The sequence below is a fragment of the Scyliorhinus torazame genome, chromosome 17, assembly GCF_047496885.1.
Source record: "Scyliorhinus torazame isolate Kashiwa2021f chromosome 17, sScyTor2.1, whole genome shotgun sequence".
Taxonomy (NCBI): Eukaryota; Metazoa; Chordata; class Chondrichthyes; order Carcharhiniformes; family Scyliorhinidae; genus Scyliorhinus; species Scyliorhinus torazame.
Window position 1 is genome coordinate 124,065,163 of NC_092723.1, and position 144,179 is coordinate 124,209,341.

Below are 144,179 nucleotides of genomic sequence, written 5' to 3' on the forward strand. Positions count from 1 at the left end.
TCAGAACAGTGATGTTGGTTGAGGAATAAAAGTCAACCAGGACACCAAGGAAAGCCCCCCAGTTCAAGTTTAAAATGATTACCATAATTTTCAAATCTCAGCACATCTTCTCCTTCTCTGTCTTTGTATTTTCCTCTGAGATCTCGGTGCTCCTCTGATTCTGGCCTCTTTCAATTTTATGAATTTAAATCGCTTCACTGTTGTTGACCATGTCTTCAGCTACCAAGGCCCTACACTTTGGAATTCCCTCTCTGAAACTTTCCACTTCTTTTTCCTCCTTAAAGATGCTCCTGAAAGCCAACTTCTTCCCAGGCATAATAGCTCCTTTTCGGACTTGTTTGTATTAGCTGGTCCCTTGAAGGGGTATATAATCAGGAAGACCACGTGACTCCATCACCAAATGGAATTTGCGTGAACAATCTAGAATCTAGGTGCAGAGCATGGGATTTTGCAGCCTGAGTAGATCCTAGAGCTGGTTGTGATAACATTGTGAAGGACTCTATATAAATACCATTTGTAAATAAACTGTGATGGTTTGTTATACATACTGACTGGTGGTCGCCAGTCCTTCCTTTTCTGTAGTGTTAAATTTTATTTCAAACGCTCCTGGAATGCTTCACTATGTTAAAAGTGCTAAATACTTGCGAGTTGTCATTGCTCTTCCTCAAATTAACGCCATAGGGTTGTTTGCATCGACCTGTTAAGAGGGTCTCAGTCCAATACCTGATAGCTTATAGGTTGGGCATATTGAAGCTTTTCTGATTACACTCCTTTATTAATCCTTCAATGAGCATTGAAGGAAAGATCTATTATAGAAACATGGAAACATAGAAGCATAGAAAATAGGAGCAAGGGGAGGTCATTCGACCCTTTGAGTCTGCTCGGCCATTCATTATGATCATGGCTGATCATCCAACTCAGTAACCTGGTCCTGCTTTCTCCCCATATCCTTTAATACCTTTAGCCCCAAGAGCTATATCCAATTCCTTCTCGAAAACATACAATGCATTTGTTATGTATCGAGGAATACATTCTTGCTAATTATGCGTCATGTGATGTGTAGTGACATCAGCAGATTATTTGCACGGGCTTTGAGGAGATCACCATCTTGATTGTATTTAACAATACCCTTAATAAACCTCTCAATGTGTTTACAAGAGTCCAGCTTCATACCTGTTCTCTTTAAGGCAATGAAGAAATATAACAGGAGAGAAAATTGGCAATGAGGATTGAGGCAGAAAAATCACTGGAAAGAAGACTTTCGTTGACCAATTGTGGGATGGCACCGGGAGCAATAGTAGATTCTCAGGACTGGACTTACACACTCATAGAATGGTGGGTGAAGCACTGACACTGATGTGAAGGTTTAACAGAACTCTTCTGCAGCAACTGTGAGTAAGAAGACCGACAGTCGGGGACGACATGCTTGCGTTGAAGTGAGTGGGGTCTGGGCTGCAGGGACCATGCATGTGGTGAAGCTACACGGGTTGTGGGGAATGGGGATTTCAAAGTCTGCCGACTCTGCACAAAAGTCAAAGTACTCAGGCAAAAAGGGGAAAGATTTCCTATTTGCTTGTTCACGGGAGTGTTAGCGCCATACTTTCCAACACAGTCGGAAGGGAGGAAGTGTAGACCCTAAGAGCCGGATTTCAAAAATGACCTGAAAAACGGGCACCAATGACGCATTTAATGAGGATTATGAAACATGGAATTCATATGAAGAAAGATTCCAATTTTTTTTAATAGCTAATCAGAAACTGGAGGACTTAAAAGTCGGAACATTTGCAATTAGCTTGCGATGCCTCACTCTATGGTCTTGGTGCAGTCATCTTGCACATTATGCCTTCAAGTGAGGAACGACCGATAACATTTGCTTCACGTTATCTTACTAGCATAGCAGTGAATTAGGCTCAGTTAGAAAATGAAGCTTTGAGCATCATTTCGGGCATCATTTTAGCCTTTTGACAGATCAGTGATCCTTGACTACAATCTTTGGGCCGTATAAAGATATACCTTCTTTGGCAGCTAGTAGATTGCAAAGCTGGTTTTGATATTATCGGCACACACTTACGATATACAATATTGCAAATCAGAGCAGCATGAAAATACAGATGCTTTATCGTGATTGACGCTGAACCTGAAGAACATTTTGTCAATGTTTTGTATTTCGTGCTCATGGATAGTTTACCTGAGACTTCATCCAAGTTCAAAGATATACAAGAACTAACTAAGTGATGGGGAAGGTGATGGACTTGTACAAAAAGGTACACTGTCAGACGTTCATAGGGAAAATCCAGATCTCAAGCCTAACATCACATATAGATTTGAGTTGGCAGTACAGAATGGAGTTCTATCGTGGTGAATCCTTGTTATTATTCCCCCGTGCTTACGTAGTAGAGTCCTTGACCAACTGCATGAGCAACATGCTGGTGTGGTGAGGATGAAGGAATTGGCACGGTTATTTTTGGTGGCCTGGATTAGATGCTCAACTTGAAAAGAAATTAGGGCAATGTCGATCCTGTGCAAAACTAAGGACCACTCATCCATTGCAACCACTACATCAGTGGGAATAGACGACTCAGCCATGGCAGAGAATACATATCGATTATGCTGGTCCACTGGAAGGACACACGTTCTTAGTGATTGTGGACGCACACTCAAAATGGCCAGGAGTAGCGATAAGGAAGTCAATGATGCCTGAGTTGACCATTGAAAAACTAGACAAACTATTCACAAAATTCAGAACACTGGAGCAGATTGTCAGTGACAATGGTACACAGTTTACTTGAAAGGAGTTTGAGGACTGCTGGAAAAAGAACTGCATAAACCATATCACGTCAGCTCCATATTATCACAAATAGATTGGCCGAACATTTTGTGCAATCATCTATCAAAGCTTAGAAGGACCAGAGAACATTATGAAGAAGAGTAAGCAAATTTCTAATATCTTATCAGTACACTGTACATGCTACCACACAAAGTTCACTGGTAATGCTGTTATTCAAGTGGAAACTAGGAGCATAGTTTGATTTGTTCGCTCCACCTGATACTTCAGAGGTTGTCAAACGACAACAACAAGCGGAAATTGCTAGGGTGGAGAAAATCTCTAAAAAGCAAATATTTAACCAGCGAGAGCTAGTGTTAGCTAGGATTACACCAGTAACAGGAAATTGGGACCAGCTAAGATTCTAGGAAAGACGGGCCCAAAATGACGTGGGCTGGTTTAGCACAGTGGGCTGAACAGCTGGCTTGTAATGCAGAACAATGCCAGCAGCGCGGGTTCAATTCCCGTACCGGCCTCCCCGAACAGGTGCCGGAATGTGGCGACTAGGGGCTTTTCACTTCATTGAAACTTCATTGAAGCCTACTTGTGACAATAAGTGATTGTTATTATTTTATTATTACATCGTACATTGTATAGATAGGCAATGAAAGGTTTGGTGATGCCGTGCCGATCAGTTTCTTGCTGCATGAAGTGAGTTTGCAGACACTTCTCAAGAGGTTCTACCTTTAGAAGATCTGGAGAGGTATACTTTCGAATGGCGACCAGAGGCAGCGAAGAGTTCAGATTCTGTTCCTGAAGACTTTTCTATGCCTATACGGATGGATACTGAAATGACAGCTCAAGAAGAATCATCTTCAGAAAAGAATGAGGACACTTCTGAGGTTGAAAGTAGCCGAGTTCAAGAACGTCGAATTCTACAAAAAAGGAATAGATGTCAACCACAGAGACTGTGCTATTGAATTATATATATGGATAGAAATAACATACCGAGGGACCTGTTGCAAAAATGTTAACTTTTGTTGTTGCACTAATGAAGTAAAGAGGAAGGGGTGTGATATTCTGGGAATACACCCTTGCTGCTTCTGCGTCACAATGTGTTGTGACGTCAGCAGAGTGTTTGTCCGTGTTGTGAGCAGATCAACATCTTGATTGTATGAGCAACACCCTTAATAAACTTCTCATCATGTTTACAATAATTCAGAGTCTTGACAGCTCCATACCTAGTCTCTTTGTGGCAACAAGAAATAATTTTTTTTTAAACCAATTTATTAAGGCATTTGTAATTTTATAACAATAAACAGCACAAATACAAATATAAAGATTGTGCAAAAAACATCTCTCCATCTCTCACTAATCCCACCTACCTGAAACACAATGTAGCCTAACTCTGCCCCCCCCCCCCCCCCCCCCAACCCCCACCTCCTCAATTTATTGCCTCTGCTGACAGTTCAGCTTTCCCCGAAGAAGTCGATAAACGGCTGCCACCTCCGGACGAACCCTAACGTTGACCCTCTCAGGGCGAACTTAATTTTCTCAAGTCTGAGAAGCCTAGCCATGTCGCGAATGCAAACCTCTGATTTCGGGGGCTTCGAGTACCTCCACGCTAACAATATCTGTCTCCGGGCTACCAAGGAGGCAAAGACCAAAACGCCAGCCTCTCTCGCCCCCTGGACTCCCGGATCTCCCGACACTCCAAAAATCACCACCTCTGGACTTGGCGCCACCCTTGTTTTAAGTACCGTGGACATGACATCTGCAAATCCCTGCCAGTATCCACTAAGCTTCGGGCATGCCCAAAACATATGGACATGGTTTGCTGGCCCTCCCGCACACTTCACACACCCCGTCCTCTGTCCCAAAAAACTTGCTCATCCGGGCCACCGTCATGTGTGCTTGGTGAACCACCTTGAATTGTATCAGGCTGAGCCTGGCACATGATGAGGACGTGTTGACTCTACTTAGAGCATCCGCCCACAGACCCGCCTCTACCTTCCCCCCCCCGCCAAGTTTCCATTTACCCTTTAGCTCATATATCTGAGTTTCCTCCCACTCCATAATCTCTTTGTTGATATCCAAAACCTTCCCCTTCCCCACCCCCGTTCTAGAAACTACCCTCTCCTGTATCCCCTGCGGTGGTAGGAGCTGGAAGGTCGAAACCTGCCTTTGCATAAAATCCCTTATCTGCAGGTATCGAAAGCCATTCCCTTCCAGCAATTCAAACTTCTCATCCAAATCCTCCAAACTGGGAAAGCTCCCATCAATAAATAGATCTCCCATCCTCTCAGTCCCTGCTCTCTGCCATCCCTGAAACCCTCATCCAGCCTCCCCAGAACAAACCGGTGATTGTCACAAATTAACAGTTTTGACCTCAACTGTTTTGTGTGGTAGTGAATTCCACAGGTTTTCCACTTTTTGTGTGAAGAAATTTCTCCTCATCTCAGTCCTAAATGGTTTACCCACTATCCTTCAATAGTGATCCCTGGTCCTGAGTAATTTTCGCAGACAATTCCCCATTGATATTTCTTTTGTATTTACAACATTTGAGCATTTAAATTATGAATGAATTCATCTTTTCTCTTCACTGGAAAAGTAGCCCGGCTGGTAATGATTCTCTTTAATAATTTACGAGGAAAAAGTGAATGCTGGCATTAGTCACATTCCACCCTGTGTTCATTCACTTTCCTCGCAGTCAATGGATGTGGGACCTCATTCCTCCAGGCCAGTTTGTGGTTACTGAAGTGGGGGGGTTGTTGCTGCATCTGAGTAATCACTCTTAGATGCAAGACAAAATATTTCAGCTGGTGCAGACATCCAGAAATAGAAAATGTACCAGAGTTTGACCTGAAGGCTCAGCTCTATCCATTAACTTCATACTCAGCTTCAGGTGCATCTAATTTGCACTATTTATATTTAGGACCAGTTTGCACATGCCCCCAACACACACTACACATGCACCACACACACACGCACAGACAATGAGGGGAAACTGAAAATTTGAGAATAATCATTTACATAGAATTTACAGCACAAAATTAGCCCATTCACCCTGGCTAGTCCATACTGGTGCCTTTGCTCCACACAAGCCTTCCCTTAAACTTATCAGTATTACATCACCCTAGGAAAGTGCGCAGTCAATTCCAGTCCCACAACACAATTAACCAATGATTTAAAATTCCCCAAATCCCTGGCCCTTGGCTGTCCAATAATTACAGTCACCAAGTTTGTAAATTGAAACGCAATTACCGTTTATTTATAGCTGGATTAATGGTGAAATACGCAGCAAATTCAGTTGGTTAAATATTAATAAGTACCTAACTCTTACTGTAACTTGCCTCCCCCACCCTCTACACATACACATAAGACAGACAAACACAGAGAGGGAAAGGTGGTAAAGAAATATAAATGATAGATAAAAGAGTCTTTGCTTTAGCTAATGGGGCGGGAATCTGCGGGAACCAGCGGGCCGGGCAACTCCGGCGCCGAGGAGTGGCGTGAACCACTCCGGCGTCGGGCCGCCCCAAAGGTGTGGAATCCTCTGCACCTTCAGCGGCTAGGCCTGCGCTGGGGTGGTTTGGGGCCAGGCCACCGTGGGGGCACCTCGCGCGCCCCCCCCCCCCCCCCCGGAGGCCGCCCGTGCAGACAGGTCCCGCCGGTAAGTACCTACCCTAATTTACGCCGGCGGGACCGTCCGAAAACGGGCGGCCACTCAGCTTATCCCGGGCCGAAGAATCGCAGGGGGCGGCTAGCGGCCGCTGACCAGCGCGGTGCGATTCCCGCCCCCGCCAAACCCCCGGTGCCAGAGAATTCGGCAGCCGGCGGGGCAGGATTCACGCCGCCCCCTGGCGATTCTCCGACCCGGCAGGGGGTTGCAGAATCCCGCCCATGGTCCTTAAGACTTTCTCCAAAGTAAGTTTGAGAATCACAGTCCTTGTTTTGCAGCCTGTACTCATAATTGTCCTGGTGAGACAGAGTCTCTGTTTCATCAGGTTTTGCCCTCAGTTCGTGGCTAGCCTTCAGGCCCCGTTTTCAAGAATATAACACCTGCAGTTTTATTGGAGAGTGGGAGAGAGGGAGTTAGCCTAGCAGCCGTTTTCTGGAGAGGATTTTCCTGAATCCTTCACCTCTGCTGCCATAATCAAAAGTGAAACTAAAATGGAATCTCGCGGCTCTGAGAAACATTCCAGTGGGATAATATCCAATCACCACCTGTTCCCGGGCAAAGCACAGCCTTCTGGGCTCATTCATTGGCAACCAGCCAAATCAATCAAACTGCGTCACAGTCAATCTCAGTCATTGGTGTTGGTCCACAATTTAAAATAACACAGGCTTCTGGATCCTTCCATTCGAATTAAAATTACAAGCTGCCTTAAAGATACATATCCATATATCATCCATGCATCAAAAATGTAACAGCAAAAATAAAAGACAGGAGAAAACAATGGAATAGACACAGAATAAACAAGAATGAACAGGAAGGACCCTTACATCAGCATATCCTTTCTCCCTTTAGTTTACCTGGACTTGGAGGCAAATGTATCTTTAATATTTGCCTCCATGTGGTGGTAACAACCACAGTCTAACAATTCTATGAATATTAAAGGATCCTCTTGAATTCCTTATTAGACATAGTTAGTAATTGTCTTGTATTTATGGTTCCTTCATTATCTTAAAGTCCTCGGTGAGTGTAATATTTCTCATTCACCAGTTAGATAACAAAAACTACAAACATTTATCTATATATGACTACAGTGCAGAGGCTTACAGTCTTGTGGCTGCAAGTCAGCTTCGAGGATTGAGCTGATACACAGACCCGCTTTCTAGGGTGATCCCCTACCCTGGTCCCTGATTAGTTACCCAAGTCACGTCACCCTCTCGGCAGATCACCCCATATAGGGGACAGGCACCCCATCCTTCCCTCTTTAAGTTCTGTTGTACGTTGATAATTAAGTTACTTAGTCGGCAATAATTAAAATGCTAAACACATGCAATCAGTCCATCATGAATGGAGTCTTTCAGATCTTTTCCGATTTCTTGTGGTGCAGCGTAACTTCTCTGTGGGAGTGCCTACACCGGGGGACTTTCTGCTAGGACCACTATACCCAACATCTCCTCAGATGCTGGTAACTCAGCTTCATCTGTTTCCATGGAGATGACAGGCTCACCTGTCTTAGGTTGACTTGGTACTTCACTGCTTTGATGGTCAACAACGTTTCCTGCTGGCAGCATGGCTCTAGGTGACAGTACTGGCTGCTGAGACAACTCTCGCCCTCGTAAATGGTCTACATGCTTCCGGACAATTCTTCCTTGTACATACACTTCAAACAAAGGTCCTGTTTTTGACACAACAACTCCTGGGACCCAACTTGAGCCGCTTCCAAATTTTCTGGTATGCACGACTTCCTCTACTGAAAACAATCTTGTTGATTTACCTGAATCATGACTTTTCTTCTGACTGCACTGACTTTACCCTCCCTGAAAAATTAGGAAACACCAGGCTTAGTCTGGGCCTAAGACGCTGTCCCATCAACAGCTCTGCTGGTGGCACTCCCGTTGCAGATTGCGGCGTGGTTCTATAGCCCGGAAGGAATCATGAGATTCTGATCTCCAAGGTCACCCCAGACTACTTTTTGAGGCATGCTTTGAAGGTTCGGACTGCTCGTTCAGCCAGTCCATTAGATGCTGAGTGGTAAGAGTGGGCCTCTATAACTAGAGGATTAGAATATAAAGACACCGGAATTCTCCTGCAGCTATAAAAAAATCCTGAATAGACCCCCACTTGGAGTACTGAGAGCGATTCTGGGCACCACACTTTAGGAAGGATATTTTGGCCTTGGCGGGAGTGTCAAGCAAAGATATTAAAGGAGATGGACCAAAGGCTGCATATTAAATTGTAGGCCTGAGTCCCACACACACTTAGAAGGAGTGTCTTTCTCTTCCCCTCCCCCTCTATTTGATCGGCCTGAAAAAAGCAGCCCAAACATTCAATGTATTGCCTCCAAGGATTTATCCTTCCGAATAAGGTCATATCTGCAAATATTCTTCTGTTTCTCAACTCAAACTGAACTTCAACTTAATACTCAAAATCTTGGAACTGCTTATTTTCTTTTATCCTCATCGTCAACGTAATATTTCCCATTCACCAGTTAGGTAAATATCAACTGCAATGTTTATTTACAAATAACTACAGTGCAGAAACTTCCAGCCTCCTCAGCTTCCAGAATTGAACTGATACAGGAACCCACGCTTGCTAGGGTGAACCCACACCCTGATCCCTGATTGGTTCCTGGTTATCTGGTTACGTGACCCTCTTGACAGATAGCCTCCTAAAGGGGACAAACACCGCAGTGAGGTAGCCCCATCCCCTTGGCCTTCTCCTTTGAATTTCTTTGGTTATTTATTCATCATTGAATCACTACAGTGCAGAATGAGGCCATTTGGCCCATCGAGTCTACACCGACTCTCCGAAAGAGCACCCATGCTCCTACCTCATCCCTGAAAATCAGTAACCCCACCATATATTTTTGGACACTAAGGGGCAATTTAGCGTGGCCAATCCACCTAACCTGCACATCTTTGGACTGTGGGAGGAAACTGAAGCACCCGGAGGAAGCCCATACAGATACCGGGAGAAAGTACAAACTCCACACAGACAGTAACCCAAGGCTTGAATTGAACCCAGGTCCCTGGTGCTGTGAGGCAGCATTGCTAACCACTGTGCCACAGTGCCACCCAATGGGCATCTATTGCCCATTCCAAAGTACCCCCGACTGAATGACTTGCTAGGCCATTTAAGAGTCAATTATACTGCTGGATGGCAGATTCCCTTTCCTAAATCATATTCAATGACTTCAAATTTGACCTGCCGTGATGGGATTCGAACCTGGGCCCCCAGAGCATTGTCCTCGGTCTCTGGATTACTATCCAGTAACAATACCACTATGTCACCCCCTCCCAACTACTGAAGTGTATCCCACCCATTTTTCCCCTGAGCTTCCTCTCTACAGAGGGAGAAACTCAGCATTTTTACCTCAGTTGCGTACATTTAATTGTTCATTAACGTTAGCATCCCATTCTGAAGAGAAGAGGCCATCAATAGACCTGTCTTCCTGTCCCAATTTTGATTTCAGCAGTACTTTGCAAAGTTTAAAGTAATCGATAATCATTAATAGGTTGCTTCAAAACACAGTAAACAACGATAATCAATCATTGGCAGTATTTTTTGTTGAGCTCCAGAGCTATTTACATCATTCAAAATGTCCAAATCTCCTGTGGCAAATGTGTGTTCAAAAGAGAGAGGTTAAATGTCATCATCAAGCGTTTCCGATGAGACTCAGTTCTGACAAAAGGTCACCGACATGAAATGTTCATGAGGTTGGACTCCTCCCAATGCTCCTTGACCTGCTGAGTGTTTACCACCACTTGTTTTTTATTTTGAGAGTGTACAGTACAACTAGAGCATGAAGCAGATGATTGAAACTTACTTTAAAGGTTACACAGCAGTCCCTCATCCACAACCTCGGTGCTGACATTTCCAGTTCTCATTTCCACACAATCACAGTGGCTGTGGAAGTCAGATTGCCAATGCACTAATGACTGATTCTTCAAAGCATCTTTCAAAGCACAGCCTCGCACTGACAGGGAAATGGATTGACGATTCCCAAGCTCAATTTATTTCAGTCTTCTATGGCTGCCAACAAGGACCACGTTATGGGTGAAATCTAGTGAAGCTCCAGCAAGCCTGCTGCATTTCAGGGAGTGGATGCCTGTCCAGGGGCCTTTTGAGCATGACCCTCTGCCTGGACTACTCCAGGCCCCTTGACATTGAACACAGGCTTTCAAGCATTTGGGGGTGTAAACCCATCAGCCTTTGTCTGTAACCTGGCCAATGATGTCCTCTTTGCCGCAGAACTAGTGTACATCCATTGAGCTGGCAGCTGCCCTACCCTTACCTCTGCTTTGGTTACAGCACGCTTGTGCCCAGAATCGCAGCCTGTGTAAATTCAACCTCTATGCTACCCTGTAACGTATGCACAGTGCCTGTTTGGGTTTTGAAATGAAACCAGTCTGAATTACGGCTCTGACTTTCCATAGTCACGAGACTATGCCATGAGACTGTCCCTGGAGGCAAACATCTTAAGATAAGTTTGATAAAGCCTCTCACAGAAATGGACACTGAAGAAGACTGCTGTCCATATACACAAAACAGTGCAACTTAATTGGATTGTGTTTCTGTTCTAATTTGTTTCTTTACTTTAAATGCAAAAGTATAGAGTCATCAGTAGTAACAGTACTGAATTAGGTTATTGAGACACCACACTTCTAGATTCCAAAATGGCTACATGGATCTTTATTGAGCTCACACTCCAAAATTCAATAGGCGCATTCGGGTGGATCACACTTCGCAGTAGTTTTTTAAAATGCTTTCAAAGGATGTGGGAATCGCTGACAAGGCTGGCATTTGTTATCCATTTCTAATTGCTCTTGAGAAGGCAGTGCTTCTTCAACTTCTGCAGTCCATCTAGTGTGGGTTCCCCCACAGTGCTGTTAGGGAGAAAGGGCCAAGGTTTTAATTGTTATGGGAGAGGCATTTTCAGAACCCCAAAATGTATCATGGAATTCAACCAACCTCCCCCTTTAATGTATTTGTTGCTTTTCTGAGCACACGGCTTGTTCCCTCGGCATGGGATTATAATTATGGACACGTGGGTTTTTAAACACAAACAATGTTTATTCCATGAACTCAACTTAACCTCTTAAATAAACATTGGATCTCTTAACGCCCCTTACTTCAAAGATAACCCCGAAAATATTACAACACTAAATAATCCTTCAGTTATTTCTTTCAACATCCATGAGACTGAACACCTTTAAAAAGAAACACATCAGGTTAAAGGCATTACTTTTATGAGTTTAAATCACCCAAACGATCCAGAGATAGTCTTTCATGGCAGAGATCACAGCAGATCCAGCTCACTGCAAATACAGACACACACAACCCTTTTCAAACTGAAACTAAAACTGCAAAATGGCAGAACTAAAACCAAGCTCCATCCACACTCTGACATCACTGCATTTCTTAAAGGTACATTGCTTAAACATCCATTTCTTAAAGGTACCCTCACATGACACCTCCCCCAAGAAAAAAAAAAACCCATGGTTTCATTTTTCACTTTTGCACCATCCACTAAGAAATGCACACAGTAAATATACATTTTCATTGAAAGAAAACAACACACTCAAACAGGTATAATAATATAGTCCATTTTTCTTCGTTCTTCTTCCTCCAACCAAAAACCTTCTTGATTAATCACATTTGTGACAAAGCATTGGCTATCACATTTTCCCGTCCTGCCACATGTACTATTTTTAAATGAAATGGCTGTAACAATAAACTCCAGCGAAACAGCCTTGCATTGTTATTCCGGAATCGCTCCAAAACATCAAACGGTTATGATCAGTATATATAATGGTGTCAGATGGATTGCTGGTCACATAAATGTGAAAATGTTGCAAAGCCAGAACCAAACTCAAAGTCTCCTTCTCAATCGTCGAATACTTTTTCTGGTGAGAATTCAATTTCTTTGAAAAATAACCAACAGGCCGCTCTAGCCCTTCGTCGTCGTCTTGTAGAAGCACCGCACCTACGCCCACATCGCTCGCATCAATAGCCACTTTGAATGATTTGGTATAATTTGGGATGACTAACACAGGAGCAGTGGTTAACACAGCCTTCAGGCCATCAAATGCCTGTTGACACTCCGCTGTCCACTGGAATTTGTTAAGCTTCTTGAGCAAGTCCGTCAGTGGAGTGACCACACTGCTAAAATTTGGTACAAATTTCTGGTAAAATCCACTTATACCAAGAAATTGCATTATTTCCCATCGTGTCGAGGGTATCGGAAACTCCCCAATAACTTGCGTTTTCACATCCCGGGGGACCAGTCGACCCTGTACGATTGTATGGCCAAGGAAAGTGACTTGGGCTTTTCCAAATTTACTTTTGGCTAGGTTTATCACCAAACCCGCCTCCTGAAGTTGATCGAATAACTCCCTCAGATGTTTTAAATATTCTTTCCATGTCTGGCTGAAAACTACCAGATCGTCGATGTCTACCGCACAATTTGGTAATCCTGAAACAACTGTATTAGTTAACCGTTGAAATGTTGCTGGTGCGTTTTTCATGCTAAATGGCATAACTTTGAACTGATATATACCATCTGGAGTCACAAAAGCTGAAATTTCCTTCGCCCTTTCAGATAAAGGTACTTGCCAGTAACCTTTCAGTAAATCCAATTTGGAAATAAAAGCGGATTGTCCCACTTTCTCAATGCAATCCTCCAAACGTGGGATAGAATAAGAGTCCGTTCTTGTAACTGCATTCACCTTTCAATAGTCCACACACAACCGTTGGTTATCGTCTGGTTTAGGTACCATCACTATGGGTGAGCTCCATTGGCTGTAACCCACTTCAATTATGCCATTTTTAAGCATACTCTCAATCTCTTTGTTAACCTGTGCCAATTTTAAAGGGTTAAGTCTATATGGATGCTGTTTGATCGGAACAGCATTTCCCACATCTACATCATTTATAGCCATTTTAGGACTTCCCAATTTATCTCTACAAACTTGCCCATGTGATATCAATAACTCTTTCAGGTCAGTTTGTTTTTCCTTTGGCAGGTAACTTAACAAATTATCCTAATTTTTAAGAACATCCTCATTTCCAATTTAATTTGAGGTATGTCAAATTCACAGTCATCTGGATTTGGTTCGTCACTTAGAGTTTGAATCATTAAAACCTCCTTTTTCTCTCCTTCACTTTCAAAATACCTTTTAAGCATATTCACATGACACACTCGGTGAGTCTTCCTTCTATCTGGTTCATAATTCACTTCACTTAATTTCCTTTCAATCTGATACGGTCCACAAAACCTAGCTTTTAAACGCTCACCTACCCCTGGTAACAACACTAAAACTTTATCCCCACTGACAAAACTACGAACTTTGTATTTCTTGTCCGCGACCAGTTTCATCACATTTTGTGCAACTTTCAAATGTTGTCTAGCCAATTCACCTGCTCTATTTAATCGTTCCCTAAAATTTGACACATAATCCAATAGTGTCATTTCCGATTACTCACCCACCAATTTTTCCTTAATCAATTTAAGTGGTCCTCTTACCTCATGACCAAAAATTAGTTCAAAAGGACTAAATTTGGTAGACTCATTAGGTGCATCCCTAATTGCAAACAATACGAATGGGATTCCTTTATCCCAATCCTCTGGATAATCTTGACAATATGCCCTCAACATTGTCTTTAATGTCTGATGCCACCTTTCTAACGCTCCCTGAGATTCTGGATGGTACGCAGTTGATTTTAATTGTTTTATTCCTAAGCTATCCATAACTTCTTTGAATAACTTTGAAGTAAAATTTGATCCTTGATCCGATTGAATTTCTGTGGGTAGTCCATACCTAGTAAAGAATTTAAGTAACTCCTCCACAATCCTTTTAGCTGTACAATTATGTATTGGAAAGGCCTCTGGAAACCTAGTAGACACATCCATTATAGTCAAAAGATATCGATTCCCACTTTTTGTTTTAGGAAACGGTCCGACACAATCAATTAGGACCCTCGTAAAAGGTTCCTCAAATGCTGGAATGGGTATTAAGGGCGATGATTTTATCACTGCTTGTGGTTTCCCTATCACTTGACATGTGTGACATGATTGACAACATTTAACTACATCTTTATGTAGTCCAGGCCAATAAAAATGTTGTTGGATTTTAGCTTGAGTTTTCCTTATTCCCAAATGACCTCCCACTGGTACCTCATGTGCAACTCGCAACACCTCCTTTCTATACCCTACTGGCAATACTACTTGATGAACTTCTGCCCACTTTTCATCCGTCTGCATTGGATTGGATTTGTTTATTGTCACGTGTACCGAGGTACAGTGAAAAGTATTTTTCTGCGAGCAGCTCAACAGATCATTAAGTACATGAGAAGAAAAGGGAATAAAAGAAAATACATAATAGGGCAACACAACATATACAATGTAACTACAAAAGCACTGGCATCGGATGATGCATACAGGGTGTAGTGTTAATGAAATCAGTCCATAAGAGGGTCATTTAAGAGTCTGGTGACAGTGGGGAAGAAGCTGTTTTTGAGTCTGTTCGTGCGTGTTCTCAGCCTTCTGTATCTCCTGCCCAATGGAAGAAGTTGGAAGAGTGAGTAAGCCGGGTGGGAGGGATCTTTGATTATACTGCCCGCTTTCCCCAGGCAGTGGGAGGTGTAGATGGAGTCAATGGATGGGAGGCAGGTTCGTGTGATGGACTGGGCGGTGTTCACGACTCTCTGAAGTTTCTTGCAGTCCTGGGCCGAGCAGTTGCCTTACCAGGCTGTGATGCAGCCTGATAGGATGCTTTCTATGGTGCATCTGTAAAAGTTGGTAAGAGTCAATGTGGACATGCCGAATTTCCTTAGTTTCCTGAGGAAGTATAGGCGCTGTTGTGCTTTCTTGGTGGTAGCGTCGACGTGGGTGGACCAGGACAGATTTTTGGAGATGTGCACCCCTAGGAATTTGAAACTGCTAACCATCTCCACCTCGGCCCCGTTGATGCTGACAGGAGTGTACAGTACTTTGCTTCCTGAAGTCAATTACCAGCTCTTTAGTTTTGCTGGCATTGAGGGAGAGATTGTTGTCGCTACACCACTCCACTAGGTTCTCTATCTCCCTCCTGTATTCGGACTCATCGTTATTCGAGATCCGGCCCACTATGGTCGTATCGTCAGCAAACGTGTCGATGGAGTTGGAACCAAGTTTTGCCACGCAGTCGTGTGTGTACAGGGAGTAGAGTAGGGGCTAAGTACGCAGCCTTGCGGGGCGCCGGTGTTGAGGACTATTGTGGAGGAGGTGTTGTTGTTCATTCTTACTGATTGTGGTCTGTTGGTCAGAAAATCGAGGATCCAGTTGCAGAGTGGGGAGCCAAGTCCTAGGTTTTGGAGCTTTGATATGAGCTTAGCTGGGATTATGGTGTTGAAGGCGGAGCTGTAGTCAATAAATAGGAGTCTAATGTAGGAGTCCTTGTTTTTGAGATGCTCTAGGGATGAGTGTAGGGCCAGGGAAATGGTGTCTGATGTGGACCGGTTGCAGCGGTATGCGAATTGTAGTGGATCAAGGCGTTCTGGGAGTATGGAGGTGATGCGCTTCATGATCAACCTCTCGAAGCACTTCATTACAACTGATGTCAGGGCCACTGGTCGGTAGTCATTGAGGCACGTTGCCTGGTTCTTCTTTGGTACCGGTATGATGGTGGGCTTCTTGAAGCAGGTGGGGACCTCGGAGTGGAGTAGGGACAGGTTAAAGATGTCCGTGAATACCTCTGCCAGCTGGTCCGCGCAGGCTCTGAGTGCACGACCAGGGATCCCGTCTGGGCCCGTCGCCTTCCGAGGGTTCACTTTCAGGAAGGCCAATCTGACTTCGGAAGCTGTGATGGTGGGTATGGGTGAATTATGCTGGGGCACTCGCCAACAGATTGTTGGTTACCTGCTCGAACCGAGCATAGAATGCATTGAGTTCATCGGGGAGTGGTGCGCTGCTGCCAGAGATACTGTTCGGCTTCGCTTTGTAGCCCGTTATGTTGTTTAGTCCTTTCCACAACCGCCGAGAGTCTGTCTGTGACTCTAGCTTGGTTTGATATTCTCTCTTGGCATTCCGGATGGCTTTGCGGAGGTCGCACCTGGATTTCTTGTGTAGGCCAGGGTCGTCTGCCTTGAACGCCTCAGATCTGTCCTTCAGTAGGGAGTCAATCTTGTGATTGAGCCATGGTTTCCGGTTGGGGAACGTACGTACTGCTTTCTTTGGCACGCAGTCGTCCACACATTTGCTGATGAAGTCTGTGACGGTGGTGGCATACTCATTTAAGTTGGTCGCTGAGTTCTTAAATATGGACCAGTCCGCTGTCTCTAAGCAGTCACGTAAGAGCTCTTCTGTCTCCTCGGACCAGCACTGCACAACCTTCTTAGCTGGATTCTCCCACTTGAGTTTCTGCTTGTATGCCGGGAGAAGGAGCACCGTCTTATGGTCTGATTTCCCAAAGTGCGGTCGGGGGATGGAACGGTAGGCGCCATTGATTTTTGAGTAGCAGTGGTCAAGAGTGTTGTCGCCCCTGGTGGGACAGGAGATGTGCTGGTGGAATTTTGGCAGTACACTCTTGAGGTTGGCCTTGTTGAAGTCTCCGGCCACGATGAACAAGGCCTCCGGGTGTTCTGTTTCGTAGTTGTTTATTACTGTGTATAGTTTGTCCAGCGCCTTCCTCACTACTGCCTGGGGTGGGATGTAGACTGCTGTGATAATGGTTGAAGTGAACTCACGTGGAAGATAATATGGGCGGCACTTCACGGTCAGGTATTCCAGGTCTGGGAGCAGTAGGTCGCCAGAGTCGCCACATCCAAGCACCAGGAGGAGTTGATGAGGAGGCAAACCCCTCCACCCTTCGCTTTGCCTGATGATGCCGTGCGGTCCGCCCGGTGAATTGAGAAGCCTTCAGGTTGTATGGCACATTCCGGTGAGGCAGGGGTGAGCCATGTCTCTGTGAAGCAGAGCACACAGCAGTCTCTTACTTCCCTCTGAGAGGTAAGTCTGGCGTTAAGTTCATCCAGCTTGTTTTCGATCGCTTGGACGTTTGCCAGGAGTATGCTGGGGAGAGGGGTCTTGAAGCCGCGTTGCTTCAGTCTAACCTGCAGACCGCCGCGTTTCCCTCGCTTCCTCGGTCGGCGGCTGCTGCTGGGTGGTCCTGGGATCCGATGGCCGATGTCAGCTCTTGTGGAAGGTAGGTGGTTGCGTCTGGCGGGGTCCAGGGCGCTGGCAGGGACGAGGGCGCTGTTTACGTATCTGGGGTCGCGTCTGGCAGGGTCCCGGGCACTGGTTGAGAGAGAGGGGTTGCTAGGGGGGCATGTTTGCGATCTGGATAGGTCTTGGCGTTCTGCGGACGCGGGAATACCTTGCAGCGCGTTTGGGTCCTTGTGCGCGGTCTCCGCCGTTTCGGGGATCCTGGGTCGTGGGCAGGGGCATCCTGAGGCACGTTGGGCTGGGTCCCGTGGTCTGTTCCCTTCCTGGGCGCTCCTGGGGTCGGATCTTGAAGTAGGCCCGGTCGAGCCTCCACGTGGATTTTTCTTTCTTCCATCACCAGGTAGGTCGGGTCGCTGGGCGGGTCTCTCGGGGTCGGGTCATTGGGCGGGTCTCTCGGGGTCGCGTTGGGCTGGGTTTTGCCGTCGGGGGTCGGGTCGGGAGCTCCGGGGACTGGGCAAGGTGATCCGGGGGCTGGCCTCGGTAGTTAGGCCGGGTTTGGAGCTCCGAGGTCCGTGTCGGCTCCAAATCGAGGTTGGGGCTTCACTTCCGGTTTGGGCCCGATCTTCTTCCAGGTCGCGGAGGTCAGGTCAGGTCGGGTCAAAAGGTCTCCAAGGGCCTCGGAGGATGTTCAAGCCTGCAAGAGAGGATAAAAGTGTACAGGATGTGTACAGGATTTCATTTTCTCATCAAGACATCACTTTTACGGTAATAACACTCTGGTATACTCTCAGATTCCTCTTCTGTATATGCTTTCTGATATATCCGTTTTATTTCTACATCTTTCTGTTGTAATTTTCCTGAGCTAAAAATATCTGCCTCATCCTCCACCTATTCATGTTCTTTTTCAACCATCTGATCAAAAATCGTTTCTGATAATTGCACTTCAACTTCATCTGCACTCTTTGATTTCTCCTCTTATCTTAACCTGTGACTTTGGGACCGGGTTACTACACAATCCGGAAAACCCCCAGGATATTCGTCCTTCAACACTTCAGTTGACTGATTTTCCACTGGCTTATCAACCACAGTAGGCATCACTCCCACCTGCGATCCAACTATATCATTACCCAAGATAAACTGTATTCCTGGACAAGATAGTTTCTCTATTACTCCTACTACCACTTCACCACTCTCCACTGGATTTTCCAACCTTACTTTATATCAAGGAACACTACTCCGCTCACCCTGAATTCCACATATCACCACCTTTTCTGGCAACATTCTTCCCAAACTACATAATTCCTCATCTCTTACCACTAAAGATCGACTAGCCCCTGTATCTCTTAAAATTGTGACTTCTTTACCTGCTCCTCCTGATACACATGAGTAAACTTTATCCACACAAGTAAATTCTTTAAAGACATCTGGCACCTTCTTAACAATTACTTCTTGAACAGGCTGTACAATCGTTTGCACCTCCTTCGCTTCACTTGGGCTTTCCTTTACCACTCTAACAAATCCCACTGTCTTATCCTATTTTACCACATCAGCCTTCCCAGTGCTTTTCTTCAACCACCAAAACTGTGACTTTACATGGCCTAGTTGATTACAGTGAAAACATTTGAAGCTTTTCATTTCTTTTCCAACCTCCTGGATTTCTTTTTTAATCTGAGGTATACTCTCTTCATTGTCTCCCATCAGATCACCTTACCTTTACCACTTGAGTATTTCTCATGTCCCCAGTTTCTATCCCTCACCGGCTGAAACTGATGTTGGAAATCAATCTTTGATTTATGAACTAATTCATAATCATCTGCCATTTCTGCTGCTAATCTCGCAGTTTTAACCCTCTGTTCTTCCACATGAGTTCTCACTACATCAGGAATTGAATTTTTAAACTCCTCCAAAAGTATAATTTTTCTGAGAGCTTCCCGTACCAGCCTCCCCGAACAGGTGCCGGAATGTGGCGACTAGGGGCTTTTCACAGTAACTTCATTTGAAGCCTACTTGTGACAATAAGCGATTTTCATTTCATTTCATTTTCATACGTTTGGTCTATTTTCAAAGCCCTTATCCACCTATCAAAATTACTCTGTTTGAGCCTTTCAAACTCCATGTATGTTTGACCAAATTCTTTCCTTAAATTTCTAAACCTTTGTCTGTAAGCTTCAGGCACTAGCTCAAATGCACTTAAGATGGATTTCTTCACCTCCTCATACGTTCCAGATACCTCCTCCGGTAGTGATGCAAACACTTCACTAGCTCTACCTACCAGCTTTGTTTGAATCAGTAATACCCACATGTCCTGTGGCCATTTCATTTGTTTAGCTATCTTCCCAAATGAAATGAAAAAGGCTTCCACTTCCTTCTCGTAAAACCTTGGCAATGCTTGGACATATTTAAATAGATTCCCACCAAGCTTTTGACTATGACGCTCTTTCTCACTATCCTCATCACTATCACCCAACTGTACATTTCCCTTTACGTACAGTGAAATGTACAGTTGGATGATAGTGATGAGGATAGTGAGAAAGAGCGTCATAGTCGAAGGCTTGATGGGAATCTATTTAAATATAGAGCCCCCAATTGTTATGAGAGAGGTGTTTTCAGAACCCCAAAATGTATCATGGAGTTCAACCAACCTCCCCCTTTAATGCTATTGTTGCTTTTCCGAGCACACGGCTTGTTCTCCAGGGGTGAGATTACAATTATGGACACATGGGTTTTTAAACACAAAACAATGTTTATTCCATGAACTTAACTTAACCTCTTAAATAAACATTGGATCTCTTAACACCCCTTACTTTAAAGATAACCCTGAAAATATTACAACACCAAATAATCCTTCAGTTATTCCTTTCATCCATGAGACTGAACACCTTTAAACAGAAACACATCAGGTTAAAGGCATTACTTTTATGAGTTTAAATCACCCAAATGATCCAGAGATAGTCTTTCATGGCAGAGATCACAGCAGATCCAGCTCACTGCAAACACAGATACCCAAGTTCTTTTCAAACTGAAACTAAACTGAAAAATGGCTGAACTAAAACCAAGCTCCACCCACCCTCTGACATCACTGCACTTCTTAAAGGTACATTGCTTAAATATCCATTTCTTAAAGGTGACGTATGTTCACATGACATAAGCCAGAAGCAGGACGAGTGATACAGTTCCAAGTCAGGATGCTATGTGGCTTGGAGAGGAACATGCAGATAATGGTGTCCTTATCCACCTGCCTTTGTCCCTCATGATGGTAGAGGTTGCGGGTTTGGAATGTGCCGTCGAAGTAGCCTTGCTGAGTTGCATCTTGGAGACACTGCACACTATTGCCACTGTGTATCGATGGTGGAGAGTGCAGAGACAATTTCCAAGGATGATGCCAGAAATGTTGGTATACATATCAGGGAAGGATTTAGGGTGGCACCGTGACAAAGTGGTGAGCACTGCTGCCTCACAGCATCAGGGAACCCAGGTTCGAATCTGGCCTGGGGTAACTGTGTGGAGTTTGTGCGTTCTCCCAGTGTCTGCATGGGTTTCCTCCGGGTGCTCTGGTTTCCTCCCACAGGCTAAAGATGTGCGGATTAGGTGGATTGGCCATGCTAAATTTCCCCTTGATGTCCAAAAATGTCCAGGTTAGATGGGGTTATGGGGTTACAGGGATAGGGCGGAGGGTTGATCCAGACCCAGTGAGACAAATGGCTTCCTTCTGCACTGTAGGGATTCTATGGTTCCTTGAAAAAGGAAGGCCAAGGGAGTTACCTCAGGCAGGTCTTTATGAAATCTTTTGATAGAGCAAGTAGCATAGATAGGGGAAATTAGACAGGCATATGAGGGAAGCGAGAATAGAATGTTATTACGGTAGTTTTCAATGAGAAAAGGTGGGAGGAGACTTGAGTGGAGCACAAACATCGACATGGAAGGATGGACAGAATGGCCTGTTTCTGTCCTGTGTACCCTATGTAATCCGTTCTGAGGTATTAAGGAGTAAACCAAGAAATTTCTCAAAGTCTAATTTATATTTTAATAAGTCCAGTTCACAAACTACAGGTCAATTGCACAATGACACCAAGCTACTGTGGACATAGGCAAGGGCCAAAAGAACTTGCCTATCGCGAACAGATGCTGTCCCAAAACACATCACAATGAATAAGGTACTTGTGTAGGAAACACAAGAGCCAATAGGAATTTAGCATAATTTCGACAAACAAAAATGAATAAATCTTTACTTCAGCTAATTGAAGGTTAAATGTTGGTTTGGTCACTTGGGCTAGGGTAGCTTCCATGCTGTTCTTCAAATTATTCCATGGAATCTTTAATAACCACGAGGTAGCTTCACACTTTCATAGAAATCAGCATCATAGAGCACTGCTGGAGACCATTCTGCCCTTCAATTCCCGTGCTGGCACTTTGAAAGAACTATCCAATGCGTTCCACTCCCTTACCCCTTCACCCGCAATACAAATGTTTTCTTTTCAGGTATTTAATCGATGCATTTTTGAAAGTTATTATTGAATCTGCTTCCACCACCCTTTCGGGCAGTAGATCATAACTGGCTGAGTACAAATAAATTCCTCCTCTCCCCTTGTGGTCACTTTGACAATTATTTTTAAATTGTGTCCTTTGGTTAAACACCGATCCTTCTGCCAGTGCACATAGAATAAATAAGGAGAAACTATCAAAATACATCAGATCCAAAAGACAGCACCTCCTGCAGTGCTACCCAAAAGTGTTGACCTAGATTATGCTGCTTAAATCTCCAGAGTGGCTTCAACCTCCTGAGGTTTTTGCAGGCAGCGGAACTAATGTTCAAAACTTCGCGACCAGCACTCACTCAAGTGAGGGTGTGCACTGAAGCAGAATACTAAGATGCTGCTCATTTGTTTACTGCCAGTGATATTAACTGTAGATGAAAGTACAAGAAATGGGAGAAATTTATATGTTACCATCGTCTTTGTCAGTGTAAGTCCTGAAGTATTTATTTCACTTAACTTAAGCTCACGTTAACTCACAGTAAGTGAAGCTTTGGCACCAGTCTTGGAAACCTGTGGCCTCTTTGAGTAACAGTTTGTGCGCTATATTAAGGTACTCATCAATCACTAATGACCCACTTTGCATGCGCAATGAACATTCAATTATCCAAATCACTTGGGAGCTCCAACACACATCCTAGTCGCTGGAGTTTGAAGAATTCTGGAATCTCGGCGCGTTCATCATAATGTGAATGCAGCAAGGCGTCATCTATTGGATAAGCCATTAAACTGAGGCCCCATACGTCCTCTCAGGTGGGCATAACATATTGCAAAGAAGAGCCAGGGGAATTCTCTCCAGTGTCCTGGCCAAAACATAGACTTCAGCAAACCTTACTCAAAAGCAGGGGACCTGGTCATTATCACAATTCTGTCTGCAGGAGCATAAAAGTATTTTTGACTTGTAGATATTATTATAATGTAGGAAATGTCCGTCAACAGCACTTAATGACAGTTAATGACATCCTAATGATAGCTCTTTCCAAGATCCAGCATGGGCACTGTAGTGATATCATGGTTGTGTTGTGAATCACTGGATGACAACTAGGAGTCTCATGAGCATATAAGTGAATGTTAGAGTGAGCTGACCTCAGACTGACTAAGGATTTGAGAAAGAGAGATAGTGGCTTGTGCATGTTCATACTGATATTTATCTGTTGTTTTGTGCATATTTGACCCACAGTTAATGTTAATAAATCATTTATAACTTTAGCTACAAGTGTTCTTGTAATATATACCAGGCCATCCAACAAGAACATTACATGGTACCAGAGCTAAATGGTATTAAACACTGAGAAAAAAACAAGCCTGCCTTGAGATCCACAGAGATTTGAAGATTTTGCAGACTGTATGAATGAACCACATGGAGTTATTGAAGCCACCAATGAGTCTCAGATTTCATGGTAATGTGGACAACAACTGGCGTGTGTTTGAACAACAATTTAAACTGTTCCTAACTGCAGTAAATTTAGGAGGTCAATCAGATTTGTGTAAGGTAGCAATGCTCCTAACAGCGGCAGGGTCCGAAGCAATTGCTGTGTTTAATACGTTTAAATTTGCAAACGATGAAGATAGTAAGAATTTTAACAAAGTCATTTGAAGATTTGATGCACATTGCACCACCAGAAAGAATGAAATTTATGAACGATATGTGTTTAGATCACGTTTACAGAAGACAGAAGAGTCCATAGATCATTTCATCACTGATTTAAAGTTAAAAGCTAAAACCTGTAATTTTTCTGTGGTGGAATCTTCCATGATTCAGGACCAAATTGTGTTTGGTGTGAATGAAAATAAGCTGCGGGTACAGTACAGGAATCGGAGTTGTCCTTGGAACAAACAGTTAAGGTTTGTCAGGTTCACGAGCTAGCAGCACAGCATTCTAAAATGTTTCTCAGTAATGGCGGCGACTTCTTGGAGGAAAGCACTCCGGTTGCTGCCCTTATTCCAAAAAGGTGTGAATTTTTTTTTTTAAAAGGCGGGAAAGTACCTGCAGCTCCTCGCACACCAATAAACAAGTTAAAGATCAGGATGAAGTATTTCTGTGTAAAAGATGTGGTCAAAGGCACAAATTAAGGCAGTGTTCAGCATTTGACAAGCTTTGTTCCAGATGCAAAGAAAAAAAATCAGAATTATTACACTAAGCTCAATCTCGGATCAGTCAGCACAGTGGAAGACACAGTCTCCAGTGATGAAACATCATTCTTAGTTGAATTATTAACACAGAAGAATAATACTTTGGAGCCATCAAAAAATTCTCCAGCACTTATAAAAATTGAAAACTGATGCTCCATTTAAAATAAATGCAATTGATGAGGACAAATGGCTGCTACCAGTTGAAGTGAACGGTACAGTGGTCCAATTGAAGTTGGACACTAGCACCAAAGCCAATTTAATCAGCATGACTGATTTAAAAAATCTAAAAATACTGCAGATTAGAAGAAACCACAAAATATCTCTGATTGATTACAATGGTTCAAGCTTTAAATGTTATGGTGCTTGTGACCTGAGTGTGGTGGTGAAGAGCACAGTTTATTCCATCCCATTCTGTATTGTATCTGAGAGCTTGGATTCATTATTAGGTGACCAGTCCTGTGAAGAATTCTGTCTAGTGAATCCTGTGAAGAATTCTGTCTAGTGCAGTTGGTATATAGCATCCACAAAGATCATCACTCCAACGATTCTAGGAACATTATCAGCAAATTCAGTGATGTGTTCACTGATTTTAGTGCACTACCATTCACCAACTAGATACAATTTGAAGAAGATGCACCGATACAAACTATTAGTAGTGACATTTCTGAAGATGTAGATCTGCATGTCAATCTCATTTTTACCCGACCATCTGTATCAGATTCGAAACCGCAAGTTATCAAAAAGATAGCAGAACCTACCAATGGGGTAAATTATATGGTATGTGTGAAACAAAAAAATGGTGATGCTTGTAGAGGCGTGGATCCCAAAGATATTAACGGGAAAAATGTACATATTGCGAAACAATCATTACAGAAAGCAATAGACATCCAATCTGATCTATATCTCGCAAAATCACGTCACAAAGCTTTATCATTGTCTCATGGTAGATCGGCAGCAGAGTTACTCATGAATAGAAGGTTGCGTACCACGCTTCCATACTTGGAAAAGGAGGAGAATGCAGTTGTACTGCAGGAAATGCAAAACATTAAAGCAAAAGAAAAGCAGTTATATGATAGTGTCCAGAACTTTACCACCTCTCAGTAGTGATGACATTGTGAGAATAGAAGATTCAGGTAATTGGTCGAGAAAAGTTATTGGACTTGAAGAAGTAGCACCTTGTTCCTATAACGTGCAGACAGATTAAGGGTTGGTTTTAAAAATAAATCATCACGCATTCTTGAAAACCAGAGAAGACTTACACAACGTGATGGATGAAGAATCTATGTCAGAATCAACGTCAGCTGCAGTGTCAGATAGTTCAGCAGTTCCTGAGCATGAGAATGTCATTGAATCTACAAGTTCTGACCAGCAAAGGTCAACTGAGAAAATCAACCAGGGTCAGAAGAAAACCTGATCGATTCAATTTGTAGATTTGGACAATTTGTACATACTATGCTTGCTGTTCTTGTATAATATATGGATATGTTAAACCACGTTAAACATTTTTTAAAAAAATGAATACTGTTGGACTCACAGGCTAATGATATCACATGTAACTATACTGATGATAATGTATTAATTTATTCCTTCAAAGGAAACGGTATGTAGTGATATCGTGGTTGTGTTGTAATTCACCGACTGACCACTAGAAGTCTCATTAGTATTTAAGTGAATGTTAGAGTCAGGTGACTTCAGACTGACTCGGGAGCTGGGAGGGAGGTTGCTTGTGCATACTCATACAGTTATTCAGCTGTTGTTGTGTATATATTTGACCCACAGTTAACTTTTTTGACCAATCCACCTAACCTGCACATCTTTGGGTTGTGGGGGTGAAACCCATGTAGATACGGGGAGAATGTGCAAACTCCACACAGCCAGTGACCCGGGGCTGGGATCGAACCGGGGTCCTCAGCGGTGTAGGCAACAGTGCTAACCACTGCACCACCATGCTGCCCATTTGACCCACAGTTGATGTTAATAAATCATTTATAGCTTTAGCTGCAAGTGTTCTTGTAATATAAATCATGCCATCCGACAAGAACATTACAGGCACAGTGGACCAAATAGCCTCCTTCTGTCTTGAACAATTCTATGTATGAGGTATGTGTATCTTGGCCATGATACTACTAACATTAAACAAACTGCCAACATGCACTGGCCAGCCTCATATGTGATGAACAGTCATTGGAGCAAGGTCCCTGACATCAAATGGAACCATAAACTAACAGCAAGGCAGCACCTGCAGGGCTGAAAGTCTGAAGAAAAAGCACATCATTCAGATAGAAAACAGCAGCTTTTGGGGGTCTAGAGTGTTGCCGACTGCAAAAGCTGGTTGATAAAGGCACTGTTCCTCCATTTACACCCCAATTCCTTCCTGCTGTTAAAGAAGTTTGATATTCTGGAAGAAGGAGGAAGAGAAGCACCTATGTAGATGGAGCCAGTTCTTTAGAGAGAGATGTCATAATGAAAGCCGTGAATCATTTATTTCAGCAAGGATTTTGAGAAATTGTTTGCAGTTTTGGCAAGGTCTCGCTCACCAAGCCTTGTTCACCGCTCAACCCTTTACTCACTGAACTACATTGGCTCCCAATGCCTCATATTAATCATTCTTATTCCTGATTTCAAATCCAACCATGGCCTCAGTCCTGCCTCTCCTTTTAATCTCTCGCCCAATAATCCTCCAAGACACCCTTCCAATTCTGCCTCTTGCACATTTCCAATTTTAACCATGTCTTCAACTGCCAAGGCCCAAAGCTCTGGAATACCCTCCCCAACACCTCTCTGCCTCGCTTTCCCCCCTCAAAACAGCCCCTAAACCTATTTCTTTGACCAAGCTTGTGGTGATTTGCCTGAATATTTCTTGATATGATTCGTTGTCACATTCCTCCTGTGAAGTACTGAGGGTATTAGCTATCTTAAAAGCATTATAGAAATGCAAGTTGTTGTTGCATTGTCCTGGAGAAAATACTCAAGGGCTCTGCTCCATTTTATCAAGGATATCTTCGGAGGACGCTTCAGGCCACGGTCTCTAAAGGACCCACCACTGCCGGAAAGCAAGCCGCAGGGGGATTTTTTTTCTCTATCACCCACTCTATCTTTTTTTTTAAAGACATACCTGCAATTAATATTTTCATTCATCTTGTAGGGAGCCAAGATACTGGGAAAAATAAAACACTGACTTTATTCTGATCATGCAAATGTTGGTGAACAGATGGCAAGTGTGTTTATCCAACTAAGTGGTTTGATGCAATTCTAATTTAATGTCGAACATACCCATTGAAAATGACTTAGTCAATGGATGCAACACTCATCACAATGTGCTCGTCGTTTGTACACTCTATGCTGCTTTGCCACACCACTTACTCAACATGAATTCTTGGCCTTTTTCAGATCAAGTGCTCAGCAATTCATGTGGAGAGCTGCAAGCTTATGCCAGACATTATTTACCCAAATTAGCTTTGATTTTAAGCATTTTTCTGTTATTGCGTCAAAAGGATGAGTACCAGATACTCAATTGAGACTGCAATAACAAAACAAATAATGCAGATTCCACAACGTACTATCTAATATTGGCTGTCCATGTTAGTTCGAAGTACTATCATCTTACAGCAGGAATATATTCATTTTCAGTTGTCACATTTTCAAATGTTGTAAGGAAAAAAAATTCCGCTCTGATTTTTTGTACCCCCACCGCACCCACCCCTTTTCTTGGGTGATTGACTGGTCCACTGGGTCTAAAATAAACTTCTCTGAACTCTGTGAGTTAGATCACTTGAATGGCTCAATCCTATGTTTTTTTCTACTTATTTGTTCATGGGGTGTGAGCGTTGCTGACTAGCCCAAGCCTTATTGCCCATCCTTAATTTCCCTTGTGAAGGTGATAGTCAGCCACCTTCTTGAACCATTGCAGTCCATGTGGTGTAAGTACACCCAAAGTGCTGGTAGGAAGGAATACTAGTATATTAACCCAGCGATAATGAAGGGACAGGGATATTTTTCGAAGTCAGGATGGTGAGTGACTTGGAGAGAAACCTGCAGGTGGTAGTCTTCCCATACATCCGCTGCCCTTGACATCTCGGGTGGAAGAGGTCGTGGGTTTGGAAGGTGCTGTCGAAGGATTCTTGGTGAGTTGCTGAAGTGCATCTTGTAGATGACTGTGAGCCAGTGGTAGAGGGAGTGAATGTTCAAAGTGGTGGATGGAGTTACCAATCAAGTTGGCTGTTTTAGGGGGCGGCACGGTGGCTCAGTAGTTAACACTGTTGTCTCACGTCGCCGAAGGCACCCGTTCGATCCCAGCCCCGGGTGTGGGTCTCACCCACAAACCAAAAAGATGTGCAGCGTAGGTGGATTGGCCACGCTAAATTGCCTCTTAATTGGAAAAAAGGTATTAGGTACTATAAATTTATTTTTAAAATAATAAAATAAGTTGGCTGCTTTGGTTTGGATGGTGTCAAGCTTTTTGAGTGTTGTTGGGGCTGCAGTCATCCAGGCAAGTGGAGGATATTCCATCATATTCCTAATTTGGACCTTGTGGATTGTGGAAAGACTTTGGGAGTCGGGAGGTGAGAACTCACTATAAAATTCCCAGCCTCTGACTTGCTCTTATTGCCACAGTATTTATATGGCTGGACCAGTTCAGATTCTGGTGAATGGTATTCCTCAGGATGTTGGTGGTAGGGGTGCAGCATTAGTACGTCATTGAATGTCATGGGGAATTCTCTCTCTTGTTGGAGATGGTCACTGTCTGGCATTTATGTGACATAAATATTACTTGCCACTGAATAGCCAAAGACTGAATGCTGTCCAGCAGTCTTGCTACATGCAGACACAAAGGCCGGGATTCTTCAAAAATGGGGCTATGTCCCCACGCTCACCTGAAAACGGGCGCGAATCACACCAGACTTTTTTTCGAAAAGTCCGGAGTGATTCTCCGACTTCAAGAGGGAAAGCAGGGCCCCGACCTGCGCCGCGCAGCTCCTGCTGCCGATACAGGGCCGTGCACTTCCGGCCACAGGTCCGCCCATGCGCCCGCTGGCCGTTTTTACGCCGGACCCCGCGTAACATGGTGGAGCCACACAGTGGGCCGGCGCGGAAGAAGATAGGCCCCCCCAGGATCGCGCGTGCCTGCCGATCGGTAGCCCCGATCATGGGCCTGTCCATTATGGAGGCCCCCACCCGGCGTCTGATCCTCCCGCCCCCCCAACAGCCCGCGAGTCCGAGCTCCGGCCGGGTGAAACCATACAGGAACCATGCCAGCGGAACTCATCGGGAACCTGGCTGTTCAACCACGGAGAATCGCCACGGGGGCCTCTTTTAATGGCCCCCAACTGGCTCCGCGTCGACCGCGCGTGCGGGGCTGGCGCCGATTCTCCGATCGCTGGAGAATCGCGTCCCAGCGTCGGAGCCGATCGCATGTCTGAGACCCCATTCTCCACCCCCGTGCTGAGCGCGATTTCTTTTTTTTTTAAATTTACAGTACCCAATACATTTTTCCAATTAAGGGGCAATTTAGCGTAGCCAATCCACCTAGCCTGCACACCTTTTGGGTTTGGAGGCGAAACCCACGGAAACACGGGGAGAATGTGCAAACTCCACACGGACAGTGACCCAGAGCTGGGATCGAACCTGGGACCTCGGCGCCGTGAGGCAGCAGGGCTAACCCACTGCGCCACCGTGCTGCTGTGCCGAACGCGATCTCGGTGCGGAGGCTCGGGGAATCCCGGCCAAACTGTTCCATTATCTGAAGAGTTATGAATGGAACCGAATACTGTGCAATCGTCAGCGAACATGCCACTTCTGACCTCATGATAGAGGAAAGATCACTGATAAAACCAGTGAAGATGGTTGGGCCCAGAACATTAACTGGAAGAACTCCTGCAGTGATCTCCTGGGGCTGAGATGATTGGTCTCCAATGAACATCCTTTGTGCTAAGTCTGACTCTAACCAGTGGAGATATTTCTCCTGATGCCCATTGACCTCAATTTAACAAGGAATCCACGGTGCTATTGGGTCAAATCCTGCCTTTCGTATTAAAGACAGTCCCTCTCCCCTCCCCCCTGGAATTCAGTTGTTTTGCTCGTTTGAATTTGCGCTGTAATGAGGTCTGGAGCCACGCAGTCAGCAGAACCCAAATTGAGCAATTGTTGAGCGGGCTGTCAGTGACTGACGAGGCAGTGCCACCTGAGCCAGTTATCACTGGCCTGCTCTCAGCCTGAGCATTGAGAAGTAAAATGTTAATGTGAAATGCAGGCCTGGCCACAGGCCTGAAAACAGCAGCCGGAAAACCACAAGGCCCAAAGTCCTGGAGAGAAATATAACAAGTTTTTCAAGCTTTTTGTTACTAAGTAAATCTCTTTCCTCCTTTTGAAGAATCTTCAAATCCTACTTCATTGACCAGCCTTATGGTCACCCCCTGCTAATATCTACTTCTTTGTCCATTTTTGTCTGATTCCACTTGTATAAAACAAACTGGGATCATCATGGTGCAGAAGGGGTCCAGTGGCACTGTGCTACTGTGCCGCTCTGTTTAATATTTAATGTTTATTAGCAATATATAATTGAAGGGGGCTGTTGTTATTTTAAGCATTTCCCTTCCCCCAGCTCTGTTTATGTTTAAATGTTGTTCATCCACAATTCCCTCCAGTTCTGGAGAAGGGATATAAGATCCAAAATATTAGCTTAGACTTAACGCCAGTGATTCCTCGTGTGTTCCCGGCATTACCTGTTTGTGATTCACAGAACACACCTAATCTAAGTCAATTTGATGCTCAGGTGCATCGCAGGATATACCTCAGCATATATAGTTTTCTTTAACCCGATTATCAAAAAATCAATGTCAAAATTAAATCGCCTGCGATCAATTTTCTTGAAGTGATCATATTTTGCCCAGGCATTGTTGTCTGAAGGCCATCTCGTTTTCCATTACTCAGCTAAACTCAGACTTTCTTTCTTCAGTTGTCTTTTGTTGTCCTCTGTCGCTCAGTGTGGTCCGTTAAACCAATCAGGGACATTCAACAAATGGGAGCTTTATTGATTAAACATGCAAACTCTCATTAACTGACACCTACTCTGCCCAAGGACCCAGGATAATTCTGGCAAACTCCATCTCCATGACACTCTACATGACTGTATCATTACGTAGTCACTTGATGACCTCGTCTACATCCTCCTCATTTAGTTTGGGCCCCTTGCATTGTGAGATGTAACAGTGTACGCATATAACCAAGTACAACTAAGTATGTGCAAACAGAACAACAAATTTACAGAAACGTACAACAGTCCAAAGATGTGCAAGTTAGGTGGATTGTCCATGCTAAATTGCCCCTTAGTGTCCAATGATGTGTAGGTTAGGTGGATTGGCCATGATCAATGCTCAGGGTTATGGGGATGAGACTGGGGAGTGGGCCTAGATAAAGTGTTCTTTCGGAGGATCGGTGGAGACTCGATGGGCTGAATGACCTCCTTTTGCACTGTAGGGATTCTATGAATTTATGAGTCTGTGCAAACAATAAAACACCAATTAGGCTCCTGCTGATGGTGCATAGTTTGTTGTGTGTCCATTGTGTGCACTTGAACAATAGAATTCCAACTTGGCTCTTGCAACTAGTGCAGACCCCATGAAGTCTCATGGCTTCAGATCAAACATGGGCAAGGAAAAACACCTGCTGATTACCATGTACCAATCACTGTCAGCTGATGAATCAGTACTCCTCCATGTTGAGCACCACTTGGAGGAGGCATTAAGTGTGGCAAAGGCACAGAATGTACACTGGGTGGGGGAACTTCAATGTCCGTCACCAAGAGTGGCTCAGTAGCACTACGACTGACTGAGCTGGCTAAGTCCTAAAGGACATAGCTGTTACACAGGGTCTGCAACAGACGGTGAGGGAAAAACATACTAGACCTCATCTTTGTTAAGTAATGGGTTAAGAGACATTGCAATTAGTTGTCTCATTTATGTTAAGTATCCATTAATTGACACTGATATGTAAAGGGGCTTCAGGTGGCCTCTGGCAGGTGGTGTGTTGTTAAGAGTTTTGTGCAGAGGCTGTGGAAGTGAAATAAATGGTGTTTGGTGAAAAGGAACAAGAACTTTAGGCTCTTCATTTCACAGCAACTAAAACGTCTAACAATGGTAGCAGAGGATAGTTGCTGTGCAAATGTGAAGGTTTGAAAGATACAACTTTTCCTGATTTTCCTGATCAAACCAAGGAGTGAGTGAGAAGGGGAAAAAAAAGATACATGGCTGAACCCAGGATAAAGATGGCTGGATATGACTATCCTCCCTTGTTTTCTGAAAGGGAATCGTACGACCAATGGAGAAGTGCAGTAGTTATGTGGACTAAAGTAACTGCTTTGGGAAAGAGAAAACAAGGTATGGCATTGGCTCTTTCTCTACCATATGGCAGTTAAATCCAAAACAAAGTGCTTTCTGAGCTGGAATTGGAAGAGTTAGACTCAGAAGAAGGTCTGGAGACTTTATTACATTATATGGATAAGATTTATAAGAAAGATGACTTGTTAAGTGCGTATGAAGCGTGGTCGGATTTTGATAAGTTCCGGAAAATGGAGGATATCTCCATGGAAGACTATATAATGGAATTTGACAGACTATATAAAAAACTGCAGAAACACAATCTGGAATTTCCACAGTCTGTGTTGGTCTTTAAATTACTTGACTGTGCTAGAGTGAGCAACATGGATAGGCTCCTGGTTTTGACAGGAGTTCAGTTTACTGATAAGGATACCTTATTCGAACAGATGACAAAAGCTTTACAAAAGTTTCTGGGGAAACATTCGATTCCGATGGCTCTGATGACCCAAATAGGTCAGCCTGCAATAAGGCAGAATATGGAAGATACACTAGTAACAGGATGGCAAAATCGTATAGCTATGAACAGGGCTCAAGACTATAGATGGAGACCGAGACAAGGAAATTATGAAGACAGAAACCCAGTTAGAACCTACAGTAGGAAGATTAACCCCAGAAATGCACGTAGCATGATAAATCGATGTTTTCGATGTGACTCTCAATACCATTATGCTTTCAACTGTCCAACTCGTTATGATAGAGTGTTTGAAGCGATACATGAAACTGGATATGGAACAGAATAAGGCAACCGTTTTTGGAAAGACGGTGGACTTACAATTTACACAGTCGGGACACTATTGTATTCCATTACTGACAAATAATTTTTCAAGTAGAGTGGTTAAGGATGTGTCAATGGCAATTGAAAATGGGACTTTAGCTGATAAAAAGCTTGTGGTATTAAAACTGCAGAGGCAATTTGCACATTTGTCTCCTCGGAGGCTGAAAAATTTGTTAAAGGATGCAGGGGTAAGGGATGACGACTATACTAAACTGATAGAACAGGTTAGTGACCGCTGTGAAGTTTGTAGGAAGTACAGAAGGACACCAGCATGACCAATAGTAACCCTACCATTGGCCAGGGATTTTAACGACATTGTGGCCATGGACCTTAAGATCTGGGATAAAGCAAATAATATATTTATTTTGCATTTTGTAGATTTAGCAATCAGATTTAGTCAATCAACGATTGTACGAAGTAAAGAAAAGAGAGTAATTCTGGATCAAATCGTGGAAAAATGGATAGGGACAGGAATGGGTCCACCGGCAAAATTCCTTACGGACAATGGGGGAGAATTTGCTAATGATGAGTTTAGGGATATGTGTGAAAACATGAATATCAGAGTTATGAATACGGCTGCAGAAAGCCCATTTAGTAATGGTGTCTGTGAAAGAAATCATGCTGCCATCGATGACATGCTTCGGACAATTTTGGCAGGTCGACCAAATTGCAGGCTAAATTCAGCTTTAGCATGGGCAGTACATGCAAATAATTCATTGCAGATGGTTGGGGCTATAGTCCTTATCAATTAGTGTTTGGTAGAAATCCTAAAATTCTGTCCATTTTGGATGACCAGCATCCAGCTTGGGAGGGGACTACAATTAGCTCTGGTTTTTCTGAACATTTAAATGCATTACATAACAGTAGAAAAGCTTTTTTGGAAGCAGAAGTCTCTGAAAGAATTTGCAGAGCTTTAAGACATAACGTACGGCCATCAGATGCCGTTTTTCAGCAAGGAGACATGGTATACTATAAGAGAGACAATTCTAATGAATAGAAAGGCCCAGGGAAGATCATAGACATAGATGGCAAAACAATTATTTTGCAACATGGTAATCAAATTGTTAGGGTCCATTCATCAAGGTTAATGGGTACAGATTACAAATTTTCAAATTTAGACAGAGCAGATAGACATGACGAGGACACAGAGTCATCTGGTACGCATGTGTTACAGAACTATGAGGACCAATTAACTGATATAGACAGGGTTTCTGTGGAAGAACACAACGCTTCTGGTGAATTAAAACAGGCCATTTTTTCGAAAGGGCAACTGCCAAAAGGTGGTACAAAAGTGACATACTTGCCTGGAGGGTCTAGTCAATGGAAGGATGCAACTGTTATTAGTAGAGCAGGGAAGGCCACTGGAAAGTATAAACATTGGTTGAATGTACAGCATTCAGGGGAAGGAGTCAAGACAATGGATTGGGAAAACAAAGTTCAAAAATGGAGGGCACAGAAACGCAGTGCCAGTTCAGATAGTACATGGGATAGTGAACAGGTCCGCAGGAAAAGGTCGAGAACTACTGAAAGGACATCCCACTGCAGAAGGGAAAGATCAAGCAGTAGCAGTACAGAACAAGATACCAGGCGGGAGAGGGGACATAGTTTGTCAAGATCTCGGAACATGAGTAAGACTACGAATACTAATAGGAGTAGAAGCCCACATGCACGTGAGATTTTAAATAAATAAATTAGATGAAAAAGTTGTTAAAGAAGCTAAACAGCAAGAATTGCATAGTTGGAGTGAATTTGAGGTATACACGGAAGTACCGGATAGGGGACAAAGAGCTCGATCGCACAGATGGATTTGCACGGAAATGGTTCTGCCAGATGGAACCTATAAGGCAAAGGCCAGGCTCGTGGCAAGGGGATTTGAAGAAAACTTAGAAGATCAGGATTTAAGGGTAGATTCACCTACAGCAGGAAAGGTTATTTTAAAGATCTTCTTGGCTCTATTAGCCACAAAGGTATGGGAATGCAAATCTATAGATATAAAAGCTGCCTTTTTGCAGAGGCATCAGCTCCAGAGAGACATTTTTCTCCGTCTTCCTAAAGAAGCAGCTAACACAGAAGGGGTACTCTGGAAGTTGAACAAATGTATATATGGATTAAATGATGCATCTAGAGTCTGGTATTTTTCGGTAAGGTCAGTTTTGATAAAGTCAAGCTGTAGCCAGTTGAAAGCAGATCCTGCAATGTTTTACTGGCATTATAAAGGAAATCTTTCTGGCATTTTTATGATTCATGTCGATGGTTTTTTGTGGGGTGGGACTTGTGATTTTGAAGCTATTGTAATCTCTGGTTTGAGGAAAGAGTGTTGGAAGTCAGGCTTCCGGTACATTTAAATATATTGGACTGGAAATTGGACAGACTAAATTAGGGGCAACTTTACGTCAGCAATCTTATTTGGAAAGCATCACCCCAATAGCAATTAGTCGTGGCCGAGTTTCACAAAAAGACGCAATGGTTTCAAAGATAGAAAAAGACCAACTGCGAAGTTTAATTGGGCAACTGAACTGGTTAGGTAGACAGCATAGCCCGGACATGAGTTTTGATGTCTTAGAGTTGAGTACAGAAATGAATGATCCCAAAGTGGAAGACATAATAAGAGCAAATAAAGCATTGGCGAAACTAAAAATGCAGGAGTGTGTTTTGAAGTTCCCGGTTTTAGGTGACCGTAAGCACTTGAAACTCAGTTTATAGTGATGCGTCCTACGCAAATTTATGTGATGGGGTTTCAAGCGCAGGAGGTTTTATAATTTTCCTTTTGGGGAACAATGGTAAATGTTGCCCACTTGTGTGGGAAACAAAGAAAATAAGGAGAGTGGTAAAAAGCACTTTGGTTGCTGAGACGTTAAGCCTTGTAGAGGCGGTGGATATGGCTTTTTATATAAGTATGATATTGACAGAAATTTTGGGATTAGGGGATTTGGGTAGTATACCTATTGACTGTCACATTGACAATAAATCCCTGTGGGAAAATGTGCACTCTACAAAAAGTGTCAATGAAAAGAGGTTACGGATAGACATCGCAAGTTTGAAGCAGATGTTGGACAGAGGGGAAATAACAAAAATTAAATGGGTCGACAGGAGCTATCAACTATCAGACTGTTTTACGAAAAGGGGGGGCAAGTTCACAGAACCTTTTGGATATTGTTAATGAAGGGCGCTTGGTTCTGTGACTTTTTTTTTCTTTCTCGTCCAAACAAAAACAAAAGGGGGGACATCATGTTTGTGTTTTTGAGTTTCTTGAAATTTTGTTTTCACCTAATTATTTTTTTTCCAAGGAAGGGGAGACTGTTACGTAATGGGTTAAGAGACATTGCAGTTAGTTGTCTCATTTATGTTAAGTATCTATTAATTGACACTGATATGTAAAGGGGCTTCAGGTGGCCTCTGGCAGGTGGTGTGTTGTGCAGAGGCTGTGGAAGTGAAATAAATGGTGTTTGGTGAAAAGGAACAAGAACTTTAGACTCTTCATTTCACAGCAACTAAAACGTATAACAATCTTCCCCATCTGCCTGCTGCAGATGGACCTGTCCATGGTAGTATCGGTAGGAGTGACCACCACACAGTCCTTGTGGAGACAAAGAGACAAAATCCTGTCTTCACATGAATAGAGGATAACCTCCATCATGTTGTGTGGCATGACCACTTTGCTAAATAGGATAGATTTCAAACAGATCTAGTAACTCAAGACTGGACATCCATGAGGCACTGTGGAAAGGCCTCGTTCTGCAGTATAAATTCTATGATTCCATGATCAGTTTTTCATTTACCGTACTAGTACCTTTCCCTTTTGTCTTGTCTCTGCTCTTTGATTTACTACATCTTCCCAAATTTGATTCCTTGCCCTCAATATGTCGTTTAAAATTCTCTCTACTTCCCTCGTTATGCGACTCTCTAGAACACCAGCCCCAGCACGGTTCAGGTGTAGACCGTCCCAAGAATACAGATCCCACTTACCCCAGTACTGGTGCCACTGCTCCATGAACCTGACCCCATTTCTCCCAACACCAATCTTTGAGCCACACATTCATCTCCCTAATCTGATTTGTTCAATGCCAATTTGTACGTGGCTCAGGTAATAATCCAGGAATTATGATCTTTGTGATTCTGTTTCTTAACTTGGTGCCAAGCTCCACATACTGACAACGTAGAACCTTCTTTTTGTCCTCCCTGTGTCGTTGGTACCTACATGGATCATCACGACCAAGTCCTCCCCCTCCCACTGCAGGATCTTCTCCAGCCCGGAGCAGAAGTGCCGAATCTGGCAGTGGGCAGGGAACACAGACGACTGAGCTCACGCTCTACGCTGCAGAGGATGCATCAATTCCTCTGACTATACTGTCCCCTGTTACCATTACATTCCTTGTAACACTCCCTGCTTGAATTGCTCCCTATACATTGGGGCCATGGCCAGGAGGCTCTTCTATCTTGCTAACCTTAACCCTAACCCTAACCCCACACTCAACCAAACAAGATGAAAAAAACGCAAATCTCAATTACGAGGGTTGAGACTTCTGCACTCCTACCCCCTCGGCCCCCATACCCGCCTCATTTGCAGTCACATCTTCCTATCCCTGAGTACTGGCCAAATCGAAAGGCTCTATCCTAAAGGGTGTGACCGCCTCCTGGAATTAAGTGTCCAGGTAGATGTGCCGCAGTATCTGCAGCTTGGTTTCCAATAACCCGGAGCCAAAGTTCCTGCAGCTTCAAACATTGCAGATGTGTTTGTTCTGGATCACACCAGTACCCACAAGCTTCCGTGTCCTCCAATCGCCGCACAACACCTGCCCTGTCATCTCCAATATGTGTTCATTCATTAATAATTACTGAATAATTAATTTATAACTCATGAAGTCTAAACCTGCAAGTAGGTTTTGGCACTGTCAGTAAGCTTTGCAATATTGATAAAGCAACACAGAACCTACAATGCTGATCAAACTTACAGTTTCTAATAATACCAGTTACTGATTTACCAGCTCTTTCTGCTGCACCAGAAATCCAACACTGGAAGCTGAAAAAGAGCAAAAGAGGAAAGCACCCCCTCCCTGCCCTTCACCAAACTCCCCACTCAGCACACTTTACTTCTTACAGTAAACCTTACCCAAAGCACCTCTTTCCCTCGATGCACCAAATTCCCACTTTGAACCAAACTCAAAGCTTGACAAAAAGATTTTTGGATGAGATGTTAAACTGAGGGCTCTAACTACCCTCTCAGGTGAAGCTGAACAATCCCACAACACTATTTGAAGACCAACAGGGGAGTTCTGCGCAATGTACGAGTCAATATTTATCTTTCAACCAATGTGAGAAAAAGGCAGATGTCCTGGACATTTATCCCATTGCTATATGTGGGATCTCGCTGCATGAATATTGGCCACTTCATTTCCCTTCATCACAGCAGCGAGCACACTTTAAACGTACTTCATTATGAACCTTGGGATGTCTTGGTGTTGTGAACGGTGTTTTATGAATGCACATTTCTTCTTTCTCCTGTAAGTTGCAAGGCAAAGTAGGCAGAATGCTGGCCATTATTGCAGACACAATGAAACGTCCACAACATACCAATTGTTTCCCATCAGCCAAGATGCCACCTGATTGCCAAACCCACTAATATTCCATTTTGTTATTTATACTTACGCCTAGCTGGACAAAGAAAGATCCTGGTCCATTTTGTTCACCTTCTAGCATCCTTCTTGTGGTGATGTGCATCAATGTAAATGCATGTAGACTAGCTAGACACTAGATGGAGCACCAGTGACATCACACACACACACACAACCAATAGATAAGTTAGATAGGACGCGACCAATGGACATTCACGATACACGCAGGTGACATGACCACAAGGGGGCATTACACCAAACCATATATAAAGGACACCACACACATGATCTGCCTCTTTCCAGTGGTGACAGTCATTGAGAACAGACACAGGGTTGATTCAATATTACACCCACCACGTGGATTGCAGCAGCTGGTTAGTCAGTCTGGGGAGCTATAGTAGGATTAGCAGTAGTGTCGAACACAAGTAATAGAAGAGTAAATAGTTTAATAAACGTGGACATTGAAAACAGCACGGGAGCTGAGTGAGCCGGGACAGTGAAAACAGCGCGGGAGGTGAGTGAGCGGGACAGTGAAAACAGGACGGGAGGTGAGTGAGCCAGGACAGTGAAAACAGTGCGAGAGGTGAGTGAGCCGGGAGATTGAAAACAGCGCGAGAGGTGAGTGAGCCGGGAGATTGAAAACAGCGCGAGAGGTGAGTGAGCCGGGAGATTGAAAACAGCGCGAGAGGTGAGTGAGCCGGGACATTGAAAACAGCGCGGGAGGTGAGTGAGCCGGGACAGTGAAAACAGCGCGGGAGGTGAGTGAGCCGGGACAGTGAAAACAGTGCGGGAGCTGAGTGAGCCGGGACAGTGAAAACAGCACGGGAGCTGAGTGAGCCGGGACATTGAAAACAGCGCGGGAGCTGAGAGAGCCGGGACATTGAAAACAGCGCGAGAGGTGAGTGAGCCGGGACATTGAAAACAGCGCGGGAGCTGAGAGAGCCGGGACATTGAAAACAGTGCGGGAGCTGAGTGAGCCGGGACAGTGAAAACAGCACGGGAGCTGAGTGAGCCGGGACATTGAAAACAGCGCGGGAGCTGAGAGAGCCGGGACATTGAAAACAGCGCGAGAGGTGAGTGAGCCGGGACATTGAAAACAGCGCGGGAGCTGAGTGAGCCGGGACATTGAAAACAGCGCGGGAGCTGAGAGAGCCGGGACATTGAAAACAGCGCGAGAGCTGAGTGAGCCGGGGCAGTGAAAGCAGCGCGGGAGGTGAGTGAGCCGGGACATTGAAAACAGCGCGGGAGCTGAGAGAGCCGGGACATTGAAAACAGCGCGAGAGGTGAGTGAGCCGGGACATTGAAAACAGTGCGGGAGCTGAGTGAGCCGGGACATTGAAAACAGCGCGGGAGCTGAGAGAGCCGGGACATTGAAAACAGCGCGGGAGGTGAGTGAGCCGGGACAGTGAAAACAGCGCGAGAGGTGAGTGAGCCGGCACATTGAAAACAGCGCGGGAGCTGAGTGAGCCGGGACATTGAAAACAGCGCGGGAGGTGAGTGAGCCGGGACATTGAAAACAGCGCGAGAGCTGAGTGAGCCGGCACATTGAAAACAGCGCGGGAGCTGAGTGAGCCGGGACAGTGAAAACAGCGCGGGAGGTGAGTGAGCCGGGACATTGAAAACAGCGCGGGAGCTGAGTGAGCCGGGACATTGAAAACAGTGCGGGAGCTGAGTGAGCCGGGACAGTGAAAACAGCGCGGGAGCTGAGTGAGCCGGGACTTTGAAAACAGCGCGGGAGCTGAGTGAGCCGGGACAGTGAAAACAGTGCGGGAGCTGAGAGAGCCGGGACATTGAAAACAGCGCGAGTGGAGAGAGAGAGCCGGGACAGTGAAAACAGCGCGAGAGCTGAGAGAGCCGGCACATTGAAAACAGTGCGGGAGCTGAGTGAGCCGGGACTTTGAAAACAGCGCGGGAGCTGAGAGAGCCGGCACATTGAAAACAGCGCGGGAGGTGAGTGAGCCGGGACATTGAAAACAGCGCGGGAGCTGAGTGAGCCGGGACATTGAAAACAGTGCGGGAGCTGAGTGAGCCGGGACAGTGAAAACAGTGCGGGAGCTGAGAGAGCCGGGACATTGAAAACAGCGCGGGAGCTGAGTGAGCCGGGACATTGAAAACAGCGCGGGAGGTGAGAGAGCCGGGACATTGAAAACAGCGCGGGAGGTGAGTGAGCCGGGACAGTGAAAACAGCGCGGGAGCTGAGAGAGCCGGGACATTGAAAACAGTGCGGGAGCTGAGAGAGCCGGGACAGTGAAAACAGCACGGGAGCTGAGTGAGCCGGCACATTGAAAACAGCGCGGGAGGTGAGTGAGCCGGGACATTGAAAACAGCGCGGGAGCTGAGTGAGCCGGGACATTGAAAACAGTGCGGGAGCTGAGTGAGCCGGGACAGTGAAAACAGTGCGGGAGCTGAGAGAGCCGGGACATTGAAAACAGTGCGGGAGCTGAGTGAGCCGGGACATTGAAAACAGCGCGGGAGGTGAGAGAGCCGGGACATTGAAAACAGCGCGGGAGGTGAGTGAGCCGGGACAGTGAAAACAGCGCGGGAGGTGAGTGAGCCGGGACAGTGAAAACAGTGCGGGAGCTGAGAGAGCCGGGACATTGAAAACAGTGCGGGAGCTGAGAGAGCCGGGACATTGAAAACAGCGCGGGAGCTGAGAGAGCCGGGACATTGAAAACAGTGCGGGAGCTGAGAGAGCCGGGACATTGAAAACAGCGCGGGAGCTGAGTGAGCCGGGACATTGAAAACACCGCAGGAGCTGAGAGAGCCGGGACAGTGAAAACAGTGCGGGAGCTGAGAGAGCCGGGACATTGAAAACAGTGCGGGAGCTGAGAGAGCCGGGACATTGAAAACAGTGCGGGAGCTGAGAGAGCTGGGACATTGAAAACAGCGCGGGAGCTGAGTGAGCCGGGACATTGAAAACAGCGCGGGAGGTGAGAGAGCCGGGACATTGAAAACAGCGCGGGAGGTGAGTGAGCCGGGACAGTGAAAACAGCGCGGGAGCTGAGAGAGCCGGGACATTGAAAACAGCGCGGGAGGTGAGTGAGCCGGGACAGTGAAAACAGTGCGGGAGCTGAGAGAGCCGGGACATTGAAAACAGTGCGGGAGCTGAGAGAGCCGGGACATTGAAAACAGCGCGAGAGGTGAGTGAGCCGGGACATTGAAAACAGCGCGGGAGCTGAGAGAGCCGGCACATTGAAAACAGCGCGGGAGGTGAGTGAGCCGGGACATTGAAAACAGCGCGGGAGCTGAGTGAGCCGGGACATTGAAAACAGTGCGGGAGCTGAGTGAGCCGGGACAGTGAAAACAGTGCGGGAGCTGAGAGAGCCGGGACATTGAAAACAGCGCGGGAGGTGAGTGAGCCGGGACAGTGAAAACAGCACGGGAGCTGAGAGAGCCGGCACATTGAAAACAGCGCGGGAGCTGAGTGAGCCGGGACATTGAAAACAGCGCGGGAGCTGAGTGAGCCGGGACATTGAAAACAGCGCGGGAGCTGAGTGAGCCGGGACTTTGAAAACAGCGCGGGAGCTGAGTGAGCCGGGACTTTGAAAACAGCGCGGGAGCTGAGTGAGCCGGGGCAGTGAAAACAGCGCGGGAGCTGAGTGAGCCGGGACTTTGAAAACAGCGCGGGAGCTGAGAGAGCCGGGACATTGAAAAAAGCGCGGGAGGTGAGTGAGCCGGGACATTGTAAACAGCGCGGGAGCTGAGTGAGCCGGGACAGTGAAAACAGCGCGGGAGCTGAGTGAGCCGGGACATTGAAAACAGCGCGAGAGGTGAGTGAGCCGGGACAGTGAAAACAGCGCGGGAGGTGAGTGAGCCGGGAGATTTAAAAAGCGCGGGAGGACAGAGAGCCGGGACATTGAAAACAGCGCGAGAGGAGAGAGAGCCGGGAGATTTAAAAAGCGCGGGAGACTTAAAAAGTGCAGGAGCTGCGAGTCAGAGCGCAGATTTTAAAAGATCGCGGCCTAGTTTAGGGAGCCGTTCGTAGCAGGAGGAGCAGTCTCTGTCAGGGAGAGAACCTGAGAACATCTAAGACCCTCAGAAGGTAAGAAGGTAAGTAAGTGATTTTTACTCATTTTTACTTTTATACCTTTTTCAAATTGTGTGTGTCGGGGGGAAACTGAAGTGACATCACAGAAAAGCTGTGGCCTGAGTGGCTGGTTGGGAATCTACATTAATTAAAAAAATTAAGCATTGGTAACTAATTAAACATAATTACTTAATTATAATTTAGTGGGGTATCTAAGCCAGAGATCGGAGAATACTATATTTAGCTTTCGCATTTCTATTAGAAATCTAGTGCTAGGAAACAGATAGTTAACAGTAACTTTGAAGAAATTTTAAAAATATCTTTTAAAAAAAAAATTATTTTAATTTTAATTAATTGACGCATTGTCAGTTAGAGGGGTGCAGTGCTCTGACTGTGAGATGTGGCAGGTCCGGGAGGCTTCCAGCATCCCGGATGGCTTCATCTGCAGAAAGTGCACCCAACTGGAGCTCCTCACAGACTGCATGGTTCGGTTGGAGCAGCAATTGGATGCACTTAGGAGCATGCAGGTGGCGGAAAGCGTCATAGATCGCAGTTATGTAAATGTGGTCACACCCAAGGTGCAGGCAGAGAAATGGGTGACCACCAGAAAGGGCAGGCAGTCAGTGCAGGAATCCCCTGTGGTTGTCCCCCTCTCGAACAGGTATAACCCTTTGGATACTGTCGGGGGGGATAGCCGATCAGGGGAAAACAGCAGCAGCCAGAGCAGTGGCACCACGGCTGGCTCTGATGTTCAGAAGGGAGGGTCAAAGCGCAGAAGAGCAATAGTAATAGGGAACTCTATAGTAAGGGGCACAGATAGGCGCTTCTGTGGACGTGAAAGAGACTCCAGGATGGTATGTTGCCTCCCTGGTGCCAGGGTCCAGGATGTCTCCGAACGGGTAGAGGGAATCCTGAAGGGGGAGGGCAAACAGGCAGAGGTCGTTGTACATATTGGTACTAACGACATAGGCAGGAAGGGGCATGAGGTCCTGCAGCAGGAGTTCAGGGAGCTAGGCAGAAAGTTAAAAGACAGGACCTCTAGGGTTGTAATCTCGGGATTACTCCCTGCGCCACGTGCCAGTGAGGCTAGAAATAGGAAGATAGAGCAGCTAAACACGTGGCTAAACAGCTGGTGTAGGAGGGAGGGTTTCCGTTATCTGGACCACTGGGAGCTCTTCCGGGGCAGGTGTGACCTATATAAGAAGAACGGGTTGCATCTAAACCGGAGAGGCATAAATATCCTGGCCGCAAGGTTTGCTCGTGTCACACGGGAGGGTTTAAACTAGTATGGCAGGGGGGTGGGCACGGGAGCAATAGGTCAGAAGGTGAGAGCATTGAGAGAGAACTAGGGAATAGGGACAGTGGGGCTCTGAGGCAAGGCAGATAGGGAGAAGTTGCTGAACACAACGGGTCTGGTGGCCTGAAGTGCATATGTTTTAATGCAAGAAGTATTACGGGTAAGGCAGATGAACTTAGAGCTTGGATTAGTACTTGGAACTATGATGTTGTTGCCATTACAGAGACCTGGTTGAGGGAAGGGGAGGATTGGCAGCTAAACGTTCCAGGATTTAGTTGTTTCAGGCGCGATAGAGGGGGATGTAAAAGGGGAGGCGGAGTTGCGCTACTGGTTCGGGAGAATATCACAGCTGTACTGCAGGAGGACACCTCAGAGGGCAGTGAGGCTATATGGGTAGAGATCAGGAATAAGAAGGGTGCTGTCACAATGTTGGGGGTTTACTACAGGCCTCCCAACAGCCAGCGGGAGATAGAGGAGCAGATAGGTAGGCAGATTTTGGAAAAGAGTAAAAACAACAGGGTTGTGGTGATGGGAGACTTCAACTTCCCCAATATTGACTGGGACTCAATTAGTGCCAGGGGCTTAGACGGGGCGGAGTTTGTAAGGAGCATCCAGGAGGGCTTCTTAAAACAATATGTAGACAGTCCAACGAGGGAAGGGGCGGTATTGGACCTGGTATTGGGGAATGAGCCCGGCCAGGTGGTAGATGTTTCAGTAGGGGAGCATTTTGGTAACAGTGACCACAATTCAGTAAGTTTTAAAGTACTGGTGGACAAGGATAAGAGTGGTCCTAGGATGAATGTGCTGAATTGGGGGAAGGCTAATTATAACAATATTAGGCGGGAACTGAAGTACATAGATTGGGGGCGGATGTTTGAGGGCAAATCAACATCTGACATGTGGGAGGCTTTCAAGTGTCAGTTGAAAGGAATTCAGGACCGGCATGTTCCTGTGAGGAAGAAGGATAAATACGGCAATTTTCGGGAACCTTGGATAACGAGAGATATTGTAGGCCTCGTCAAAAAGAAAAAGGAGGCATTTGTCAGGGCTAAAAGGCTGGGAACAGACGAAGCCTGCGTGGAATATAAGGAAAGTAGGAAGGAACTTAAGCAAGGAGTCAGGAGGGCTAGAAGGGGTCACGAAAAGTCATTGGCAAATAGGGTTAAGGCAAATCCCAAGGCTTTTTACACATGCATAAAAAGCAAGAGGGTAGCCAGGGAAAGGGTTGGCCCACTGAAGAATAAGCAAGGGAATCTATGTGTGGAGCCAGAGGAAATGGACGAGGTACTAAATGAATACTTTGCATCAGTATTCACCAAAGAGAAGGAATTGGTAGATGTTGAGTCTGGAGAAGGGTGTGTAGATAGCCTGGGTCACATTGAGATCCAAAAAGACGAGGTGTTGGGTGTCTTAAAAAATATGAAGGTAGATAAGTCCCCAGGGCCTGATGGGATCTACCCCAGAATACTGAAGGAGGCTGGAGAGGAAATTGCTGAGGCCTTGACAGAAATCTTTGGATCCTCACTGTCTTCAGGTGATGTCCCGGAGGACTGGAGAATAGCCAATGTTGTTCCTCTGTTTAAGAAGGGTAGCAAGGATAATCCCGGGAACTACAGGCCGGTGAGCCTTACTTCAGTGGTAGGGAAATTACTGGAGAGAATTCTTCGAGACAGGATCTACTCCCATTTGAAAGCAAATGGACGTATTAGTAAGAGGCAGCATGATTTTGTGAAGGGGAGGTCGTGTCTCACTAACTTGATAGAGTTTTTCGAGGAGGTCACGAAGATGATTGATGCAGGTAGGGCAGTGGATGTTGTCTATATGGACTTCAGTAAGGCCTTTGACAAGGTCCCTCATGGTAGACTAGTACAAAAGGTGAAGTCACATGGGATCAGGGGTGAGCTGGCAAGGTGGATACAGAACTGGCTAGGTCATAGAAGGCAGAGAGTAGCAATGGAAGGATGCTTTTCTAATTGGAGGGCTGTGACCAGTGGTGTTCCACAGGGATCAGTGCTGGGACCTTTGCTGTTTGTAGTATATATAAATGATTTGGAGGAAAATGTAACTGGTCTGATTAGTAAGTTTGCAGACGACACAAAGGTTGGTGGAATTGGGGATAGCGATGAGGACTGTCAGAGGATACAGCAGGATTTAGATTGTTTGGAGACTTGGGCGGAGAGATGGCAGATGGAGTTTAATCCGGACAAATGTGAGGTAATGCATTTTGGAAGGTCTAATGCAGGTAGGGAATATACAGTGAATGGTAGAACCCTCAAGAGTATTGAAAGTCAAAGAGATCCAAGAGTACAGGTCCACAGGTCACTGAAAGGGGCAACACAGGTGGAGAAGGTAGTCAAGAAGGCATACGGCATGCTTGCCTTCATTGGCCGGGGCATTGAGTATAAGAATTGGCAAGTCATGTTGCAGCTGTATAGAACCTTAGTTAGGCCACACTTGGAGTATAGTGTTCAATTCTGGTCGCCACACTACCAGAAGGATGTGGAGGCTTTAGAGAGGGTGCAGAAGAGATTTACCAGAATGTTGCCTGGTATGGAGGGCATTAGCTATGAGGAGCGGTTGAATAAACTCGGTTTGTTCTCACTGGAACGAAGGAGGTTGAGGGGAGAACTGATAGAGGTCTACAAAATTATGAGGGGCATAGACAGAGTGGATAGTCAGAGGCTTTTCCCCAGGGTAGAGGGGTCAATTACTAGGGGGCATAGGTTTAAGGTGAGAGGGGCAAGGTGTAGAGTAGATGTACGAGGCAAGTTTTTTACGCAGAGGGTAGTGGGTGCCTGGAACTCGCTACCGGAGGAGGTGGTGGAAGCAGGGACTATAGTGACATTTAAGGGGCATCTTGACAAATACATGAATAGGATGGGAATAGAGGGATACGGACCCAGGAAGTGTAGAAGATTGTAGTTTAGTCGGGCAGCACGGTCGGCACGTGCTTGGAGGGCCGAAGGGCCTGTTCCTGTGCTGTACATTTCTTTGTTCTTTGTTTTTTTGTGTTGAAGTTATCTCCACGTCTGAATCTTCCTTTGTCAAGTGCACCACAAGGAAGCCACTTATGTTACACCTACAACATAACAAATCATGGTACCAGAAGTGAAATGTTTCAATCCAGATAGCCATACCTCAGCGTACAGCGACAACCAGCAACGATACCCAGGCTAGATGTTCAAGATCCGGGTTCCACAGCAGCTCCAGTGCCAAGACGATCTCCGCGAAAACTGGCGGGCATTCCGGCAAAAGTTTGAAATCTTCCTGGTGGCAGCCGAACTGGAAGAAGTGGCCGATCCTGAAAAAACAGAGGTTCTCCTCACAATCGCTGGTGCCAGAGCAGAAGAAATCTTTTAAAAATTCAAGTTCTCCAAGGGGCAAAACAGGAGCGACTTCCAGGCAGTCCTTGACAAATTCAGCAAATACTGTGAGGAAAACACACTCCAACCAGCAAGAAAAGGTAAGAGAAGCACCAGTACTCACCTTGACGCCGGAATCCCGGAGCAGAGAACGATTTTGGTCGGCGGCCATCTTTCTACAGGGACTGCACTTGCGCAGTTGCGCGAAAAGCGCACAGAACGGGAAGGTCCGTTTGCGCATGTGCGAGAAGCCGCGCATGCGCAATCACGAAAACGGCCCCTAGTAAAGGAACAGCGATCTGCACATGCGCAATCGCTTCTTACGCGCTACGTCACATGCGTCTTGACGTCAGAGGCCCGGACCACGCCCATTTAAAGGGGAAACGTCCCAAGTCATACAAAACATTTTTTAAAGCTGTAAAACAACCTTCCTTCACCTGGAATGACAGCACAATGCCTCAAATTGAACCAGGAAATGAAATTAACCTCTGAAGAACCCTGCAACAAGCAGTTACCTACTCCCAAACCGATGATTCCGACCTTGAATACTTCGATACCGACCTTTACATTTTCTCTGGACCTCGCAAGCCCAATGATAGCTCCGGTGCAAACAGTGATGATATGGTCCTAGAAGACAACGATTCGACAAAGGTTTTTTAATTAGAAATGGCGACACACACAAGATGTGACTCCAGTGTCACAAGCCTCCGCAGCGAGCTCATGGACAGCCTCCACGATAGAAGCAACGCAAGCCTCCGACGCGCAGTCCTTGCAGGAACAAGACCATGAGGGTCTAGCAACCTCCTCTGACCAACTAGCGGCAGACGATGCAAGTCTGCCATGCTCAAACAAACAGCAAGAAGACTATGACAGTCTACCATGCTCCAGTGCACAGCAGGACGACCATGACGGTCTATCATGCTACAGTGAAGAACAAAGCGACGATGACAGTCCAACCCCAAATGAAGGACAACAGCAAGACAATGACAGTCCACCCACATTGTTTGCACCACCAGATGAAGACTCTGACAATTTACCCAACCCAAGTGAACAATAAGCAGCTACTGAGGCTCTACCCACGGTATGTGAGACAAGTGACGACAGCATCCCACTTCCCATGCAAGATGTGCAAAGTGACAGACCTCAGCTAGTGTGTACAGAGGCACTCGACGATCACTATGAGACCACTGGTGACTCCGGTGACACCATGATACTTCCACCCTCATTTACTCGAACCTCTCCACAAGTCAATACATTCCTGCATGTTCCGACTCCAGACGTGCAGCTTCAAGAAATCTCAGCTGACTCCAGTGAACCTGCTAAGACTCCGGACGGGGAGCATCAACAAACCAACACTGACTCAGTTAAAACAGACCAGACTCCAGATGGGGAGCATCCAAACGCCGACTCTGATTCACGTAAGCCAGACTTTACTCCAGACAGGGAGTGCCGCAACCTCAGTGATGTCATGCTCAGGGTGACAGCAGATGCCACAACGACAGGAGCTGGATCACTTAACAATTACGCTGGGTCAGTAATAACAAGAGGCGGCTACAGTCCAAGAAGAATACACCAATATTCACCACAGCTATATCAACACATTTTTTCCACACCAGCCGTGCAGCCAATGACAGCTCATGCTGGACAAACCCAGTATTCAGGCATGCAGCAGCCAGCAGTCTATGCAGCATATTGTCAAACAGGCCAGCACTACGGATTGCCCACTAATGGAATCAAGACCGAAGGAGAACTACCGCAAGCACAATCTGCACTACAGACTGGATGCCTTAGTTACAGCCCAGGATTTGCTGCACCCCAGCCTGGCCAGACGGCATATTCCTATCAGATGCAAGGTTCTAGTTTCACACCATCACCAGGTATTTATGCGAGCAGCAATTATGTTTCCAATTCGACAAGCTTCAACGGTTCTCAGCAGGATCACCTTTCCAGCACAGCACGTGGCCAGACCAGTATGTACAGTCTTATCCAACTTCAACAAAAGGCACATCCATGACCTCGAATGATACTGTTGATGGTACCTCTTCAACGTCAACGACTTATCAGCTACAAGATGCCATCCGACAGCATCATCACAAACATCGAAAAAAGAAAGGGACTCCAAATCAGACAGGAAAGTGATTTGGCCACTTCTTGGTTCCTGTGGCACAGGGACGTTGATGGCGTTCATAACCAAGAGAGACATTTGACCATGATGATTGATGGTTTATGGACTCACACGAATGATTTGGACTTATTGTTTAATCACTGTTCCCATGACTTGTATATACCTTAACTTATCAACCTGTTCTTTGTTCAATTTTCTTAAAGTATACAGAAAATATGAACACATACAAAAGGGGGGATGTGGTGATGTGCATCAATGTAAATACATGTAGGCTAGCTAGACACTAGAGGGAGCACCAGAAGCATCACACACACACACTCAACCAATAGATAAGTTAGATAGGACGCGACCAATGGACATTCACGATACACACAGAGGTGACACGACCACAAGGGGGCAGAACACCAAACTATATATAAAGGACACCACACACATGATCTGCCTCTTTCCAGTGGAGACAGTCAGTGAGAACAGACACAGGGTTGATTCAATATTACACCCACCACGTGGATTGCAGCAGCTGGTTAGTCAGTCTGGGGAGCTATAGTAGGATTAGCAGTAGTGTCGAACACAAGTAATAGAAGTGTAAATAGTTTAATAAACATGTTGAAGTTATCTCCACGTCTGAACCTTCCTTTGTCAAGTGCACCACAAGGAAGCCGCTTATGTTACACCTACAAAACAATAAATCACTTCTAATCAGATGTAATGGAGTTGTTGACTGTTGCAACCTACATGAGACCCTCGGTGCCAGGCTGAATAGGCTCCTCATGAGTACCATGCAGCGGGGCCCCCCCGCTGAGGGGCATCAGTGGGAGCTCACTGATATGGATGATATGGACACTCACTCACTGTATATACACAAGGGGTTAATGTAAATACACTACAACTAAGTAAACACTAGAGGGAGCACCGGAGATGTCATGACATGCAGACATACAGCTAATGAACACTTAGAATAGGACACAACCAATGAGCAGTCAAGACACCCAGAGGTGACACTACCACAAGTGGGCATTACAGAACCCATATATAAGGACAGGGCACACATGCTCTGTCTCTTTCCACAGGCAACACTTAGAGAGTAGGACAGGGGCAGATCAGAAGCATCACACCCACCACATGGCGTAGAGCAGACTGGTTAGTTAGACTGAGTTACTATAGCAAGATTAGCAGGCGAGTCGAACTCATAGAGAACTGTGCTAATGGTTCAATAAATCACATTGAACTTACTTCAAAGTCGGGAGTATCATTTGGTCAAAGTTGCATCAAGTTGCAGCCTGTCTTATCCCAGAGTACATAACACAATACTTGTGACAATAATAAAGATTATTATTATTATTATAAGCCACTGACAGGAATGCAGAGTCTTTCTCTGAGAAACAATGGAACCCCTGCCTATATTTCCAGACAAGATACTTGTAAAACCATCCAAAGACTGATTACCATCTCCGGTAAAGACACAGGAACATAACAATCATCTCACCTCAAGGACCCTGGGTGTAATTGCCCAGCCAAGAGTGTGTATCCTGGGTCTCCAGTTGAAATGCACAAAGATGGTAGTCCAAGGCTAGCCATGGGAGTAGTCCAGGGTTGCTGTCTGTCGGTCTGCGTGGGTGGGCTGTGAGAGAAGCAGCTGGAAGCTGCCACACTGAAGGTGATACAGTGACCAAGGCAGGGCCCCTGCAGAGTAGCCAGCTTTTTGCAGAAACATCTAAAAACACAAGATGGTGAAAGTTGATCAGCCAGCAGAAGGATAAAGGAGCCAAGATCTCTCTACAAACTACAGGACACCTGAACCAAAGAATCAACTATTCGCCAGCAGAAGCCAACTATACTGAAAGCAATTGCAACGGCCGTAAGGCATCATCATCTACTCCTCACACCTCAAGGACTGTTCTGAGTAACATTTTATTCATCTTTATTTACGGTTGGATTCACTTATTACTTCTAATTCGTATGACTGTGGATGTGGATTTTTTTACCATTTCTTCTTCACCTTTTAGTGGTGAATAAACCTACTCCATCTTAACTCAAGGAAGTCTGATTAAATGTCTCCTTTGGTTGAATAAAGCCACAGAGCCAGTACCCCTCCTCACCCGGGCTTGAAACAATCCGGGGGCATCTCCACTGGACAATCTCGCCTGGATCAACAACTTTTGGGGAACCTCACCTGGGGCTGGTCGAAATTCAATAAATCTAGAATGTAAAGCTGTTCTCAGTAATGGTGACCCTGACAATCAATTGCCGTAAACAACAAACTGCTTCACTAATGCCCTTTAGAGAAGGAAACCTGGCTTACATGTGGCTCCAGGAATGGGCAACAAATGCTGGCCTTGTCAGAAACCCTCACATCCCATGAAATAATTTTTAAAAAGGGACAATTACCTCAAATGGAATAATTTTCAGGGCTAATGGAACAAAGTGGATGAGTGACACAAGATGAATTACTCTAGCTGATTGCCGGCATGGGCAAGATGGGCGGAATGGCCTCCTTCTGCACTGTAACATTCTGAGGTGATGGATTCTCCACTTTGTGAGGATGGGGAGAGGGGGACCCTCCTGCTGCCCAGGGATCCTATTATGGAGATACCCTACTGCTTTCAGCTGCCCACGCAGAAAATCCTGCCAGGCTGGCTGCCTGGTGTGTGCCACTCCTGCTGCCAGCTAATTACAAGCAGCAGCAGGCTGAGGCACTTAAATGGACTTCAGGTGCCGACTCAAGGGTCTCAATTGGCTCACTGGCAGGTGAGTTGCTTAATGCTGACCCCATCAGTGATATAATTGGGGTGGCGCAGGAGCTGGTGGGGAGGTGGTGGGCAGATAGGTCACACACATCCCTCCACCCCTCCACCATCACCTCCACCATCAACACCCCTCCCTGCCCCACCCACCCCTCACCACCCCACTCTCCTCACCGCTAGTGTGGGACTTAAAATCCAGTCTCATGATTCTATGTCATGCCTCAAATAACTCACACATAGGCCGAGAGATTCCAGCGTATGAATATTTTACACATCTGTAATTTTACACTGCTAATTTAGGAAGACTGTTACATTTGCATTTTGAAGGAGTTACCAGTTCTGCTAAATTAGCCTAAAATATAATTTTCAGGGTCTATGCTTCTCCTGTTCGTTGTATTGTGCTTACCTTCATTCCTTTTCCCGTGACACTGGTGTACCATATGTGTTACATCTAATTCTGAGTGATCAAATAACATCCACCAGGGTGAGGGAAGGTGGGCATTCATCTCCATTACCCAGAGAGAGGTTCGTACCATAAACACTGATTGTCCCTCTGCATCCCATTGATCACAGCTGCTGCCATCTGAATCTGTTGCCTCCATCGTGCCCATCATTGCAACGGAAGAAAATGAGGACAGGGACTGCCAGCCCTTCTTTCTGGTAGCAAAACTGGCACTAAGACAACAGGCCCTCAAAAACATTGGGCTGGATTCTCTGCTTTCCAGAGTAAGTGCTGAGGCCAGCGTGGGAACAGTCGCGTTTTACGGCAGAAAAAACGGTGCAACAGCTGCTCTGATTCCCTGTCCAGTGGGGGGTTAGCAGCCGTGCAGCGATTAAGCCCCCGGCTTTACCTACGGGTACAGCTGGGTCCATGGCTGTGCATGTGCACAGCGACGACAACGCCCTGCAACAGGGCTCTGGCCGCTCGCGGACCCAGCCTGCCAGATAATGTCCCCCAGAAACCCCCTTCGCCACCCCCGGACCAACCCCCACCAGTCCCTCCCAGCCCTCGCCGAAGCCCCCCTTGCCTGCGGGATGGCTCCACCCCCGACTGTGGCGGGGCTGGACACAGTCCACAGCCGCCACACGGGGTTCACAAAAACAAACACAAAAACAAACACCGTAAGTGTTCCGTGCCATCGGGAACTCGACCCATTGGGGAAGGAGCATCGGGGGAGGGCCTCAGGTGATGTTCTGAGGCCGTTCATATGGCATGCGGCGTACTCCCAGTGTATGCTGTTTTTGAGGGGGTGGAGCATCGCAAAAGCCCCGCCGCCCATGCTTTGGCCACAAACGGGGATTTGCCAGCCGATCGCTGAAGGCGATTTCGTCGTCAGCGATCAGAGAATCCTGCAATCGGGGGCCCCTGAGTGGTCAGACTCTGGGCAGGGTGGTACCCTGACACCCCTGAAGCTACCCGGGCACTGTGGCGTTTCCAGGGTGCCCAGGTGGTACTGCCAGGATGGAAGGGGCAGTCAGGGTGGCATCTTGCCCGCGCCAGGGTTCAGGCCTGGGGCTGTCCTGCCCTTATGAGGTGGGGTGCGGGGAGCCCGAGGTCCCCTCATTGGTAGGTTAGGGCATTGGAGGTGGGTGTGGGGTCCAGAGGCTATGGTGGGGTGTTCAGAGATTGGGGCACCATTACAAAACTGGCGAGCTGAGCTCGATTGTGCGGGAAATGAGCCGGAGTGCAGCCATAAGACCAGAAGACATAGGAGTGGAAGTAAGGCCATTCGACCCATCGAGTCCATTCCACCATTCAATCATGGCTGATTTCAACTCCATTTACCCGCTCTCTCTCCATAGCCCTTAATTCCTTGAGAAATCAAGAATTTATCAACTTCTGTCTTAAAGACACTCAACGTCCTGGCCTCCACCGCCCTCTGTGGCAATGAATTCCACAGACCCACCACTCTCTGGCTGAAGAAATTTCTCCTCATCTCTGTTCTAAAGTGACTCCCTTTTATTCTAAGGCTGTGCCCCCGGGTCCTAGTCTCCCCTGCTAATGTAAACAACTTCCCTACATCCACCCTATCTAAGCCATTCATTATCTTGTAAGTTTCTATTAGATCTCCCCTCAACCTCCTAAACTCCAATGAATATAATCCCAGGATCCTCAGAAGTTCATCGTATGTTAGGCCTACCATTCCTGGGATCATCCGTGTGAATCTCCGCTGGACCCGCTCCAGTGCCAGTATGTCCTTCCTGAGGTGTGGGGCCCAAAATTGCTCACAGTATTCTAAATGGGGCCTAACTAATGCTTTATAAAGCTTCAGAAGTACATCCCTGCTTTTATATTCCAAGCCTCTTAAGATAAATGACAACATTGCATTTGCTTTCTTAATTACGGACTCAACCTGCAAGTTTACCTTTAGAGAATCCTGGACTAGGACTCCCAAGTCCCTTTGCACTTCAGCATTATGAATTTTGTCACCGTTTAGAAAACAGTCCATGCCTCTATTCTTTTTCCAAAGTGCAAGACCTCGCACTTGCCCACGTTGAATTTCATCAGCCATTTCTTGGATCACTCTCCTAAACTGTCTAAATCTTTCTGCAGCCTCCCCACCTCCTCCATACTACCTGCCCCTCCACCTATCTTTGTATCATCGGCAAATTTAGCCAGAATGCCCCCAGTCCCATCATCTAGATCGTTAATATATAAAGAGAACAGCTGTGGCCCCAACACTGAGCCCTTCGGGACACCGCTCGTCACCGGTTGCCATTCCGAAAAAGAACCTTTTATCCCAACTCTCTGCCTTCTGCCTGACAGCCAATCGTCAATCCATGTTAGTACCTTGCCTCGAATACCATGGGCCCTTATTTTACTCAGCAGTCTCCCGTGAGGCACCTTATCAAAGGCCTTTTGGAAGTCAAGATAGATAACATCCATTGGCCCTCCTTGGTCTAACCTATTTGTTATCTCTTCAAAGAACTCTAACAGGTTTGTCAGGCACAACCTCCCCTTATTAAATCCATGCTGACTTGTCCTAATCCGACCCTGCACTTCCAAGAATTTAGAAATCTCATCCTTAACAATGGATTCTAGAATCTTGCCAACAACCGAGGTTAGGCTAATTGGCCTATAATTTTCCATCTTTTTCCTTGTTCCCTTCTTGAACAGGGGGGTTACAACAGCGATTTTCCAATCCTCTGGGACTTTCCCTGACTCCAGTGACTTTTGAAAGATCATAACTAACGCCTCCACTATTTCTTCAGCTATCTCCTTTAGAACTCTAGGATGTAGCCCATCTGGGCCCGGGGATTTATCAATTTTTAGACCTCTTAGTTTCTCTAGCACTTTCTCCTTTGTGATGGCTACCATATTCAACTCTGCCCCCTGACTCTCCGGAATTGTTGGGATATTACTCATGTCTTCTACTGTGAAGACTGACGCAATTATTCAATTCCTCAGCTATTTCCTTGTCTCCCATCACAAAATTACCAGCGTCATTTTGGAGCGGCCCAATGTCAACTTTTGCCTCCCGTTTGTTTTTAATGTATTTAAAGAAACTTTTACTATCATTCCTAATGTTACTGGCTAGCCTACCTTCAAATTTGATCCTCTCTTTCCTTATTTCTCTCTTTGTTATCCTCTGTTTGTTTTTGTAGCCTTCCCAATCTTCTGACTTCCCACTACTCTTTGCCACATTATAGGCTTTCTCTTTTGCTTTGATGCATTCCCTAACTTCCTTTGACAGCCATGGCTGCCTAATTCCCCCCTCTGATAACCTTTCTTTTCTTTGGGATGAACCTCTGTACTGTGTCCTCAATTACTCCCAGAAACTCCTGCCATTGCTGTTCAACCGACTTTCCCACTAGGCTCTGCTCCCAGTTGATTTTCGTCAGTTCCTCCCTCATGCCCCTGTAGTTACCTTTATTTAACTGTAACACCTTTACATCTGATTCTACCTTCTTTCTTTCAAATTGGAGATTGAATTCGACCAAATTATGATCACTGCCTCCTAAGTGCTCCCTTACTTTAAGATCTTTAATCAAGTCTGGCTCATTACATAACACTAAGTCCAGAATGGCCTGTTCTCTCGTGGGCTCCATCACAAGCTGTTCCAAAAAGCCCTCCTGTAAGCATTCAATGAATTCCCTTTCCTTGGGTCCACTGGCAGCATTATTTACCCAGTCCACCTGCATATTGAAGTCTCCCATGATCACTGTGACCTTGCCTTTCTGACATGCACTTTCTATTTCGTGGTGCATTTTGTGCCCCCGGTCCTGACCACTGTTAGGAGGCCTGTACATAACTCCCATTATGTTTTTTTTTGCCTTTGTGGTTCCTCAACTCTACCCACACAGACTCCACATCATCTGACCCTATGTCGTTTAGTGCTATTGATTTAATTTCATTCCTAATTAACAAGGCAACCCCGCCCTCTCTGCCCACCTCTCTGTCTTTTCGATAGGTTGTGAATCCCTGGATGTTTAAATGCCAGTCCTGAACCCCCTGCAACCATGTCTCTGTGATGCCTACCACATCATACCTGCCAGTCACAATCTGGGCCACAAGCTCATCTACCTTGTTCCGTACACTGCGCGCATTTAAATATAGCACCTTTAATTCTCTATTGACCGTCCCTTTTTGTTTTCTTAGTGTGGTGGACCTTGGTTTACTGAGCCTTTCCATACACTGTGTCATATTTTGTGGGATGGGGACAATCGTAACCACTCTTGAGTTTTGTCTGTTCGTGTTTTTTTGTATTCCTAAGCAGCTACGCTCCCCGCTGATTGCTTCACCTCTTGGTTCCCTGACTTTCCCTTCCCCCCCCAATCTTTAGTTTAAAGTCCTATTGCCCACCCTATTTATTCTTTTCGCCAGAACACTGGTCCCAGCTCGGTTCAGGTGGAGACCATCCCAACGGTATAGGTCCCCCCTGTCCCAAAACTGATGCCAGTGTCCCATGAAATGGAACCCCTCATTCCCACACCACTCTTTCAGCCACGTGTTAACTTCCCTTATTCTTGCCTCCCTATGCCAATTTGCACGTGGCTCGAGCAGTAATCCGGAGATTATGACCCTTGAGGACCTGTTTTTTAATTTGAATCCTAGCTCTTTATAATCTCTAAACAGGTCCTCTTTCCTAGACTTGCCTATGTTGTTGGTACCGACATGGACCACAACAACTGGATCCTCCCCCTCCCTCTCCAGTATCCTTTCAAGCCGGTCAGAGATGTCCCGCACCCTAGCACCGGGCAGGCAACATACTATGCGGGACTCTTTATCCTGCTCACAAAGGATACTATCTATCCCCCTGATAATAGAATCCCCTACAACTACAACTTGCCTATTTACTCCCTCCCCTTGAATGGCCTGCTGAACCATGGGGCCTTGGTCAGCTGACTCATCCTTCCTGCAACCCTGTTCGCCATCCACACAGGGAGCAAGTGCCTCATACCTGTTGGACAGAGTCAAGGGCTGAGGCTCCTGAGTTCCTGACTGCTGGTTCCCTTTACCTGCCTGACTTGCAGTCACACCCTGCTGTCCCTGGCCACTGGCAGGATTTAAACTACTTACTCTGACAGGTGTGACTGCCTCCTGAAACACAGTGTCCAGGTAAGTCTCCCCCTCCCGGATGTGCCTCAGTGTTTGAAGCTCAGACTCCAGCTCATCAACTCTGAGCCGGAGCTCTTCGAGCAGCCAACACTTACTGCAGATGTGGTCGCTGCAGCTCGCAATGGGATCTGCCAGCTCCCACATCAAGCAGCTCAAGCACATCACCTGACCAGCCATCACTAATTAATTAATTAGTTTAATTTAAGTTTATGGTGGGGGCAGCTTCAGCCAATCAGACACTAATCTACACTGCACTTTTAACTGAAAAACAGCACAATTAGATTAACCACTTACCTTTCCTGGTTACCTCACTGCACCAAACTACCAAATTCTCACTGTCTGTATCTCTCTCACTCAGGCTGTGTCTCCTTGACCTGTGCAATGCTAATAATATAATACAATAATGCTAATAATAATAATATAATATGGCACTTACCTCACACCAATGGATCTTATTATTAGGTTAGAGGAGGAGGGCACGTGGGAGACACTACACGTGTAGTGTCTCGTGTTTCCTCTCCACCAGAATTTATTGGTTGGGGGGGGGGCCCTTCCCAGAAGTCGAACTTCCAGTTCCCGCCTTATATTTTAAAAAATAAAACAGAAACGGGACTAGGTAAGTGTTTTTAAAGGAGAAACTTACCTCCCAGAAATCACTTGCGCACCGGTCCCGCCGAAGTCCCAAGGCCTGCTCCTGTGAAGGTAAGTGTTTTTAAAGGAGAAACTTACCTCCCAGAAATCACTTGCGCAGGATGTTCCTCGACAAGGCCCCAAGATGAAGCAGAGGCTGAATTAATGGTGGGGTTGTTCTCGGCACTGCTAGTGCTGGAGATCACCCAGATAAATGTGCCCGACACGTTAGTCTGTTTTATTTTCATGAACTTGTGCCCATGATCAAGAAGGAAGTAAATGTAGTTGTTGGGGCTAAATGGATCAGGGGATATGGGAGAAGGCGAGTTCAGGGAATTAAACTTGATGATCAGCCACGATCATAACGAATGGCGGAGCAGGCTGGAAGCGCCGGTTGGCTTACTCCTGCTTCTATTTTCTATTTCATTTATCTCACTGAACGATGGAGCAAGCTCAAGGGGATGAATGGCCTCCTCATGTTCCTATGGACTGAACTTTTACAGTTTCCTCCTGGCAAGTTTGTAGTATAACGACATTCTGGACTGGTGCACACACAATTCCAGCCCCATTTGACCTGGAGCACATCTCGGTGAAATAAGGTTAATTTGATATACCTGACGTCCTTGGTTGAGCCAAATAAATTACAGTCACCAGGTTTCTAACCTTAACACAAGTAACCTTTTATTATATACGGTATTATAATTAAACTGACAGAAAAATGTAACTATCTAATACACCTTCCCCAATTCCTTCTTTCTAACTAACCCCACTCTCTAAACACACACACAGACAACTCATAGGCGAAAGGGTGGTTGAGAAGTAAAGCAAATATTAATAAAATTAAAGGATAAAAGATCTTTGATGCACTGGGATGACATCCGGTTAATGCCTTTCTGAAGTTCAGGCTTTCATTTTGGTACTTCTTCCTTCTTGGCACAAGGCGGTTTTCTCTGGCAAGGTTATCAACTTTTTCTGCAGATTCAGGATCATTTCAGTTTCACAGCAAAGGTGTACCAGGCACTGAATGCTTTCAGAACAATAAAGCAGTTCTCTCACTTCAGAAAGCATGAGAGTGGGAGAATGTATTGCTTCACCTTCGAAGGTCTAAAGTTTGGCCGAGTCCCGCTGGCGTGGGTTACTCAGGACCCACACGGCGGGAACTGGAAGGTGAGTGTGCGGGGCCGTCCTGGAGGGAGGGCGGGGAGATCTGACCTGGCGGGGGGGGGGGCCCCACGGTGGCCTGGCCCTCGATCGGCGGGAGGGCTGGTTCCATGGGCCAACACTGGGCCCCTGTAGGCCATTGTGCCCGGGGGCCGGCCCGGAGAAGGGAACCCCCACGCATGTGCGAAAATATGCTGGCCATTTCACACAAGCGCAGAAATACGCTGGCCGTACCGCGCATGCGCGGAAATATGCTGGCCGTACTGCGCGTGCGCGGAATCATGCCGGCTGTAGCCCCATTATTAGAGAATCCCGCCCAAGGGTCACTGTTTAAAAATAAGGGATCACTCACTTAAGTCAGCGATGAGGAGAATTTAGTTTTCTCAGAGGGCTGTGTGTCTCTGGAACTCTCTTCCTGAAATGGTAGCGGTAACATAATATTTTTTATGGCAGAGCTAGGTGGAGTGTTGATTAACAAGGGGTGATTTGTTATTGGGGGTAGGCAGAAATGTGAAGTTCAGGTTAAAATCAGATCAGCCAGATTTTATTTAATGGTGCTGCAGTCCTGAGGGGCCAATTGGCCTACTCCTGTTCCTAATTCATACATTCGTATGTTTTTGACAGCTATACAAATTTCCTTCAGCTCTTTTAGAGTTAATTTTGCTCAGTGTTACAATTCCTTTAATGGTCAGTGCCTTAGCTGGTCAGAGGTTACTGACTAACTGCAATGGGAGAACTGTTGAGCTCCCTCTAATTTTGGCGGGTTTACTTAAGGTTCACGTACAAGCAGTGGTTTAGGCAGGGAAATGGCTGCAGGACTTTATGAGGGACTAAGACCTCACATTTATATTTTTATGACATATAGATAGATATGCCCAAGGCTTTTCATAAATGGTTTTAAAAATTGAACAAATATCCTTAAATCGGCTGAAACTGTGTCTGCCTGTGACGCCAGATCAGAAGAAGCCACTTTGCCATTTTGGAAATCTCACACCTTCTATCTCTGAGGAACCACTAATGACCAAATTCAAAGAGAGCTATACAAAGACCATCTGCATTTAATAACCTACGCTGGCCAACAGGAGATGGATTGTCTGCTAAGACAAAGGCCCTCCTTTTAATTCCTAATGGTGGAGACGTTTAACAGTTTTTGAAATCCACACATCCTTTGATTGGACATTTGGCCTCAGTGGATTGGCTTTGTTTATTGTCACATGTACCGAGGTACAGTGAAAAGTATTTTTCTGCGAGCAGCTCAAACAGATCATTTAATACATGGAAAGAAAATAAAATAAAAAGAAAATACATAATAGGGCAACACAAGGTGCACAATCTAAATACATAGACACCGGCATCGGGTGAAGCATTCAGGAGTGTAGTATTAGTTAGGTCAGTCCATAAGAGGGCCATTTAGGAGTCTGGTAACAGCGGGGAAGAAGCTATTTTTGAATCTGTTTGTGTGTATTCTCAGACTTATGTATCTCCTGCCCGATGGAAGAGGCTGGAAGGGTGAGTAAGCCAGATGAGAGGGGTCTTTGATTATGCTGCCCACTTTCCCAAGTCAGCGGGAGGTGTAGATAGAGTCAATGGATGGGAGTCAGGTTTGTGTGATGGACTGAGCTGTGTGGACGACTCTCTGAAGTTTCTTGCAATCCTGGGCCGAGCAGTTGCCATACCAGGCTGAGATGCAGCCAGATAGGATGCTTTCTATGGTGCATCTGTAAAGGTTGGTAAGAGTCAGTGTGGACATGCCGAATTTCCTTAGTTTCCTGAGGAAGTATAGGTGCTGTTGTGCTTCTACTCTGCCTCTGCTCAAAACTCTGTACCATTACCTCAAGACTGATTCATTTCTTCATGCCAATCTCATCATGTGAAATCAACACCATCAAATCATCCAGCATCAGTTTTCAACCCACCGACCTCCATGAAAGAATATCTCACTGGACTTTGATTCTGGACTCTGAATCTCACGTGAAACAATGGGCGGGATTGACCCCCCCCCCCCGCCCCGCGCATGTTTCTCGGCTGCAGGGAGAAGCACACCGTTCACTGGCCCCACCACTATCAATGGGATTTATCATTGAAGACATCCCATGCTGCCGGGAAACCCATGGGTTGAAGTACCCTGTTGGCAGAACCAGAGAATCCCGCCGCCAGCGAACGGCCAGAAAATCCCAGTCAATATTTCTTTTATATGTGATCGCTGTACTGTAAATCTTATAATTCTCTATCTCTCTCTTTACTATCTGAAGGCAGGTGGGATGTTGCAAACACGCTTTTCACATTTTGAGTGTGTGCGAATAAACTAACCCTTTTCAGTCATCCTGTCTTGAGTTTGCTGTGAGGTTATTAATCGAATATTGGATCACACTAAGACTGAGAGCTTGGAAAATACGCCATTGTTTATAAAGAGGGAAACAAACCAGACACCTTTTGGCTTACAGTACACGTACTGAGAGGAGAAATTAGTGCTGTTTAAATTAGCCCCCTCCTGCCCATAACAACTTAAAAAGTGAAAGCAAAGGTGAAAAAAAGCCTTATTAGTCATCTTTTAATTGGTCTGAGTTGTTTCTGGATACATTTTTCTTCCCAGCCCAGTCTGTAATATTTTAATTTCTTCAGCCTTCCTACATGTACAGTAAGCAGCAATATCTTCTCCTGTCTGTGGAATTCCGCTTCAAGCAAGACTACTTGGGTTGGCTATTTAATTTCTGTTCCTCCTTATACTTTGCAGCCAGTAGACTTTAACTATTTACGCTCGACCAAATTTCAACAATCTTACCAGGACCTGGTACCTACTGCCTAGAGTGAAATGCAATCCAAAACCAAAGGATGGTGTGTTTAGGATTCCTACATAGCTGCAAAATCACTTATACATGGTGAGATTTGACAGATGTTTCTCTTTCACATGAGGTATTTTCTTCGGCTGGATTTGGAAGAGTTGAGGCCTGAATTCTGCTCAGTTATATTGTCGAACCATACTGCCACTCTGCCACCATGTTACATTATTCTTCTCTTTAACGTAACCATACCAATCAGACATTAAAAAAATAATATGAGTTCTCTATTTGGAGATTAGAATATATACAGATAGAGTTAACAAGAAACCTAAGTACAGTACATTTAATTTCTACCACTGCTGCTTGCAGACTGATTAGTGTTAGGACTCTCATATGAAAATCCCAACAATTTGCAATTTGTAAGATGACTAAACCATAGGAGTGACAACACCGACCAGTAGGTATCTTTTATGTTAAAATGAACTTTAATTTAAAACAGAATCAATCACATTGGTAATACAGTAATAACTTTCCAATTAACAGTTCAAACAGTTCTTACATAAAAGGGCGTAAAAACTTTAACTCCTTTTCTACACCTGCCACTATGTGTTCCAATTAAACAACACGAAACAATTCAAATGCCACTTATAAATAAAGTTAACAATCAGGGTTACTTGAGCCTCTGTACAGACCTTCGTAGAGAGAAACTTTCAGGAACAACCTGAAAATCCATCTGTCTTGTCAGGCTAAAATTCTTTGGCAAAACACCAAAGTTACAGACAGATCTAGCTCCTTCTATTAATTACATCACCTGTAATCCTAGTATAGGACATTCTCCAGTCCTCCCCACTAAGATGTTCCATGACCTGCTTCGCTAGGGCTAAACACAATCCCTCATGAATTATTTACACCCCAGGGAACCTCTTAAACATAAACAGCATTCCATCAACCATCTATATGTAAAGAAGTAAATGGTTGAAATCAATGATTACCTCACCTTTAGAACCCCTTAATCGCAGCTTTAGCAGCCATACTGTCTGTATGTATTTAAAAACAGGGTTTTTAATAACATTATGGCAACAAAATATAAAGTATAATATATAACAATTTCCTACATTTGTCACACCAGAAGTCATGAGACTAATACATCACATCTTATTGAGATTGTAATGAGTGCCACTGCTTATGATATGCCCCCTTAAAGCTTTGTGGATATCATATCACAACAGACTTCCTTTCAATTCCGAAGGGCCCTCTGAAATATTCACAAAAGACAATGGCAAACACAAAGGTGGCCAATGTGGAAGTTGCCTCAAAGATGATTGCTGAGCTTGTCTCACTCTTGGCAACTTGAGGTTGGTCCTCACATTGGGGTCCAGAAACCCACTGCAAAGTCATATTCTGTGATACAGTGTGGATTACCGGACTGCAGTAATATGAACTAATCCGACCCCACTTCAGTCAATGGATGGCTAATTGTGGTGGTCCCTATTCCCAGCTGACATCGAATCACTCTGCTGAGATCAGAATTAAAACCTGAAACTTCCCCAGTACATCAAACGGAAGGAAAATTCATTCTGAAAGATTAGTCTTGGCTATATTCAGGTCCAAGTTAAAGTCAAAGGTGAATATTTTAATGATTGTAGGTGAAAATCTCAGAGTTTAAAACCTGTATGGAGGAAGTGAGTTCATGATCTAATGGTCTTTTCTGATGAAGGATCTTCCTTTTTCAAGCCAATTTTACCCATTATCTTTCTGCCAACTTCCCTCCCTGCCTCTTTGACTGGCACAGTTCCATTGGTGCTGGTCACCTTCAGGTAATTCTTTCAGGCGGTCATCACTCGTGACTCTAAATTGTTCAAAGATCTTGTGCAGGCTCAATGGACCAAATAGCTCCCTCTATGCGGTACAAGTGTCTGCAGGATATTTGTATATAGGGGGTGGGGGGACTTGGTGGAATCTTTGTTGAGCCAAATATATCTTCATCTGACATCAATACTTGGAAATTTCCAATAGATACCATTATAGAAACCAGAGTTTGGCTGGATTTTCCTTGTGCTAAATGACACTGTCCCCCTATCTCTGCCTGCCCAAACCAGCATGAAACCAGGGACTTCCTGGTCTGTTTGGGCCAACATCTTACTACCATAGCTAGCTAATCTAACTATAACTGAAACTTTCTCTAACTTCAGTTGATAGTGATGCATCAATTGGATTTTTGCTGAACAGTAAATCTGTGAAATGCATGATAAGAGCATTGTTACACAGGCTACACAACTCACAGGCAGATAAATGGGGAAGAACATTCAGGCATTCATCATTTTTGTTGCAGATCAATGGATTAAAATGTATTTTAAACTGTTATTTACTGCATTGGGTGGAACAGATTCTTTGCTTCCCTTGCAGCAGTTACTAATACATAATCCATCTCTGCCAACATTCAATAAAAACTTTCTGCAAAACCTCTTGCTGCTTTCCTTCCAGACGTTTCAAGGACAAACCACTTTGGTGGTATAAAGCTGCTGAAAGTATTGGTCAATGGTGAAGAATTGTCCTCACCTCAAATTGTACTCACCTCAAACCTCACCTCACTCCATCGGCAACAACAACTTGCATTCAATTTAATATAAAGAGTGTGTGAAAGTGCTTCAAAGGAATGTGTGAGAAGAAAATGGCAGCACGGTAGCATAGTGGATAGCACAATTGCTTCACAGCTCCAGGGTCCCAGGTTCGATTCCCGGCTTGGGTCACTGTCTGTGCGGAGTCTGCACGTCCTCCCCGTGTGTGCGTGGGTTTCCTCCGGGTACCCCGGTTTCCTCCCACAGCCCAAAGATGTGCAGGTTAGGTAGATTGGCCATGTTAAATTGTCCTTAGTGTCCAAAATTGGCCTTAGTGTTGGGTGAGGTTACTGGTTCATGGGGACAGGGTGGAGGTGTGGGCTTCGGTAGGGTGCTCTTTCCAAGAGCCGGTGCAGACTCGATGGGCTGAATGGCCTCCTTCTGCACTGTAAATTCTATGAAATCTATGAAAATGGACCTCAACAGTGAAGAGATTGGGAATGTTGCTGTAATATGTGGCTGAGTGGAATGTGGGGCAATGACAATGGAGGTGGTGGGGGAGCAGAAACACGTACAGGATAGGGTGCATGCAGCAGAGTCCTGGACAAGTGGTAGCTTATGGAGTATAGAAGAAGGACGGTTGGAGGGGAGAGAAGTCGAGTGGATGCGCTGGATTGCCAGTGGGGTGGTGGGTTGGTTTGGGGGGAGCATAGGTTGGGCACGCATTGAAAATAATGTTCCTGGATGACCATCACTGGATGCCAATATCTCTCCGACACTGAGTGATTTTCAAAGGGCGGCTGGAAGGGCAGGAGTGCAGAGGGGAAATCAGAAACCTGCGTGTCTCCAGTATTATTGAGCTAATTTTTGTTCTCAGTAAAAGGCATTGCTTCAAATTTTCAATTGGGGGCACGGGGAACACATTAGGGTCTGGAATAAGCCAAGAGGCAGCTGTCATGAAAACAGCAGGAGCCATGAGGGCAATTGGTTGCACTGATCAACATACTTAAGAAGCAGAGAATGATACTCAGTTGCTCAACCAGCAGCACAGTTACGAACCCTGTGGCTGAGAGACCTGTTGTAGACCGGGTCATCAGGATGGTCACATGGAGCATCACAGAGATGAAGCTTCGTAGGATTACCCGGGACCTTGGGCAGAGTTGATGCGTTCAGGAGAGTTTCTGGGCGGGATTCTCCCTTCTGGGGACTAGGTCCACACGCCCGCCGGAAAACTGGCGAGAATCACTCTGCTTTTTCCTCAAATGTCCGTGGTGATTCTCCGTTTTCCAGGGGACTAGCAGAGCCCTGGCATGCGTCCCACAGCTCTGGCTGCTGGCAGGGCCTGGCTAGCCAGTCCGCGTGGCCGCGCATGTGCGCGGCGGCCCACCTCGGCGCGGGCATCACCGACATGGCGGAGGAAAGTAGGTCCCTCCCAGATTGCAATGGCCCACCGATCAGTGGCCCCTGATCGCGGGCTTGAACACCACTAAAGCCCCCCCCAGAGTCAGATACACCCCGCCCCTCCGCTAGGACCGCCACCGCGGCCACGGGTCCCAGCTCCCGCTGGATGGTATCACATGTAAACCACTCTGGCGGGAGTTCGGCCTCTTGAGCGCGGAGAATCAGCACGAGGGCCTGTTCCAATGGCCCCCGACCGGCACCGCGTCGACCGCGCCGCGGGACTGGCGGGTCCGCGGAAGCGCCCTCATGTCGGATTTCCGGCGTGAACAGCTATTCTCTACCCCCGCGCCTACCGCGATTCCGGCGCGGAGGGTCAGAGAATCACGTCCCCTATGTTTAGTTAATAAACCTTCCGTTTATTGAACGTCCCTTGTCGTTGATTTGACAGACCACACAGAAATACATGGTGACAGGAATGGTGACAGGGACTTCGAAACATTGACTCCCTTGTCTTCGATGAGAAAATGTTGGACAACTGGGACTGATTCAAACAGGAATAGATCCTCTTCTGTGGTGCTACGCTGTCTGAAAAAAACGAAAAGGTACAAGCCTGTACTCTGCTCCCCGCTTAAAAACAGATTCCATTCCAATAATCTGAAATTATTCAAATCAATCCAGTCCTACATGACCATACTAAAAGTCATAGCAGAAAAATGTGCATTTGGAGGAACTACAGAAGGGACTTTCAACAAACGGGAGATTTATTAAGAAAACATACAAACTCTCATTAACCTACCAACTCTGCCCGAGGTCTGGGGAGACCAGCCAAGCTCCACCCCCATGACACTTCATGTGACCACATCATCACATAGTCACGTAACGACCCAGACTCTATCCCCCCCCCATTTAGTTTGTTGCCCCAACGGTGTGAGGTGTAACAGTGCACACATATAACTATGTCCAACTAAATATGTGCAAACAGAACAATGAATGTACAGAAGCGTACAACAGTCTGTACAAACAATGAAACACCAATTTGGCTCTTGTAGTTTGTGCAACTTGAACAACAGAACTCCAAATTGACTCTTACAGCTAACGCATGGCCCATTGTGTGGCCGGTGTGCACACTCATCCCCCTTATTTCAGGATAAGTTGGGGGAATGGAAAAAGTAAAATAGACAGAATGGCCTTAGTCAGTCCAGACCGTTTAACACGTGACAAAGTCCTGATACCACATGTTGGATCTGCGCAAGCGTCTGGGTTGTGTAGAGACAACAACAGGTCGGCACAGTGGCAGGGTGGTTAGCACTGCTGCCTCGCAGTTCTAAGGATGTGGGTTCAAGGCAGCACAGTGTCACAGTGGTTAGCATTGCTGCCTCACGGCGCCGAGGACCCAGGTTCGATTCTGGCCGTGGGTCACTTTCCGTGTGGAGTTTGCACATTCTCCCCGTGTCTGCATGGGTTTCACCCCCACAAAGTGGTCGATCTGAGTCATCATTGCTGATGGTGGTTCCGCTTCTGACAGCAGGTAGTGCTGATTACATATTACATGGCTGCTATTGGAGACCACCATGTACAGGTTGGGCTCCAAGGCCTTGTCCTTGACCACTGCTAACTGGCTGTAGCATCATGTGGTCTGCATATGCAAAGATTGGCCCAGCGGTAGAGGACATACAGCATGAGCGTGTTTGTTATAGTGCGCCTTGCTGTCTAATCTGTTATGTAGCAGTACTTCATGCATGTTGGGTACATATTCTGGCTGCAACTTGGCCTTGGCAGTTGGGATCATTGTCCTGGTACATCTAGAGAAGAGCTGCTGAGCTGAAGAAGACAGGCCCTCTCGGGAAGATTATGCAGGGTTAGAAAGTGCAGCATAGAAATCAGTGTTGTCTCATGCACACTTTTACAGAAGTTGCTTGGTGCAGCATACAGCACTCTCAGCCAGCCCATTAGACTGTGAATACAAATGGCTGCTTGTTACATGATGAAAATCGCAACTGGAAGCAAAGGTACGGTATTTGGTAGAGACAAACTGACGAGTATTGTTGGTCGTGAACTTTTGTGATATGCAACTGGCAACCTCTCCCAATGTCACCTTGCATAGACTCTTTGGCCCTGGCCTTAGTTGTATCCAATCTGTGATACCCTTGATGGACTTGTTGAGTGTAGTACTGCTGGAGAGCAAGCTGAATGATGAATTGCTGACCTTGTAGGATTAGAACATCTTGAATGGTTAGTTCCTCTTTAAAAGCAAAGAACACACAGAGGTCATGAGGAAGCTTCCTTGAAGATTCAGGCCAGCCTTGCATGATGCCAGCAAGCAGTCATGTGTATGTGACATCTTGCTGCAGCGCCTGCTTCAACTCTGGGACGTGGCGGGGGTAAGTACCACTATCTCCATGATGTTGATGTCTGCCTTCTGGTCAGTCTTGTCTGTGGTGGGTAGGAAGGCACTGGAGAGGGCATCGGCTTGGTAGAGTTCCTAACCCCGCTTGTACATCACACTGATGTAGCATTGTAGCTTTACCATCATGCGTTGTAGCTGTACAGATGCAGTGTGAAGAGGTTTCTTTCCACAGTTGCCAGATAATCATAGCTGAAGTCGTGGAATTTTTGTCATGTAAAAACCAAGGCAAGGAGCTCTTTTTCGATTTGTGCACACTGAGTTTCAGTGTCAGTGAGTGCCCGTGAAGCCTCCATTTTGTCTGCATGCTGCACCAAGTCCATGCTGTGACACATTGTGGTGGTATGTATTAGGGGTAATACAGTACACCACGTGTCGACAGGCTATTGGTGGAGGGATGCCAGGTCCTGATAGGATCTGCCACCTACTGGACTCCACCCAGAAATGCCGGTATAAGAACCCAGTTTTTCCCTCCATTTCCCTCAGCAGTTGTATTCTGTAACCACGCTGCTGGGGATAAAGTTCTGCTTAATAAAGCCTTCAATTGACATTACCTCAACCTGCCTCGCGTCATATTGACGGTGCTACAATTTATTAAGCAGAATTTAAATTGAAGAAAACGACGTGGGAACATGGAGCTCCGAATCACCCCGGAGTGCCTGCGCATCGCACCCCAAGCAGCTAACTCGGCCTCTATCTTCAAACACTGGATGGCATGCTTTGAGGTCTACCTCCGAACGGCCCCCGGCACACCGACTGACAAACAAAAGATGCAGGTCCTCTATTCCAGGGTGAGTCCTGACGTCTACTCCCTTATCAAGGACGAGGACGGTTTCACCGGTGCCATCGCCGCGCTGAAGGAAATCTACATCCGGCCCGCCAACCAGGTTTTTGCTCGCTACCAGCTCGCCACACGACGGCAATTTCCGGGGGAATCGCTGGACGAGTTTTATAATGCCGTGCAGATCCTGCCCGGCGGTAACAGTGAGTGAACACACAGAGCTCCTGGTCTGCGATGCGTATGTGGCAGGTTTGGCCTCTTCCCAGATCCGCCAGAGGCTTCTGGAGAAAGAATCTCTGGGACTTACAGAAGCTCGGGCCCTGGCGGCATCCCTCGATGTGGCCTCGCGTAACGCCCGCGCCTATGCCCCCGACTGCACTACAGCCCCTTGGGCTCCATGGACCCCCGCTGCGGATGACACTCCGACACCCCCCCCGCAAACCTGCGCAGCCAAAACACCAGACCAACCGGGGGGGCCCCGCTGCTATTTTTGCGGCCAGCCGAAACACCCTCGGCAGCGATGCCCGGCCCACGCGGCTACCTGCAAAAGCTGCGGGAAGAAGGGCCACTACGCAACGGTGTGCAAGTCCCGCGGGGTCGCCGCTATCTCCGGGGAAGAAACGGGACCACAGACCCAGCTCCCCCAGCGATCCATGTGTGACCAACGGACGCCGCCATTTTGGACCCCGGACGCCACGAGGGAGAGATGGGCACCGCCATTTTGTCCACCCCCGACCGCGCTCGATCCGTGGACGCCGCCATCTTGGCTGAAGGACCCCGACACATACGGCCACATACTGCCTGATTACGATACTCAACTTCAACAACCACGTCTGGCTTCGACGGCCCTCGACCAGTCGCGGCCCCGGACGCTCCAGACTGCAACCACTACAGTCCTAGTGAATGGCTATGAGACGCTGTGTCTTATCGACTATGGGAGCACGGAGAGCTTCATTCATCCGGACACGGTAAGGCGCTGTTCCCTCGTAATTCGGCCAAGCACCCAGAAAATGTTCCTGGCGGCGGGATCCCACTCCGTTCAGATCATGGGGTTCTGCATCGCTAACCTAACGGTGCAGGGGAGGGAGTTCTGAAATTACCGGCTGTATGTCCTCCCCCATCTCTGTGCTCCCACACTCCTAGGGTTGGACTTCCAATGCAACCTCCAGAGTTTCACATTTAAATTTGGCGGCCCTATACCCCCACTGACTGTCTGCGGCCTCGCGACCCTCAAGGTTGAACCGCCTTCCTTGTTTGCGAACCTCACCCCGGATTGCAAACCCGTCGCCACAAGGAGCAGACGGTACAGCACCCAGGACCGAGCATTTGTCCGGTCCGAAGTCCAGAGGCTACTGAAGGAAGGCATCATCCAGGCTAGCAACAGTCCCTGGAGAGCCCAGGTGATAGTTGTTAAGACCGGGGAGAAACAGAGGATGGTCATCGACTATAGTCAGACCATCAACAGGTACACTCAGCTAGATGCGTGCCCTCTCCCCCGCATATCCGACATGGTCAATCGGATTGCACAGTACAAGATCTTTTCCACCGTGGACCTCAAGTCCGCCTACCACCAGCTCCCCATCCGTCCCGGTGACCGCAACTATACTGCCTTCGAAGCAGACGGGCGGTTATACCACTTTTTCAGGGTTCAATTCGGCGTCACGAACGGAGTCTCGGTCTTCCAACAAGAGATGGACCGAATGGTTGACCAGCACGGTTTACGGGCCACGTTCCCGTATCTCGACAACGTCACCATCTGCGGCCACGACCAGCAGGACCGCGACACCAATCTCCAAAAATTCCTCCAGACCGCTCACGCCCTGAACCTCACTTACAACAAAGAAAAATGCGTGTTCCGCACCGATCGTCTAGCCATCCTGGGCTACGTAGTGCGTAATGGAGTGATAGGCCCCGACCCTGAACGCATGCGCCCCCTCATGGAGTTCCCTCTCCCCCACTGTGCCAAAGCCCTGAAACGTTGCCTGGGCTTCTTTTCTTATTACGCCCAGTGGGTCCCCCAGTATGCAGACAAGGCCCGTGCACTAATCCAGTCCACTACTTTTCCCCTGATGACAGAGGCATGCCAGGCCTTTAGCCGCATCAAAACGGATATCGCAAAGGCCACGATGCGCGCCATCGACGAGTCCCTCCCCTTCCAGGTCGAGAGCGACGCATCGGATGTAGCTCTGGCGGCCACCCTCAACCAAGCAGGCAGACCCGTGGCCTTCTACTCCCGAACCCTCCACGCTTCAGAAATCCGCCACTCCTCAGAAGAAAAGGAGGCACAAGCAATAGTGGAAGCTCTGCGACACTGGAGGCATTACCTGGCCGGTAGGAGATTCACTCTCCTCACTGACCAACGGTCGGTTGCCTTCATTTTCGATAATGCACAGCGTGGCAAGATCAAGAACGACAAGATCTTGCGGTGGAGGATCAAACTCTCCACTTTCAATTATGAGATCTTGTATCGTCCCGGAAAGCTGAACGAGCCTTCCGATGCCCTATCTCGCGGCAATGTCTGCAAGCCCTCCACGAGGACCTCTGCCACCCGGGGGTCACTCGTTTCTACCACTTCCTTAAGGCCCGCAACCTCCCTTACTCCGTCGAGGACGTCCGAACAGTCACCAGAAACTGCCAGATCTGCGCTGAGCGCAAACCGCACTTTTTCAGGCCAGATAGAGCGCACCTGGTTAAGGCCTCTCGACCCTTTGAATGCCTCAGTTTGGATTTCAAAGGCCCCCTCCCCTCCACCGATCGCAATGCGTACTTCCTGAACGTCGTTGACGAATACTCCCGTTTCCCTTTCGCCATTCCCTGCTCCGACATGACCGCGTCCACGGTCATTAAAGCCCTCGGTATCATTTTTACACTGTTCGATTTCCCCGAGTATATCCATAGCGACAGGGGGTCCTCCTTTATGAGTGACGAACTGCGTCAATTCCTGCTCAGCAGGGGCATAGCCTCGAGCAGGACGACCAGTTACAACCCCCGGGGGAACGGGCAGGTAGAAAGGGAGAATGGAACGGTTTGGAAGGCCGCCCTGCTGGCCCTCCGGTCTAGGAGCCTCCCAATTTCCCGCTGGCAGGAAGTCCTCCCGGATGCCCTTCACTCTATCCGGTCCCTGCTGTGCACCACCACGAATCAAACGCCTCACGAGCGCCTCCTCCTCTTTCCTAGGAAGTCCTCCTCTGGAACGCCACTTCCGACCTGGCTAGCAGCGCCGGGACCCATTCTGCTCCGGAAACATGTGCGGGCGCACAAGTCAGATCCGTTGGTGGAACGGGTGCATCTCCTTCACGCCAACCCGCAATACACCTATGTGGAGTACCCCGATGGGTGACAGGACACGGTCTCCCTGCGAGATCTGGCGCCCACCGGAGCTACCCACACCCCCCCCAACGCCAATCACCACCTCCTCACTCCCGCCGGTTCATCCCGCAGCCACCCCCTTCCCGGGGGGTTCGGTTCTCCTCCCAGACCCGCCCAGGAGTAAGGACACAGGGGACAGCGCTACGCTCCCAGAGTCGACGGGACTCGAGACAGCGCCATCACCACCACGCTCGAGACGATCGGAAAGGAGGACCAGGGCGCCCATCCGGCTCATCGAATCACTTTAACTCTCAACGTTTTCAGTTTTTGTGTCTTGTTATAGTTATGGCATCATGCCAACCCTGTTTGGCCCGTTGGCCCAGTTGAAGCGATAATTTTGTGTTTTGTTCAAAGTTACGGCACAGTACCGACTCTGTAAACCCTTACCACCATGCGAACCACCATCCCGCCGGGTTTATTTTCAACAAGGGGTGAATGTGGTGGTATGTATTAGGGGTAATACGGTACACCACGTGTCGACAGGCTATTGGTGGAGGGATGCCAGGTCCTAATAGGATCTGCCACCTACTGGACTCCACCCAGAAATGCCGGTATAAGAACCCAGTTTTTCCCTCCATTTCCCTCAGCAGTTGTATTCTGTAACCACGCTGCTGTGGATAAAGTTCTGCTTAATAAAGCCTTCAATTGACATTACCTCAACCTGCCTCGCGTCATATTGACGGTGCTACACACATCTGCTGAGATTAGGACAGGAGCTTGGACATTGAAGTACTGTAAAACTGATGGAAATGTCAATGATTGTTTGAGTTTGTTGAACGGCACTGTGTTGTGTTTGTGTCAACACTATTCGATGTCCTGATGCAGAAACTGACAAGGTTGTCCAGTGATTTCACTAAATTGTGAAAGGTAGTTTGTCATATCCAGGAAATGCTGTAAAGTGTGGTTATGAACCGGAATGCCCATGTGGTGTATGGCCGCAGTCTTCTCTGGATCAAGATTTATACCACTATCTGTCGGCAGGTGGCCCACATACTGCACCTGATTGATCCTAAATTGGCACTTTGCAGGGTTGAACTTTAAATTGAGATCCCTGACATGACATGATGAAGACTCGGATCATGTTCAGGATGTCATCAACTATGATTCCACATGTTTGATCAGCAAAGAGCAAGTCAGCCAGGATGTCTCACATAATGGAAGTCTGCTGCATGCTGCACAACATCACAATACCAAGAGCCTGGAAACGGATGAGGAGGAGGGCCTGGAACGTCACTTAGATGAGGATGGAGTGGAGAAAGAGAATGATGGAGGCAGCTCCCCAGAGGGGCACAGTGCCCAGGCATTGGCGGAAGAGTGCCAAGGCAGTTCCAGGATTCACGGCGATTGGCAAGTTAGCATGGCTGTAATGGCCCTGCTATTGCAGCAACTTTGCACTTGAGCATTTCTAGCCTGATAACAGATGGTGCTGTAACCCACCTTCCATCAGAGGGAGAAATAATCCAGCAAACACACAAATCTAAGCAACAACATTGCCACCCAAAAACTTTGAGAATGGGTCTCCACTACCAACATTCTTCCACATGATAGGGCCCCCACCCTGTGCCTGTCACCACCTTCAATAAACTCCCATTTTCCTTTTATTAAAAGAACATTAAAACAACAAGTCTGATCAAGAGGTTAGGTAATTATTATTACAGGGAAAATAAATGAACACACAAATTGAGGAATCATCACCCTAATAACCCAGAAAGTGTAACTAACAGCATAGCGCAATGCGTTCATGCCCTCTTCTACAGAGTGGCTGAGGATAAGGTGGAGGCAGCCTTCTTCCTTCCATCTGCTGATGGCTGAGGTGCCCTTGGCTTCCATCCTCAGTGTGGAGGTACCCATGGAGGCTCCACGACAGGCATCTGCATCTTGCAGGCGCAGCCCCTAAGACAGAGCCTCGCAGCATGGATGGTTCCTGAGTTGGAGGGGTCGCGCACGCACCATAAGGCACAAGTGCCTCTGAGGGCCAGTCTCCTCAGAAGCCCCTTCGACTGCCTTGGCTCTTTCATGCTCTTCTTATATACTAGGTCACCAGCTGGGACATAGCTAGCATCCACTCCAGGCATCTTTAAACCATCAGCAGCACTGAACTGAAAACGCACTCTTTCAGTACATGCCAGCTTGTTGATCCTGCATCAATTCAGAGTGGTGCTGCTGTGCCTCTCTGAGATGTCAGACACTTTCTCAATGGAGAAGCTCATCTTCTCGAAACCCTGAGCCATTACACAGCACATGCATTGCACAGACCTCCATTGTTTGTTCATGTTTGCAAATAGACAAAAGTTTCATTTCAAAGCATTTTAGTTGTTTGTCTCCTTGAAGCACAATTTTCATGAGGCAAATGCGGAGTTATTTGTCTAATTTTTCAGTTCCATCACATTGAGACGTTCTCATATCAATTAGATCAGTAATACCACACAGCATGCATAACGATAGATACTGTTAATAATTCAATAGGCCAGCCATTTATTAATCTTCTTTTGGAAAATATTTGAGGTTTTCTTTTAACATTTTTATGACAATCAAACCCTGGTGAAATGGCCTCACATTATGTTATAGAATCATCCTGGTGGAGCAGCTGTTCACAGCATACGTCTGATTGTGGGGACTTTATTGATGGATGTATTTCTGTTGTAAATAAAGCCGCAATACCATTATTCCAGGCCATATAAAATCTGCTGTCCTCCAAATAATCCAATGCATTAAATTGCCGCTCCGAGCAAGACACATTAATAAGCTTTTTCTCTAATGTTGAATGGATTAATATAGCCAATCTTGGTGCCTTTAGAATCCGACTCCAAGTTCATGTAGCTATTGATCTTGTATCTTTGTTCAATGAAGATATGCTACCCAAATAAATTAATAGCTCAACTGAATTTCGGGACCCTTGTAAATGTAAAGATCCAGTGGAATTCTCATTTATTTGTATATCTATATTAAAAATTAAAATACATGAGTTTCATTATGGATCAAAATGAAATTAGTTATTTGTGCCACTGGGCATGCTGAATTGTAATGTTATTTCATAAATGATCACTCTGAGAGGCAGAGCTTTGCATGAATCTTATGAGTGGATGAATTACAGGGTAGAAAATGAACTGCAGTTTGGAGAGCCTTAACGTACTCTGACTAAAATCATTATGAAAACACCAAGTGGCAGTCACAGCATATATTTATTAATTCTTGCATCGATGCATGATTGAATCAGTGGAGTAAATTATTGCTATTTGCAAATATTTGTCTTCACTAACTTTGATTTCAAACTCTGCATTTCTTGAGACAGTCACTAACTGGAAGAGAAACCAAAATGTAAGGTTCCAGGGAAAGCGTGAGTTTAACCCTGGACTCGTGGTTGTGACATCAGACTTCTGGGAAATCAGCCTGTGACCTTAGGCTGCTAGGGAATTTGAATCTGATTAGGGAAACAAACACAAGGCTCTCAGATATAAGGAGCAGGATTGTCCAGTTTCCCAGCCATGGAGCTGCTGATTGGCTGTTGCAAGGGAAATTTGCATACGTCCGTTGTGGTCACCCCAACTTGAAGGTGGTTTGGGGAGGAGCTGTTGTCAAGTGACGGTTAAACCCCAAACACTTATTCAGTGTTTCCCTCCCTACCCCTTCCTCTAACCCCAAAAAACCCAACCGCTGTAAAGATCAAGAGGAAGGCTCGAGGGCAGGTAGAAATAGAAAGAAGTTGAGCCGTAACATCACAGCCTGCAGGTAAGGGATTGGCTGGTGACTGGTAAATAGTTTTTCTTTTATTTTCCCTCAGGTGTTATCGTGTGGGGCGCAGAGGTTGCTGAGTGAGTGCTTGCTGAGAAGGGGAGTGAATAACAGGTGAGCTCTTTCTTTCTTTTTCTTTTTTTATCTAGAGGGGATGGCAGGGAAGGTAGTGCAATGTTCCTCCTGCAGAATGTTTGAGGTGAGGGACGCCGTCAGTGTCCCTGCTGATTTCACCTGTGGGAAGTGCACCCATCTCCAGCTCCTCAGAAACAGCGTTAGGGAACTGGAGCTGGAGCTGGATGAACTTCGGATCATTCGGGACGCAGAGGTGGTCATAGAGAGAACCTTCAGGGATGTAGTTACTCTGAAGAATAAAGATAGATGGGTGACGGTGAGAGGGGATGGGAGGAAGCAGTCAATACAGGGATCCCCTGTGGTCGTTCCCCTTAGTAACAAGTATACTGCTTTGGATACTGTTGGGGGGGGGGACTTAATAGGGGTAAGCCATGGGGTACAGGTCTCTGGCACAGAGTCTGTCCCTGTTGCTCAGAAGGGAAGGGGGGAGAGGAGTAGAGCATTAGTCATTGGAGACTCCATAGTTAGGAGGATAGAAAGGAGATTCTGTGGGAACGAGAGAGACTCGCAGTTGGTGTGTTGCCTCCCAGGTGCCATGGTGCGTGATGTCTCAGATCATGTTTTCGGGATCCTTAAGGGGGAGGGGGAGCAGCCCCAAGTCGTGGTCCACATAGGTACCAACGACATAGGTAGGAAAAGGGATAGGGATGTAAGGCAGGAATTCAGGGAGCTAGCGTGGAAACTTAGTTCTAGGACAAACAGAGTTATTGTCTCTGGGTTGTTACCCGTGCCACGTGCTAGTGAGACGAGGAATAGGGAGAGCGAGGAGTTGAACACGTGGCTACAGGGATGGTGCAGGAGGGAGGGTTTCAGATTTCTGGACAATTGGGGCTCATTCTGGGGTCGGTGGGACCTCTACAAACGGGATGGTCTACACCTGGATCAGAGGGATACCAATATCCTGGGGGGCGAATTTGCTAATGCTCTTCAGGAGGGTTCAAACTAGTTCAGCAGGGGCTTGGGAACCTGAATTGTAGCTTCAGTATACAGGAGGTTGAGAGTAGTGAGGTCATGAGTAACGTTTCAAAGTTGCAGGAGTGTACCGACAGGCAGGAAGGTGGTTTAAAGTGTGTCTTCTTCAATGCCAGGAGCATCCGGAATAAGGTGGGTGAGCTTGCGGCATGGGTTGGTACCTGGGTCTTCGATGTTGTGGCCATTTTGGAGACATGGATAGAGCAGGGACAGGAATGGTTCTTGCAGGTGCCGGGGTTTAGATATTTCAGTAAGCTAAGGGAAGGTGGTAAAAGAGGGGGAGGGGTGGCATTGTTAGTCAAGGACAGTATTACGGTGGCACAAAGGATGTTTGATGAGGACTCGTCTACTGAGGTAGTATGGGCTGAGGTTAGAAACAGGAAAGGAGAGGTCACCCTGTTAGAGGTTTTCTATAGGCCTCTGAAAAGTTCCAGAGATGTAGAGGAAAGGATTGCAAAGATGATTCTGGATAGGAGCGAAAGCAACAGGGTAGTTGTTATGGGGGACTTTAACTTTCCAAATATTGACTGGAAACGCTATAGTTCGAGTACTTTAGATGGGTCCATTTTTGTCCAATGTGTGCAGGAGGGTTTCCTGACACAGTATGTAGATAGGCCAAAGAGAGGCGAGGCCATATTGGATTTGGTACTGGTAATGAACCAGGACAGCTGTTAGATTTGGAGGCAGGTGAGCACTTTGGTGACAGTGACCACAATTTGATTACGTTTACTTTAGTGATGGAAAGGGATAGGTATATACCGCAGGGCAAGAGTTATATCTGGGGGAAAGGCAATTATGATGCGATGAGGCAAGACTTAGGATGCATCGGATGGAGAGGAAAACTGCAGGGGATGGGCACAATTGAAATGTGGAGCTTGTTCAAGGAACAGCTACTGCGTGTCCTTCATAAGTATGTACCTGTCAGGCAGGGAGAAAGTGGTCGAGCAAGGGAACCATGGTTTACTAAAGCAGTCAAAACACTTGTCAAGAGGAAGAAGGAGGCTTATGTAAAGATGAGACATGAAGGTTCAGTTAGGGCGCTCGAGAGTTACAAGTTAGCTAGGGAGGGCCTAAAGAGAGAGCTAAGAAGAGCAAGGAGGGGCATGAGAAGTATTTGGCAGGTAGGATCAAGGATAACCCTAAAGCATTCTATAGATATATCAGGAATAAAAGAATGACTAGGGTAAGAGTAGGGCCAGTCAAGGACAGTAGTGGGAAGTCCTGCGTGGAGTCCAAGGAGATAGGAGAGGTGCTAAATGAATATTTTTCGTCAGTATTCACACAGGAAAAAGACAATGTTGTCGAGGAGAATACTGAGATTCAGGCTACTAGACTAGAAGGGCTTGAGGTTCATAAGGAGGAGGTGTTAGCAATTCTGGAAAGTGTGCAAATAGATAAGTCCCCTGGGCCGGGTGGGATTTATCCTGGGATTCTCTGGGAAGCTAGGGAGGAGATTGCTGAGCCTTTGGCTTTGATCTTTAAGTCATCTTTATCTACAGGAATAGTGCCAGAAGACTGGAGGATAGCAAATGTTGTCCCCTTGTTCAAGAAGGTGAGTCGAGACAACCACGGTAACTAAAGACCAGTGAGCCTTACTTCTGTTGTGGGCACAATCTTGGAAAGGTTTATAAGAGATAGGATGTATAATCATCTGGAAAGGAATAATTTGATTAGAGATAGTCAACACGGTTTTGTGAAGGGTAGGTCGTGCCTCACAAACCTTATTGAGTTCTTTGAGAAGGTGACCAAACAGGTGGATGAGGGTAAAGCAGTTGATGTGGTGTATATGGATTTCAGTAAAGCGTTTGATAAGGTTCCCCACGGTAGGCTACTGCAGAAAATACGGAGGCATGGGATTCAGGGTGATTTAGCAGTTTGGATCAGAAATTGGCTAGCTGGAAGAAGACAAAGGGTGGTGGTTGATGGGAAATGTTCAGACTGGAGTCCAGTTACTAGTGGTGTACCACAAGGATCTGTTTTGGGGCCACTGCTGTTTGTCATTTTTATAAATGACCTGGAGGAGGACGTAGAAGGATGGGTGAGTAAATTTGCAGATGACACGAAAGTCGGTGGAGTTGTGGACAGTGCGGAAGGATGTTACAAGTTACAGAGGGACATAGATAAGCTGCAGCGCTGGGCTGAGAGGTGGCAAATGGAGTTTAATGCAGAAAAGTGTGAGGTGATTTATTTTGGAAGGAATAACAGGAAGACAGAGTACTGGGCTAATGGTAAGATTCTTGGCAGTGCGGATGAGCAGAGAGGTCTCGGTCTCCATGTACATAGATCCCTGAATGTTGCCACCCAGGTTGAGGGTTGTTAAGAAGGCGTACGGTGTGTTAGCTTTTATTGGTAGAGGGATTGAGTTTCGGAGCCATGAGGTCATGTTGCAGCTGTACAAAACTCTGGTGCGGCTGCATTTGGAGTATTGCGTGCAATTCTGGCCGCTGCATTATAGGAAGGATGTGAAAACATTGGAAAGGGTGCAGAGATTTACCAGAATGTTGCCTGGTATGGAGGGAAGCTCTTATGAGGAAAGGTTGAGGGACTTGAGGCTGTTTTCATTAGAGAGAAGAAGGTTAAGAGGTGACTTAATTGAGGTATACAAGATGATCAGAGGATTGGTTCGGGTGGACAGTGAGAGCCTTTTTCCTCAGATGGTAATGTCTAGCACGAGGGGACATAGCCTTAAATTGAGGGGAGATAGATATAGGACAGATGTCAGAGGTAGGTTCTTTACTCAGAGAGTAGTAAGGGCGTGGAATGCCCTGCCTGCAACAGTAGTGGACTCGCCAACACTAAGGGCATTCAAATGGTCATTGGATAGACATATGGACGATAAGGGAATAGTGTAGATGGGCTTTCGAGTGGTTTCACAGGTCGGCACAACATCGAGGGCCGAAGGGCCTGTACTGCGCTGTAATGTTCTATGTTCTATGTTTCTTAGCGGCGCACCGTTCGCTGGATTCTATAATCCCACCGTTTGTCAATGGGATTTCCCATTGAAGTCACCCCACGCTGCCGAGAACCTCACGGGCAGGGATGCGCTACCGCCGGGAAAAGTGAAGCACAAAGGCAGGAGAATTCTGGCCAAGGTTTCTGCAAGGGGTCAGAACAGTACAGGCAGGCCGATTAGCCGTGAGTGTGAGACAGCTAAGAAAGAATTAAAATCTGATGGTTGAGTTTAGCAGCAGTGATAGTGCTTTGGTTTTTACTGGAGCCAACCATACTATGTACCAGAGGTTATTGAATAGTCAGGTAACATGAATCTGGGGAATCTACATCATCAGGACCATTGTGAATTGAGCTAAGGAAGTTCTGCAAAAGTACACCCTTTTTAGTGATAACCATATCTGTAGAACTCAGGCGGAATAAAGCTGTTGTCGGAGGTGACTTCATAATCAAATCCTGCATAATCACAAAATCATAGAATCTCTACAGTGCAGAAGGAAGCCTTTTGGCCCTTTGAGTCCACACCAACCCTCCGAAAGAGTACCCTACCCAGGCCCATACCCTCTACCTATCCCTGTAATCCCACCTAACCTTTTGGGCGCTAAGGGGCAATTTAGCATGACCAATCCACCTAATCTGCACATCGTTGGACTGTAGTACAGTAAGAAGTTTTACAACACCAGGTTAAAGTCCAACACGTTTGTTTCGATGTCACTAGCTTTCGGAGCTCTGCTCCTTCCTCAGGTCTCAGGAGCAGCGCTCCGAAAGCTAGTGACATCGAAACAAACCTGTTGGACTTTAACATGGTGTTGTAAAACTTCTTACTGTGCTCACCCCAATCCAACGCCGGCATCTCCACATCATCATCTTTGGACTGTGAGAGGAAACCGGAGCACCCGGAGGAAACCCACGCAGACACGGGGAGAACGTCCAAACTCCACACAGTCACGCGAGGTCGGAATCGAACCCGGGTCCCTGGCACTGTGAGACAGCAGTGCGAACCACTATGCCACTGTGCCGTGTATTTAATAACTTGATGAAGAGAGTTGCAAAGGACTTTGGGACTGCACATGATGTCATATGTGCTGTGACTGCCAATAGGTTTGTGAGATCTCCTTTTGCTGTATGAACTATTTAAAAAGTAATTTATTGAATACAATGTGCCTGTTAATTTATACTTAATTTATATCGATTTTGGTTTGATTTTTGAAGTTATAAAAAAAGTGAAATCTTGTCCTTCGTTTCATCTGTTGGGGGTGTTTGATAAGTTCAGTTCTTTCAGTTACTGGTCTCCATGGGGATTACAACATGAATATCTGGGGCAGGATTCTCAGACCCCCACACCGAGTCGGAGAATCGCCGGGGGGCAGCGTGAATTCCGCCCCGCTATTCCGAAGCCGGCTGCCGAATTCTCCGGCGCCGACTTAAGGGTGGGGATTGCGCCGTGCCGGTCGGGGGCCACTGGCAGCGGCCCCCCGGCAATTCTCCGGGCCCCGATTGACCGAGCGGCCACCCGTTTTCGGCCAGTCCCGCCGGCATGAAATGGACATGGTCCATCCTGGCGGGACCTGGCTTGCCAGCCGTCTAGCGGAGTCTTCGGGGTGGGGGTGCGGGGGGATCCGGCCCCAGGAGCGGCCCCCACGGTGGCGTGGCCCGCGATCGGGGCCCACCGATCTGTGGGCGAGCCTGTGCCGTGGGGGCACTCTTTCCCTCCGTGCCGGCCTCTGTAAGGCTCCACCATGGCCGGCGCGGAGAAGAAACCCCCTGCGCATACGCAGGAAACACGCCGGCAGTCCTGCGCATGCGCCAACTTGCGCCGGCGCCAACCCCTCCAGCGCCGGCCTAGCCCCCGGAAGTGCAGAGGATTCCGCAACTTCCAGGGGGGGGGCCGATGCCGGAGTGATTCGCGCCGTTCTTGGCGCTAGTGCGGGCTGCCCCGCCAATTGCGGGAGAATCCCGCCCCTGATGTTTCCACTTGCAGTGAAAAGCAAAACCAGAGTCTATAAAGATAAGATAGTGACTAATAAATCCAGTAAGAAATTCAGAAGAAACCTTTTTTACCCAGAGAGTCGTTAGCATGTGAAACACTACCACAAGGTGTAGTTGTGGTGAATAACACAGATATATATCATAAATCCCACTAGGAATATGGGGAAACCATCATCGATCTTCCATTGGGACTGGTGGAGTACGAGCTTCCCAGATAGGGGGTGGAGGCCACTTGCCTAGGGCTCGTTATGTACTGATTTAAAAGCTGGCCCAGTGGAGGGTCTAGATAGACTAGTCCTCCAAGCAAGGATTGTACTGGGAATGAGATGCTGCTTTACTCGGATCTTTGTATATAGTTAAAATAAATTAATGTTCAATTTTCACCTGCTTTCTCAAGTTACAAAAATATACTGAAAGAAAAGCTGGATAAACATTGGAGAGATAAAGAAAAGAGGGTTAGACTGAGAGGATTGGGCAAAGGGAGGTAGAAGGAGGCTTGTGTAGTATGAATCAGTTGGATCAAATGGCTCGTTTTTGTGCTTTATACGATATCATTCTGGGGAATAGCCAATAGTGGAAACATCTTGGGTGGGATTCGATGGTCTTCTCCTTGGCGGCACCGGTTTCGTGTGAGCATGGAAAATTTGGCATTCCAGCCAAAACTGCATTAACTCCCAGCGGCACTGGAAAATCCCAGCCGCGAATACGAAGATGGAATATTTTGGCCCCCTCGGTATCTACCAAATCTATCATTTTAAAGGCCTTCATGAGCTCACCCCTCAGCCCTCTCTCCTCCAGAGAAAAGAGTCCCAGCCTGTTTAATCTTTCCTGATAATTGATAATCCCTCAGCACAGATGTCATCTTTGTTTTCCACATTCTGCAGCGCCTCCAGAACCTTTTCGTGACATGGGGATCGGAACTGTGCAGACTACTCAAAGTGTATTCCAACTGAAGTTCGATACAAATTTTAAAAATAACTACCTTCACCACAGGGAAATCAAGTGAGATAATAATGCACATCTATTTGCCAAGCATTTCTTGTCAAATGGAAGTGCACAAAATCATCCTGGCGCTACTATAGTTTAGCTTACCAGTAATAAATATAGGCCAATGTATTTCTCAGCGTCACACTGTAATACTAATGATCTACAGTTTGGAACCGCATCAGCATCAACATGGATTGATCACCTTTTTTTGCATCATATTATCCTCCTTAAATGAGAACAGAGTTTGTTCAATATTACATATCTTAGAATCAATAGCAAATCTGATTGTTGATATGTGTTTTGGAGTGCTTTGGAATGCATATTCAATCTCTTATTCTGCTGTCTTTCCAATTATTGTTACCTGTTGCCGTTAGCACCAGGAGGTTTATGGTTATGCGGCTCTGACACAAGCACAATGGTGCAAACCTCGGACAACCAATGACTCTGATTAGACACGTGCACAGACTTTTAATGAGTAACTTTTCAATGTTATTTACTTTGCCAGCAATGGCCATGCCGCCTCCTGTCTGGGCCCAGGCTAGCTAAGCCCAGAGGTGCCAACTGTGGCACATTCCCGGTGCAGTACTGAGGGAGTGCTGCTCTGTCAGAGATGCCAACTTTCCGATACAACGTTAAAACAAAGCTGCAGATATCCTCTCTGATAGCCATAACAACTCCTAAGGGCCCAGCTAGTAGGTTTGGAAGTTGCTGGAGGCCAACCTAGGCTACTCCCGAGACCTTACAACTACTTTCACCTACATATTTAAGGGCGGATAGGCAAATAGTGAATTTGGGCTAAATGCATAGGTTGTCACATTAAAAATAAGTGACCACTATGTTAAGATCCCAAAATTTGTTAAAATACTGATCAAGAACCTCAAACACTTTTTTAAAATTTGGAAATCTGTGAGGAAAGGATACTTCACCCCAATAGTGATGACTTGACCAAGAGGTATCTTTTATGTTAAAACAAACTTTAATTTAAACACAGAATTAACCACATTAACATTAAAGAAAATGACTTTACAATTATCAGTTGAAAAGTTCTTAAACACAAGGAAAACTTAGACTTATGCCATACACCTTCACTATAAATATTCCAAACAAGCAACCCTAATACTATCCAAATGCCACTTATAAATAAAGATAACAGAACAGGTTTGCTCACTCATCTGTTTTAATGACCAGGAAGTCAGAGGATTTATTTAACATAACAGAAAGTCTGTCCACGGCAGTAACTATTTCCACTGCACAATCCCTGTTGGGACAACCAACATTCCGGTTCCTGCTTGGGGCCGGCATTTATGCTCAATCTTACGAGCCTCAGCTGAGCCAAAAAAATGACTAAGGGCGCGATTTACCGGCCGTATCCCACCCATGACTGGCACAGTCCTGCTTTTTCTTCTTTCTCAGCATCAACTCCTGGCTACCAAAAGTAGCTTTGTGCTAGTTCCTTCATTCTAACTATGCCTGGGTGTCCTTCATGTAGTTGTTCCTATACATTTTGTCACAAATTTTGAGGAATAATTACTCTCATCCCCCACAACAGACATCCACCCTGTGCTGTTCATTTGAGTCACCTGGAAATGTTCAGTTTTAATTCAGGACTTTTTCCACTATCCTCCCCTTTAATACCATTTCCAGTACAGTCTCCACCACAGGATCATTTCTGGTATGCCTTTGGACTTGAACTGCAGTCACTGGAATAATCTCGATCTGTGCACAATAAAAAATATTATCATCATGACTGGGTAGTATCCGACCAGCTGAGTTTATAAACATAGTGCAAATGCCGTCTTCCTCCCTCACAGGTTCCACCTTTATTAACTCCCTACGCAAAACTAAGCTAACCGTTGTCCCCCCCCCCCCCTTCTGCTGACGATTAATTTTCCGCAAAGAAGTCGACGAATGGTTGCCACCTTCGGGCGAACCCTAACATTGCCCCTCTCAAGGCAAAGTTAATTTTCTCCAAACAGAGAAAGCTAGCCATGTCAGATAGCCAGGTCTCCGACTTCAGGGGCTTTTGAGTCCCTCCAAGCTAATAATATCCGTCTCTAGGCTACCAGGGAAGCAAAGGCCAGAACATCTGCCTCTTTCTCCTCCTGGATGCCCGGATCTTCCGACACTCCGAAAATCACCACCTCTGAACTCGGTGCCACCCTTGTTTTCAACACCATGGACATGACATCTGCAAACTCCTGCCAGAATCCCCTAAGCTTTGGGCATGTCCAGAACATGTGGACATGGTTCGCTGGTCCTCCCGCACATCTTGCGCACCTATCTTCTACACCAAAGAACCTGCTCATCCGGGCCACTGTCATGTGAGCCCAGTGGACAACCTTAAACTGCATCAGGCTGAGCCTGGCACATGTTGTGGATGCGTTGACTCTACTCAGCGCGTCCGCCCAGAGACCATCCTCTATCTCTCCGCCCAACTCCTCTTCCCACTTGCGCTTCAGCTCCTCCGTCTGCGTCCCCTCTGACCACATGAGTTCCCTGTAGATGTCGGAGACCTTCCCTTCTCCCACCCACACTCTGGAAACTACGCTGTCCTATATCCCCCTTGGTGGTAGGAGCGGGAAGGTTGAAACCGGTCTAAACTAGGGTCAATAACTGAGTTGAAGTCCCCTCCCATGACCAACTTATGCGAATCCAGGTCCAGTATCTTCCCCAGCATCCTCTTTATAAACGCCACATCGTCCCAAGTTGGCGCATACACATTTACCAGTACCACCTGCACCCCCTCCAATTTCCCACTGACCATAATGTACCGGCCTCCCACATCTAAAACTATTCTTCCCACCTCAAACACCACTCGCTTGTTGATCAGGATCGCGACCCCTCTAGTCTTCGAGTCCAGTGCTGAGTGAAAAACCTGTCTGACCCATCCCTTCCTTAATCTAATCTGGTCAGCTACTCTGATGTGCGTCTCCTGTAGCATTACCACGTCCGCCTCAGTCCTCTCAAATGCGCGAACACGCGTGCCCTTTTGACCGGCCCATTTAGCCCTCGTACATTTCAGGTGATCAGCCTAGTTGGTGGACTCATCGCCACCCCCCCCACTTCGCCAATCAGCCATCCCCTTTCTTGGGCCAGTCTCCAGCCCGCGGCCCACGCCTCCACCGGCCCGCCCCCAGGCAGCCTCCGCCCCCGACCTCCTCTCTGTCCCTTAGCAAAAGTCCCTCCCTTGTCAGCAGAACATTTCCCCCCCCCTCCCGCCCCGAGTAACAGCACAAAGTAAATCGATCCCTTCGATAAGCCTAACATCTGCTCACCCCCCCCCCCCCCCCCCCCCCACTGCGCTTCCGTGAGCTAGCCCGCTCAGCTAGCTTGGTGGCCCCGCCCCTGGCACTGGGCACTGTTCCCTCCTTGAGATATTTTGGATGGCTCTTTTCCTTAGAAACACTTTTATTCCTTTCATGGATCTCAGTGTGTCTTTAAAAACACTACTGTACTTTTCCATTATTGTCTGTAAGTCCAACTTTGAATCAACTAAGCTTTTTACAGCAATTCAGTTCAGTTTAATCCTTTCCAGCCAATAGCAGCCAAAGAGAGCTGAAAACCTTCCTCGGACCACATGGAGTGGTAGCTCTGCAGTTTGTCCACTTAACTCAACTTTGACTGTGATGTAATCTCTCAGAGGCACTATTTCCTCAGTGTAGGTCCACAAGATCACATCTGGTGGCTTCAAAGGCAGGTGGTTCAGGTTTCGTTCATGGATGGTCTGAGGAATTAGGGAGACCTCGATTTTGATAGGTTGCCCATTCAGTTTTGGGACTACCCAAAAAATGGTGTGAGCCACCCTGGATTGAGAATACTTTCAGCTTCAGTTTTTCATCAGAATGAAGTGCTGGAGCTTCACTGTGGGAGGTGATGTTCTTTTCTTCCACATGGTGAATTTTCTTTGTTGAATTTGTTTACTTTCTTCCTTTAAATGAATTCTGTGTCTTTGTTTAAGCGTTCTTCTCTGGAGAAGTTATTTTACTCCAGCAAGCTCTTTCTGTTTGGCCAGTTCTGCCACAATTTTTACACTTGGGGCTGTCCTTACTTCAGCAATCAGCCCGTGAATGGTCCATTTTTGCACAGTGATGACACGCCTGTTGACGACCAACTTATGGATCCTTTCGCTTGCTCCGAGCTGAGGAGCCTCCTTAACCGCAAACTCCATTGCAACACTAATATCTAATGCAGTCTTCAAACTTGGATTTAGTTTCATCAATAATCTTCCTTGAATGGCTTCATTTTTTAAACCACACTGCAAACGATCTATAAATGTCCTGTCTCACGAGTCGCCAAATTGCCAAACCTTTGCAAATCGCTTGAGAGTTGCGGAAAACTGCGCAATATGTTCCCTTTCTAACTGATCCCTTCGCTGAAATCGCAACCTTACCATAATGACTAATGGCCTTGTTCCATAAGTCTTCTAATATTTTAACCAATTCTTGATAGGTCTTATCCCCAGGGCTCACAGGCTGAAACAAGCTTTGAAACAAATTGCTTCCAATTGTTCTTAGGAATGCGGGACTTCAATATCTTTTGAAATTTTATTGGCTAGAATGTAATAATGGAATCTTTCTGAGTATGGCTTCCAGTTCTCTGAGTCTTCATCCAATGGTGAGCCCATCTCGCCAAACTTTCCCGCCATTTTTAACGTTAGTGGAATGCTCTCCCAAGCTCCCTTAAATTAATGGCCTCGTTAAATGAAGTTGAATTACCAATTTGTAACAGCTTTAACTCACATCGCAAGCTGTGAGGAGGATCTTTTGTTCTCTGCCCTGCTCTACCTTGTACTGCATGTCGTGAGCTCTGCAGCCTGAACCCCTCAGAGTGCCGGTTTAACATCAGTGTGGCCCCTCCGTGTCGTGTTGGGTGTTCTGCTGCACAAATGATCCAACACGGCTGTAGATGGTACAACTCTGTTTTATTGTCTTAACAACGGTTACAACTAACTGTTGGCTTGGGTACGTGCTTCACCAGCTAACCTGTAGACCCAGCCCTATCACTATCTTAGTGAGGCACTCAGCACATGGACTACGTCTGAGTGGCACGCTGTGAGCTCTGTGCTCTGAACTATCTCCTGGTAGAATGAGCGGGAACTGTGGTGTTCCCTAGTTTATAGTGCGTGTGCTCCCACTGGTGATTGGCTGCGATGTTATGTGTGTGCTGGTTGGTCCAACTGCCTGTCCATCAGTGTGTGTGTGATTGCACCATGATATGCTGATCTGGATATCATGACATCCCCCCCTTTCACAGAGGATATGTGCCTACATGCTAATAAATAGAAATGTGTACTGAGTGCATCTGAGTGTGTGTGTGTGCAACATTTACAACATGTACATGAGGCTGAACTATATACAGAGGAAGGTGTCAGGTGCAACAGAGCAACGAGGTTGTACCAATAACAGAACAAATGCAATCAGCAAACGACAAGAGAAAACTTCTGGAACAATGAACGACAAGAAAAGAAACTCGTTAACAGTACTGTAAAACAATTCAGTGAGTCCAATGTTAACAGGCTCAAAAGTCAAGTCTCTTAGGTGGGCGACGAATTTGGGTTGACCGCCTCAAGGGTGGGTCAGGATCCACCGGCTGAGGAATGGGCCTTGCCACGGGCGAGAGAGGAAGAGGCAGAGTGGCAGGAAGCTCAACAAAGTCAACATCAGGGACAATAGGAGGGCGTGGCACCGGTGCATGATCTCGTAGCGAGCGCGGAACCTGACGAAGGGCCCGCCGATTACGGCGGTGAATGGAGCCATCAGGCATGCGAACCAGGAATGAGAGGGGAGCCACGTTGCGGAGAATCTCGGCCGTTGCCGACCAGCCACCCTTCGGTAGGTGTATGCGGACATTGTCTTCAGGCGCCAGGGCAGGAAGATCAGTCGCCCGAGCGTCATGTACCACCTTCTGCTGAGCACGCTGTTGTTGCATCCTTCGCAATACTGGAGCATGGTCGAAGTCAGGAGCATGAATGGACGGCACAGTGGTTCTGAGGGTACGACCCATCAACAGCTGGGCTGGCGAGAGGTCCGTGGACAGTGGGGCCGAGAGATAGGCCAGCAGGGTTAAATAGAAGTCAGATCCAGCATCAGCAGCCTTGCAGAGGAGCCGCTTCACAATGTGGATGCCCTTTTCCGCCTTGCCATTCGACTGAGGATGCAAGGGACTGGACGTCACGTGTGTGAAGTTGCATGAAGTGGCAAAGGAAGACCATTCTTTGCTCGAAAAGCAAGGCCCGTTGTCAGACATGATGGTGAGCGGAATTCCATGGCGAGCAAAGGTTTCTTTGCATGCCCGGATGACAGCTGATGATGTCGTGTCGTGCAGGCGTATGACCTCCGGATAATTTGAGAAGTAGTCAATCAGAATAATGTAGTCCCTGCCGAGCGCATGAAACAGGTCCACGCCCACCTTCGCCCAAGGGGGATGTGACCAACTCATGGGGCTGAAGGGTCTCAGTGGGTTGCGCCGGATGAAACCTTTGGCAGGTGGGGCAGCACCATGTTGGCGATGTCGTCGCTGATGCCCCGGCCAGTACACAGCCTCTCGGGCCCTCCGCCTGCACTTTTCAACTCCAAGATGGCCTTCGTGCAGTTGTTCGAGGACAAGCCGGTGCATGCTGTGTGGGATCACGATCCGGTCCAACTTCAAGAGGACACCATCAATGACGGCCAAGTCGTCCCGGACGTTGTAAAATTGTGGGCACTGCCCCTTGAGCCACCCTTCCGTCATGTGGCGCATCACATGCTGTAGAAGGGGGTTAGCCGCAGTCTCACGGCGAATGTGGGCCAGACGTGCATCAGTGGCCGGCAGATTGGCCGATGTGAAGGCTACTTGTGCGTCGACCTGACAAACGAACCCCTCCAAGTTGGGCGGTGTGTTGACCGCCCTGGACAGAGCACCTGCGATGATGAGATCCTTCCCCGGGGTGTAGACAAGTTGGAAGTCGTACCTCCGGAGCTTGAGCAGAATGCGCTGGAGGCGAGGGGTCATGGCGTTGAGCTCCTTCTGAATGATGCCGACCAGGGGGCGATGGTCGGTCTCCACAGTGAACTGCGGAAGACCATATACATAATCGTGAAACTTGTCGATGCCAGTCAACAGGCCTAGGCACTCCTTCTCAATCTGTGCATAGCGCTGTTCAGTGGGGGTCATGGCCCGCGACGCATAGGCGACCGGGGCCCATGATGCGGTGTCGTCCCGTTGCAGGAGTACCGCCCCAATGCCGGACTGGCTGGCGTCAGTTGAGATCTTTGTTTCCCGTGTGGTATCGAAAAACGCCAGTACCGGGGCGGTGGTGAGCTTGACCTTGAGCTCCTCCCATTCACTCTGGTGTGCGGGCAGCCACTGGAATTCCGTTGTCTTTTTGACCAGGTGGCGAAGAGCAGTCGTGTGCGAAGCAAGGTTAGGAATGAACTTCCCCAGGAAGTTGACCATCCCGAGAAAGCACAACACTGCCTTCTTGTCTGCCGGCTGCTGCATGGCTACGATGGCTGCCACTTTGCTGGTTGGTCCAACTGCCTGTCCATCAGTGTGTGTGTGATTGCACCATGATATGCTGATCTGGATACTCCCTTCCAATTTTGTCACAAAACCCTTACAGGTTCCGATGCTAGGTGTGGTTTCTGACCTTCTGTTAATCTGCTTGATTGATTGATCTGTTGAAGTTGCTCCACTCTTCTACATCAATGTTGAAGTCCTGACAGTCGAAGTTCAGCCTTTTCTAATTCTCCTAAAAAGTGTTTTTTTGTTTGATCTGTTCTTTGCCAGTTTCCTTCTTGAAACACTGGTGTATCTTTAGACTAACATGTAAAAGAAATAGATTGCAGATGCACGTGGGTTCAAGGCAACATTAACTGAGGTTGATTTAATGTAATCATGTAATTATTCGATAGGTCTTTAATGTACAAAGATTGGTACTAGACTTGGGCAAAAGCCCGTGACGTAGCCAATGACAGAAAGGCAGGAAAGTGGACGTGAAAAATGTCGAATCAGCCATGATCCTATTGAATGGAGGAGCAATTTCAGGGGGCCAAATGGCCGACTCCTGTTCCCTTTCTTATGGTTTTTATGGCCCTTATGTTGTGTGACTCGGTTCTTAAAGAAACATTGCATACAACTACAATAACCTACATATATAATAACTCCACCAAAGGACAATTAATGAATCAATAACATAAAATAAATGGAGATGCAGAGTTATGTTAAAGTGGACCATGTACTTTGGTTATTGTATTAAGTCGGGCAGAAAAACATTTCTAACTGTTGTGGTAAAAGCTGTATATTAATTCCTTCATGTTCTAAGATATTTTCAGAGATGACAGAATCCCTAAAGTGCAGAAGGAGGCCATTCGGCCCATCGAGTCTGCACCGACCCTCCAAAAGAGCACCCTACCCCACACACACATCCCCAACCGATCCTCGCCTAACATTTTGGACACTAAGGGGCAATTGATCGTGGCCAATCCGCCTAACCTGAACATATTTGGAATGCGGGAGAAAACCGGAGCACCCCGAGGAAACCCATTCGACATGGGGAGAATGTGCAAACTCCACACAGTCACCCAAGACCAAATTAAACTCAGGTCCCTTGCGCTGTGAGGCAGCAGTGCTAACCACTGTGCTACCGTGCCGCCTCATTTGACACGTTTTGCCTAATTGAAACATTGGGTTCTTGCTGTCCAGGTTAATAATCAACAACTGTTCAAAAGGCTTGATAATAATTTATGGCAAATGTTGTTTCTGTAAGTCCTTCTTGATTATAAATCTGTGGCGGGATTCTCAGACCCCACGCCGGGTCGGTGAATCGCCCGGGGCTGGCATCAATCCCGCCCCCGTCCCGAACTCTCTGCCCGCCAAGATTTGGCGGGGCGTGAATCGCGCCGCGCCGGTCGGCGGGACCTCGCGGCGATTTTCTGGCCCGCGATGGGCCGAAGTCCTGCCGTTGACAGACCTCTCCCACCTGCGTGGATTAAACCACCTACCAGACCGGCGGGATTGGCGGCGCGGGCTGGCGCCGAGGTCCGGGGGGGGGGGGCATGGGGCGATCTAACCCCAGGGGGTGCCCCCATGGTGGCCTGGCCCGCGATCGGGGCCCACCGATCGGTGGGCGGGCCTGTGCCGTGGCGGCACACTTTTTCTTCCGCCTTCGCCATGGTCTCCACCATGGCGAAGGTGGGAGAAGAGACCTCCTCCGCTGCGCATGCGCCGGTATGACGTCAGCAGCCGCTGACGCTCCGGCGCATGCGCGGACCTATGCCAGTCGGCGAAGTCCTTTCGGCCCCGGCTGGCGTGGCGCCAAAGGCCGTTCACACCAGGCGGCGGATGGGAACCACTCCGGCGCGGGCCTAGTCCCTCAATGTGAGGGCTTGGCCCCTTAATGTGCGGAGACTTCCGCACCTTTGGGGTGGCCCGACGCTGGAGTGTTTCATGCCACTCCAACACGCCGGGACCCCCTGCCCCGCCGGGTAGGGGAGAATCCCGGCCCAGGTTTCGATAAGTGACTGAGAATGAATGAGCCCATGACACCAAAGTCATCCTGTGCATTATTATTTTGACACGCTGATATTGAATCTCTTTCTCTCTGAAAGCATCAATGTGTTTATTTCAAACAGGATAGCACTTCCAATTAAAATGAAAAATGATCTCACATGAACCTTAAGCATTGTTCGATTGCATGATGTTGTTGTTATGTTATGTAATTTGGAATAACACAAGCTGCCACTTGATGCAGTTTTGAGTAAAAGATGCTCCAGACTTTGAAGTGAGTTCAATGTGTTTTATTGAACTATTACCACAGTTCTCAATGAGTTCGACTTTCTTCTAGTCTAAATGTCTAACTGAACCAGCCTTGCTCTAAGCCACGTGCTGGGGTGTGATGCTGAGGATACACCCTGTCTCACTCTGTAGATGTCGGACTGTGGAAAGAGGCGGGGTGTGAGTGCCTCATCCCGTTTATAGTGAGATACCACTCCTGAGTGTCCTGACTGCTCATTGGTCGTGTCCTATTCTATGTTTGCATATCATGACATCGCGCCTTTTTAAAAATGTTTTGTTGGCGTATGTGAATGTATTTACATGTGAATGAGTCTGTCTAACGTGACTGATGGAGGACAACAGAACAGAGCAAACGTTCACAAGTCCAGTCTCTGAGGCTTGCGTCTGATCCTGGTCAACCGCCGGAGAGGTGGCGGAGGGGACAACGGCACCTTGACAGGCGCGGTGGAAGCCTGACTGGTGGCCTCGTAGTGCGAGGTATCAGGAGGTGGCAATTCAACATATGGAAATGGAGGAGAAAGTGGTTGCGGGCAGGCAACTTTGCGCAGTGCCCGTAGACTCCTTCGCACAATGGAGACATCAGCCATACGTACAACATAAGAGTGGGACGCAGCCTGTCGAACAACGATAGCCGGGGCAGACCACCCACCATCCGGTATCTTGATCCTGACAGTGTCTGCCGGGGCTAGCATGGCCAGATCGGTGGCATGGGCATCATAGCACTGCTTTTTATGGTCTCTGAGCTGCTGCATCTTCTGCAGGTGTATGGCTGGAAGCGTCATCCGCAGGTCCCTGTTCATCAGGAGTTGAGCCGGCGACATGCCAGAGGACAATGGAGTCACCCTGTATGCGAGCAGTGCAAGGTGTATGTTGGAAGCAGAGTCCGTGGCCTTGCAGATGAGCTGTTTCACAATGTGCATCCCTTTCTCGACTTTTCCATTGGACTGCGGATAGTGCGGACTGGAGGTGACATGCTGGAAATTGTAAGACCTGGCAAACGTGGACCATTATCGACTGGTAAAGCACAGGCCATTGTCGCTCATGGCGGTGATTGGGATGCCATGCCTTGAGAACGTCTCCTTACAGGCTTTGATGACGGTCCGAGAGGTGAGGTCGGGAGCTTCAGCACCTCAGGGTAATTCGAGAAATAGTCGATGATCAATACGTAGTCGCAACCATTTGCATGAAAGAGGTCGATGCCAACCTTGAGCCACGGAGAGGTCACTATGTTATGCTGTTGGAGCGTCTGCTTGTTCTGTGCTGGCTGGAACCGCTGTCAGGTAGCACAGTTCAGGACCATGTTCGTGATATCCTGGCTGATGCCGGGCCAGTTGACAGCTTGCCGGGCTCTGCGTCTGCACTTCTCGACGCTCAGGTGTCCCTCATGAATCTGGTGCAGCACCAAGCTCTGGAGACTGAGCGGAATGACAATCCTGTCCAGCTGAAGAGGATACCATCAATCACCGTCAGGTCATCCTTCACATTGTAAAATTGTGGGCACTGCCCTTTCTGCCAGCCATTGGTGAGGTTGTGGATGATGCGCTGCAAGAGGGGGTCTTTGGCTGTCTCATCACGGATGAGAACTACCTTCTCATCTGTCGCCGGGAGAGTGCTAGCACACAGCTGCACCTGCGATTCAATGTGCTGGATGATCTCCAGCGGCTCACTGGGCGAGGTGACGGAGTGGAACAATGTATCAGCGATGATGAGCTCCTTGCCAGGTGTGTACACCAAGTTGAAGTCATACCTCTTAAGTTTAAGCAGGATTCTCTGCAACCGAGGCGTCATGTCGTTCAGGTTCTTCTGGATGATGTGGACCAGAGGCCTATGATCCGTCTCGACAGAGAATGTCGGCAGGCCGTAGACATAACCATGAAATTTGAAGATGCCGGTGAGAAGACCCAAGCACTCCTTCTCAATCTGTGCAAATCTGGTTTCAGTGGGCGTCATCGTCCTTGATGCGTAGGCTACTGGTGTCCAGGATGATGTGTCATCTCGTTGAAGCAACACCGCACCGATGCCATCCTGACTCGCATCTGTGGATATCTTTGTCTCCCGGTCCAGGTCGAAGAATGCCAGGACTGGTGCAGTGGTGAGCTTGGCTTTCAGCTCCAGCCACTGTCTGGTGTACCTCCTGCCACTCAAAGGCAGTTGACTTTTTCACCAGGTTGGGTAGGGCCGTGGTGTGTGTGGCCATGTTTGGAATGAACTTGCCCAGAAAATTGACCATACCCAAGAAGCGCAGCACCGCCGTTTTGTCCTCAGGGACCTTCATCGCCTCGATGGCCTTGATTTTGTCAGTGTCCGGGCGCACACCATGCTGTGAGATCTGGTCGCCTCGGAACTTGAGCGTCGAAAACAACATTTGGACCTTTTAACTTTAGGCCGTTGGCATGTACACGGCGGAATACCTTCTGGAGATGGGACACATGTTCTTCAGAGGTCATGGACCATATGATGATGTCGTCCACGTACACACAAACCCCTTCAATGCCTTCCATCATCTGCTCCATGATTCGATGGAATATCTCCAATGCCGAGATGATGCCAAATGGCATGCGATTGTCGCAGTATCTGCCAAAAGGCGTGTTGAAGGTGCAGAACCTTCTGCTGGACTCTTCCAGCTGGATTTGCCAAAATTCCTGTGATGCATCCAATTTGGTGAAGAAGCGCGCGTGTGCCATCTCACTCGTGAGTTCCTCCCGCTTCGGGATGGGGTAGTGTTCCCGCATGGTATTCTTATTGAGATCCTTGGGATCAATGCAGATGCGCAGATCCCCCGAAGGCTTCTTTACGCACACCATCGAGCTGACCCAGTCAGTCGGTTCGGTGACCTTGGGTATGATGCCTTTTTGCTGAAGATCCTTGAGCTGTGCCTTCAGGCGCTCTCTCAGTGGAACAGGGACACGTTGTGGTGCGTGGACCACTGGCTTGGCATCAGGTCGTAGCAGAATCTTGTATCGATATGGCAGCGTGCCCATCCCGTTGAACACATCTGGATACTGGGCGAGGATGTCGTCGATGCCGGCCTGAAAATCTACATTGGAGGATGTTGTGGTGTAAACCCTTCGAATGAGGTTCAGCTGCTTGCCGGCGTGTGCACCTAGTAGGGATGCCCTGTTCGGCTTAACAATTTCAAAGCGTAACCGTGCTTGTGTGTGTCGGTTGGATACGTGCAGATGGCAGGATCCCAGTGCCGTGATGGCATTCCCGTTGTAATCCAGGAGCTTGCAGGCAGCTGGAAGGACTGCGGGGGGCTTCTTAATGCGTCTGAAGTTTGCCTGTGAGAAGAGGTTGGCAGAAGCATCTGTGTCCAGCTTGAACTGGATGGGGCAGCGGTTGACCTTCATCACTGCTCGCCATTCGTCCTCGGAATCCACAGCTAGGATTGATTGGACGTGCGATGAGTCTGGTGTGGCATATTCACATGTTGTAATAATGCCCAAATGGTAGGCGTTGTCCAGGCATTCATCAGCTGGATCCGTTGCACTGCCGGGATCAGAATCCTGTAGGCGTTGTTGCACACTCCGGATGCGCCATCTTCGGAATTGGGAGCGCTGGCTCATGACTGGTGGTGCAGATCTGCACAGGGCTGCACGGTGGCCTGGCTTCCCACAGTTTAAACAGCATCTGCCTCTTGCAGGGCAGTGTTTCTTTAAATGGGCGGTGCCACAGTTCGAACACGTCATGACGTCGGCGTCCTTACGCTCCGTGCGCCGTTGCACATGCGAGTGATTCTCAGACATCTGCACCTGCGCAGTGCGGGTTTCGGCCGCTTCGTTATCCCGTTCGCATCACGCATGCGTCGGGCCCCAGGAGGAGTGCGCGAAATGGCCGCTTTCGTCAATGTTGAGGAGCTGCATCCGGGAGATGGCCTGCACACTTTCCACCTCGTGGGAGGATAGTCTATCATTTTCTGCCGCTTTGTACTGTGAATAATGATTTTCAGCATGTTCATGCACTGTGCATGTTTCTATCGCGACTGGCAGGGTCATATGCTTGATCTTCAGTAACTACTCTCTCAGAGGATCAGAGTGAACTCCAAAAACGATTTGGTCTCTGATCATGGAGCCAGTGATATCACCGAAGTTGCAGGATTGTGCTAGTAATCTAGGGTTAGTTAAATATGAGGTGAAGGATTCGTCTTTACCTTGCAATCGCTGCTTGAATATGTAGCGCTCAAAGATTTTGTTGGTGTCCACCTCACAGTCGCTGTCAAATTTGTCCAGGGTGCTCTGAAACTTTGTCTTGTCCTGGTCTTTGGCGAAGTGAAAGGAGGTGAATATTTCCAAGGCGTGATCACCCGCTGTGGTGAGGAAAAGAGCTATCTTCCGTGCATCAGACGCATCATTGAGGTCTGATGCTTCGACGTAAAGCTGAAATTTCTGCTTGAATGTCTGGCAGTTGGCACTGAGATTGCCGGAGGTCCTGAGCTGGTGAGAAGCCTGAATCTTTTCCATTGTGCCGGTATACATTCGCTGGTCGTCACGGATCTTGCTGAGTTGAACTAACTAGATTGATCAGACTCCTGGTACCATTATGTAATTTGGAAAAACCCAAGCTGCCACTTGATGCAGTTTTGAGTAAAAGATGCTCCAGACTTTGAAGTGAGTTCAATGTGTTTTATTGAACTATTAGCACAGTTCTCAATGAGTTTGACTCTCTGCTAATCTAAATGTAGTAACTCAGTCTAACTGAACCAGCCTTGCTCTAAGCCATATGCTGGGGTGTGAGTGCCTCATCCCTTTTATAGTGAGATACCACCCCTGAGTGTCCTGACTGCTCATTGGTCGTGTCCTATTCTATGTGTTCATTAGCTGCATGTTTGCATATCATGACAGTTGTTTATAGGTCTATATAAAAGTCAGAATCTGCCAGGAGTCTGACTCTCTCACAGCACGTGTTAAACAGTTGAGCGTTTGCCCAGCACAGATGCTCAGCATGTTGTGAAAGGCTTTATCTGTCAGGATGTTCACTTCCTCTCTTTTTACCTGCCTTGCTAAAAAGAGGAAGGCTTATTTTATTGGAGGACATAACTTATGCCTTGATCTAATGGGGCCGTTGACAAATGAGGCAGCAGGAACCCCAAATTTCCCTGTTAAAGGACGGGCATAGGCCATGATGCAGGTCCAGAGCATAGTATTAATCCTTTGATATCTTCTTAAAATTGTAACATGATCCCTTACTTTTTTTAATGTCCGGTGCCATCCAGAGACTACCCCCTCCATGAGATGGGTACAGTGCACCAATCTTGGAGCCTCTAGGGGTAGGAGAGCCTGGTATTGAGGTGCCCACCATTGCTATTCACAAAAGGCAACTCCATCCTGTTAGATTTTTGGTAGGCATGAGGCATTAGGAGTTAGGAGAACCTCCTTGCAGCACAGTGCATTTGGTTCTGGGCACTGCACCTCAAGGAGAATGTATTGGCTTTGGAGGGTTCTACTTGATTTAAAAAAAAACTTCATTCTTGGGATCTGCACTGTAGATTCACCAGAATCACACCGGAGCTAAAAGGTTTCAATTGTGTGGGCTGTCTGTACAGTGGTTCTTTGCATTCTCTTCAGTACAGGAGATTAAGGAGTGATATAACTGAGGCGTTTGAGATGATTAGGTTGACAGGATAGATGGAGAGAAACTTCAGAGAGTCGTGAACACAGCCCAGTCCATCACACAAACCTGCCTCCCATCCATTGACTCCATCTACACTTCCCGCTGCTTGGGGAAAGCGGGCAGCATAATCAAAGACCCCTCCCACCCGGCTTACTCACTCTTCCAACTTCTTCCATTGGGCACGAGATACAAAAGTCTGAGAACACGCACAAACAGACTCAAAAACAGATTCTTCCCCACTGTTACCAGACTCCTAAACGACCCTCTTATGGACTGACCTCATTAACACTACACCCTGTATGCTTCACCCGATGCTGGTGTTATGTAGTTACATTGTGTACCTTGTGTTGCCCTATTTTGTATTTTCTTTTATTTCCTTTTCTTTTCATGTACTTAATGATCTGTTGAGCTGCTCGCAGAAAAATACTTTTCACTGTACCTCGGTACACGTGACAATAAACAAAACCCAAATCCAAATCTATCAGTTCTGGCAGTGGCAGGAATATATCAGTTGCCACTGCCAGGACTGCTGGAAAAGAAAGGACCCCAGGCCTTGGATCCCCAGAGCAGATAGGTCGGAGGTCTTGGGTCAGGAGGATTTGGGTAGTTCAGGAAAGAAGTTGTGGGGAGTGGATGGAGGGGGCAGTGTTTATGGGAGGGAGCAGGTAGGAAGGAAGTTGGGTGTAATGACCCTCACGAGGCACACGGGACAACCCAATTTAACTCCCCTGCAAAGGCCCATCAGCAGGGATTCATAGAATCATCTCTTAAAAGCCGGCCCGGATTGGGACCAACATGATCGGTAATCCCTGTTGGGATCTTTGCGCTGTATGTTGCGTTTTCTTTCAGCTGAAACTAAATTGCCATTTGGATTTACCTTCCCGGATGGCCTGAGCTTTTATACTGAGGTTTCAACATAAGGGGCGGTGCCCCGTATTTGCAAAGAGCAGCACCAGATGAGTGACCTCACCCCACCCCTCCTTCCTTCCCACTCTTTGAACACTTAAGGCAAAATATCAGTCTTCCCGTTCGCCCTCTGCTGTCCATGCCAAACATTTAAATTGACTCATGACAAGTCTAATTGACACTTAATTATTCATTTAAATATGGCGGGTGGGTGGGCTGCCAATTTTGGTCCCCATTCCGCCCGCTGTGTTTTATGGGTGGGTTGTGGGTGGGCTGAAGATGGCGGGATGGACACCCACCCCACTGTACTTGTCCCCCTCCATTTTATGTGACCCCCTCCTCTATTTTACATGCCCCTCTCCCCTACCCCATTCCCTGCAGGAAACATGCCTGCTGGGGGCATATATTTATTGGCAAAGAGCAAACTCTTGGGCTGGGGAAACTGAAATTAATAACTGGCTGCCAGTTGTTAGATTCCACCTGTACTACTGGGAGGGTCACTGATTAATACAAATCTTGACCAGCTTGAGGGTTACCAACTCTGTGGCAGATCTCAGGATGGCTGCAGATTGAGTGAGAGGGAACACAACCCCTCAAAAGTGGATTGGAGGAGGGGAGCCAGTGGAGGAGGGAGATAGATCCTTTACCCCCAGGAGGAAGGTGCCCACCTTGTCCGCCTGTCGCTCACTCCTATAGCAGTGGGCGCTGCCCTTTCTCGCCTCTTCTCTTCCTCTCCTGCAGACAAAGGGTGTCATGATATCCACATCAGCATATCATGGTGCAATCACACACACACTGATGGACAGGCAGTTGGACCAACCAGCACACACATAACATCGCAGCCAATCACCAGTGAGAGCACACGCACTATAAAACAGGGAACACCACAGTTCCCGCTCATTCTACCAGGAGATAGCTCAGAGCACAGAGCTCACAGCGTGCCACTCAGACATAGTCCATGTGCTGAGTGCCTCACTAAGATAGTGATAGGGCTGGGTCCACAGGTTAGCTGGTGAAGCACGTACCCAAGCCAGCAGTTCATTGTAACCGTTGTTAAGACAATAAAACAGAGTTGTACCATCTACAGCCGTGTTGGATCATTTGTGCACCAGAACACCCAACCCGACAAAGGAGACTTCCTGGCAATTGCTGATGACTAAATGCTCCCTTTTTGCCTGGTGACTCTTGGAAAGTATCCAATACGATAGTGTGGCACAGCACTTCCCCAAACAGTGAAATCCCCAAACACAATGCAGGATAAATGTTTCTGGTGTTGGTGAAATTAAACAGAAGGCCCAGAAAATGCCTTGATGTGTTTCAGAGGATTCTTTTCAAACTGCCAGCAGCAAGTGAAGAGTAGAAGGTGATTCAGACCTTTAACTACCATTCAAAACCCTCTGCAATAATTCATCTCCCTCCAATCAGCTGATTGTTGTTAGGAGAGGACATTGAGGTCAAGCAGTATCCACAAAAAGAAAGTGCTATGCAGCATTGTTAATGAGCTCTAGTTTGCAATTTAAGTGGCAATCAGGCGACCTTCTCAGCGTCAGTTTCTAAGACATGCTTGGCCCTGTTACCAAGATGGCATCGCGAGTTAAACACAGGTTGAAATGACATTTCAGCGTCAGGCCCCACCTTGGCCATCTCAAAAACACTTAAGCACTGAAAGTAGCCAGGGAAAAATCAGCTCCTGAAGTTGTGAAGTTTGTTACCTTATTAACACGTAACTCTGGTACAAACAAGCCTGCAAACAAATGATTAATTTGTGTCATTTGATCAAAAGGTTTCCTTGGTTGAATTAGAAGCAGCGTTCTTTTGATGTGGAATAAGTAGTTTATTCCACTGCATGGATCTTGTTTGTAAAAGCGTCATGCAAATTAGATAAATGCAAAATATTGCAGATGCTGGAAATCTGAAATAAGAACAGAAAATTCTGCAAACACTTAGCAGGTCTGGCAGCATCTGTGAAGAGTCCGTATGATCCTTCTTCAAATTAGATACATCTGTGGGGATATGTGATGTTCTGGGTAACATTTGAGGAGGTTCCTCAGTGCCAATGAGGACTCGCTGAAACTATCGTGTATTGTCGGTAGTTAGCTGCAACGATATTGATATATCGACATTCACCAATGGTGGATCAAACCACAATGGGTGTGGAACCTTCTGCACATAGATGTTACGATATTTATTCACTTATTGTGAATACGTATGAGTTTCTTCTCACCACATCAAAGGAGCTAAGTCTTTGTCCTTTCTTACAGCAGAAAGCACTTGAGGTCAAGCAGTGGTGAGGAGCTGTCAATCATAGCAAGAGCACAGGGTCGCAGGTTTGAGTCCCCGCTGGGTCACTGTCTGTGCGGAGTCTGCACGTTCTCCCCGTGTCTGCGTGGGTTTCCTCCGGGTGCTCCAGTTTCCTCCCACAGTCCAAAGATGTGCAGGTTAGGTGGATTGGCCATGCTAAATTGACCTTAGTGACCAAAAAGGTTAGATGGGGTTATTGGGTTTCGGGGATAGGGTGGAAGTGAGGGCTTAAGTGGGAGGTGTAGACTCGATGGGTCGAATGGCATCCTTTTGCATGGTATGTTCCATGTTCTATGTTCTATAAATAAACAATCCACCAAGCAGCTGTATCTGAATCATTAAACAGTTAATCACAGGCTAGTGAAAGGTATTTCTCTGTGAAAGTGAACAGAAGTTTTGCAGTTCAAAGGACCTCAGGGGATTTGAAGTTTTTCCAAGTGTTGCAGGCTTTCAAGGAAGCTTCTCATAATAATAATAATCTTTATTGTCACAAGTAGGCTTACATTAACACTGCAATGAAGTTACTGTGAAAAACCCCTAGTCGCCACATTCTGGCACCCGTTCGGGTCCACGGAAGGAGAATTCAAAAGATCCAATTCACCTAACAAGCACATCTTTCGGGACTTGTGGGAGGAAACCGGAGCAGCCGGAGGAGACCCACGCAGACAATGGGAGGTGCAGACTCCGCACAGCCAGTGACCCAGGCGGGAATCGAACCTGGGACCCTGGTGCTGTGAAGCACCAGTGCTAACCACTGTGCTACCGGGCTTGTAACAGCTATTGTTTTAAAGGCTACTGTCTGAAGGAGCCAATGTTAGAAAAGGGGACGTGTTTCTCTACATGATTCCTTGCTGGATAGCTCATCAGCTGTCAGGAAGAGCAGTTCCAGCTGAGAGGGCCACATCAGAATTTTAAAAAGTCCGACCAGGAGGATGCTGTTCAGCAGAGGACTGCCTGAGATCACCTTGCAAAGGGTGATCTTCAGATTGACCAGGGCTGGAAGAGGCAGACCAGACACAGGAACCCCATCCCGGGGGGGCAGAGTCCCAGGGTCAACCGCTCATCCACTGCCGGAGCCCACCCAACCCCCAGGACCCTTATGGGTCACCCCCCCCCCCCCACTCCCCCCTCTACAGCCTGGCAGCAGTAGAGGGGCTCATTCCCAGTGCCCTGACCCCCCTATCCCCCTGGAGCTTCATTGTGCCAGGAACTGGTTTCACTGCCGTGGTGTAGGTGCTAACCACTGTGCTACCATGCCACCCGCCCAATGCCTTCTTTGATCTGATGAAGTAAATGGGTTTTGCAATATTTCAGTGTTTACTGAATGTTTTTAAGCTAACTTAGCTCCCCCTCCCAAAACAAAAATGCCTTTCTGAGGTAGTCTGCAATTCGGCTGTAATTCACGCCACATGGTGATGTGCTGCCTATTGAAGAGTTAATACCACTGATGTTGGGATGTCACCATTAAGTGGTCATTAATTCAGTATGCTGCCACCTCACCTAAATAAATGCCCTCCCCTCTTCCAAGGTAACTATTGGTGAGACCAGAGGATTTCCCACCACTTTCGCTGCTCTTTAGCGGAGTAAGCCCATCTACAGCTTTCTTACTGGTAATCTCTCAAGTCAACATGGTCCCGAGCCTTCAAGTGCTACCGGCTCCCAATAACTTGCTTTAATTACACTTATCCAGTTTTCTACAGTTAAGCTCTTATTCCTAAATTTAGAAACTATACTCTGAAACTAAAAAGTATGTTCTAAAACGTATGAACCATGAATGAGATCTTTGCAACATTAGTAACAGCGATGGAAGATTGTATCTCCTTCCAATTTCAACAAGCCTCAACTTTATCACCAATGGGGTGACTGTTCCTTCTGGTTCCCAAGCCAGATAGGTTCAGACCATTGACATCTCCTCCCTGTAGTGATCTGCACATCTGTATACACACTAGGGGTTAATGTAAATACACTACAACTAAGTAATCACTAGAGGGAGCACTAGAGATGTATAAATAAGCAGACGAAAGCCAGGGCCTCACTCTTCACAGGAACGGCAGCTAGTGGCAGGACACAGACAGACAGCTCACATGTAACATCTAGTACAAGGTCTGGAGAGAGAACAAACTTACTTAATAAAGCATCTGCTTCAACTGGAAGACTACGAGCTTTATTCAGACATAAGAAATAATATACTCCATACAACTAACATCATCCAAAATGCTTAGGAGGCATAAAATAGCAGACACAACCTCAGAATTCAGACTACTTCATAATGAGTAAACTATGCTGCTTTGTGAGCAAGTTTGTTTTTCCAATATGGGGCATACTTTGAACAAAATGAGAGTGCACCTCCCTGTACCCTACTTTAAGTCCAGGGTTTTTATATAGTTCATTGTAACGTCAATGGATCATTAACCAAGAGGTTCCGAATTGAAATCCCACCGTGGCAAGTTGTAAATCTGACTCAATAAATCAGGTCATTGTTAGGCATGGCAGCACCAAAGAGAAAAGAAATGACAAGAAAATCTAGCAAATTGTTGTTAGAACCCTAACCAGTTCAGAGAAGGGAACCTGCCACCCTACCCAGCCTAGCTCATACCAGATGCCAGTCTAACAATACATGCATGCCCTCTGAAATGGTCAAGTCAGCCATTCAGCTGTACAGAAATTGCTTCAAAAAGAATTCCCACAACCACTGCTTTCTGAGGGTAATGAGGGATGGGTTATAAATGTGGCTTTTACCGGCCACATCCTGAAAACAAGTAGAGAAAAGAATGTTAACACCCTTGGAGTTAGAGACAGATTGAGTTTTAAAAATATATATTGTCTCAAGCTTTTCCCCTGAAGTCAAGGGTTCTGATTCACAATTCCAAACTTGTCATATTTGTCAAACAGATCATTGACGGTTTAATGAATGCCATAAATTTTCTGCAATCAAGACTGTCACAGTAAGTGCACAATTCATTCTCAGGCTGCCCGATCTCAGCAGAACAGATTCTGGGTGTATTTTGCTTCACAATCTATCTACATGATAGTTACAGTTGTTGTCGGTCTGTGCTCTGAATTTGTTGAATTGTCTTTTTTTTTGCTTTGTTACTTGTAAGCTCCAGTATTATTAGCTTATTTCTCGCCAAATGGCAGATCCTTAAGTCAATCCAATACTAGAGGCTGATAATTGACTTTTTTTTTACATTAAAATATCTGGGGCTGGATTCTCCGCAGCCCAACACCGAAATCGCGTTTGGCGCAGGGACGGAGAATCCACTTTCACGCCAAAGTCAGGCCCAGCACCAGTCGGGCGATTCTCCGGGGCCAGAGAATCGGCGTGATTGCGGAGTATGCTGCGCGGCTAGGGGCCCATTGACATAGGCCCGCTCAGCGATCCTCCGCTCCTGACCGGCCACGTTCCCAATGGTGTGGAACTAACCACCAGTCGGGATGCTGGATTGGCGGCTGCAGATTCTGTCCGCGGCCGCCGTGGTGGGGGGGGGGGCGGGGGGATCGGACACCGGGGGAGGGGGCCTTATAGGCAGCCGGGGAGTGCTTGTGCGCGGTTAGATGCTCGGGCGTGCGGCCGATCGGAGGGGGCCTAATTTTTGCGCCTGGCTCCGCGGTCCAAGTCTGCCATGGAGCTCAGCGCGGCCGCTGGAGGCCATCGGTGTGCACATGCAGACTCCAAACCGGAAGTGCGGGGGCCCGTATCCACAGCTAAAGCTGCGAGATTTACTCCAGGTCCCTGCCAGCCCCCTGCAGGACATTGAATTAGCTGTCCCTTTTTTACAGGAATCTCTGGAGTAAAACTCCAGCGTTTTTATGCCGGCGTGGGGGACATAGTCCCATTTTGGGAGAATCCAACCCCTGATCTAAGGTGGAAAAGCATAAAGGACAAAGTGATCGGCTCACTGGAAACCTCCTTGCAAACAAGGACATCAATTTTCTTTTATGAGGGAAGAATTGAAACTAGCTTTTGGAGCTAAAAGTTTCAGCTTTCCCAGTTCCAATTTATCTTAAATATTTTATACACAAATGTATTAGGTTATCCTGGGCTCAGTGTTAGCACCTCGGAGTCAGGAAGTGGTGTGTTCAAGCCCCACTCTGTGGTGATATACATCACTATAAGTACACAAAGGGTTAATGTACATTCACTACACCTAGCTAGACACGAGAGGGAACACCAGAGACATGACACACAGACAGTCAACCAATAGGTCAGTAAGATAGGACACGACCAATGGGCAGTCACGATACACACAGAGGTGACACTACCACAGGGGGGCATTACACCAACCCATATAAAAGGGCGCATCACACATGTTCAGTCTCTTTCCAGTGGAGACTCTCAGTGAGTACAGACACAGGGTTGATTGAACATCACTCCCACCACGTGGATTGTAGCAGACTGGTTCGTCAGTCTGAGTAGCTATAGCAGGATTAACAATAGCGTTGAATCCAAGTAGGAGAATCGTTAACAGTAATAAATGTGTTAAAGCTATCTCCAAGTCTGAACCTTCCTTTGTCAGTGTGCACATCAAGGAAGCAGCTTATGCAACGTCGAGAGCATAACAAACACACTCTAGACACTTGGTCACAGAATCTAGGCTGACACTTCAGTGCAGTGGTAGTGCTGCACTGTCAGATATGCAATCTTTCAGATGGAATGTGAAACTTAAATTGGGAATCTGGGGCGGAGGAGAAAGAGTTGGCTATTTGGCCCTTTGAGCCTGCTCCGCTGAGGCACGAGGGGGTTTCTGGCCCTTCCCGCTGGTGGGATCTCCAGCACCACCAAAGTCGACCTCTCACAGTGGTGCTGCCAGTGAGCAATGCCTGAAGACACCCCCGGCGGCCGATGGTAAGCTGCCTCCACCACGGTAATCAGGCTATGGGGTCGGGGCCGGAAAATCTCAGCCACAGTATTTCTCTCACAAAGGTGAGAAAGATTTGATTGGATTCACCGCCCCGCGACGCCCGAAGCACGTTTTCCCGATGGGACGGAGAATCGACAGTGGGGGGAAAATCTGAACAACAATGCTCCTACCAACCGCTGGTGCCGGGATCGAGGTTCACGATCGCGCACCAGCAGGAGGATGTAAATTATTATTCCATTTGGATCCATTTAGCGGGCCCGGCGCCAGAGTCTCCAGCCCTCTGTGATTCTCCGGTCCCTCGGGCCAGGAATCACGTGGGCGTGGATTAATCCTGGTATTTACCAGCGTCGCCCTGACATGGTGGACATTGGAGTGGGCCCAGGGGCTAACCCCTTAAGGGAGTTGACTTTCGGTCTATCAGAGGGCTACCCTTCCCCCCCCTTACAGTGCACTACCCGCCCGTCCCTTTTCTACCAGACTGTTCCACATCCCTCCAGGGACCTCCTTAATAGGGAGACCGCCCAGGGACCCCATGAATAGGGAGACCCCCCCCCCCCCGGGACCCCATGAATAGGGAGACCCCCCCCCCCAGGGACTCCATGAATAGGGAACCCCCCCCCAGGGACCCCATAAATATGGAGACTCCATCCCAGAGACTCCATGAATATGGAGACCCCTCCACCCCAGGACCCCACGATTAGTGAGAACCCCTCCAGGACTCCCGAATGAAACGGACCCCTAAAGGAATCCCCTAACTAAAGGAATCCCCCACAGGACCCCCTGAAAAAAAAAAACCCATACAGGGACCGTCTGATTCGAGGGTCATTTGGGACATTTAAGCGACTCTTAGACAGGCACATGGACAGTAGTAAGTTGAAGGGGTGTAGGTTAGGTTGATCTTAGATTAGGATAAATGGTCGGCACATCATCGTGGGGTGAAGGGCCTGTACTGTGCTGTACTGTTCTATGTTCTATGAGAACAGCTATGACTTGTGTTACAACCCCGCAGATCCATTAGCTGCAAGCCATTCATGATTTTCTAGTAGTGGGCTGTGATTGACAGCTTCCACAAACCAGCTGCAGCCTTGGTTCATTGATTTCCCTTCATGGACATGTGACTCAAGTGCTGAAACCCCAATGTTAACAAACATCAACCACATCAAAGAGCGATAAGTGTATTGCAATCACATGCTTGAGTGATTGGAATGCACTTAGTGCTTGGAATGGTGGCCCGATAGCAGGATTCCCTCGGGAATCCCTCATATTCTTCACCATGCATAGATTTTCAAGGCAAGTGATGTGGAATTGCATCCAGATTACGCTTCCAGGGGGGTTCCTAAATCGGTTGCAATTCTCCTCCGGAGGAGAACATAGGGCTGGATTCTCTGATTTTGAGGATAAATCCGGAGGAAGTGTCTGGTTCTAAGATTTAAAAATTAGCGAGGCCCCAGCACCGACCGTTGTACCGGTGAGGGGCTAGCAGCCGTGCCATGTACAACACATGCCCTTTACAAAATAATCAGCCAGAGAATTGCCGGGTGCTTGGCCGCGTGGGGACCTGAACTGCTAGCTAGTGCCCCCCTGGACACCGCCTTTCCCCCTCGGACACCCACTCGCCACCGCCAGATCACGCCCCACCAATCTCCCCAGCCCTTACCGAAGTCCCCCCGGCCAGCGACACGGCTTCCCCATCCCTCCCCACGACTGTGGCGGCGCTGGACACAGTCCGCAGCCATCACGCCGGGTTCATGAAAACTGAGAGCACACGTGTCCCGCACCGTCGTGATCTTGGCTCATTGGGTAACGTCCTGAGGCCGTCCCAATGGCGTGCGGCGTACTCCCCAATGACGCCATTTTGGAGGGGGGGGGCATTTTGAAAACAGGCGCCGCCCCGATTCGATCATAAAAAGGGACTCCCCGTCCGATCGCTGATTATGAAATCGGCGCCAGGGAACGGAGAATCCCGCCCATAGTCTCCCAGGCGGAGAACTCACCCCTCCATGTTTGAGGTAGAGCAGCAGAGTTCTCACGGGTGCCCTGGCCAATATTTATCCCTCAATCAACATCACAATAAAACCCACAAGATTATCCGGTCATCATCACAGCACAGTTTGTGAGATCGCGCTGTGCGAAAACTGACTGCCACGTTTCTGACATTGCACCGTGACTACATTGTAAAGGACTGCTGCCTGCATTGACGTGCCTGGTTGTTAGTGCTTGCCTGATTGCAGCCGCATTTCATTGGCTCTGAAAGTGTTGGAACAGCCTGGGGCTATGCAAGGCACTATGTAAATTTGAGACTTGCGCTTCAACAAAAGAAAAAAAAATTCAATAACATTAAAATAAAATATTAATTGCAATTATAATTTGCAATAAAAGCAACTGAAGTTTAGCGTTGTAAAATGTGGGTTAAAATTACAGGATTTTCAGCCACTCTCAGGTTAATAAATCATATCTGATGCAAAACGACGGCTTGCTCTGACCTTACAAACTTCTATTTCCTGGTGATTAGAGAATCTTGCCCTTTGCTGGTTTGCTACATCTGTCGCTTCAGTAACCAAATGTCACTGATTTTATAGATCTCGACCTTATCACATTCGAAGCGACTGTTTAATTCAACAGTTTCCAAATTAATTTCCCATTCTCATTGTAATCACTCAAACAATATTCTGCCCCTTACAACGACTTGAGAATGCTTCTTTTAAAATTCACTTGTTACGTGACAAATAAATCCTGAAGCTTTGCATAAACATGGGAAGCAAATCCAAAGTATGAACGAGGTGAAGCCAGGAGTGAATTTAATTAAAATGCAATAAACACTGGAGGCTGGATTTGGAGATGTTCAGCTTTGTGTCATGAAAGGTGCAGAGTGAGGTTCCAAAACCGATCTAAATACTGATGTTTGTCTTTAGATTTGAGCTCACTGTGGGCTGAAACCTTGTCCCCAGATCCCAAGCCTGCCGTCGGGATGAAGTGAGAGTCTGTAACCGGCAAATGTCGACAGCGGGACCTAGAGGGAGATTTTGGAGGAGGCGGTCAATTAAGTGGCCACCTCTGAGGCCCATGTCCAATTAAAGATGGCAGGCAGACAAATGGGCCTGATGGGCTAGCAGGAAAACTTCCGGCTCTGAAAAACCAACAGCCCCATCAGGAGAAGTAGGCGCTGCTGATGTAGATGGGAGATTGAGAAGAGTCCTCAAGATCTCTGAAGACTTCTGAATGTGAGAAATTAAAATGTGGCTACAGGTTACGGACTATCATTTTGGGAGGAAGATAGGGGGATATTACATGAAGCAGTGTTGGCCCTTTGGCCTCCCACCAGGAAGCCGCCCCCAATTCAGGTTGGCACCCTGACGCAATGGGTACTCGGTTAACCGGCTAGACAATCCAGACAGTGCCAGGGGAGTGCCTTTAGGTAAACAGCCAAGAGGTTTACTTGGCTGCTCACTATGAACAGTGGGCTAATCAATTCCAACATTACCTTGCATCCTGTGAAGACGGGAACAACAAGGACAATTGATATAGCACCTTTCGTGTAATGAAATTTGCCAAAATGCTTCAAAGGAACATTAAAATGAAATATGACCCCAAACCACATAGGAGATTAGGTTAGATGACAAAAGCTTGGTCAAAGAGGCAGGTCTTAAAGGAGGAAAGTGAGGGCGAGAGACAGCAAGGTATAAGGAGGAGATTCCAGGGCTTGGTGTTGTGATGATTGGGACCACAAAAGGGGTTCCACACATGGAGGCAGAGGTCATGACTGAGGTATTAACATCTGTCTTTACTATGGAAGAACAATCTGCTGAAGTAATTGTGAAAGGGGATTTAGTAGATGGGCAAACAATTGATGAAGAGGAGGTACTAGAGAGTCTTGCTGTACTTAAAGTTGGTAAGTCACCTGAGCAGGGTGAGGTGCTGAGGGAAGGAAAGGTGGAAATTGCAATGACACTGGCCATAACCTTACAATCCTCCTATGATACAGGGATAGTGCTGGAAGTCTGGAGAAATGTAATTGTTACATCCTTGTTCAAAAACTTGTGGAAGGGTAAGCCCAGCAAATACAGGCCAGTTTACCTGGTGGTGGAAAGTTTATAAACGTGATAATCTGGAACAAAATTAACATTTATTTTGACAAGTTTGGATTAATTAAGGAAAGCCAGTCTAGATTTGTTAAACGCAAATTCTGATTAACTAACCTGATTGCAACGTATCTGAAGCTGGAGAATAAATAGAGGCACAGAGTCCAAAAACAAGGAAGTTATGGTAAACCTATATTATGGTGATTTAACAATTGTAACCTCTTATTGAAGATGGATCTCTCAACTAATTTCTCTCAACTTCAGCCAGATGGAGCTAGACTCCAGGACACGTAGTTTGGGTCCGTGCAGTTCAACTAACCCCCCACCCAAAGGAAGAAAGTCAGTTAGTAGTGTTACCTTCTGCCGTACCAGCTGAGAATTCTGAATTCTCCCTCCGTGTACCCGAACATTGATGTGGCGATTAGGGGCTTTTCACAGTAACTTCATTGCAGTGTTAATGTAAACCTACTTGTGACAATAAAAAGATTATTATTATTAATCCACTTTTTTTTTTAGCTAGATTGTCATTTTCCTAGATATTATAAAGGCGAAACGTCTCAGAAAATGTTTCCCCACCAAAGGGAATAGGAGTTGGATTTTTGTGCCCTAACCTTTCAGAAGGTTAGATGAGGCAAATTAAATATTAAGTAAATTTAATATTGTAAGAAAACATGCAATTTTGGTTGTTGTACAAAGAGCATAAATACAATGCTATATAATATCCCAAACAGGAACGATAACTAATTCTTGTTTCTATAAGAGGATCCAAACTTCAACCTTCACTTAATAGAAATACTAGACTTTAAAAGAGACATCAAATATCAAAGGAATACTACTTTGATCCCTGAGAGTGTGAGACTCATTAGGTTCAAAATGGATCTCAAGTGGAAGTGACTGCGACCAACATTCTCCCTCAACGAATCTAACAATTCAAATCATGTTGAGATATTTGTAATGGATTTTTGGTGTTGTGTAATTAAAAAGTGGTGTGGAAGATAGTCATTCACTTGATAATAGGTCATCCCTAATCATTATCCAATATTAGGTGAGAAGACCCTCCTGTTATAATTAGGTTGCTCATTCAATTTCTAAGGAATGTTTTTCCGAATGTATTGTTGAAAAACTAGGGTTGGGTAGTGGTCATGTTGGTCAATCTGCTTGGTCAATACCATAATAAGACTTGGGGCTTAATGTTCCTTTATCAAATTGTGGTTCTGCTTATCTGATCTAGCATTGTACTTGGGTGCTAATTGCCATTGTGAAGACCCCAGGATAGTGGCTTTTAGGGGCTTGCAATCCTCATCAGCAATGTCATCTTGGCATGAAGAGAGTTGATCATGTTATGCTTGGTCAATTTTGCCCTTCGAATAATACAGCTTGCTGTAGGTTTTACTGGAAAGTAATATTAAAATTAATTTCTGTACCTATCCATGTACTTTGACCCTTATTCCTTCACAATGTAAAACATTGGCTAGGCCTCAAATAGAGGACCGCGTCCAATTCTGGCCACCATATTTTTGGAAGGATAAGAAGACTTTAGGAATTCTTAGCGGGTATAAAAGATTTGTGAGAATGATTCCAACAATGAGGGACTTTGGTGACATGACTAGATTGGGGATAGTCTACTGTGCTCACCACAGTCCAATGCCGGCATCTCCACATTGTAGATTGGGGATGCTGGGGGTGATCTCCTTCGAGAAGAGAAGGTTGAGAAGAAATTTCACTGAGTGTTCAAAATCATGAAGAGTCCAGGCAGAGTCTTTTTCCTGATTCTCTTCATGAGGAAGGTGAAGCACATGCTTAGATTTGTTTCTGTACCTGGTTTTTCCTCAAACAGGACACTAGTCTATCACTAGAGGCTATACCTTAAGGGGTGCCACTCTTTAACAAATATGGCTGACAAGGAGACTCTTCCCCTGTTACCGCCTACTGTCGACGTATTGAAAAGATTTACAGGTTGATAATGAACATGTTGATTATGTTATGAACGCACCTTTGTGGCTATCATGTCCTGGAGTCTCATCGAATCTCTACAGTGCAGAAGGAGGCCATTTGCCCATCAGGTCTGCACTGACCCTTCAAAAGAGCACCCTGCCTCGGTCCACTCCCCCGCCCTATCCCCATAACCCCAGTTAACTTGTTCTTCTTTGGACACAAAGGGGCAATTTAACATGGCCAATCCACCTAACCATCGCATCGTTGCACTGTGGGAGGAAACTGGAGCACCTGGAGGAAACGCACGCAGACACTGGGTGGCGGGATTTACCAAGCAACCAGCCGTGTGCTTTTTGGCAGTGATATCTGATGCACCACATCGTTCGACAACGTCTGACTCATGCTCATGGTAGCACTTTCCACTGTCTACCTGGGTAATCCCTGCATGCGAGCTGCCCATTCCATCAAAGGGTCCCATCGAATCCCTGTGACTCCCGCAGGGGAGATGCCGGAACACCACATCACCTGGGACACCCCCCCTCCTGTCCCTGGCACATCTGGTGGGCAGCGGGCAGACCAGGATGGCACCACACCACCTGGGACACCCTGAACAACAGCTGGCCCCATCCAGGCCCGGTCGCCCCCAGAAGGCGGCCGCCAACGGGTCCCAGGTGGTGGTGGAGGTAGGGACGAGGGTGGAAGTGGGATGGAGCTGGGACACCAGAGCGGTGAGTGCTGGTTGAACTGGAGTCCCTGGGCCAATCCCAACCTCAATGTCACTCATTTCCCCCCCCCCTCCCCAACTGCACCCCCTCTCCAGCCAGCCCATCCCTCACACCCTTCTAAGAGAGCACCGGTGTGCACAGCTGTTTAATGTGAAGAAATATATACAGCTTTGTGCCCTAACCCCTATCACTAAACTGTGCCCTGCACCTGTGCCAACTTAACCGGTGTCCACCTTTCTAGCCTTACAGGCCCTAACACTACACTAAGGTGGATCCCTAACTAGTACATCAGGAATGGAGGCGGGCTGTTGTGAATCCTGCCCTGCGACCTGAGACCCATGGGTGGCTGTCTTCTGGGGTGACAAGGCCTGGATGGGCCCAGCTGTTGCTCGGGTGTTCCAGGTGGCATGGTGCCAACCTGTTCGGTCCGCTGCCCTCCAGAGACAGGTGGGGGGAAATGAAGATGATGTAGTGTTCCGGCACCTCCCCTATGGGAGTCGCCAGCACAGGTCCCATCATAGGCCCCATCACCTCCTCATCTCTCGCGGTGCCCGAAGACCCCTGGGCTACTCCATGGGATGGGGGTGCAAGCGGAGCTATCCCCTGAGGTTCCCCAGCCACCTGGCGCTGCCAGTCCTGGAGGCCCATGCCCACCCGACCAGAGTCTCGATACGCGTGGCCATGGAGCACAGGGAGTGGACCACCTTCCCCTGAGTTTGCGCCACATCACCCTGTGACTGTTCCACCACCTTCTGGGTATGTGCCATATCAGCCAGTGTCCCGGTAATGCCGCTGACATCCTCAGCCATGGCCCGCTGTGACTGGGCCATGCTCTGGAGCGTCTCTGCAATATCCACGTAGCCCTGATACATGCAGCCCTGTCTTGGGCATCGGCCACCACCAGTATACAGTGCCCCAGGCCTTGGACAACCTGACCCACGGCCGGAACCTTTGCCCCCAAGGCCACCAGAGCTGACGCCACCTGTGTGGTGTTGACCTGGGTGGCATGCATGATGGGCACCACCTCATTCAGGCAGTTCAACTCCTCCAACTGTACCTACAGGCGCTGGATGGTTGCTGACACCCCCTCCTGCAGTCCCCGGCTCTGCAGCTACATCTCCACCCTTTCGATGGGACCGCCCTTTCCAGAAGCCCAAAACCTGTCTGGATGGCAGCTAGTACTTGGGGACGGCCCCCCTCTGACCACCTGCCCCCCTCCACCCGCTGTACTGTTGCATGTGTGCACCAGATGGTGCTCCAGGAGCCTCCTAGTTAAATTGCCCAACCAAGGAGATTGTCTCTGGGATGGTCAAGGGTATTAAAGACAGCTGTGGCAGGAAGTCCCGGACTGGTGCTCCGTGATGTCTCGGGCTACTAGTTGAGGGCACCCGTCCATGTCCTTCTCCTCCTCGCTGCTCTCTTCCTGGGGTTGTAACTGGGTTCGGGAGGCTCCAGAAGGGCCAGGTGATCCTGCAAGACACAAGATAAGATGCATGATTGGACCGTGGGTTGGGGTGGGGGGGGGGGGTGTGTGGGGTTGGTGGTGGGAAGGCAGAGGGCTGTAGGGCCGGAGGGGCCGGTGATGAGTGTTAGGGTGGTGGTGGTGGTGGGGAAGGCAGTGTAGGGGGGGGATGTAGGGCCAGAAGGGCCAGTGATGAGTGTTAGGGTGGGGGTGGTGACACACATGCCATAGGGAACTACAACTCTCACTTGATCGCCGATGCCGACCACCGCCTCGGTCACCGCCTCTCACCGGGCCCACTGATCAGGTCCAGTATGCCCGTTGCTGAGCTACAGTGAGGGGCCGCAGGTCCTCCGTTCGTTTCCCTCTCCCAGCAATTGTGGGCCAACTTCGCCTGGGGGTGGGGAAACAGAAAACGCGCAGTTTTCCGTCGGAGGCATGCAGCACAGGGGGTGGGTAGCTGGTTGCCTTCGTGGCCAGGGGAACTGGCCATGGTGGCGGGTATGGGTGCCGGCTGCTGGTGCAGGCTGGGGTCATCCTACAGGGATAGGGGGCAGTTTCGGGTGTGTGGATCGGGGATTTGTGCCGGGGCACTGTGTTGCCTACTCACCCTGGCTGCCCGAAGGAGGTCGCGCAGTTTCTTTCTGCACTGCTGGCCGGCCCTCGCGGTGTTGCCCATGGCGCAAATGGCCTCTCCCACCTGTGCCCAGGCACGTTGCATGGTGGCAGGTGGCAACCGCCTCCCCACCCCGGGGTACAGGTGGCTCGCCTCTCGTCCACGGCGTCCAACAATGTCTCCCGTTCAGCTTCCGTGAAACGGGGTGTGGCTCTCTTTGCTGCCATTTTGTTGGTTGTGTGGGGAGTAGATTGCTTATGTGTGGCTGCAACCTGTCAGCCTCTGAAGTGTCAATCCCAACTCCAGCGAATCGAATGCTATTTTCCATTGGAATCAGTCATGTTCCTGTCGCGTTATTCACCCTGGGGTAACGCGGACTGCAACTGGATGCAGTTGTACTGTAAAGTAGACACCAAACTTAGACGTTAGTTCAATACATTTTATTGAACTTCTGGAGCAGTGCACATAGCTTGCTGTGGGTTGACACTCTACTAATCTATGTGTACTAACTATAACTAACTAGACTAGACTAGCTCTGAGCCACGTGTAGAAGGTGCTAACGGATATATACATCCTGACTGTCACTACAGTTGTCACCAGTGGAAAGAGGCGGAGTGCTGATGTCTCATGCGTTTTATAGTGGGAACCCCCCTCTAGTGTTCTGCCTGGTGATTGGTTGTGTTCTGTCCTGTGTGTTGATTGGCTGTACTGGGTGTCTGTCACTGCCTGTCTGTATCTCATTATGTGCATGAGTGAATATCATGACATCCCCACTTTCTTTCTTAAATTTGTCGGTTGCTTAGAGCAAATGCGACTGTCTGTACATGTATAACTATTTACATTAAATGGCGAGTGAATGAATATGTACATGAAAGGTGTCTAGCGTGCAGATACAGAACAATATTTACAGGATAAATGTCTATAAGTCCAATCTTTGGGGCTGGCGTCGGATCCTTGTCGACCGCCTGAGAGGTGGAGGTGGGGACGACGGCACCTTGACAGGTGGGATTGCTGCCAGATTGGTGGCTTCGTGGTGTGAGGTATCCGGAGGAGGCATAACAACATCTGGAAAGGTGAGATTTGGTGGTGGGCAGGCAAGTTTCCGTAGTGCCCTTCTGTTGTGCCTGACAATGGAGCCATCAGCCATACGAACCACAAACGATCTGGGAGCAGCCTGTCGAACAACAACAGCTGGAGCTGACCAGCCTCAATCAGGTAACTTGATGCGAACAGCATCTTCCGGAGAGAGCACAGGCAAATCGGTAGCATGAGCATCGTACGTCAGCTTTTGCCAATTCCTGAGTTGCTGCACCTTTTGCAGCACTGGGAGGTGATCCAGGCCTGGTAAGTGTATGGCTGGAACAGTCGTCAGCGGGCCTCTATTCATGAGGAGTTGTGCCGGAGACATACTGGTAGACAGAGGGGTTGCCCTGTACGCCAACAGCGCAAGGTTGAAGTCAGAAGCAGAGTCCGCAGCCTTGCAGAGCAGTTGCTTCACTATATGGACCCCTTTCTCAACCTTCCCATTGGACTGCGGGTAGTGTGGGCTTGAGGTAATGTGTTTGAATTGGTACAACTTGGCGAAATTGGACCACTCTTGGCTGTGGAAGCAGGGACCATTGTCACTCATGACAGTGAGTGGAATACCATGCCTGGCAAATGTCTCCTTGCAGGCCTTGATGACTATCCTTGATGTGAGGTCTGACAGCTTCACAACTTGGCGTGAAAAAGGTCGATTCCCACTTTGGACCACGGAGAGGTCACGATCTCATGTTGCTGGAGTGTTTCTTTCACCTGAGCAGGCTGGAAACGCTGGCAGGTCGCACAATTGAGGACCATGTTGGATATGTCCTGGTTGATTCCTGGCCAATAGCCAGCCTGCCGGGCCCTGCGCCTACACTTTTCGACACCGAGGTGTCCCTCGTGGATATGTTTGAGCACTAAGCTCTGCAGGCTGCGGGGAATAATGATACGATCTAGCTTGAGGAGGATCCCCTCGACGACTGTCAGGTCGTCCTTGACATTAAAGAACTGAGGGCATTGCCCTTTTTGCCAACCATTTGCCAGCTGGTGCAGTACACGCTGCAGAAGAGGATCCTTGGCAGTCTCTTCTCGAATGTTGATCACTCTTTCATCTGAGGCCGGGAGATTGCTGGCACACAGTTGCACCTGCGCCTAAATTTGGCGCAACCTGTTCACAGGGCGAGGTGATGGAGCGTGACAGGGCATCCGCAATTATTAGCTCCTTGCCTGGTGTGCATACTAACTCAAAATCGTACCTGGGGATTCGAAGGAAATGCGCTGAAGCCTGGGCATCATGTAATTCAAGTCCTTATGAATGATGTGGACCAAAGGTCTGTGGTCAGTCTCCACTCTGAAGGTTGGTAGACCGTAGATGTAGTCATGGAACTTTACAATGCCGGTTAGGAGGCCCAGGCACTCCTTTTCTATCTGGGCACACCTCTGTTCAGTAGGAGTCATGGCCCTTGACGCATAAGCCACTGGAGCCCAGGACGAGGAGTCATCCTTCTGAAGGAGCACCGCACCAATGCCATCCTGGCTTGCATCCGTGGAGATTTCTGTCTCCCTGTCCGATCAAAAAACGCAAGTACCGGAACTGTAGTGAGCTTTGCCTTTAACTCGAGCCACTCTGCTTGATGTGTGAGTAGCCACTGGAATGCAGTGGACTTCTTCACCAGATGCCTGAGAGCCGTGGTGTGTGATGCCAGGTTGGGAATGACCTTTCCCAAGAAGTTTACCATACCAAGGAAGCGTAGTACCGCCTTTTTGTCTTCCGGGGTCTTCATGGCGTTAATGGCCTTAACTTTGTCCGAATCTGGTTGCACACCCTGCTGGGATATCTGGTTGCCCAAGAACTTGATGGTTGACATGCCAAAGGAGCACTTGGCCTTGTTCAGCTTGAGGCCGTTTGCATGGACACGTCGAAAGACTTGTTTGAGACGAGATATGTGTTCCTCGGGGGTCGTGGACCATGTGATTACATCATCTACATAGGCACGCACACTCTCAATGCCCTCCATCATCTGCTCCATGATCCTGTGGAAGATTTCTGAGGCTGAAACAATGCCGAACGGCATACGGTTATAACAGTACCTTCCAAAAGGTGTATTGAACGTGCAGAGCTTCCTGCTGGACTCGTCCAGTTGTATCTGCCAGAAACCACGCGATGCATCTAGCTTCGTGAAGAATTTGGCATGTGCCATCTCACTGGTCAGTTCCTCCCGCTTCGGATCGGGTAGTGTTCCCGCATTGTGTTCCGGTTAAGATTTTTGGGATCTATGCATATCCGTAACACTCCTGAGGGCTTCTTCACACAGACCATCGAGCTGACCCAGTCAGTCGGTTCTGTCACTTTGGATATGATGCCCTGGTCTTGGAGCTCCTGTAGCTGTGCCTTTAAACGTTCCTTCAGAGGAGCCGGCACCCAGCGTGGTGCATGGATTACAGGCGTGGCATCAGGCCGGAGTAAGATCTTGTAGCAGTATGGCAGCATACCCATTCCACTAAACACATCCGGGTGTTGCGCCAGGATGTCATCAATGTCAGCCTGAAGATCCACATTGGAAGAGGACATGGCATGGACTCGCTGTACGAGGTTGAGAAGTTTGCATGCATGGGCACCAAGCAGGCTTGACGATTTCGAATCGCAGTGTGGCATTGATGGTCTTGTTGGAGACAAACAGATGACAAGATGCTAATGCAGTTACGGCATTGCCATTATAATCAAGGAGCTGGCAGGCTGGCGGAAGAATTTTGGGTTGCTTTTTAATGCGGTCAAAATCAGCTTGAGAGATGAGATTGGCAGAAGCACCAGTGTCCAGCTTGAACTGGATGCTGCATTGGTTAACGTGTATGACAGCACGCCATTCGTCCGCGGAATCCACATTGAGGATAGCTAGGCGTCTTGCTGAATTTGAGGAGGCATACTCACATGTAGTGATGATGCCCACACGATAGGGGGACTCCAGGCAGTCGTCCTCTGGATCTGTAGTGCTACCAGGATCAGAATCCAGTAGACCTTGCTGTACACATCGAACACGTTTGCGTTGGAAATGGGATCGCTGGCCCTTGACCAGTGGTGCAGACCTGCACAAGGCTGCATAATGTCCAAGCTTCCCACAATTTAAACATCGCCTGCCTTTTGCAGGGCATTGCCGCTTTAAGTGGGCGGTGCGCAGTTCGGGCACGTCATGACGTTGACGTCGTTACGCTCCGTGCGTTGTCGCACATGCGCAGTGCGGTCAGCCGACATTTGCACTTGCGCAGTTTGGTCTTCGGCCGCTTCGTTCTCCCGATCGTGGTGCGCATGCGTGGAAAAGCGCGCAAAATGGCCGCCTTCATCGATACTGAGAAGCCGCATCCGGGCGATGGCCTGTCCACTCTCTGCCTCGTGGGAGGCAGATTGTGCCTGTTCTGCCGATTTGAAATGGGAGTACCAATTTCTTGCCTGTTCATGCACTTCACACGTCTCGATTGCGACTGGCAGGGACATATTTTTAATTTTGAGGAGCTGCTCCCGCAAAGAGTCGGAGTGGACCCCAAACATGATCTGATCCCTGATGATGGAATCAGCGGTGTCACCATAGTTGCAGGACTGCGCTAATATACGGAGATGAGTTATAAAGGATTGGAAAGGTTCATCCTTACCCTGAAGGCATTGCTGGAAGACATAGCGCTCAAAGCTCTCGTTCGTTTCGACTTCACAGTGACTGTCGAATTTAGCTAAAGTGTTCTTGAATTTGATCTTGTCCTCGCCGTCGGTAAAAGTGAGCAAGTTGAAAATTTGGATGGCTTGGTCCCCCGCAGTTGATAGGAGCAACGCAATTTTTCTGGCATCGGACGCATCCTCGAGGCCCAAGGCCTCAATGTTGAGAAGGAATCTCTGCTTGAAGACCCGCCAGTTGACGTCGAGATTGCCGGAGATCCATAGCTGTGGAGGGGCCTGGATCTTCTCCATGCCCCTGGAAGGCACTCGCTGGTCGTCACTGAATCACTCGAGGTAAACCACTTAGATAAAGTAGACTACTGGTACCATGTCGTGTTATTTACCCTGGGGTAACACGGACTGCAACTGGATGCAGTTGTACTGTAAAGTAGACACCAAACTTAGACGTTAGTTCAATACATTTTATTGAACTTCTGGAGCAGTGCACATAGCTTGCTGTGGGTTGACACTCTACTAATCTATGTGTGCTAACTATAACTAACTAGACCAGATTAGCTCTGAGCCACGTGCAGAAGGTGCTAAGTGATATATACACCCTGACTGTCACTACAGTTGTCACCAGTGGAAAGAGGCAGAGTGCTGATGCCTCGTGTGTTTCATAGTGGGAAACCCCCCTCTAGTGTTTTGCCTGGTGATTGGTTGTGTTCTATCCTGTGTGTTGATTGGCTGTACTGGGTGCCTGTCACTCCTGTCTGTATCTCATTATGCGCATGACTGCATATCATGACAGTTCCATATGGCATCAGTGCTTGCCCATTAATAGTTGATGAATTGCCCTGGGAACAGCGGCAATTGTGCTTCTGTCGGACACCGCGTATTCAGTCCTGGCGTCAACACTTTGGGCTGGATTCTCCGATCCTGCGTCTATGTACGCAGGATCCATCTGGTCTTACGACCAGAAAGTCGGCGGCGCCTCCGCACCGATCCTCCATCCGGTGGGGGGCTCGCAGCCATGCAGCGTAAAGCCCCTGACTTTACCTGTGGATACGGCCACAGAATAGCCTGGCCCGTGATTGTGCATGCGCACGACGGCGGCCTGCGGCGGCTGAGCGTACAACATGGCGCCGGCCACGCGTGGACCCGGCCTGTCAAAAACTGCCCCCCCCCCCCCGTAACCATCCTCGCACCCCTGGACCACCCCCCACCAGTCTAATAGGGGGTCTAATAGGAGGCAAATCAGTTCTGAAAACAAGCATTACTCTGTGCCATTGGGATGTAGGATGGATTGAGAGCTGTATGTTTTTTTCTTTTTTGTTGTTTAATTGGGAATAGAAATAGTAACTAAGGGTATTATATTTACCGTATTGAGTAGTACTGTTTAAGGGGTAATTGTAAGCTATTTTCAGGTGTGAAGTCTGAGATCTTAATATTGTGTTAATAATAAAGTTTTGTTTTAAAATACCAAATCCCTATATTTTTGAGTGCTACCACTCCTAGAGCGAAGTATGTTTTCCGCACAGTCTTACAAAATAATCAGTTCAGTACCCCAGCCACTGTCGGGGTCTTATCGAGGATGGTAATACATGTTTGTTCTCTCTGATACTCCAATTTCTCACTCTTTACTATTTTTTTGTCATCCTTTGCTGGTTTCTAAAATTTTCTCAATCTTCTAAGTTATCACTAAGCTTTGCAGCATTGTACCTTTTTTTTCAATTTGTTACCGCCCTTAACTTTGTTAGCTAGCCACAGATGATACATCCTTCTCATAGCATTGCACTCTCATTGGAATATATCTTTGCTGATAGTTCTGAAATATCTTCTTAAATGTCGACCACTGCTTCTCTACAATCTTAACTTTTAACCTATTTTCCCAGACCATTTTAACCAACTCTGTCCTCATACCCATGGAATTGCTGTTATTTCATTTTAAGATACTGGTTTCAGACACACATTCCTCACCATCAAATTGATTATGTAATTCTACCATGTATTATCTACAATGCTCAATGTAATATAAGTCCTTCACGAAATTATTACCAAAATTATAAGGTCAGCACGATGGCACAGTCATTAGCATTGCTGCCTCACATAGCCAGGGTTCTGGGTTCAATTCCGATCTCGGTGACTGTCTGAGTGGAGTTTCCACTTTGTTCCAGTTTTTTTCCCGCAGTTCAAAGATGTGCAGGTTATGTGGATTGGCTATGCTAAATTGCCCCTTAGTGTCCAGGGTTTTGCAGGTTAGGTGGAGATTCGGCGCCGGGGAGTGGGTCTGGTGAGGCGCTCTTTCAGGGGATTGGTGCAGATCCAATGGGCTGAAAGGCCTCCTTCTGCACTGCAGGGATTCTAAGGTTCTAACTTACTGCAAACAGAGACTGACCTTTTTGTAACATTTAAGGAAGTTTACATTACTGAGGGAATGAAGTCCTGCAAATGTCACTTTGCAGTTATCAGGGGGGTCAGTGAACTGAAGTAGACAATAATAAAGCACAGAACCAAGCCATTTGATCTAGTTGGTCTACGCTAGTGTTAATCATATGAGCCTTTTTCCATCCTATTTATCTCCCCCCCCCCCCCCCCCCCCCCAGCATAACCTTCTATTCATTTTCTCTCATGTGTTTATCTAGCCGCCCCTTAAGTGCAAGACATCACTAATGTCATTTCTGACTTTATATCTCAAGGACTCTGTGAAATTCACATTAATTATGCTTCTGGAGGTATGCATTAGCAATCATGCATCATTAGAAAATCACACATTCTGCTCATTATCTTCAATGCGTTCTGCAAAAACCCTGACAAGACAATTTCTCGGTTATTTTAACTTTCGCGCACGTGTCCTTTGATTCACATGGGCAAATACTTATCCTAATGTATTAAATTAGAGGACTCCTTGAGCAGAATTCTCCAACCAGTTTATCTTCAGTGAGAATTACAGTTGAGAGGGAAAATGGGTTTAATATCTCACCTCCAGTAGTGCAGCACTCTCTGAATACTTAGAACCGCTTAGAGCTGAAATGTTATTTTCGTACAAGATGGCACCTGAGCAAAGGGGTTGAAGACAGCACAACGAACAGCCATCTGGACTCATTATGCAGTTGATTGCTACTTAAAATATCCGCTGGCACTCATTAAAGGTGCTGCACAAGAGTTTGGTGTCTAAACCTGCAACTGACACCCTCTCCCAACAGCACTGATTTCAACTTCAAGCTCTGCTTAAAAGTGTGACCACTTTAAGACACACTTACCATTTCATGTTCACTATTGTTGAAGCTTTTTTTTAAAGAAGTGACGTGTTGTACATCCCCCACGGATTGCACAACATCCCTCCTCCGCTGAACATCTCGAGTTGAATAACCAGTGCCACATGAGAACATTGGCACACTTGTCCATGCTCTCTGAGTCAACATGCCACCGCGTGCCAGTCAGAGCTGTAAAATTTTTTTAAAGTTTTTTTTTTGATCAAATGTTTTTGTTGACTGCTTTGTCTGTATCTTTATTTTATATGAATAGAATGATTACAGACGTAAGAATATCATGAAAATATTAAGTTTAAGTTGAAAAACCTAAGTTGCCTACTTCGAAGAGGAAAAATTAAACGGATCGAAATATTGTCCAAAGTACTTCACCCTAATTCTGAGGAGATGCAAACTGGCCTCGGTTTTACATTTTATTTTGGTAGGAATTAGTGTGTTTGCTTAACTTGGCCATGAACAGAAAAAGAAGCCATGTTGATATTGCCAACAAGCTCACTCTTTTTTTATATATTTAGAGTACCCCATTATTTTTCTTCCAATTAAGGGGCAATTTAGCGTGGCTAATCCACCGAACCTGCACATCTTTGGGTTGTGGGGGCAAAACCCATGCAGATACGGGGAGAATGTGCAAATTCCACATGGACAGTGACCCAGGGCTAGGTTTCAAACCCGGGTCTTCAGTGCTGTAGTCCCAGTGCTAACCACTGTGCCACTTGCCGCCCTTCAACAAGCTAACTTAATATCGTACTATGAAGTGGTCACTGACTAACAACATATTGAAAGGAATTGCCTCAATTGCCCTGTAATTGAAGAATAACTAACTAAGAATCAAATAAGTAGATTTCTGTATTTTTCCATCAACAAACCGATGTAAGGATTGAAAATTCTGTTACAGAATCTTGGAAAAAAAGAGCCATTGGTAGCTCAAGACACCGGAGGCTTCCAGTAACAATTAAAATGGGTTCATTAATAGTAGGCAATGGCAACTATATACAAAAACAGAGCAATGCTGGTTGGATGGTGGCACAGTGGTTAGCACAGCTCTAGGGACCCGGGTTCAATTCCGGCCTTGGGTGACTGTCTGTGTGAAGTTTGCACTTTCTCCCCGTGTCTGCGTGGGTTTCCTCTGGGTGCTCCGGTTTCCTCCCGCAGTCCAAAGATGTGCAGGTTAGGTGGATTGGTCATGCTAAATTGCCACTTTGTGTCCAAAAAAGTTAGGTCAGGTTACTGGGTTTAGGGGGATGGGGTGGAGGCTTGGGAGGCGTGGGCTTGGGCAGGGTGCTCTGAGGGCTGATGCAGACTTGATGGGCCGAATGACCACTTTCTGCACTGCAAATTCTATGATTCTCCAGCTCTGGGATCCACATTGACCAGTCCTTTACTCCCAGGGCTCTGCGATTTCTCTCTATTAGCTGGTGTTTGCACATTCCCACGCCATTGGCCCCGAGCCAGTCATGTGGACCGCAAAGCCCGCCCCCTTAAAGGGGCCACGCTACCACAGCCCTCCACCTTTACGTCCTTTATTAGTTTAATGAAGTGAATTATATACAAGGGTGAGATACAAGATGAAGAGACATAGGGAAAAAAGTTAATCACAGAGTCAGTCTGCCCAGGGGATCCGTGTCCTCCCGGACCTCCACCTCTGGAGTAGTCGTTTTGTCTGCAGAAGATGATGGTTCAGGTGACTCCACCCTTCCTGCAGGACTACTCGCCTCGCCAGCCCCCACCTGGATTCTAGCAGGACTAACTCTGAAATTCCTGGTTCCCTCCAGTCTGGAATAGCCACAGGGGCTCCAGCCGCATTGGTTGGACCCATCTGATCTGGAATGTGCGTTACCGCCTCTCGACTCCTCACATGGTCAACATACTTCCGCACAGTCCTGCTATTGACATTGACCACGTACAATACAGGCCCCGGTTAGGGCCACGATTTGACCCGAGGCAAAATTCTGAACTAGAACAAGGTCACCCACCTGGAATGATCTGTCACCCTTTTGTGAAGTATGTTGATTCTTCTGGAAGGCCTGGCGTGCCTCCACCCTCCCTGCCAAATTAGGAAATATCAAGTCCAAATCGATTCTAAGGCAACAGCCCATAAGAAATTCAGCTGGCAAGACCCCCATGGTAGTGGGGGGGGGGTGTCGTATTGTAGGCAATAGAGAACTGGACAACTATTGATGCAACAACCAGTCTGATTGCATCCTTATAGCATTTTTAAAAGTCTCCACTGCCCTTTCCGCCATTCCTGCTCGATGACATGATATGAGGCTCTCCTGGTATGCCAGATTCTCTTTGACTGAACAAAGTGTTGGAGCTTGTCCCCAGTAAAAAGGGTGCCATTATTGGACACAATGACTTCAGGTAGGCCAGGAATTGATTGATTGATTGATATTTATTGTCACATGTACCGAAGTACAGTGAAACGTATTTTTCTGCGGCCAAGGGAACATACACAGTACGTACAGGGTAGACAAAAGAATAATTGACAGAGTACATTGACAATGGTACATCAACAAATAGTGGTTGGTTACAGTGCGGAACAAGGGCCAAACAAGAGCAGCATAGGGCATCGTTAATAGTGTTCTTACAGGGAACAGATCAGTCCAAGGGAGAGTCGTTGAGGAGTCTGGCAGCTGTGGGGAAGAAACTGTTCCTATGTCTGGATGTGCGGGTCTTCAGACTTCTGTATCTTCTGTCTGATGGAAGGGCCTGGAAGAGGGCAAAGCCTGAGTGTGAGGGGTCTCTTGATAATGCTGTCTGCCTTCCTTTTTTAAAAATATATATTTTATTCAAGATTTTTGGCCAAACATAACAGTACATAGTGTTTCTTTTACACAACAATAAAGCAATATAAATAACAGTGGCCAGTTTTAAGCAAGTAAATAAATAATATATAAACAAAAACAAAACTGAATGGCAACTGCCTTGTCCAAAATAAATACTCTCCAAAAATACAATCCAACAATCCAATATAGAATTACCTATGACAACTACCTATACATATTATACATATACAAGAACATCTCTGAGAGTCCGTTCGATTCCTCCCCCCGCCCCCCCCCCCCCCCCCCCCCCTGGGTTGCTGCTGTTGTCTACTTCTTTTCCATTCCCTCTATCTTTCTGTGAGGTAATCGACGAACGGTTGCCACCGCCTGGTGAACCCCTGAGCCGAACCCCTTAACACGAACTTAATCCGTTCTAACTTTATAAACCCTGCCATGTCGTTTATCCAGGTCTCCACACCCGGGGGTTTGGCTTCCTTCCACATTAACAATATCCTGCGCCGGGCTACTAGGGACGCAAAGGCCAAAACATCAGCCTCTCTCGCCTCCTGCACTCCCGGCTCTTCTGCAACCCCAAATATAGCCAACCCCCAGCTTGGTTCGACCCGAACCCCCACCACCTTCGAAAGCACCTTTGCCACCCCCACCCAGAACCCCTGTATTGCCGGGCATGACCAGAACATGTGGGTGTGATTCACTGGGCTTCTCGAGCATCTCGCACACCTAGCCTCTACCCAAAAAAATTTACTAAGCCGTGCTCCAGTCATATGCGCCCTGTGTAACACCTTAAATTGGATCAGGCTTAGCCTGGCACACGAGGACGATGAGTTTACCCTACGTAGGGCATCAGCCCACAGCCCCTCCTCAATCTCCTCCCCCAGTTCTTCTTCCCATTTCCCTTTCAGCTCATCTACCATGATCTCCCCCTCTCGTCCCTCATTTCCATGTATATGTCCGACACCCATGTCTCTGATATCACTCTATCCTGCACCTCCTGCATCGGGAGCTGCGGGAATTCCCTCACCTCTTGCCTCGCAAAAGCCCTCAATTGCATGTACCGAAATGCATTCCCTTGGGGCAACCCATATTTTTCCGTCAGCGCTCCCAGACTCGCAAACGTCCCATCTACAAACAGATCTCTCAGTTGTACTACCCCAGCTCTTTGCCATGCTCCAAATCCCCCATCCATTCTCCCCAGAATGAACCTATGATTGTTTCTTATCGGGGACCGCACCGAAGCTCCCGTCCTTCCCCTATGCCGTCTCCACTGCCCCCAAATTTTTAATGTAGCCACCACCACCGGGCTTGTGGTGTATTTCTTTGGTGAGAACGGCAACGGTGCCGTCACCATTGCTTGTAGGCTAGTCCCCCTGCAGGATGCCCTCTCCAATCTCTTCCACGCCGCTCCCTCCCCTTCTCCCATCCACTTACACACCATTGAAACATTGGCGGCCCATAGTACTCACTTAGGCTCGGTAGTGCCAGCCCCCCCCCCCTGTCCCTACTACGCTGCAAGAATCCCCTCCTCACTCTCGGGGTCTTCCCAGCCCACACAAAACTCATAATACTCTTCTCGATTCTTTTGTAAAAAGCCTTCATGATCACCACCGGGAGGCACTGAAACACAAAAAGGAATCTCGGGAGGACCACCATTTTAACCGCCTGCACCCTACCTGCCAATGACAGGGACACCATGTCCCATCTCTTAAAGTCCTCCTCCATCTGTTCCACCAACCGCGTTAAATTAAGCCTGTGTAATGTACCCCAATTCTTGGCTATCTGGATCCCCAAGTACCGGAAGTCCCTTGTTACCTTCCTCAACGGTAAATCCTCTATCTCTCTGCTCTGCTCCCCTGGATGCACCACAAACAAAGTTTATACCCTGAAAAATCCCCAAACTCCCCAAGTATCCGCATTATCTCTGGCATCCCCTCCGCCGGGTCCGCCACATATAGCAACAAATCATCCGCATACAGAGATACCCGGTGTTCTTCTCCCCCCCTGAGTACTCCCCTCCACTTCCTGGAACCCCTCAATGCTATGGCCAGGGGTTCAATCGCCAGTGCAAACAATAACGGGGACAGAGGACATCCCTGCCTCGTCCCTCTATGGAGCCGAAAATAGTCAGACCCTCGTCCATTCGTGACCACGTTCGGCATCAGGGCCCTATACAGCAACTGTACCCACCTGATATACCCATCCCCAAAACCAAATCTCCTCAGCACCTCCCACAAATAATCTCACTCCACTCTATCAAATGCTTTCTCGGCATCCATCGCCACCACTATCTCTGCTTCCCCCTCTGGTGGGGGCATCATCATTACCCCTAGCAGCCTCCGTATATTTGTATTCAGCTGTCTCCCCTTCACAAACCCAGTTTGGTCCTTATGAACCACCCCCGGGACACAATCCTCTATCCTCATTGCCATTACCTTGGCCAGAATCTTAGCGTCCACATTCAGGAGGGAAATGGGCCTGTAGGACCCGCATTGCAGCGGGTCTTTTTCCTTCTTTAGGAGGAGCGATATCGTTGCCTCTGACATAGTCGGGGGCAGCTGCCCCCTTTCCCTCGCCTCATTAAAGGTTCTCATCAGTAGCGGGGCCAGCAAGTCCATATATTTCCTATAGAATTCAACTGGGAATCCGTCTGGTCCAGGGGCCTTCCCCGCCTGCATGCTCCCAATCCCTTTCACCACTTCCTCCGTCTCAATCTGTGCTCCCAGTCCCACCCTCTCCTGCTCCTCCACCTTAGGAAATTCCAGCTGATCCAGAAAGCACATCATTCTCTCCTTCCCATCCGGGGGCTGAGCTTCATATAATCTTTTGTAAAATGCCTTGAACACTCCATTCACTCTCTCCGCTCCCCGCTCCATCTCTCCCTCCTCATCTCTCACCCCCCCCATCTCCCTCGCTGCTCCCCTTTTCCTCAGTTGGTGGGCCAGCAGCCTGCTCGCCTTTTCCCCGTATTCATACTGTACACCCTGTGCCTTCCTCCATTGTGCCTCTGCAGTACCCGTTGTCAGCAAATCAAATTCTACGTGTAGCCTTTGCCTTTCCCTGTACAGTCCCTCCTCCGGTGCCTCCGCATATTGTCTGTCCACCCTCAGAAGTTCTTTCAACAACCGCTCCCTTTCCCTATCCTCCTGCTTTCCTTTATGTGCCCTAATAGATATCAGCTCCCCTCTAACCACTGCCTTCAGCGCCTCCCAGACCACTCCCACCTGTACCTCCCCATTATCATTGAGTTCCAAGTACCTTTCAATATACCCCCTCACCCTTAAACACCCCCCCTCATCTGCCAATAATCCCATGTCCATTCTCCTCCCATGTCCATTCTCCGCTGTCTGCCTTCCTGAGGCAGCGGGAGGTGTATACAGAATCAATGGGAGGGTGGCAAGCTTGTGTGATGCGTTGGGCTGAGTTCGCCACAGTCTGCAGTTTCTTGCAATCTTGGGCAGAGCAGTTGCCATGCCAAGCTGTGATGCAGCCGGATAGGATGCTCTCAACGGCACATCTGTAGAAGTTTGTGAGAGTCAATGCAGACATGCCGAATTTCTTTCGCGTTTGTAGGAAGTAGAGACGTTGTTGGGCTTTGTTGACTGTTGCATCAACGTGAGTGGACCAGGACAGACTGTTGGTGATGGTGGCCCCTAGGAACTTAAAGCTATTGCCCATCTCTACATTAGTGCCATTGATATAGACAGGGTGGTGGGGGGGGGGGGCCGGTGTCATGCTATGCTTCCTGAAGTCGATGATCAGTTCCTTGGTCTTTCCAACATTTAGAGAGAGGTTGTTTTCGGTACACCATGCAACCAAGTGATCTATCTCCCTTCTGTAGTCTGATTCGTTATTGAATGGAGAATGGAGAATATCCGGCTGAAGTCGGTCCACCATAGCTGCCGGGGTTGTGGCTGCCACCTGTTCAATGTATAGCCATTTAGAATGAGCGTCCACCAGCACAAGAAACATCTTGCCCAAGATAGAACCTGTATAGTTTAAAAAATATATATTTTTATTCTCCTCCTTTTTCACATTTTCTCCCAAATTTACACCCACCAACAATAAGCAAGGGCCTGTATAGTTGACGAGCACCTTGGTCCATGGGCCATCCATCCACGTTCAGGGATGGAGACTGGCCGAAGCAGGTAACGATTGCTGAGTTTGGCAGTGAATGCATTGCTGTGCCACTTCTTCGTTAGCTTTATCAATTGCTGGCCACCAGATATAACTGTGAGCCAGCATCTTCCTTTTCATTTGGCCTGGATGAGCGCTGGGTACTTCTTGTAAGGGGGCTTCCCTCGCTGGGGGTGGAACGACGGCTCAAGAGCCCCAAAGCATTACTCCATCCTCGCAGGTTAGATCATCCTTGCGGGTTAAGTAGGCCCTCAACTGCTCAGACTTCACGTGGTGCTAACCTGTTTGTACCATCCGTTTCAGCTTGGCTGAGATTGGATCTCGGTGAGTCTGATTCCATTTATGTTCGGACGGCACCAGCAATGTGTCCAAGAGTTTCAGTGCCAAGATGATTTTTTGGGGTCCAACTGTTTTGGCTAGGGAAGCTGACTAAATGTATCTGCATTAGAGACTTGATTACCAGGCCTGTGCTGGAAGGCATAGTTGTAGGCCGCTAGCAGCAAGGCCCTATGCTGCAACCTGGCAGAGGCAATTGGGGAAGAATTGGCTTGTCCTCCCTCAAAAGACCCAATAGTGGCCAATGGTCTGTTTTAATGATGAATCATCGTCTGTAAATATAATGGTGGAACTTTTAATCCCATAGATGCCGCCCAGTCCCTCCTTTTCAATTTGTGCAGAATTGTGCTATGCATCTGAGAGAGTCCTTGAGGCAACAGCAATTGGCCGTTCTGATCCATCCTCCATCTTATGGGATAGAATGGCTCCTAACCCATAAGGCGACACGTTGCATGTGAAAACAATTGGCTTCCCAGGGTCAAAATGAACTAAGAGGTTCGAAGATTGTAGAGCTTGTTTTACCTCGCGGACAGGTTCCTGCTGCTGCTCCTTCAAGTGCCAACATTGTTGTTTTCTTTGTAACTGCTGTAGTGGTACCAATGCCGTGGTCAGGTTTGCAATGAATCTGCCATAGTAGTTCACCATTCCCAGGAAAGATTTCAGCTCGGCTACATTCTTGGATGCTGGGAGCTCTCGTCTGGCTTTGACTTTCTCTTTGAGTGAGTGTACACCTGTGGCATCCACTCGGAACCCCAAGTAAGTCACTTTTGTAGCCTGGAAGGTACATTTCACATGTCTAAGGCAGATCCCTGCATCTCTGAATCTCTTTAATAGCTCTTCCAAACTTGACATGTGACCTCCCGGTGTGACTCCAGTAACTAAAACACCGTCCAGGTAGACCATCACTTTTCGGATGCCCTGAAGGAGGTTTTTCATGGTACGCTGGAAAATAGCATAGGCTGAAGAAATGCAGAAAGGTAGCCTCATGTACTGAAATAGGCCATTATATCTATTGATCATGGCGTGCGTTTGTGACTTCCCTTCTAATTCCAACTGCAGGCATGCGTGGTGTAGAGTTCCTCGATTCAGAGGATCGGGTACTTATCCAGCTGAGCAGCCTGATTGCTAGAGACTTTATAGTCTCCACATATTCTTATTGATCCGTCTGGCTTTAGCAAGTGTACTATGGGGGCCGCACATATGGTAAATTGCATTGGGTTAATGATTGCCGTTTCCTCTCAGCTTTACTTTTGATGCAAGGCTCAAGGAACTGGTCTGGACCTTAGAAACCAAAGTGTCAAGTCTGCATCAACATATATTTTGGCCTTTACACCCTTGATAGAACTGAACTCATTGCAGAACATGTCTTCGTATCTTCACAGGACGCCTTGAAACCCGTTGTTTGCGACTTTAAAGATTTCCAGCCAATTTTGTTTAATTCACTGTAACCAGTCCCTCCCATCAGGCTTGGTCTGTGCCTCTCTACGACAATCAAAGGCAGCTGGGCCTCTTGTTCTTTGTAAGCTCCTGGCATACTGGTGGTCCCAAGAATTTTTAGGGTTTCCCCCATACAGGTCGACAGCTTGTCCCTCGTCCTTCCCTCAAACTATGTGGTCGCACAGCTGAGCACTCCTCTGAAGTCATATGGCTCAGCCATTTGGCGGAATCTTGCTGTGAAGGTGGACATGGACTTTTCAGGGTCCCTACCAGCGGAGTTGAATTTGTACTGCTGCAGGATGATCGAGGGCCTGGGGTTAAAATTTTCGTTGACCAATGTGACTCACTGGTCAAAGTTTTTCGAATCATCAGGAGCCTCCGGGACGTAAGATTTCTGATCAGGTTGGAGGTTTGAGGTCCACTAACCATCAAAGGTATCACCTTCTGCTTGTCCTCCCCTGCTATCTCATTCGCTGTTAAGAAATTTCATAGAATTTCATAGAATTTACAGTGCTGATGGAGGCCATTCGGCCCGTCGAGTCTGCACCGGCCCTTGGAAAGAGCACCCTACCCAAACCCACACCTTCACCCTATCCCCATAACCCAGTAACCCCACTTAACCTTTTTTTGGACACTAAGGGCAATTTAGCATGGCCAATCCACCTAACCCGCACATCTTTGGACTGTGGGAGGAAACCAGAGCACGCGGAGGAAACCCACGCACAAATGGGGAGAACGTGTAGACTCTGCCCAGACAGTGACCCAAGCCGGGAATCAAACCTGGGACCCTGGAATTGTGAAACAATTGTGCTCACCACTATGCTACCATGCTACCCAGAGCAGGGTCCACATTGTCCAGGCCCCTGCTACCGGGGTCCTGAACTTTGTCTCTATTGGCCGGGGGTCGATGTTCTGGCTCCAGTCTTTGGCTCCTTGGTCGAACGGTTCTAACTTTCTGATCATTGGCATCTTACTCACCTTTTGGGTGCTACTGTCGGAGGTTCCCGACTCTGGTCTTTGGAGATTTTGCCCTTCCCTCTTCGAATCCAAAACTGCTGAAGACAAATGATCTAACCGTTTACCTCTTAAAGGGGCCGAGCTACCACAAGCCTGAAATCTACTGGACGTCTCATATCAAGATCACACTGCCTTTAATTGTTCAGTATTACTCTGATGAACAGGATTCTTGTAAAGGCATTAAGATGAGAAGTGCATCCTGAAGTAAGCCATTGTCTTAAGTGTAAGACAATTTGTGCAATTAGTGAGAACCAACCAAATTAATCCTTCAATTATTATTGCCCAATTAGCCATTTCGAGCAGCATTGGTTAAGGTGGTGTGACGACATCTTTAAGGTAAAAGAAAGAGGGAAGTGGATTATGGGATCTATCTTGACAAAGAGTCATTGGACTCGAAATATTAGCTCTTTTCTCTCCCTACAGATGCTGCCAGACCTGCTGAGATTTTCCAGCATTTTCTCTTTCATGGGATCCATCTTGACATATACTGAAGTGAACGGAAGCTAGTTTGGATCTTTAGGGGCAGAGTGAAATTCCTGACGGCATGGACCTAGGGAAGGTGCAGAGGCAGAAGTGATACCTGACAGTGAAGAATTATAGTTATTGTCCACTTCTTCTGAATTGACCATCCATTTGAAAATGTGGCGTCTACGGATTGTTTTGATAAGTTCACTGATATTTCCTCTTGTTAGTTAGTTGATATGCTTTTAGTTCATTAAGTAAGCTGATTGATCAGCCTGTAGTTAATTGATTAGTCTTTGGTTGTCTGGCAAGTGTATTGTTGTTTTATTTTGTTTGTGTTCAATGAACTTTGGTGTTTGCGAATTCAGTGTCTCAGTCTTTGCCTGATGGTTATATCTCTGTTAAATTAAATCTGTTTAAAAGGGGAAATGTGGGATCCAGAAATTAGGCTGCTTGCAACTAAACTTAAGTCAAGCCTGAATTAATATTTAGAGCGCTCCGCTTCACCAGTGGAAGTGGGTGCATACTGCTCCACAAAAATTACATCCAACCAGTATTCGAGTGTCAATTATCTGTTTAACATCTTTAGCATTGCATAAAATGTACAAAACAGAAAGAGACCATCCAGCCCAACTAGTCCATGCCAGTGTTTTTGTTCAACTCAAGTCTTCTTCCTTCTTTTCTCATCTAAATCACTATAATCTTCTATTCCCTTTCCCCTCAAATGCTTGTCTCGCTTCCCTTTAAATCCATCAATACTATTCAGTACAACTCCTCCCCTCCCTTTGGTAGTGGGTTCCACATTCGCACTAATCTTTGGATAAAGATGTTTACTTTATTTATTCTGTCATGGGATGTGGGCCTCGCTGATTAGGCCATCATTTATTTTCAATCTCTAATTGCCCTTGAGAAGATGGGGCTGAGCAGCCTTCTTGAACCCCTGAGGTCCGTAGGGTGCAGGTACACCCACCAGAGTGCAGTTAGGCAGGGAGCTGATCTTTGCCCAGAGACAGTGAAAGGATGATAGTATAGTTCCAAGTCAGGATGGTCATGCTGGCACAGACATATGGGCTGAATGGCCTCTTAACTTTTCTCTGGTTCTTTGGAGTGTGGCTTGGAGGGGAAGTTGCATGTGGTAATGTTCTCCTACACCTGCTACCCTGCTCTTCTATGTGGTAAAGGTGACAGGTTTTGAATATGTTGTCAAAGGAATCTTGGTGAGTTGCTGCAATATATCATGTAGATGGTATACACTGTGTGCCAATGGCGGAGGGAGGCTGAAGGTTGCCAGTCAAAGGGCCATCTGCCACAGAATTCCCAGCCTCTGGCCTCCTCTTGTAGCTACAGTATTTATATGGCTGGTCCAATTCAGCTTTTGATCAATGTGCCCCCCCCCCCCCCCCCCCCCCCCCCAAGGATGTTGATGGTTGGGGATTCAGCAATGGTAACTCCACTGAATGTCAAGGGGAGAAATTCATTACCCGGCACATGAATGTTACTTGCCAATTTTCAGCCCAAGTTGCCTAGGTCTTGCTTCATATGGACATGGATTGTTTCAGTATCTGAAGAGTCGTGACTGGCACTGAGTATTGTGCAATCATCAGCGAACATCCCAATATATGATGGAAGGAAAGTCATTGATGAAGCAGCTGAAGATAGTTGGGCCTCTAACACTGCCCTGAGGAACATTTGCAGCGATGTTGTGGCACTGAGGTGATTGACCTTCAACAACCACAACCAGCTTCCTTTGTGCTAGGTATAGGTCCAATCAATAGAATGTTTTCTGATTCCAGTTTCTCTCGGACTCCTTGATTACAAACTCTGTCAAATGCTTCCTTGATGTCAAAGGCAGCCTCACTCACCTTACCTCTCCAGTTCAGCTCTTTTGCCGATGTTTGGACTAAGGCTGTAATAAGGTCAGGAGCTGAGTGGCTCTGGCGAAACCTAATTGAAGATCAGTGAGCGGGTTATTGCTGAGTGAATGCCATTTGAAAGCACTGTCGGTAACACTTTCCATCACTTTACTGATGATCAGGAGTAGATTGATGGGGTGACAATTGGCCGAGTTGAATTTGCCCGCCTTTTGTGGACAGGACATACTTGAGCAGGTTTCCACATTGCTGGGTAAATGCCAGTTTTGTAGCTGTACTGGAACAGTTTCGCTAAGAATACAGCTAGCTCTAGGACACGAGTCTTCAGTACTATTGCTGGAATATTGTCAGGGCCCATAGCTTTTGCAGTATCCAATGCCTTCAGCCATTTCTTGATATCACATGAAGGGAGATGAATTGGTTGAAGACTTGGGGTGTGATCTACTCGAATGGGAACAGAGTCCCATAACCAGTGCGTTTGGTCAGGTGTTTCCTGGTGCTCGGAGTGCCCATTTGGGTAGATATGGGGCCTTAGTGGGGAATGCCCCAATGAGGCCACATTTAGTCCTGTTTTCTGCACAGAGTAACTCCGCTCGCTGGAACTCCTCAGTGCAGAAGGAGCACTTGACCGGCTGACGTGACCCCCGAACCCCCAACTCACCTATAAGGAGGCCTTCAGGACCCCCGCATCTGGCACCCCCAGGCCCAATCCACAGCATGGGGAAAATGCCAGCTTGGCAGTGCTGGCTCCTGTCAACTGGTAGTGCCATCTGGGAACCTTGGCTGTGTCAGGCTGGCATCCAGATGGCACTGCCAGGGTGACAGGCTGGCAGTGCCAGTGTGCCCAGGTAGCACCAGCAGTGCCACCCTGGCCAGAGGGAAAGCAACTGAGGGCCGTCGATCACCTGGGAGACCCCCCACGAGTGCCGTTCTATCTGGTCCTAGTTTATGGAGACCAACACTGAACAGCCCTGGTCTGAGATCTCCAAGGGAAAGGGGTGAGATCCCACGCCTTGGGTAGATCGTGGGAGAGCATATTAGAGTGAGGCTAACTGTCGTCTCACGAGATCCTGTTAGAATTCGCGAGGTGTGACGAGACGGGTAGATCCCAAAAGATGCATCTACTGGCCATGCTGCCTTTCAGGGCAATGCAGCTGGCAGATCACGCCCCTGGTGTCTGTGATGCTGGGAACCTCCGGAGGAGACCGAAATGGATCATTCACTTGGCATTTCTGGCTGCAGACCGATGCAATTGTTTCAGCCTTGTCTGATGTGCTGGGCTCTCATTGAATGGGGACACCTGTGAAGCCTCCTCGACCAGTTAATTGTCAACCACCATTCAAACTGGATTTGGCAGGACTACAAAACTTGGATCTGCTCTGTTGGCTGTGAGATCATTTTAAGACCTCATTGCAGCAGGTCTATCCCATGTTGCTTCTATTGCTTGGCATACAAGTAATCCTGGCTTGTGTCTTCACCAGGTTGTCACCTCCTCTTTAGGAATGCTGTTCGCTGTAGCCATCTGGGATGGCCATGTCCCGATTACAAAATGGACACCCGCAAAGAATGCAGGAAAAATTGGACAATGCAATGAAACAAGCAGGTGCAAGCTCTGTCTGTTGATTAGAACCTTAAACGCTCAGACAGGACAGAAACTACCAAATGATCTACATACTAATGAGCCATCTCAGGGGACAAAAGGGAAACATTTAGATACGAATGTTAGGACAGACTCCCCGGCGGCAGAAGAAGCTAAGACAAAGCAGACTGACAGTCACCAGCACACGCCCAGCGATCAGGGAACCACCCCTCTATTGGAGGAAAATCGATACAACTGATTGAGAAAGACCCAATTAGTTGAGGCCAAGTTCAAGGCCCGCCCAAAAGAGCGCGAAGCCCTTTTCAGTATAAGAGGTATTCCGCAAGGGAGAATCTTTCTCCTTTGGCTTTGGCTCTCAGCGAAGAGAGAGACCTGCCTAACAGCTACAGCAGACCAAGTAAGTTCCAAGTCAACGCACGCTACGAGATAGACGCTCCTAGTTGCTACCCTGTAAACAGCTCAATCCAGCAGCCTCAGAACCGAGCAATGGCCATTGTTCCTCTGACTGAGTGGGCGCCTGAAGCTAAGTATAGGCTTTAGTAATAGTGGTAGTTTAGTTTGTAGAGTTTATGCATGAGTAGATTTGACTGTGTGTAAATAAATGAGCATTGCTTTTGAACTTACTAACTGGTGTATCGAGTCATTGATCAGTATTCGGTTCTGAACCTTATGGTGGTGTCGAAAGATACCTGGTGACTCTTGAGCAAGCGTGATTAAAAGCCAAATTAAGAACCAACCAAACGTTAGCAACATCGCTCTTCACTGAACCAATGTTGATCCCCCACCTTGAAGGCGAGAGTGCTGGACTAGGAGGTTATGGATGACCTCTAGTTATGTTTCACTGCACTAGGGGAAACATGCTCTCTGTATCCGCTTTATTAAAACCTGTCATCATTTTAAATACTTCTATTAGGCCGCCCCTCGGCCTAGGAGACCCAGCTTGTCAATCCTTCCCTGTTATGTAAACCCATGCATTTCTGTGCCATCCTCGTGTACTTCTCTGCACCATCTCCAGTGCCTCTTTATCCATAACATGGTGACCAGAACTGCAGGCAGTGCCCCTAAGTGCTGCTAAGTATAGTCGAAGCAGGATTTGATACAGGTCGAGCATAATTTCCCTACTTTTCAATTCGATATCTCTAGGAATAAAGCCGAGGCAAGTTCAAATTATAGGAATAGCAAATAGAACCAAAATTGCATGCCACATCTCAAATATTCCAGTTTTACAGACTTAATTGTTTTATTGGAATTCACTCTTTTTGTCAAAATAACTTCTCTGTAAGTTTCTGGAGTTAAGGGCATGGTGGAGGTAGTGTGGGGAGTGGGTTGTTTGAAGCTATAACCTGTGTATACAGAAGCAAGAATACTGGAACTGAGCCAAGGCTGATACCCTGGAGCATTGTTTGGGATTGTGGATTGGTATCACAGAATTTTAAATAGTGAATCGACCATTTGCAGTCAAAGCCACATTGTGAGATAATGTTATTAAAGCAAAGCTCCTAATGATCGCATTATCACAGATTTGTAGCACCTCAAGAGGTGTAAATAATATATGTAGGTTGGAATGTAATTATCATCATAACAATGGACATTTAACATTGTTCTGTGATATGTGAAGAGTTATATCCATATTTTGTATCACAGCATGCTTAACTCAGAGCATGTTTTATACAGTAATGGTAGTCCAACTATGAATAGCTTCATCAGACACTAAATTTTGAACTTCAGTGGGGCCATCACTTGCGTGTTGCCTGGACCAAGCTGGCTCGCAACACATATCTGTTTAAAAAGCCACGCAAAGTCCAAAGGAGTGGTTTCTACAAAGAGCTTAACCCTTCAAACAACATTGTATTTGAATACTTTCTAAATTGTGCACCACAAGCTGATGTGCAATGGACCAGGCACTAATGAGCAACTTTATTTTCCTCACCTACCCTTATAATGAGGATCAATGAAGATCTGACCTATTGATTTCCTAATCCTACAAGATTTATTTTGCTGTGGTGCCAGGCCACATGCAAAAGTTGTTGCTCCATACATTAAATGAGATTATCCCTCCCACAGCAGTGCTCATCGGAATCCCTGTGTCACCCTTCTGATCCCCACTCCCAAACTTCCCCACCCAATCGGAAGTTGCCACTTTTCAATGCACTAAATGATGAAGAAATGGTCAAGTCCAACACCCAACAATGCACTAATTGCAATTTGGGTTCTGCCATGACTACGCTGCCCCAGACATCATTACAGCCTTTGTCCAAACATGGACTAAGGAACAGAAATCCAGTAGTGAAGCGAGAGTGACTGCTCTTTACATCAAGGCATCATTTGACTTGGTATGACATCAAGGAGTCCGAGTAAACTTGAAGTCAATGAATCAGGGGGAAAACTCTCAGCTGGCAGGAATCACACCCAGCACAAAGAAAGATGGTTATGGTTGTTGGGAGACCAATCCTATCACTACAGGAGTTTCTCGGGTGTTGTCCTTGACCCAACTATCTTCAGTTTCTTCATCAATGGCTTTCTGTCCAACATACCATCAGATATAATAATGGTCACTGAAGATTAAATAGCATTCAATACCATTCACAGCTCCTCGGATACTGAAGCAGTTTGTGCCTGCATACAGCAAGACCTGGACAACATTCGAGCTTGGCCTGATAGATGGCAGGAAACATTCACGTCACATCAATGTCAGCAATAATCATCTCCAATGAAAGAGAATCTAACCATCTCCGTTGATGTTTAACAACATAATCATTTCTGAAATTTTCAACATTAAAATCCTGGGGGATGTGGAGGGGCAGTGTGGGGGTGCAGGTACCATTTGACCAGCAACTTAACTAGATAGTTAACAGTAACTTTGAAATTTAAAAAAATATATATTAAAAAAAAAAATTTAATTTAAATTTTAATTAATTGACGCAATGTCAGTTAGAGGGGTGCAGTGCTCTGACTGTGAGATGTGGCAGGTCCGGGAGGCTTCCAACGTCCCGGATGGCTTCATCTGCAGAAAGTGCACCCAACTGGAGCTCCTCACAGACCGCATGGTTCGGTTGGAGCAGCAATTGGATGCACTTAGGAGCATGCAGGTGGCGGAAAGCGTCATAGATCGCAGTTATGTAAACGTGGTCACACCCAAGGCGCAGGCAGAGAAATGGGTGACCACCAGAAAGGGCAGGCAGTCAGTGCAGGAATCCCCTGTGGTTGTCCCCCTCTCGAACGGGTATACCCCTTTGAATACTGTCAGGGGGGATAGCCTATCAGGGGAAAACAGCAGCAGCCAGAGCAGTGGCACCACGGCTGGCTCTGATGTTCAGAAGGGAGGGTCAAAGCGCAGAAGGGTAATAGTAATAGGGGACTCTATAGTCAGGGGCACAGATAGGCGCTTCTGTGGACGTGAAAGAGACTCCAGGATGGTATGTTGCCTCCCTGGTGCCAGGGTCCAGGATGTCTCCGAACGGGTAGAGGGCATCCTGATGGGGGAGAGCAAACAGCAGAGGTCGTTGTACATATTGGTACTAATGACATAGGCAGGAAGGGGCATGAGGTCCTGCAGCAGGAGTTCAGGGAGCTAGGCAGAAAGTTAAAAGACAGGACCTCGAGGGTTGTAATCTCGGGATTACTCCCTGTGCCACGTGCCAGTGAGGCTAGAAATAGTAAGATAGAGCAGCTAAACACGTGGCTAAACAGCTGGTGTAGGAGGGAGGGTTTCCGTTATCTGGACCACTGGGAGCTCTTCCGGGGCAGGTGTGACCTATATAAGAAGGACGGGTTGCATCTAAACCGGAGAGGCATAAATATCCTGGCCGCAAGGTTTGCTCGTGTCACACGGGAGGGTTTAAACTAGTATGGCAGGGGGGTGGGCATGGGAGCAATAGGTCAGAAGGTGAGAGCATTGAGGGAGAACTAGGGAATAAGGACAGTGGGGCTCTGAGGCAGAGCAGACAGGGAGAAGTTGCTGAACACAGCGGGTCTGGTGGCCTGAAGTGCATATGTTTTAATGCAAGAAGTATTACGCGTAAGGAGAATATCACAGCTGTACTGCGGGAGGACACCTCAGAGGGCAGTGAGGCTATATGGGTAGAGATCAGGAATAAGAAGGGTGCAGTCACAATGTTGGGGGTTTACTACAGGCCTCCCAACAGCCAGCGGGAGATAGAGGAGCAGATAGGTAGACAGATTTTGGAAAAGAGTAAAAACAACAGGGTTGTGGTGATGGGAGACTTCAACTTCCCCAATATTGACTGGGACTCACTTAGTGCCAGGGGCTTAGATGGGGCGGAGTTTGTAAGGAGCATCCAGGAGGGCTTCTTAAAACAATATGTAGACAGTCCAACTAGGGAAGGGGCGGTATTGGACCTGGTATTGGGAAATGATCCCGGCCAGGTGGTAGATGTTTCAGTAGGGGAGCATTTTGGTAACAGTGACCACAATTCAGTAAGTTTTAAAGTACTGGTGGACAAGGATAAGAGTGGTCCTAGGATGAATGTGCTAAATTGGGGGAAGGCTAATTATAACAATATTAGGCGGGAACTGAAGAACATAGATTGGGGGCGGATGTTTGAGGGCAAATCAACATCTGACATGTGGGAGGCTTTCAAGTGGCAGTTGAAAGGAATTCAGGACCGGCATGTTCCTGTGAGGAAGAAGGATAAATACGGCAATTTTCGGGAACCTTGGATAACGAGAGATATTGTAGGCCTCGTCAAAAAGAAAAAGGAGGCATGTGTCAGGGCTAAAAGGCTGGGAACAGACGAAGCCTGCGTGGAATATAAGGAAAGTAGGAAGGAACTTAAGCAATGAGTCAGGAGGGCTAGAAGGGTTCACGAAAAGTCATTGGTAAATAGGGTTAAGGAAAATCCCAAGGCTTTTTACACGTACATAAAAAGCAAGAGGGGAGCCAGGGAAAGGGTTGGCCCACTGAAGGATAGGCAAGGGAATATATGTGTGGAGCCAGAGGAAATGGGCGAGGTACTAAATGAATACTTTGCATCAGTATTCACCAAAGAGAAGAAATTGGTAGATGTTGAGTCTGGAGAAGGGTGTGTAGATAGCCTGGGTCACATTGAGATCCAAAAAGACGAGGTGTTGGGTGTCTTAAAAAATATGAAGGTAGATAAGTCCCCAGGGCCTGATGGGATCTACCCCAGAATACTGAAGGAGGCTGGAGAGGAAATTGCTGAGGCCTTGACAGAAATCTTTGGACCCTCACTGTCTTCAGGGGATGTCCCGGAGGACTGGAGAATAGCCAATGTTGTTCCTCTGTTTAAGAAGGGTAGCAAGGATAATCCCGGGAACTACAGGCCGGTGAGCCTTACTTCAGTGGTAGGGAAATTACTGGAGAGAATTCTTCGAGACAGGATCTACTCCCATCTGAAGCAAATGGACGTATTAGTGAGAGGCAGCACGGTTTTGTGAAGGGAAGGTCGTGTCTCACTAACTTGATACAGTTTTTTGAGGAGGTCACTCAGATGGTTGATGCAGGTAGGGCAGTGGATGTTGTCTATATGGACTTCAGTAAGGCCTTTGACAAGGTCCCTCATGGTAGACTAGTACAAAAGGTGAAGTCACACGGGATCAGGGGTGAGCTGGCAAGTTGGATACAGAACTGGCTAGGTCATAGAAGGCAGAGAGTAGCAATTGAAAGATGCTTTTCTAATTGGAGGGCTGTGACCAGTGGTGTTCCACAGGGATCAGTGCTGGGACCTTTGCTCTTTATAGTATATATAAATGATTTGGAGGAAAATGTAACTGGTCTGATTAGTAAGTTTGCAGACGACACAAAGGTTGGTGGAATTGCGGATAGCGATGAGGACTGTCAGAGGATACAGCAGGATTTAGATTGTTTGGAGACTTGGGCGGAGAGATGGCAGATGGAGTTTAATACGGACAAATGTGAGGTAATGCATTTTGGAAGGTCTAATGCAGGTAGGGAATATACAGTGAATGGTAGAACCCTCAGGAGTATTGAAAGTCAAAGAGATAAAGGAGTACAGGTCCACAGGTCATTGAAAGGGGCAATGACCTTTCATGGAGAAGGTAGTCAAGAAGGCATACGGCATGCTTGCCTTCATTGGCCGGGGCATTGAATATAAGAATTGGCTAGTCATGTTGCAGCTGTATAGAACCTTAGTTAGGCCACACTTGGAGTATAGTGTTCAATTCTGGTCGCCACACTACCAGAAGGATGTGGAGGCTTTAGAGAGGGTGCAGAAGAGATTTACCAGAATGTTGCCTGGTATGGAGGGCATTAGCTATGAGGAGCGGTTGAATAAACTCGGTTTGTTCTCACTGGAACGAAGGAGGTTGAGGGGAGACCTGATAGAGGTCTACAAAATTATGAGGGGCATAGACAGAG